At 52.9% G+C, this 123,056-nt stretch overlaps 31 protein-coding genes across 31 annotated transcripts; 16 read left to right on the forward strand and 15 right to left on the reverse strand.

Moving 5' to 3' along the window:
* Positions 1-1,421: 1,421 nt before the first annotated feature.
* N0V96_000305 (uncharacterized protein) lies at positions 1,422-2,360 on the forward strand (the record flags this gene model as incomplete). Its single annotated transcript, XM_053195441.2, has 1 exon — positions 1,422-2,360. The coding sequence occupies one exon, from the start codon at positions 1,422-1,424 to the stop codon at positions 2,358-2,360; it is 939 nt and encodes a 312-aa protein (XP_053047094.2).
* Positions 2,361-3,064: 704 nt separating this feature from the next.
* On the forward strand, positions 3,065-3,779 carry N0V96_000306 (uncharacterized protein; the record flags this gene model as incomplete). The annotated part of the gene is made up of 2 exons (XM_065755899.1): positions 3,065-3,269; positions 3,328-3,779. The coding sequence occupies 2 exons, from the start codon at positions 3,065-3,067 to the stop codon at positions 3,777-3,779; spliced, it is 657 nt and encodes a 218-aa protein (XP_065615139.1).
* A 146-nt stretch (positions 3,780-3,925) lies between these two features.
* On the forward strand, positions 3,926-4,949 carry N0V96_000307 (uncharacterized protein; the record flags this gene model as incomplete). Its single annotated transcript, XM_053195443.2, has 2 exons — positions 3,926-3,930; positions 4,487-4,949. 2 exons carry the CDS (start codon positions 3,926-3,928, stop codon positions 4,947-4,949), a joined length of 468 nt encoding a protein of 155 aa, XP_053047096.2.
* A 2,703-nt stretch (positions 4,950-7,652) lies between these two features.
* On the forward strand, positions 7,653-8,105 carry N0V96_000308 (uncharacterized protein; the record flags this gene model as incomplete). The annotated part of the gene is made up of 1 exon (XM_053195444.2): positions 7,653-8,105. One exon carries the CDS (start codon positions 7,653-7,655, stop codon positions 8,103-8,105), a length of 453 nt encoding a protein of 150 aa, XP_053047097.2.
* A 2,621-nt stretch (positions 8,106-10,726) lies between these two features.
* On the forward strand, positions 10,727-11,418 carry SYM1 (Protein required for ethanol metabolism; the record flags this gene model as incomplete). The annotated part of the gene is made up of 3 exons (XM_053195445.2): positions 10,727-10,737; positions 10,804-10,964; positions 11,075-11,418. 3 exons carry the CDS (start codon positions 10,727-10,729, stop codon positions 11,416-11,418), a joined length of 516 nt encoding a protein of 171 aa, XP_053047098.2.
* An 842-nt stretch (positions 11,419-12,260) lies between these two features.
* N0V96_000310 (uncharacterized protein) lies at positions 12,261-13,142 on the forward strand (the record flags this gene model as incomplete). The annotated part of the gene is made up of 1 exon (XM_053195446.2): positions 12,261-13,142. One exon carries the CDS (start codon positions 12,261-12,263, stop codon positions 13,140-13,142), a length of 882 nt encoding a protein of 293 aa, XP_053047099.2.
* Positions 13,143-13,755: 613 nt separating this feature from the next.
* Positions 13,756-14,881, forward strand: N0V96_000311 (mitochondrial 37S ribosomal protein mS38; the record flags this gene model as incomplete). Its single annotated transcript, XM_053195447.2, has 2 exons — positions 13,756-14,110; positions 14,169-14,881. The coding sequence occupies 2 exons, from the start codon at positions 13,756-13,758 to the stop codon at positions 14,879-14,881; spliced, it is 1,068 nt and encodes a 355-aa protein (XP_053047100.2).
* An 810-nt stretch (positions 14,882-15,691) lies between these two features.
* NAT10 (N-acetyltransferase 10) lies at positions 15,692-19,081 on the forward strand (the record flags this gene model as incomplete). Its single annotated transcript, XM_053195448.2, has 4 exons — positions 15,692-15,708; positions 15,773-15,955; positions 16,037-18,826; positions 18,886-19,081. The coding sequence occupies 4 exons, from the start codon at positions 15,692-15,694 to the stop codon at positions 19,079-19,081; spliced, it is 3,186 nt and encodes a 1,061-aa protein (XP_053047101.2).
* A 2,233-nt stretch (positions 19,082-21,314) lies between these two features.
* Positions 21,315-22,655, forward strand: N0V96_000313 (uncharacterized protein; the record flags this gene model as incomplete). The annotated part of the gene is made up of 2 exons (XM_053195450.2): positions 21,315-21,771; positions 21,862-22,655. The coding sequence occupies 2 exons, from the start codon at positions 21,315-21,317 to the stop codon at positions 22,653-22,655; spliced, it is 1,251 nt and encodes a 416-aa protein (XP_053047103.1).
* A 2,058-nt stretch (positions 22,656-24,713) lies between these two features.
* On the reverse strand, positions 24,714-25,211 carry N0V96_000314 (uncharacterized protein; the record flags this gene model as incomplete). Its single annotated transcript, XM_065755900.1, has 2 exons — positions 24,714-24,914; positions 25,164-25,211. 2 exons carry the CDS (start codon positions 25,209-25,211, stop codon positions 24,714-24,716), a joined length of 249 nt encoding a protein of 82 aa, XP_065615140.1.
* A 2,872-nt stretch (positions 25,212-28,083) lies between these two features.
* On the reverse strand, positions 28,084-29,259 carry TRR1 (thioredoxin-disulfide reductase; the record flags this gene model as incomplete). Its single annotated transcript, XM_053195452.1, has 3 exons — positions 28,084-28,985; positions 29,044-29,106; positions 29,241-29,259. 3 exons carry the CDS (start codon positions 29,257-29,259, stop codon positions 28,084-28,086), a joined length of 984 nt encoding a protein of 327 aa, XP_053047105.1.
* A 1,484-nt stretch (positions 29,260-30,743) lies between these two features.
* Positions 30,744-31,751, reverse strand: N0V96_000316 (uncharacterized protein; the record flags this gene model as incomplete). The annotated part of the gene is made up of 3 exons (XM_065755901.1): positions 30,744-30,827; positions 30,982-31,306; positions 31,381-31,751. The coding sequence occupies 3 exons, from the start codon at positions 31,749-31,751 to the stop codon at positions 30,744-30,746; spliced, it is 780 nt and encodes a 259-aa protein (XP_065615141.1).
* Positions 31,752-33,176: 1,425 nt separating this feature from the next.
* Positions 33,177-34,073, reverse strand: N0V96_000317 (uncharacterized protein; the record flags this gene model as incomplete). Its single annotated transcript, XM_053195454.1, has 2 exons — positions 33,177-33,688; positions 33,779-34,073. 2 exons carry the CDS (start codon positions 34,071-34,073, stop codon positions 33,177-33,179), a joined length of 807 nt encoding a protein of 268 aa, XP_053047107.1.
* Positions 34,074-34,793: 720 nt separating this feature from the next.
* On the reverse strand, positions 34,794-37,446 carry N0V96_000318 (uncharacterized protein; the record flags this gene model as incomplete). The annotated part of the gene is made up of 3 exons (XM_065755902.1): positions 34,794-35,715; positions 36,011-36,339; positions 36,391-37,446. 3 exons carry the CDS (start codon positions 37,444-37,446, stop codon positions 34,794-34,796), a joined length of 2,307 nt encoding a protein of 768 aa, XP_065615142.1.
* Positions 37,447-39,878: 2,432 nt separating this feature from the next.
* ELO2_1 (Fatty acyl-CoA elongase/Polyunsaturated fatty acid specific elongation enzyme) lies at positions 39,879-40,998 on the reverse strand (the record flags this gene model as incomplete). The annotated part of the gene is made up of 3 exons (XM_053195456.1): positions 39,879-40,147; positions 40,231-40,513; positions 40,573-40,998. The coding sequence occupies 3 exons, from the start codon at positions 40,996-40,998 to the stop codon at positions 39,879-39,881; spliced, it is 978 nt and encodes a 325-aa protein (XP_053047109.1).
* A 4,330-nt stretch (positions 40,999-45,328) lies between these two features.
* Positions 45,329-45,604, forward strand: N0V96_000320 (uncharacterized protein; the record flags this gene model as incomplete). Its single annotated transcript, XM_053195457.1, has 1 exon — positions 45,329-45,604. The coding sequence occupies one exon, from the start codon at positions 45,329-45,331 to the stop codon at positions 45,602-45,604; it is 276 nt and encodes a 91-aa protein (XP_053047110.1).
* Positions 45,605-46,054: 450 nt separating this feature from the next.
* MSD1 (aspartate--tRNA ligase msd1) lies at positions 46,055-48,128 on the reverse strand (the record flags this gene model as incomplete). The annotated part of the gene is made up of 4 exons (XM_053195458.1): positions 46,055-47,011; positions 47,065-47,223; positions 47,285-47,434; positions 47,484-48,128. 4 exons carry the CDS (start codon positions 48,126-48,128, stop codon positions 46,055-46,057), a joined length of 1,911 nt encoding a protein of 636 aa, XP_053047111.1.
* A 3,441-nt stretch (positions 48,129-51,569) lies between these two features.
* On the forward strand, positions 51,570-52,846 carry N0V96_000322 (uncharacterized protein; the record flags this gene model as incomplete). The annotated part of the gene is made up of 5 exons (XM_053195459.2): positions 51,570-51,617; positions 51,700-51,937; positions 52,008-52,198; positions 52,261-52,372; positions 52,422-52,846. 5 exons carry the CDS (start codon positions 51,570-51,572, stop codon positions 52,844-52,846), a joined length of 1,014 nt encoding a protein of 337 aa, XP_053047112.2.
* A 16-nt stretch (positions 52,847-52,862) lies between these two features.
* Positions 52,863-53,777, forward strand: N0V96_000323 (uncharacterized protein; the record flags this gene model as incomplete). The annotated part of the gene is made up of 1 exon (XM_065755903.1): positions 52,863-53,777. One exon carries the CDS (start codon positions 52,863-52,865, stop codon positions 53,775-53,777), a length of 915 nt encoding a protein of 304 aa, XP_065615143.1.
* A 513-nt stretch (positions 53,778-54,290) lies between these two features.
* Positions 54,291-55,391, reverse strand: TFB3 (TFIIH/NER complex subunit; the record flags this gene model as incomplete). The annotated part of the gene is made up of 1 exon (XM_053195460.1): positions 54,291-55,391. One exon carries the CDS (start codon positions 55,389-55,391, stop codon positions 54,291-54,293), a length of 1,101 nt encoding a protein of 366 aa, XP_053047113.1.
* Positions 55,392-55,866: 475 nt separating this feature from the next.
* On the forward strand, positions 55,867-56,656 carry N0V96_000325 (uncharacterized protein; the record flags this gene model as incomplete). Its single annotated transcript, XM_065755904.1, has 3 exons — positions 55,867-55,888; positions 55,986-56,188; positions 56,306-56,656. The coding sequence occupies 3 exons, from the start codon at positions 55,867-55,869 to the stop codon at positions 56,654-56,656; spliced, it is 576 nt and encodes a 191-aa protein (XP_065615144.1).
* Positions 56,657-57,770: 1,114 nt separating this feature from the next.
* Positions 57,771-59,597, reverse strand: N0V96_000326 (uncharacterized protein; the record flags this gene model as incomplete). Its single annotated transcript, XM_053195462.2, has 1 exon — positions 57,771-59,597. The coding sequence occupies one exon, from the start codon at positions 59,595-59,597 to the stop codon at positions 57,771-57,773; it is 1,827 nt and encodes a 608-aa protein (XP_053047115.1).
* A 1,047-nt stretch (positions 59,598-60,644) lies between these two features.
* On the reverse strand, positions 60,645-62,286 carry N0V96_000327 (uncharacterized protein; the record flags this gene model as incomplete). Its single annotated transcript, XM_065755905.1, has 5 exons — positions 60,645-61,109; positions 61,169-61,593; positions 61,653-61,750; positions 61,802-61,856; positions 62,280-62,286. 5 exons carry the CDS (start codon positions 62,284-62,286, stop codon positions 60,645-60,647), a joined length of 1,050 nt encoding a protein of 349 aa, XP_065615145.1.
* Positions 62,287-62,460: 174 nt separating this feature from the next.
* On the reverse strand, positions 62,461-64,151 carry N0V96_000328 (uncharacterized protein; the record flags this gene model as incomplete). Its single annotated transcript, XM_065755906.1, has 3 exons — positions 62,461-63,021; positions 63,828-63,926; positions 64,071-64,151. 3 exons carry the CDS (start codon positions 64,149-64,151, stop codon positions 62,461-62,463), a joined length of 741 nt encoding a protein of 246 aa, XP_065615146.1.
* Positions 64,152-65,443: 1,292 nt separating this feature from the next.
* Positions 65,444-68,816, forward strand: N0V96_000329 (uncharacterized protein; the record flags this gene model as incomplete). Its single annotated transcript, XM_053195465.2, has 4 exons — positions 65,444-66,347; positions 66,398-66,847; positions 66,900-68,548; positions 68,619-68,816. The coding sequence occupies 4 exons, from the start codon at positions 65,444-65,446 to the stop codon at positions 68,814-68,816; spliced, it is 3,201 nt and encodes a 1,066-aa protein (XP_053047118.2).
* Positions 68,817-69,433: 617 nt separating this feature from the next.
* Positions 69,434-70,201, reverse strand: YTH1 (RNA-binding component of cleavage and polyadenylation factor; the record flags this gene model as incomplete). The annotated part of the gene is made up of 1 exon (XM_053195466.1): positions 69,434-70,201. The coding sequence occupies one exon, from the start codon at positions 70,199-70,201 to the stop codon at positions 69,434-69,436; it is 768 nt and encodes a 255-aa protein (XP_053047119.1).
* A 683-nt stretch (positions 70,202-70,884) lies between these two features.
* On the reverse strand, positions 70,885-72,175 carry N0V96_000331 (uncharacterized protein; the record flags this gene model as incomplete). Its single annotated transcript, XM_065755907.1, has 5 exons — positions 70,885-71,383; positions 71,438-71,639; positions 71,697-71,714; positions 71,772-71,841; positions 71,912-72,175. 5 exons carry the CDS (start codon positions 72,173-72,175, stop codon positions 70,885-70,887), a joined length of 1,053 nt encoding a protein of 350 aa, XP_065615147.1.
* Positions 72,176-77,655: 5,480 nt separating this feature from the next.
* On the forward strand, positions 77,656-78,908 carry N0V96_000332 (uncharacterized protein; the record flags this gene model as incomplete). The annotated part of the gene is made up of 4 exons (XM_065755908.1): positions 77,656-77,844; positions 77,900-78,131; positions 78,195-78,763; positions 78,819-78,908. 4 exons carry the CDS (start codon positions 77,656-77,658, stop codon positions 78,906-78,908), a joined length of 1,080 nt encoding a protein of 359 aa, XP_065615148.1.
* A 6,376-nt stretch (positions 78,909-85,284) lies between these two features.
* Positions 85,285-87,891, forward strand: VPS53 (Vacuolar protein sorting-associated protein 53; the record flags this gene model as incomplete). The annotated part of the gene is made up of 3 exons (XM_065755909.1): positions 85,285-85,327; positions 85,384-87,176; positions 87,229-87,891. 3 exons carry the CDS (start codon positions 85,285-85,287, stop codon positions 87,889-87,891), a joined length of 2,499 nt encoding a protein of 832 aa, XP_065615149.1.
* A 2,729-nt stretch (positions 87,892-90,620) lies between these two features.
* N0V96_000334 (uncharacterized protein) lies at positions 90,621-92,216 on the reverse strand (the record flags this gene model as incomplete). The annotated part of the gene is made up of 3 exons (XM_053195470.2): positions 90,621-91,541; positions 91,589-92,101; positions 92,184-92,216. 3 exons carry the CDS (start codon positions 92,214-92,216, stop codon positions 90,621-90,623), a joined length of 1,467 nt encoding a protein of 488 aa, XP_053047123.1.
* A 768-nt stretch (positions 92,217-92,984) lies between these two features.
* N0V96_000335 (uncharacterized protein) lies at positions 92,985-95,048 on the reverse strand (the record flags this gene model as incomplete). The annotated part of the gene is made up of 4 exons (XM_053195471.1): positions 92,985-93,916; positions 94,003-94,345; positions 94,436-94,706; positions 94,798-95,048. 4 exons carry the CDS (start codon positions 95,046-95,048, stop codon positions 92,985-92,987), a joined length of 1,797 nt encoding a protein of 598 aa, XP_053047124.1.
* Positions 95,049-123,056: the final 28,008 nt, after the last annotated feature.

Raw genomic sequence — 123,056 nt, forward strand, 5'->3', positions numbered from 1 at the left:
TCTTCTTGCACCACTGCTGGCATGGTGCCAATGACTTGTCCCTGTTTTGCTCGGCGCTTATGTAGTGGAAACACTGGCCAGTACTTTCGTAGATCGCCAGTAGAGCTTTATCAGAATCATCCGGGAAACATGTAACAACACCGAACAAGGTGTTGAAAACCAAGATTATGATGAGAAAAATTTTCATGGTTCGACGGAAGAAGAGATAGGTTGAAGCTGAGTATTGTGTCAAACTCTCAAGACATTTTCTGCAGCGCAGACTGTTCCGCTTGATATTTGTACCCAAAGTATTCGATATCATATAAACAGATGTTCATCAGCTCATGTTAAATTTAGACCATCTCGTATTTTGCAACGCATGTTGAGACTTTAAGGCCATTACCGCCCGCTGAATCACGATGTTGCCCCCATCTTGATCGGCCAGGGGGCTATTGGGTCGAAAATGGGGCATGGCTGAGGCATGGACTAGTCACATTCTAAAGGGAAGAAGTCTAAGGGGGGATAATATCAGAAATAACGGTATCATAGCCCAAAGTTTAACGTTTGCAAATTCTATTTCTAGAGTGCCTGGCTTGTGAGCATGGTAGTTTATCTCGAGATCACACTACTAGAGACTTGCTCCAAGTCGAATGAATGTGAATTCTTTCGTTTCCTCTAGGTATTTGATGCCTCGAAAGCACGCACGCTTCTCCAAAGAGACATGGTCTGCCTAGTGTAACTTGTAAGTTTCAGCCAGGAATTCTATAATGATCTAGGTAGTTATGCTGAACCGGAACACGTACATTGAACTGTCGGTGGCAGGACGAGACGTTGTCATGAGCCAACCATCGACGCAAACGAACCTGCACTTGCACCAACACTTACGCCCACATCGCAAATACCAAGTGTCATGAGGGCTATATGTTGGAAGGAAATCACTGTGATTAGTCCCAACCACTAACCGGTCTTGACATTCAACGTTGGATCTCATGTTGGCCCTTTCATCTACTTGATATCTCTTTCCCGACTCGAGAAAGTACCTTACGCAAGATACGAGGGGACCAAAGGTTTACATTCAATCCCAGAAGAGACAAAACTAGTTCGAATATAGGATTTGTTGGCCGGGCGGCAGGATCCAACACAAGTTTGCCAATTTGGTACCAACAGTGGCAACAAAATTGGTATGAAGAGATGAACACCAACAAGATCTACCAACAGCTTGAGGACCCCACGTCCCCCGTCTAAGAGCGGATTCTGAAATGAGGCCAAGCTTTTCCCCCTTTTTCTCGCGTCATCAACGACCTTCGTCAACGATGATTTGCTTCAGTTTAGAGCTCCTTCGTTGCACCCTCAATATAGCATTCTGAGCTGACAACCATCATCTACTCTCATCTCATTATCATCTATTACGACCACCATCCAAAACTCTCTTCTCTACAATCATGGCTCAATCTCCTCCCGATTCCTCTCAAGCAGAATACTCTCACGATGCCACTGTGGCTGCCATCACATCCTACTATGAACTCCTCGCTCGCGTACACCCTGACAGTGTCTCTTCTCTCAAGTACCCTCCTCCAGGAGGATGGCCTCAGATCACACCCGAGTCCTTCTCCATCTTGGGCCGGAATGATACCGTCATTGAGTTGATGCGGCACATTCCGTATTTCACAAGCGATCGGATAAGCTTCATGAAATCAACTACACCCCGTAACTTCGCAGACGCATCTTTCTGTAGAAGGACCCATGAAGAAAGCCGCGTGTATAACGAGGAAGTGCGGCCTGTCCCTCAGGACAAGATCGGTGCCAACCCTGGCTACTCTCCCGAGGATGGATGGGAGCCGATCCCTTCCAGCATGTTCACTTTGGCGGTGCTAGCCGAAGAGAAAGAAGAGGGCTATGATATTCTTCTCGATACGGAACACAATATCGTCATTGTGGTCAGAATTGGAGAGGAATTTCCACGCGGGTGGCCACCAGTCCTTCCCGATGCCGATCATATCAACTGGGGCGGAGATGACAAAGACGAGGTGGAGGGAGAGAAAGAAGGTGAAAGTGACGGAGAGGATAGTGAAGACAGTGAGGAGGATGTCGACCTATATCTACTCGGTCATGATTGGAGATATTCGCCGACCTATCGCATCGATACATTCTTCAAAATGTGTCAAGAGCAATGGAAGGTTATGAACTGGATGCCAAAAATGGAATGGGCTGGCCAAATTGAGGAGGGATACCGGTCCGCAGAAACAAAACTTGACGAGACATACGGCGATGGTCTCAGGCAAAAGATCATGCGGGAAGCAGGCTGGCCCGGTACAGGGGAGGAAGTTGGCTTGGGATGGGACAAGGCGAAGGCAGAGAAACAGATGATTGAGCTCATGTAGATTTTCAATGGTGGCAGTTCCTACTCTTTGATCGGTAATATATCTGTGGGATTCAGCATTGTTTCGGCACGTATTTGTTCTAGTCACCGTATGAAACTGGCGGATCGGGACCGCTGACTTAGGCTCCGGGCTGGACGTGGCGACGCGGGAGGGAGCGAGCATCCGCAACGGTAAGTGAACACAGCTTCCGATGCGATGAAAGCATCCATACATCACAGGATTTGGTACTCTGCCTCCATTAAGTATCTTACCTCATGAACACGCTTCCTGCTCTAATACAGCTCTAATATAGTTTGGGAAGCGTCTGGGGAGTGGATTTGCTGTCATATTCGCTAAGATCATGCAGGCATCGTTGCTGAGCCCACTGTCTTTTCGCTCTTGAGGTCCTTACCTTAGGTAAGCCCATACCACTTAAAGTCCAGCGGGGCTATCGCGTACAAAACGCAAAACGCGCCTCAACCATCAAAAGACGCGTCGCGCCTGGCACTCCTTACCTCAGTATCATTCCATTTCGCATACTCAACTTGTCACGAGCAAATAAAGATATTCCATTCGATCTGATCCCCGTCGGCCCGTACCACCCTTTTTTGACTCTGATACAAATACAACATCATCAATTCGATCATTCTGCCCCGGTTATCTCAGGCGGCACCGAAATTACCACCTTATATTTCCAAGAATTCTACCCAGATCTTCAGACAAAGATGGCTCTCAAGCGCAAGCGCTCCGCCTCCGAACTCGTCAACCTCTTCTCCTCGCCTGCTCGCTCCGAATCCAGCATCGAGTCCTTTGAGTCACCGATCTCTCCAAGCCCCATATATCCTCGCGCATATGCGACGCCATCGCACCTCTCGAGTCGCACAATGAAGCGCTTCCGCGACAACAGGCCCTCGGAGGAGCAAATCCATCGTAGGTCTGGTCCATGGCGTTAATCAATAAGGACAACATAGCTAACAGCATACTTCAGAACGTACTCTGAACATGCTTTACTCCGCGCAGCAACACAACCAGTACCCGACCGACGCAGACCACGAGACGAATCATTCCGAACCCTCGCCCGTTCCTGCCGCCCGCAACACCCAAAAGTCCCTTCACAGCTTCTGGAATATAAAATCAGCCGAGCCCAGATTCTCCGCCCCGGCCCCGTCCGTGGACCAGGGCACGCTGTCGCCGATGAGCTGCGACGATTGTGGCGCTGGTCTCGGTGCCTCGCATGACGCTGCGGACGGGATGGATATCGACGATGGCTACAGCTACGGTGCTGATCATTCTTGCGGTGCGTGCGGCAGGCACGTGTGCTCGCATTGCTCCGTTACAAACCTCGGCGAGCAGCGGCGATGCTTGCGGTGTGTTGGAGTTGCAGCGGGGGCAGCACGAAACGGCTCTGGATGGCCATCCTCGTCGATGTCTATCTTCTAGGGTATCCTAGCTGATCTGCTCTGAGCATAATTCTTTCGGTAGCGTGTTGGGTTATACACATCAACAGCATGCCACGCCATGGCAGTCTGCCGTGTATGATTCTGGGAATAGGCGTTTCTGGCTTGCTGTATCATGATTCTCTGGTAATGGCGTTGGGGCATTTCATCGTTCAGGAGATACCATAGGATATCGTGCATCACAATTTGATTTCAATTTGCTTTTTCATTTATGGTCAGCCGCACGAGCAACTGGCGAAGCCTCATACTGCGTCTAGAGCACCATGCATGATATGGACCGCGCCTCTTCAGGGGATGCCACATGAGACTGACACTTTGGCAGCGTGATCCAAAACGATCAGCACGAAGGTTCTCAGATAACCAATCACTGTATTATTCAGGTGGAAACGAAGTCGTTCAGTCCAATGATATCCAGTGGAAGGCCAGAAACCCGGCCAAGGCGTGTGGCTAGGTGCAGCCGCCTGCATACGACGTTCTGAACCAACAGACGACGGTAGCAGCCTGTCGCAACAACATTTGCCGCAGAGATCCGTTCTTTCCCCTCTTTCCGAGAAACTCCTAGAAAGCGGCCTAAACCTGCAAAGTTTCCAACATAAGTGACGGACGTTTGCTATTCGACCTCGTGAAGCAACCAGCAGACAGAGCCCTACTTACTCTTGCGCCCAAGGCGCCTCCGTCACTCATATTCAGTTTATACCAACACAAGATGGCCGAAGCAATCGGTCTCGCGACAAGCGTTATCGCCGTTGCCGAAGTCACAGGCAAGGCCATAGGTCTGACTCTCAAAATCAAATCGCTCTGGTGCGAAGTCAAGAACGTCCCATCCGTTCTTCTCGAAAAGGCCGAAGAACTTCAAGATCTAGACGACTATCTCAAAGATGCCGAAACTCAGACTGCGAGCAGTCCGGTATCCAAGTCGGTCATCGACGATGAGATTATGCAGAAGTCGCTCCGGCGAGCCTGCGCCGCGTTGGCAGACATACAGAACACCATCGATGACCTCAGTCTTCAGATGTCTGATCCGCGGAAGCACCGACGCAAATTGACTGCTGCAAGGTTTGTCTTACAGAAGGATACAATAGAAGACATGGAACGAAAGCTCGATCGAGCTTTGGAACTTTTCAAGGTGGCTCAAGGAATCTATTGCACGTGAGTGAATACTGAATATTTAGGTACTGAATTCTTCCTAGAGCTTGGCTGATCTGAGGTGAGCAGAAAATTGACTATGCTTTCCACGGCCATCATATTGGAACGGCTCCCGAATTGTTTGAGTCCTTCGGAAGTCACGGAGAAATCATCTCAAAAAGTCGAGGTGGCAGAATTCTTTAACCAACACAAACCAGCTGTTGCCAACATAGCTGGCAAGGACAACCTTGATATGGCTCAAGGCACAACCGCTATTGGAAGGTTTCGTCTTGGGTTTGGAGACGACGTCTTCCAGATTTCACTCAGATCACCCAGTTGGCTCGGCAGCAAGGTTTATTCCGCCATGTGCCACAAGAGCATACTTGGGTGGCAAATCAATCTTAGAACTTATGTGGTGATCGAGAGCTTCTTCAGCTTTGAAGATGCCGTGAAGTCCGACGATCCACAGGCTCTCATGCAACATTTGCGATCAAAATCGCTAACACCATTTGTTCAAAACGAGGGCGGGGAAAGCTTGTTATCCGTACGTGAACCCAACTACCAGCTCAACGAGATAAGAGCAATTGGCACTGATCCGATGTAAGCTTTGCGCCCAAAACCGATGGGTCAACATTGCGAAATGGCTTCTCACCTTTGGGCTGTACGCTGGTTCCTACAGCGGTGACTTCGAGGAGCTGAGGTTCATCATCCTAAAAGTCCATGATTTTATTGGCACTTCAATGCTAATTCATTACAGAAACTCATATTCAAGTCATCTCATTTTCAACGCTGCCAATCAATGGTCTCATCCTCCAACTGCCCGCTCAGATTCTCCATCCGACTTGGCTCTCCTTTTCGCCTCACACGCGCTGAATGGAGACACTGGTATATCAGTTGACGTTATGGCCTTCATAGCAGGCCTTGCAAACTTTGAAAATTTCAGCAGACTGCTTCATTCCAAGTCTCCAGTGTCAGATCCAAAATGGTTTTCTTTTGGCGCCAGAGTTTCATTTGCATATTCTGGAATCCGTGGCTCTATCTGGACCTTGGAACAAACATCTTCCGTGCTTCCGGAACTCGGACGCCTCACTAGAGAGCTCCTAATGTCCTGGCGACTCGGAAGACAAGACCCAGTTGTATTAACCTTGGCAGCAGTGGGAATCGGGGCTTCGTCTGCTCGAGCACCCCGTGGCGATCCCGCCCAGTCGGAATCCGTCACTGAATATGCGCGACTAGCCGACCAAATCATTGCACTGGATCCTGAGAGTCTCATAAAAGCTACCAAAGACCAGAGGAGAAACAGTCCGATGCACATGTTCATGTGGTATATGCTTACCAACATGCAGCCTTGCTCGGCAGATCAAGCAGACAAAATCATACAATCGGCTTTACTTATCTGGGCGACGACACTATACCGCAACAAGGTGGATCTTATAAATCATGGCCGTCAGTCGCAAATGACCTATAGCGTGCGAAGGCGTTGTGTGCTTCCTGGATGGACGTTTCGGATGGTTCAGAATCTCTCTAAGCCACGTAAGCGTCATCAGAAACGTGAACGATATTATCGAGCTGAATATGTCGGCATCACTTACGGTTCCTTGCCGGAACATTGGAAGATATGGTGGGCGGTTGAATATGAATGTTACGCGGGTGATTTTTGGAGAATGCTCGAGGATTCTACCATCCAAATTCCAGGTAGCTGGGTGGATGATAGAATCTTTGACGACGAGAAGCTGTTGCCATCGTGGGTACTTGAAGAAAATCGCCCGTTGATTTGGTCTGAGTATCGCAAGATCAGACCGCCTGTATAAAAGCAGACATCTTTGTTTCTGGAAGCGGCCTTTGTCAATCGATCTTTCTTTCGTAGGGCTTTTACTCAGGTTTACATGTCATGGTCTCACGACATGCAAAAGTTACGCTGCCAAAGACATCGACCTTCCCACAGCGCAGTACCGATCCTCTGACCACGCAAGGGAATTTAACCCACTATAGTAATCATTAATATGCAAGTGTACTAGTATAGAGCAGATGGAGATACTTTATTGAGGCATTAGTTCCGCATGTAGACTGTCTCTTGAGAACACATGCAGTGCTAAGTACGACGCTGGGAGTAGGCGATCTGAATCCCCACACATTTCAAGCATATACTATCATTAAACCCGGTCCTTTCATTACAGTCTTTATTTATTATGCGCTCTATGAGTTGAAGTATGAAGTATAATTATAGAGTCAAAGGACTCAAAGACAAGCTCGGCCTAAAGTAGAGAGAGGCAAGCTTGTAGAGGAGAGAAAATAGACTACTGTTGGCTTATCACAAGTCTCATTTTGAAAAGCCGCGAGGCTCAGCCACGGTCGTGAGTTGCCTCGTGTTTGCCCAATGCAAACGCCAGTCAGCTCTGGACAGGATAAGATGGTGTTGAGGGGCGGAGCGATCGAATCAAATGATGGAAAATTCAGACGCAACCACATGCATGGCGCACCACGCTGGACCAATGAGCCCAGCACCGCCTCATGACACTGAGGTTCATAAGGCTACGGACTCTGCCCTCCCCCTCTCGTTCGACCTTTCTCCTCTTTTTTCTCCGAATCTTACTGTGCTAAACAGAGACCCAAAGCATTCACTCTTGTCTCGTTTCCTGCTCACCTACGGTTTTTTTTCTCGGCGCTCAACTACTCGGCGACCTACAACTCTTGATCGATATAAGCGGAACTCAACACTCAGCTTATCACTATGGCGGAAGCTCTTGGCCTAGCTGCCAGCGTCATTGCCGTGGTCGACGTAACCGCCAAAGTCGGGAGCGCCACGTTCAAGCTCATGAAACTGTGGAATGAAGTCAAGGAAGTACCAACAATGCTTCTTCAAAAAGCAGAACGTATCGAAGATCTAGAGGACTTCCTGCTCGATGCCGAAGACCACATCCAAAACAGCCCGCTACCGCAGGCCTTCTGGAAAACGAACCACCGCCTGCAGCAACACATTGAAAAGGTCCGTCGTGCACTTGATGAGGTTCAAGATATGGTGGACGATCTACAAGCCAAGTCGACTGCCCGAAAAGACGGTTTCAGAAGCAAGCTGTTGTCAACCAAGGTGGTATTTCGGAAAGATGAATTGAAAGCATTGGACAGGAAGCTTGATGCGGCTCTCGGTCTCTTTTCCATCGCACAGATGCAGTGGATTATGTGAGTTACTGTCTTCCATACTCCTATTTCAGGTTCGTTTTGTAACCAGACATGTTTTAGGGCGATGTCGACATTTAGAACCTCAATGAGCATCGAAGAGCGGTCTGAAAGACCAGCTGCTTCCGACGCGCCGACAGTGGAAAAGAAGACAAAGAGAGTACTGGGATCAACCACACCCGCTCTCTTCTACATTTCTACCCCAGCTTCGATCTTGCCTACCTTTCGATTTGGTTTTGGAGACAACGACAACTTTCAATTTTCTATCCAGGCACCAAGCTGGCTCACTGGGTCTGTGTACTCAGTCATGGCTCAGAAAAGCTATCAGGGCTGGCAGCTCAACCTGAGAGCTTACGAAGTAGTTAGATACTTCGACTACGAATTGTATGAGTGCATCAAAAATGACGACCCCTCTGGAACTCTCCAAGTGCTATCCGAAAACAAGATGACTCCCTTCGTGAAAGATGGGTTGGGGAAAAGCTTGCTACATGTACGAGTGCTTCCTCCAGCGAAATATTATCAGGAAATGGTAACTGATATAGGTGTGTCTATCGCAGGTCGCCGTCCAAAAGAAATCTCTCAGGATAATCAAGACTTTTCTGGATAGAGGACTTGCATGTTTTTTGCAAGACCCGTGGGATAACATTACAGAGGAAAGGTAATAGCTTACTTTCTTGAATCCTTAGGCTATGACATCGAGAATACCTTGTTAACATTCTTGACAATGTATAGAATTCCCTTCTTACTTTACGAGCTTAGTTGGTTGAACCAGCCATCTGGATATCATGATTTAGAACCTACGCTACAAAGGTTGTTTCTAGATAACTTCCTCGATGACTACCTCGAAGATTTGGAGCAAGTTCCAGTTCTTCTTGATTTTGGTATCAGCTTATCTTTCCTCCAACTGCTTTTGAAACGCAATAACCCCATCAAGACATCAGTTTCCTTTCTTACACGGCTGTTCCATCTCAGACTTGTTGCAACGAAATGCAGCTGGGAGGCACGGGAAATTTATTGGATATTTCCGGAAGCTCGATACCTTGACGTACATAACGGAATGCTCGCATATTCCAGAAATATCGAGGGATCCGCTCTTTTTCACTCATTCGCCATGGGGATGGCTGGCAACTTTACCAGAAAGAGTTGCCACCCAAACCCTGACCAGTGGGCCGCATCAAGACAGCTGTGGAACAGATTACTCCATGACAGCATCAGGTTGGACCATATAAGTCTAAATCACATTGACATGACTTCACACTGGTCCATCAAAAATTTCAAGAGCTCAGCCTTGGTTGCGGTTATTGAATCAGTGATTGATGCAAACTCCAGGACTCTAAGCACAGCGGAGCAAGTGTGCAAATCAATGGTAGCAACACTTTCTGAGTGGGTCACGATACTCTCCTCCAGCGATGTGGACCTTCTGCATTACGGGCGTGAAGAAAGGCACATGTACGAGCAAGGTCTCACGACTATCTGGCAACGATGGGCTCCTTGGAAAGTTGGGACTTTTGGTACAACTCGATTCTGTCTCATAGGTATCACCTATGGTTCATGTCCAAGCCACTGGAGGTTATGGTGGACATATGAGTACGAAGATTACGCTGGGGAGTTCTGGGACATGATCCAGGACGAGGCAAGTAAGGTGCCTGGTGCCTGGGTCGATGACTCTTGGGATCCAGTTTACTATGATTATGAGAAGTGGGATAGGTGGGAAGCGTGGGAAAACGAGCGGCCCACTCCGTTGATTTGGTCCGAGTATCGCAGAGTTCGGCCGCCACTCTGAGTTGTTACTCGAACCAACAACTCAGTCGACAGACACGTAGCTGGCCCCTCCTGAAGTCATCACTGTTCAATAGACTGAGGCTTCTCATACTGTGCGTTTTCCCCCATCACGGCCAGGCCATCACCGAAGTGTCTCCAATTGCATCGATGCGAAATAGTGCACAAGCTAAGAGGTAGTGGTGTGCCTTAGTTCAGGGCAGAAATCAAAGGGTCTGAGCGAGTAACCGTCGAGTGAACATCGCCCCGATAATTGCATCAAGCAGCTTGTCCGCTGTAGTCGGAGTGCTATGTTTGGACTGCCCGTGCACCGCATGCAACTAGGAGGAAAAGTCTCTTTACCGGGAGCCCCTAAATCCCAAGCTTCCGAACCATTTGAGGACAGTGTTTCTCAATTTTGTTGGCCAAGACCAGGTTGAGCTCTGTTAACTTTCCATCGTAGCTGTGATTGTTGCTTTTTCCAGCCATTTTCTAGATTTCTTGACTATTTCTTGCATCGCACCAGCCTAATAAGGCCAAATTTGGAGACTTTATCGTCACGTGCAGCTTGTCGGCCTGACGATCGCACCTTCCTTGCTGGGTACCTCACCTTAGGTACCTTCCCTGAGCTACGCCCTCAGATCCTGGAATCGACTTCTCGCCTCTCACATTGTCTCATACAACAAACTCACAACACCATCCGCTCACTCACGTCTCTTCCCTCCTTTCTGGATACCCACCGACCTGTACCGGTCATCCGTCATCCAATTCCGCTCATTTTTTCTTGCCCTCGGATCCAAATCGCAGATCCAAGCCCACAGACTACTCTGCCTCAGCTTCTCTCCATCCCTCTGACAGAAGATATTCACAATGCTCGGCTGGTGAGCTTCGCCAACAAAATTTCTTGATATCGCCAAGCTTTGCATCGCTAAATGCTTCATCTCCAGGTATCAGGCAAGACTCGCGGCTCGCCCGCTGCTCACCCAGAGCATCACCACCGCCATCCTCTTCGCGACCGGTGACATCACTGCCCAGCAGCTCGTCGATAAGCGCGGCCTCGAGAAGCACGAATGGGCCCGCACAGGCCGCATGGCTCTCTACGGCGGTGGTAAGCTCCACCTCACCTCTGCACTCAGGAGAACTCACACGCGACGACGCCTCCATTGTCGATCTGAACTTTGGCCAATGAATCTAATTTCACTAACCAAATACCTCTAGTCATCTTTGGCCCCGTTGCCACAACCTGGTTCAAGTTCCTGCAGAACAACATTGTCCTGAAGAACAAGAACGCTGAGATGCTCGCTCGCGTCGCGGCTGACCAGGGTGTTTTCGCCCCTGTCATGATCAGCGTCTTCCTTTCCTCCATGGCCACGCTCGAGGGAGGCTCAATCAAGGAGAAGCTCGATAAGAACTACAAGACGGCGCTTACGTCCAACTACATGCTCTGGCCGTTCGTTCAGGTGGTGAACTTCAAGTTTGTCCCGCTTCACCACCGTGTGCTCTTTGTCAACGTCATCAGCATCGGCTGGAACTCGTACCTCAGTTTCTTAAACAGCCAATAGACTGTTGGGAACTTGGTAGGAAGGTCGGCTTGAGGTGGTTGTCACCAATTGAGGGAAGCAGTCTCAAGGATGATTCGGGGGAACTGAGAACTCGCTGTGATTCCAGCGTCGTATAGCGATTTGTGGCTTCAGATTTCGAGCATTAGAAGCAGGATAGACGGGATTGAAGTGATCAAAAGACGGTCATGTGCAGGGCCAATGGGAACATACTGCACCATTCTGATTCTATCTAAGCGTAAAGAGTTGCCTCAAAGCAATGTGCTGATAGGCCTGCCATTGTTGCCCATTGAGAAGCGGATGTCCCTGCTAGTTCAGATTGACCAAGGTACACCGTAGACCAGTCACATTGGAAACAAAGTGAGATGTATTGATGTTGAACAGTAACAGAGATATCGACGTGGTTGAAAGGCGGTCCCAAGCTCAACCCTGCCAATAAGAGATGGATGTGGGGAAGGCGAGGAGCCTCAAGTTTCCTACGCCGTACTTTACACTCATTCATCATTTCAAGTATCCATACCGGCAATGAGATATCTGACTGGTGCTCATTGCATGACAACCAGGTGGAAACACTTAGCTCATAGTTCCGCGCCTGCTATCTCTCATCGCACCACTCGCAGCAATAGATAACTGAGCTACTGCCGTCCCCTCATTCTCCCCACCCTCAACCGGGATCCTTCGGCGACGGAGTCGGCCGCTGCAACGTTGCAAGTCAATCTGGTGCCGAAAAGCACCTGAAAGTGTTGCCGTAAAGTAACAAAACCGATCAAAATCTTCTTGAGACACGGAATCCGAAACATTTTCCTCCAGCTCGAAGGCACTCGATCAAAGACACTGACGCAGAGATGACCGCCTCCAGCTTGCTTGATCGCCTCAACCGAGACGGCTTCGTCGTCATCCCTTCGATCCTCACCGAAACCCAACTCAAAGACCTCCGGAGCGCGACCCAAAATGCCACAGCGCTCGCCCGCGCCGGAAAATGGCCGAACGTGCGGACGCTGCCCAAGCAGTTCCCGCCGTGGCCGGTCGCCACCCCGGAATCACCCCCGGACGGCATCTGGGGCGTCCAGGGGATGATGCACCCCGACATGCCCAATAACGCCGCATTCATCAAGACGTACTTTTCGGATGCTGTGATTGAGCCGACGAAACAGCTGCTGCAGTGCACCGACGACGATCTGGTTATGGAGCTTTTCAATTTGCTCATACGGCCTGATGAGGATTTTGAGCTCCGGTGGCATCGAGATGATATTCCCGCGACTGCTACTGCCGAAGAGGAACTGGACCGGCTCAACAAGCCGGCTTATTCTGCGCAGTGGAACCTGGCTCTCTACGATGATAACAGTCTCATCGTCGTCCCGGGCTCGCATACTAGGGCCAGGACAGACATCGAGCGCAACGCGGATCCTTATGAGAAGGAGATTCCTGAGCAGTTATACGTGGAGCTCAAAGCGGGCGACATTGTCTTTTACAACAACAATATCCTGCACCGCGGCGCATACGTCGCAAATAAGGAACGCATGACACTGCATGGGAGTGCGGGACATGTCAACGGGAGCACCCTCCGAGCCCGCAATGTATTGCAACACGGACTCAAGGGCTGGGTTGATAAGGTCGATCTGGGCGTGTTGGATGAGAAGGAGAGGGCGAGGGCTGAGAACATGCGGAGAATGCTGGTTGAGCTGGGCCAGGAAGCGGGGGAAGTGGGATATTCCCTCGAGGGGTAGGTAGTGAGATAAGGCCGTTATGGATCTTCTTACCAAAGACAACCGAATGCATGCGCGAGTTTCAAGGAAAAGAAGTCTTGGGTGGTCTTGTTTTGGACCAGTCGAGCGGTGTGTAACAGCCCGGGCGGTGAATTGGGCGAGTCTGACCGGACTCTGGCCGCGGTCATGTGTGGTGGGCGCTTAGCTGCGTGTTCCCGTGACGGGGCGGACTGAATCAGACAATTCCATCTCGATGATAATTAAGAGGCGCTACCGGCGTTATATCGCGCTGAGACCCTCAAGCAACGTCATTTCTCAAAAAAGAATAACAATAAGGCAACTGACACTTCCTGTACGTACTGAAAGGTTGTTTCATCTCAAGCTTCCGTCTTCCATCTCGAATCGAAAGCTCTGGGGAAGGAGTGTCAGTGGTCTGTGCACAATCGGATGCCTAAGTAACAAGGTGTCTGTGGAACCCGTGAGCTTTTCCCGTCCTGCGGCCAAATCCGGGTTTGCCATCCATCAACCGACTCTGTCGGCAACATCTGCGTCAGCCTCAATCACCTCCAAAACCACCCCTCCTCCTCCTCGAACCCGTCCAGATCAAACCCCCCAAGGTCTGCACCCGGCGACAATGTTGCCCTCATCGGTGCGGCGCGTGGTCGCTTCGGCGCCGCAGTCCCCCCTCGTCGCCTCCCTCACCACCTCCGCTCCGAGAGCGGCTACGGCCACCATCACCCTTCAGCAGAGACCCGTCGGCGGCCACCAGAGACGATGGTCCTCTTCGAGCCCCTCGAACCCGAATAACAACGGATCCAAGGACATTCCTGCCCAGGGCCAGTCCGTCCATGCCTCGACATCATCGAGCTCCAGCAGCAGCGGCAAGGCCAACGGCGAGAAGCGGAAACGAAAGAGCAAGGACAGCGCCGATAGGGAGGCTGCGCAGAAGCTGCCCAGCGTGCCCAGCACACAACATCTTTCCCAAGAAGGTATGCAGCCATCGGAAGTCGAGTCTTGTGGAAGAAAGGCTAACTGAACCATGCGCAGCTCTCGGCCTGTCAACCTTTTTCTCTTTGCACCGGCCGATATCTGTGACCCACAGCATGCCCAAGTCAGTGACGGAAGAAGCCTTCGCCGCCATCTTCAAGCCCCGGAGCAGGGCGAACAAGGTCACCGACGTCATCTCAACACTATCGCGGACGACCGACGACCTCGAGGGCGCCATGGCCAAGATGACCATCGGCCACCAGGAGACGGATGCGTCAGGCGAGCCTGTCCAAAAGATCGACTTCAAGAACCCCGACGGCACCGAGTCGAGCGTCTACGTCCAGCTCAACAGCATGGCCGGTCAGTTCGTCCCCTTCCGCCCTCCCCCGGCCCCCGAGGCCATGGGCGAGACCGCCGACGCCGCAACCTCCCACGCCGCCGCCGCCGAGTCCGCCGTCGAGGACCTCCTCGACGAGACCCCCCACCACCGCGTCTACAAGGCCATGTTCACCATCGAGGAGACGACCGACGCCGACGGCCAGGTCCAGGTGCTCGCCCACAGCCCCAAGATCATGCAGGACGGCGGCGACGCGCCCCGCTCGTTCCTCGAGCGCATGGCCCTGCGCCAGTTGAAGTTTGACGAGGCGCAAGGTCACGATACCATGCACGCCCTCAGCGTCAAGCGCCAACGCAAGCTCAAGATGAAGAAGAAGAAGTACAAGAAGTTGATGAAGCGCACGCGCAACCTGCGCCGCAAGCTGGACAGAATCTAAGCTCAGATTTCGGGGGTCGGTTGTTTGGTTTGTATATAAAACAAGCAAAGCCCCGTCGGTCTCTCATTTTCTCATATCCTTGTGCTTTTTCTCATTTGGACTCGGCTTCTCCCACTCGAGCATATCTGGGAAAGACGTGGGTGTTTTTTCTCCTCACAATTGGTGTTCTCGGCCGGGGCATCGCTGATGGTACTTCATCTCCTTTTCGCGTTATGCACACATTTTCTCAGGCTTCATATAGAGAAGAGAGGGGACAGCTTTGCATCAGATAGCAATCATCCAACTGCTTGCATCTAGAGCCATCACTCATGACCGTGCCGCGATACTGAGAGCCAGAGAGACGCAAGAACCAGGGACGCTAGAACTAAGAAGAAGGAAAAGACAGAGACACAGAGATATCATGTACAACAAAAAAGAAGTGTATTACTAGTTCCATCGAATGGAAATATTTCAAGGCCTTGAGATTCTCCTTGAAAAATCGTCTTATCATACCTATTCTATCCGTACAATACACCAAAGTGATTCCTGAGTGATTGCCACCCCGTTAATTTTTAAAGATCGTCAGAGGGGGGTGTGGCGTTCCGCCACGAGGGGTGGTCATAACGAAAAAGTTGCGGCACCCCCACCAAGACGTATCCACCTTGAAAGCCCACCGCCCGGCAGAAAATGTTCTCTCCGCCAAATTTTTGGGAATTTCCTCGACGTCTAAGAGCTGGTTTGCGCCGACCCCGACTTCTCAGCAAGCCCGCCTTCTGCCAATTTCCGCCTTCACTCCCCCTCGTCCCTCCTCCCCTGCGAGCTCTGTTCAAGATGTCGCGCAAGGCAGTGTGAGTTCTTCTTGTGATATTTATACTTGAATGTACTTCAATTGCTGACTTTTCTTCAATACAGAGACCAGCGGATCCCGAGTCTCATTAGCAATGGGTACCAAGAGAAGAAGCGCAGCTTCTTCGTGGTGGTCGGTGACCACTCCAAGGATGTCATTGTCAACCTCCACTACTTGATGGCTAGAAACATCAAGCAGAACAAGTCTGTATTGTGGGCGTACAAGACCAAGCTCTTGGGCTTCACAAGGTACGTTTGGCATCTCGAGCAGAACTCACTTACACAGCAAACATCGAGAAGCTAATATTCGACCTCTTCCTTGAAAACCAGTCACCGAAAGAAGCGCGAGAACAAGATCAAGAAGGAAATCAAGCGCGGCACCCGCGAAGCCAACGAGTCCGACCCCTTCGAGCTCTTCGTGTCCCTCCACAACATCCGCTATGTCTACTACAAGGAGACGGAAAAGGTCCTCGGACAGACGTTCGGCATGTGCATCCTCCAAGACTTTGAGGCCATGACGCCAAACATCCTCGCGAGGACGATCGAGACGGTCGAGGGCGGCGGCCTGGTGGTCCTCCTGCTCAAGGGCATGTCCTCGCTCAAGCAGCTCTACACAATGTCCATGGACATCCACTCGCGCTACCGCACCGAGGCGCACGACGACGTCGTCGCCCGCTTCAACGAGCGCTTCATCCTCTCGCTGGGCGGCTGCGACTCGTGCCTCGTCATCGACGACGAGATGAACGTCCTGCCCATCTCGGGCGGCAAGGGCGTCGTGAAGCTCCCGCCCACCGACAAGGACCTCAACAAGACCGAGGCCGAACAGGAGCTCGAGGACATGAAGGAGTCGTTGCAAGATACCCAACCAGTCGGCTCCCTGGTTACCCTCGCCAAGACGACCGACCAGGCCAAGGCGCTGCTGACGTTTGTCGACGCCATTGCCGAGAAGACGCTGCGGAGCACCGTGACGTTGACGGCCGCCAGAGGTCGCGGAAAGTCGGCGGCTATGGGTGTCGCCGTCGCGGCTGCGGTCGCGCACGGGTACAGCAACATCTTCATCACCTCGCCGTCCCCGGAGAACTTGAAGACGCTGTTCGAGTTCGTCTTCAAGGGTTTCGATGCGCTCGGATACGCCGATCACGCAGACTACTCCATCATCCAGTCCACGAACCCCGACTTCAATAAGGCCATTGTTAGAGTCAACATCCACCGGGCCCATCGCCAGACGATTCAGTACATCAGGCCCCAGGATGCCCACGTTCTCGGACAGGCGGAGCTGGTCGTCATCGATGAGGCCGCCGCCATTCCCCTGCCTTTGGTGCGGAAGCTCATGGGTCCTTACCTGGTCTTCATGGCTTCCACCATCAACGGTTACGAGGGTACCGGTCGTTCGCTGTCGCTGAAGCTGATTAAGCAGCTGAGGGAGCAGTCAAGACCTGGAGCCAAGACTGGTGAGGACACAGAGGTTGCCGACAGGACAACGGGCAGAGCCTCCAAGGACCAGGGCTCGAGCCAGTCCAGCCGATCCCTCCGCGAAATCACCCTGTCTGAGCCCATCAGATATGCCCAAGGAGACTCGGTCGAGAAGTGGCTGAACAAGCTTCTCTGCCTGGATGCCACCCTCCCTAAGGCCAAGGCCAGCGCTCAGGGGTGCCCCGACCCTTCGCAGTGCGAGCTGCTCAAGGTCAACAGAGATACCCTCTTCTCCTTCCACCCCATCCCCGAGAAGTTCCTGCAGCAGATGGTCGCCCTTTATGTTGCCAGTCACTACAAGAACTCTCCCGATGATCTCCAGCTGATGAGTGACGCCCCCGCTCACGAGCTCTACGTCCTCATCGCCCCTACATCAGACGGCAAGCTGCCCGAGCCCCTGTGTGTGATCCAGGTCGCACTGGAAGGAAAGATTAGCAGACAAAGTGTCATCAACCAGTTGAGCAGAGGCCAGCGCCCTTCCGGTGACTTGATCCCCTGGCTCGTGAGCCAGCAGTACCAGGACGACGAGTTCGCCTCCCTCTCCGGCGCCCGCGTCGTAAGGATAGCGACGAACCCGGAGTACGTGTCCATGGGATACGGCACCAAGGCCCTACAGCTCCTGACCGACTTTTACGAGCAAAAGTTCACCAACCTGTCCGAGGATGCCGATCTCGCCATGGAGGAGACCCTGCCGAGAGTTACGGATGCGGAGCTATCAAATACCTCTTTGCTGGCTGACGACGTCCACATCAGAGATATCAAGAAGCTGCCGCCACTGTTTGCGAGATTCTCTGAGATCAGGCCCGCCGCCCTGGATTACGTCGGTGTCAGTTACGGCTTGACGCAGCCGCTCCACAAGTTCTGGAAGCGCGCCTCCTTTGCGCCCGTCTACCTGCGACAGACGGCCAACGACTTGACGGGCGAGCACACGTGCGTCATGATCCGGCCTCTGGAGAACACCGGCGCCGACCGATCATGGCTCGGTGCCTTCTCACGAGACTTCCAGCGTCGTTTCCAGTCGCTGCTGTCTTATCAGTTCAGGGAGTTCCAGTCGGTCGTTGCGCTCAGCATCGACGAGTCCGCCAGCATTGGCGCCAAGCTCGACGGCACTGAGCCCACGGCCCTAACAAAGGTGGAGCTTGACAGGTTCCTGACGCCATTCGACTTGAAGCGTCTTGAGTCGTACGCCAACAATATGCTGGACTACCACGTCATCCTCGATCTCGTTCCCACGCTCGCTGGCCTGTACTTCACCGGCAAGCTCAAGGGCGATATCAAGTTGACTGGTGTCCAGCAGGCCATCCTGCTCGCCATCGGTCTGCAGAGGAAGGACATGGACGTCATCTCCACTGAACTGTCCCTGCCGTCGTCGCAGCTGCTGGCCATGTTCATCAAGATTCTCCGCAAGATCACAACGCACTTTGGATCCCTGGTCAACGCCGCCGTTGAGGCTGAGCTGCCTAGCAATAACACCATTGGTGTCAGCCGGGAGAATGCTTCTGGGGTACATGATGATGAGGTCGTCGACAAGAAGTTCGTTCCCCTCGAGACGTCTCTCGAGGACGAGCTTGAAGAGGGAGGCGATGAGGCTCTGGCTAAGCTTCGCAGGAAGCAGCGCGAGCTCATCGACTCCCTGCCGCTTGACCAGTAAGACCCCTTTTCTTCAATTCATATCTTCAAGAACAATATACTGACTCCAACCCCAGGTACGAGGTTGATGGCGATGCCCCCGCCTGGGCTGAAGCAGAGCAGGCTGTCAAGGACGGCAAGACCGGCGTGGTCAGCGTGAAGTCGGCCAAGTCGAAGCGCAAGGCCGGCCCGACGGCAGCCGAGATTTACGATGAGGCTCTCGGGGAGAAGAAGCACAAGAAGGCGAAGAAGTCCAAGAAAGACAGGGACTAAGTAAAGATACAGGGAAGAGGGGGGAAAGAGTGACAGAGGAGGTATAAACAAAAGTGTAAAAGCATCTTTACTTACAGGGTGAAACGGGTATTTGTCCTTACTTGGGCGGCCTCTATGCGGAGTTGGCTTGGCTTTGTTTTGTTAACAATTTTAAAAAAATTTGAACTTCTTACTACAAGGATAGATGGGTGGTGATGCCCTCTTCTTCCTCCTTCCGGATGGAAATGTCCAGAGACTGGACGGCTTGCCGGATCAGGTGACAGCCCGGCCAGTTGTGGTGATCCGCCTCTGATGTGATTCCTGCGATTTCAAGGAAGCAAGGGACGAAGATGATGGAAGACGTCGACACCTTCCCTTGCTCTCCATTTTCAACGTCAGGGGCGTTCCTTCCTCCGTTGTATGCTGCCCCTCCTTACCTCAGAGAAGGTACCGTCTGCCTCGACAAACTCTTGACAAGCACCTACTATCTTCTGGCCACAACACCTCGACGATTCTGATTCTTACCATTTGAAGGCTTCGACCGGAGGTTGCTTCCTTCTCTGCCACAACCTCGAGACCGCAAATCGCCCAATTTCCTAGTTCTTTCCTCGTCGTACCGTCAATCTACATCACCAAAGGACCAACTCGCAGGTCACCCATACTATCTCCCGCCTTCACAAAACCCCAAAGTCCGAAACCGAGGGAAAATGTGTACCGAAACCATCGCCCTCTGCGAAAGCTGCGGCCTCCACAGACACATGCACTACCACCGCTGCACAGCCTGGCTCTGGTCCTACCGCCAAATCAAATGGACCTTCACCACCCCTCTCGCCTCGACCCCGAAACCCCAAAACTGCCCTTTCCTCGACGGCGAAGTCAAGACCGAGATCCACCCGGGCAGGTGTCCCAACGCGGCATGCCCAGGCCACAAACTCAAAGACGCCCTGGACTCGCAAGCGGCCGCGGACGGGACGTTGGACAGAAGAACGGACGAGCAAAAGATTGACGCGCAGAGGATCAAGATGGGACTTAAGAGGAGACCCGGGCCGGTACAGGCGTTCCGGGAGCCGTTGGAGGTCGGGAGGCCGCATCAGAATCGGGTGCCAGTTGTGATTACCGATGGGAGACCTGATGAGGGGTTGGGGCCTGTGAGGGACGGGGAAAGCGGGTGGAGGGGATGGGTTTGGCGGAAAAGGAGACGGAGGGTGATGGGGCTATGGCTGTTCCATCGCCGGGTCCTGCTGCGAGGGTGCCTGTGAGGCGGCAGAGGACGTTTCATGGTCCGATGATGAGGCCTCATTGATCATTAAAAATTGGCACACATCGCGAGCTCATCGACTTGGCGGCACGATACTACGAATTACGAGCGACGAGGAATGAATAATGGAAACGGACTGAAGAGAGACTGGTAATGGGGACTGTTAATGGGGAAAAGCGTCCATACTATAGCGCTGATCCGAAGCGTTTCTTTCCGTTTTAATAACGAACATTGATGTCTCAAGAGCATGAGCGATTCCTAAAGTTGTGAGAGCTGCTTCATGGTAGTTGATCTGGCTAGTGAGTCGTGATGTCGTATAAGACGGTCGTCACCGCAAGTCAACCGAATTGTCCAATCACAGCCAAGGCCACCGCTAAGAATGTTTCTAACCACTCGATAAGTTGGTTCCTGCATCGCGGCAAACCGGCAGGCCTACTCCGTAAGCCCAGGCCCCAAGCAGCGCGAATCAAAGCCTGTTTTCATCGCCTGCTTTCCCCCCCTGAACTTTGTATTTTGGAGAAGCCAATCTCGGGCAGTGGGGTTCATTCCCCCTGTCGACGGTCAACCATCCACTGAGAAGCTCGAAGGATTCACGTCTGGCCTCCGCGCGACCTGGGGGATCAACCAACTTTTTTTATGCTAAAATCCCGCCCCGTTCGTCCCATTTGTGGTTCCTGTGTAAACATTGGATCATTCCCCGTCCTGTCGTCCCGTCTCGTCCTCCTTCTCGATTGTCAACTCAACACCGCACTCTCTATCTCTCTCACTCGTGGAGCTGTTGATTCCATTCATTTGGACGAGACTTTGAGATCGTCAATTGGGTCTCTGTGTCTCTTCCTCGACGAGGAGATATCACCTTCGTTTCTGAGTTCTGACAAAACTCCACGCGCTCGATTGCTTGAACCCACCGGAATCGAACCACTCGCTCGTCTCCCCAAAGCTCGTGAAGCTATCGCCGACCCTTAATCCAATTCCGCCCTCTCCCAAAATCTCAACATGCACACCTCCAACCTCGCCCCGGCAGCCTTCGCCGCACTCACCTCCCTCTTCCTCGCCAACCCCGTCGCCGCCATCCCGGCGCCCATTCCCGTCCCTATCGCCGCCCCCGAACCAACCCTCGTCGCCCGCGCCGACGTCATCGCTCCCACCGCCGCCTGGATCAGCGTCAACAACAAGGGCGTCCCCACGACCGTCACCCCCGTCCCGACCACAATCTCCGGCACGGCCACCTACGCCTCCGCCGCTCCCAACGCCCTGACGGGCAGCGTCTTCACCCTGACCGACTGGCACCTCGTCAAGGTCACCACCAGCACGGGCACCCCGCCCGTCGCCACGGCCGACAGCAAGAGCGGCGCGGGGGCCTTTGCGCCGTGCAGTAACACCAAGGGGGACTTTTCACCCTTTTGCGATCCGAATAAGGGGAGCACGCTGTATACCGATGGGACCTACTATGGTAAGACCTCCCATCTCAGATTCACCTCTCCCTGTACAGGTAATGAACGTAGTATGCTGGATCTGGATGACTGACTGTTTCATCTTCTAGTAACCTGGGACCCCTCCGTCCTCATCAAAGGCAACAAAACCAACGTCAACGTCAAGATCCAAGGCAAATCCGTAAACGGCACAACAGTAGGCGACATCGTCCTCAACGCCGACACAGACACCACGAACCCGGCCTCCTACGGCTACTACGCCTGGACCGTCTCCTCCAGCCTCATCCCCTCAGGCCAAGACAACGCCACAATCGAGCTCCTCATGTCCTACACCATCGACGGCACCGCGCAGGACGCCATCACGGGCCCGCAGGTCCTCGTCGCCAAGCGGCCGGAGTGGCACCCCGAGGCCGCGAAGATGCCCAAGGGCGCGGAGCTGTACATTGCCCTCCCCACCGTGTTTGGGTTCATTATTATCTGTGTCATTGGCGGATGTATCTGGAACCGGAGGACGCGCAAGATCGGGCTGGGGAATATCATGAGCCGGTCGAGGCACGGGTACGGGGTTGGTAAGTCGAGGGCGCAGAGATTGGGGGCCAAGGTGAGGCAGAGCGTGTTCCATGGCGGACGTAAAGATCGCGGGATTCAGTTGAGGCAGAGGGAGATTAGCCCCGATGGGTATGTGTACCGCGACGAGCCGCTGCCTGATCAGCAGCAGAGGCAGCATACTGGTGGACTCAACATCAACAGTGGCGGTGGTGGTCTCGGCCATGCTCGGAGGGATAGCGATGCCCTGGGAAGTCTTGCCGGAAGCCCGGTTTCGGCTACGTTCCCGCATCATGAGCCCCAGAGCGGTAATGCTTTCCGAGAGGAGATGAGGAGACAGGAGAGGGAAAGGTACTGAGAGGGACCGTGGACTTTCAGAGGCATGCCATTTCGTTTGCTGTCGAAAGAAAGCTCTGTTGTTCGGTGAGGCTACCTCAGGGGGAGTAGATGATGACTGAAGACATAAGAATAAGTGTCACGATATAGACGACGCAAGATTCAGGTATGAGTTTATTTGGAGCTCATCTTCGACGTAATATGTAACAATAATGAAACCCATGAAGAATCTAAAGGCCAGTGACTTGACCCAGTGAGATTATGGTCACGGTGTCGTGACATGCTATATTGCTACTTGGGGATGACAATCAGCCTTATAATCAACAACCTGCGGAGATCAGTGACAGACATCATAGAGTCGGTCTTTCGCATGTAACAACCTTGCAACAAAGGTCTTCTTTCTCCAAGCCATGAACTAAAGGTTCGTTTAAAGCAAAGTTGGAGCTTCCCTTTAGTCCTAAGCCTACAGAATCTGCAAACAACACGCACGATAGGAATTTTCCTTTACACCTAGCAGCCTTGTAACATGCATCTCTTTTATCCAAGGTTATAAAGCGGACATTCAACTCCAAGCTAACTTTGACTTTCTATCCGCTCCGTAGCCTTAGACTCGGGCGCCATCGCTGGAGCGATAGCGTTAATAACAAAGACTCTAAGAATGCCCACATCTTGCCCTCTCCCTTTATGTCATCACTGCCCATATCTCACATACGCCGTATGCAATATTCGATCATTACTAGAATCTCTTATTATCACTCACATTGTCTTTAGTTCAAGAGATATGGGCATCTGTGATTTCCTAAGAACCGGGTTATCATCAAATAGTTCGTGATAGATACGTCAGTCTCAGGAATCGGTCAGCACCTTGGCATCCAGAGATGCGATTTGTCTTGCTTGAAGTTAAAAAGCATCCCCTGTGCATCCTCGACTTCAAAGAAACCGGGGTATGATCATGCACATCGCCAGTGATGGACACGTTTATCCACAAGAAACAATGGGTATCTAGGCATCCAGGGACTCGGGCCGCCTTGCTTGAGTTCAAAAGCAATCCCTGGACATTCTCGATTCTAACACGGGACCCGTCATCATCACGCACATTGTCAGTGACAAATCCGTCAGTCATAACAAACGATCAGTACCTTGGCATCCAGCGATATGGTCCGTCTTGCTTGAGTTCGAAGTATGCCCTGGGCATCTTGGCTTTTATAAGAACCCATCATTATCAAGCTCATCGTCAGGTACGAATACGTCCGTTAAGGAAAATAATTAGTATCTTGGGGTCCCATCCTAATGAACCGCTTCCTTGGTGTCTCAATTGCTTGGTTTAAAAGCAATGAACATCCTGATTATTTGAGGTAGGAGAACCACTGGCCTCACCCTATGTGCGTCATGCGCACACGGGTTCAGTATTACTGCTGAGCCTGCCGCAGGTTACGCTTACGGATCCGCATTTTATAGCTGTCAAGGCGTTATCTTAATGTCTAGGGATTGGGGTAGGGCTCCTATCCAAATAGACCGCCTTTATATATCTTACTTAATCCAGTGGGGACCCTTAATTTCTACAGGACCGAACCCGTCGTCGTTAAGCATATAATCAGTGACGAATACGTCAGTCACGGAAAACGATCAGTTCTGAGTAGACCGCTTTGATATGTCTTGCTCACGCCAGAACGCATGGGCATACTAAGTCTATGCGGCAGGATCACAGAACCATTATCCTCATCCAATGTGCATCACCCGCACATGTGTGGGTGCTACCGCTCACCTTGCTCCCATCTCAATATTCTATAGCCGTTGCGGCGTTGTCTTTAACACTGGTTAGGAAGGCAAAGAGGCATCCTGCTGAACACCCCGATAAAGCAGGCCCTAAGACCATGTCTCCCTCAACCTCCTGCATATCACTTCTCAAACGACTGGACAGGCGGATGAAGTAAAGTTCATGTCAGCATGTCAATTCGTAAGGTTTCCTGTCACCGTTGCTACTGAACCGAAACCCCTCCTTGTTTTCTACAACTCTGGGCGTTTGCTGGATATCATCTACTCCCTTGATACCATCATAGGCCACGCAGATGCCAGTAGTTCACTTCTTGCCAGAGCTACTGGAGCTTCCACCGCCATAGCCGGATGAGCTTCTCTCGCCGCTAGAAGAGGTGTAGGTGGAACCGCCGTTGCCATCGTTGTAGTAGGTGCTGCCGTTGGGGTTGGAGTAGTAGTAGGACCCGTCACTTGAGATGAGCTGGTCAGCCTTCCTTTCCTTGATATGTCGACTAATACGGGCTGACTACGGGAGATACTATTTCGAGGATAGGAAGTACGGGAGAGTAGCCCCCCTCGGACAAGTAATCGTCATCCGGACAAGGAGGAGGAGGAACAAGTTTAACTCACGTGTTAGAGTAGTGGTAGGAGTTGGAGTTGGAAGCACTGCTGCCGTAATCACGCGCGCAGTAGTGGTTGCCCTGCGTTTGCCAGTCGATACGTCAGTCATGGCTTGAAGCTTCTGCCGGTTCCGGGAAGAGGGATCTTTAAGTACCTCGCTGTTGGTGCCGGAGCTCTTGTACTCGTAACCCTGACCGCTCATCTTGACTGTTTGCTTGTCGGTCTTGACACGAAAATGGTTGATTGAGAAGGTTCTGTATGCGTGGTATCGGAAGGTTGTTGTGAAGAGATGAGGAAGAGGGGAAGAAAGGGCGAGATCACCAGCAGGTAAAGGGAGATTAAGTACCCAGGCAAGACCCTTATGGTTTATCACGCAAGCTCTATTGATACTTTCCTTCTCATGTCCACCCGCATCACGGATTGACTGTTGGCGGGGCAGGGACAATCGGGAAGCTACTTACCTACCTTACCTCACCTTACTTTGTGTGTTGCTTGTGGCTTGCAAGAAGCTCTCATATGCCTTCCCGCGGCGCCCGTATCAAAGCTCCAAAATCAAGTCAGGCAGGAACATGTGATTGCATCAATCTTCCCCTTTGCTGCCCGTTTTATGCATACCTGATCACAATCAAGTTTCCAGTGTCAAGAAGCAGCAACGGAGCGCAGCGTACTGCTGGCATATTGCTTTTTCCGACGAGATAAGTCGTATGTCCCCTTTCCCCCACTGCCAAGCAAGCTCCCGCTGTGATGACCCGGTCTAGGATCATCCTAGTCGCTGTCAATATGTTGGTGGATCCCATACCAACAAGGTGATTATCTCGGCTGAGATAAGAGCCTAGCATCTATGTTCATAGAGACGAAATCAGAGGGACCGGAACTGAATACTTGGGAATAGCCTCTAGCTTGCAAAGTACAAAGGCAATAGATTTCTCCCAAGCGCGTTGTCGATGAGTCGCTGTGACCGGCAGTCGAGTGGGATGAGAGCCAGAGAACCCCTCACTCGCACAGCTGTCCCCCACGTTTCAGGGATCAGCTTGCATGGAAAAAGCAAGTGACATCCGCAAGCAACCAACTCACTCGTGAACTCAGGCGCCTCTCAATCCTACACGTCCGAACGAAAACCAGATTTCATATGCTACCGCATCTTGCTACAGGTATCCCAATTGCGCGTAAACCCCCCAAACCAAATAGTATCCATCCCATTAGAGGTAAAGAAAAAAAAAAAAGCCCAGCATCCCAATTCCAACAAATACAATCACATAATCGCTCCGTCGTCACGCATTACAAGACCTCCTCGTCATTATTTCATTCCAACACTTGAACCAAGTCAGTCACAAGTCACCCAAAGTGCGGAGTAAACCCAACTCAAGTCAAGGTTCCCTCAAAGCTTACTTTTTGCCGTACCCGGAGCATGTTCGGTATCCGCTAGCCGAGGTGTACGGTGAACCGCCGTTGCCGTCGTTTTGATACCTCTCGCTCTTTGGCGTCGAGGAGTGAATTGAGCCGCTCCTATCCATCGTTTGTCAGGATTCCGTCAGGTCTTGGCTAGGCCTCTTTCTCCTGCCCCTCACGCAACATTCTCCCCCAGCTGTCCATTTAGGAGTAGGTAAGGAGGGATAAAAGTAAAGAAAGATTGAGACTCACGCGCTGGGATACTGGTATGAGTTTGGGTTCGCAGAGCCGCTGCTGCTGCTGTTTCCGTAATCGCGAGCGCAGGAGTAGTTACCCTGTTGGTTTCCCTCCACAGTGAGTACTTTTTGCTCTGCTTCCACGAGAACCTCATCTCAATTACCTGGCTGTTGGATCCAGAGCTCTTGTACGAGTACCCCTTGCTGCTTGGCATATCGTCGATCTGGGGAGAGGGTGGGCGGTGGATTCTGCGGCTGCTTCTTCAAATGCTATTGAGTTGGAGATGGGCTCATTCAAAGGATCAAAAGGTATCGGGCGTTTTTTCTTCGTTTTGACACAATGTGGAGATGGGGAAAGAGAAGACGAAGAAGGCGAACTTAAGTAAAAGAAGAAACTCTCTCTTTCTCTCTCCAGTTTGCGGCACATGGTACGAGATACTGTAAAAGGTACATAATGGGCTGATCATGGGCGATGCGTGGTTTGAAACGCCTGCGCTACTTCACTTTACCCCGCCCCACGGGAGCTCATTGGAGCCCATAGTGAGACTTTTTTCTTTTGCTCTCTCTAATTCCCGTGCCTTACGAGTCGGGTCCATTGACAAGTTGGGATGGGGGAACGGACGATGCGGCAAAAATGGGACCAACGAGTGGATGAAAAGGGATGCTTTGGGCAAGGCGTCAAGCGTCGAGCCGTCAAGCCCGTGGGTCAAGCGAGGCGACACGCATGCGCTGGCTCTGCATCTTTTCTTTGGGCGCTGGACTTCTGGGGCATTAGGTATCGGTAAGCCAGTTGTTGGTATTTTAAGCTTCATGTGGGGGTCGGAGGGCACTTCTGGCTCTCTGCACGAGCAGACTCTTTGGATGAGAAGGAGTCCGAGATGTGGAAGGGGGGAGGGAGGGAGGGGTGACTTGAATTCTACAGCGAAAGAATACTTTCTCAAGTTAGGTGCCTTGGACTGAGGACGGGGGGTAATGTACCTGAGCTCAGAAGCTTCATAACAACTTGGGACGACACACGACCTTGTTCGCATTCCTCGAATTTTTATGAGGGAAACAGCGGCTCTTTGAATAATAACGTTGCCTCCCTGACGTCTTAGCTTGGGGGGTAGTCTAACAAATATCAAGGAAAAGGAAAGGCATAAGAGAGCAGCTGTAACCGCAAGGACCGCAGATCCGGGAAAGCCCGGCCATAAGTAGGCGACCGGCGGACGCGGTCAGGGGCATATATCTCCGAGATCTGCTTCGGTCGACTCGGATCTGACTCCGAGGTGATGGGAAAATACCACCCTTTCTGGTCTTCAGTGATTTTAATACGCTTGAATTCAAAAGTCTATTTTTTCGTGCTTCTTGCCGGCATATCTAGTCTAGAGGCTCTTCTATATCATTATGCGGCTCACAAATAGCCCATTCACGACACTTCTTTTTTTGAATTTAGAGGTGATGATCTAGTCAGTTGGAAGGGTCCTTGGGGTCGCCGTCCTCGAGCTCGGCAAGGTACTTCTCGGCGTCCATGGCAGCCATGCAGCCGGTACCGGCACTGGTGATGGCCTGTCTGTATCTCTTGTCCTGGACGTCACCGGCGGCGAAGACACCCTCAATGTTGGTCAGCGGCGTACCGGGCTTGGTGACGACGTAGCCCTCGTCGTCGGTCTCGAGCTGTCCCTTGACGAGCGAGGTCGCGGGCTCGTGACCGATGGCGTAGAAGAGACCGTTGGCCTCGAGCGTCTCCTCGGCGCCCGTGGCGGTGTCCTTGACGACGAGATGGCTCATCAGGCCGTCGTCGCCGCCCTTGATCTCCTTGCCGGCCGAGTTCCAGCGGACCGTCACCTTCTCGTGGGCCAGGAGGCGCTTGGCCATGATCTGCGAGGCGCGGAGGACGTCGCGGCGGACGAGGACGGTGACGTGGGAGCCGTACTTTGTGAGGTAGAGGGCCTCCTCGGCGGCCGAGTCGCCGCCGCCGATGACGACGAGGTGCTTGTTGCGGAAGATGGGGACAGCGCCGTCGCAGACGGCGCAGGCGGAGACGCCGTTTTGCCAGTACTTCTCCTCGCCGGGGAGGTTGAGGCGCTTGGCGGAGGCTCCCGTGGCGAGAATGACGGCGTCGGCGGTGTGGGTCGTCTCGGGCTCGAACTCGGTCGAGAACTTGAAGGGGCGGGAGGAGAGGTCGAGGTTGGCGACGGTGTCGGAGATGATTGTGGTACCGAAGCGCTCGGACTGGGCCTTCATGTTCTCCATGAGCTCGCCGCCCATGATGCCCTTGGGGAAACCGGGGAAGTTCTCGACGTCGGTGGTGGTGGTGAGCTGACCGCCGGCGGCGATGCCGTTGGCCATGAAGCCCTCGTAAAGGACGGCTGGAAAGGGGAGTGTCGTCAGTGGATGGTCCTGGAGTTGGAAGTGGGAGGGACTTACGCTTCAGCTCAGCGCGCGCCAGGTAGACGGCGGCGGTGTGGGCAGCAGGCCCAGAGCCAATGACTGTGGCATGAAGTTAGCAAAGGCGCATTGCAAGACTTGAAGAAGGCCATCGCGGTTCGATCATGTCTGAGAGGCATGACTGTCTCTGCTGGTCGGCAGGAGGGGCAACGCAGGAACGGAGAGTCGTGACATACTGACAACCTTGCTGTGCATTTTGCGGGCACTTGACTTTAATTCGGCAGGGTTCGTAGAGTTCTTCTTGAGTGATGTGGTGGCTGCGGCAAAGGATAGACCAGTGGCGCTTGAGCGAAGAATTGTTCGTCTAAAGGTTGAAGAGAACAGTTTGGCGGTGATATGCGCGTTCAGGAACACGCACTATCCTCTCCAAAAATGGCGGGGTATCAGAAAAAGAGAGATATATGTACAGCAAGAGGGGAGGAGGGGGTGCCACAGTAGGTACCTAGGCCAGGGGGCGTGTGAGAGGAGGGGTGGAGGGGCAAAACGAATGGTAGGGGGCAGGACGGCGACGGCGACGGGCTTTGCTTCCAATCAAGGCTTGGAAACTCGTGGACCGCTATCGTGACGGCAGACCCGGGATGGTAGTGGTAGTACAGACAGTGGTTCTGCAGCAACAGCACAGCTAAAGTAGATAGCAGCAGCAGTAGTGGTACAAGCAGTCAAGCACGAATTGTGATTTCTAATGGTGGTGGCCGGGATCTGGACACTGATGCGTTGCGCTGGTGGTGGTGGTGGATTCCAGAATTCCAGAAATTTTTAATCGGGGCCTGCCGCACGATTCAGGGTGCATTTCATAGCGTCTGTCAGTCGGCCAAGCCAAACCGCATGTGGTCTGGATGCGTGATCGGAGTGCCGTTCTGTGTCGTGAGTGCGTGGATTACCTAAGCACCGAGTCGCCGACTCCCCGTTCCGTCGGTAAGCCCCCACTTGCCGAGGCTCTTCCGAGTGACGCAACTCGGCTCCGAGCCACAAATCTGCACCACGGTGTGCCGTGTACCTACCTTAGGTACCTATCTTTTCGTCTTCTCGTGAATTGTGGACCGAGGTGGTCACCGGTGTCGGGAAGTTTATGTTCTACAAGGGTTCTCATGCTGCTGGGAATCTTATCAATCGCATCAGTATGTATTTGGAATTGTTGACGTCAATGAAGCTCCAGCCTCATAAGACGAACGCCTAAAACTGAGCCAAGTCCGTTGGAGTCGGCGATATATCAACAATCCTTGCGCTCAAGTATGCAAAATTATCGCGCACCCGATCAATGGGATGAGTCGATTTCTACATACTCCTATTGGCCCTGAGAACACAAATATTTGCTTTCTCATCATCTCACACACATCACATGCTTCTCTGAACTGTTCTCCAAAATGTTGGGTCTCACGCTTCGCAAGTGCGCTGGCTCAAGGAGATACCCTCTCTTACTAAGTAAGGTAGGTGGGTAATCAGCCATACAGAGCCTGGGAGCCACAACCGCCGACGATGCAGCCTTGCAAGACGTCTGCATCTTAAGCAAACATCAAGAGGTAAACCTCGGATCACATTTTGATCACATGACACAGGGTTCAAGTGTATACATTAAGGGCCGGCTATCAAGATGATAACCGTTGGATAGATGTCATTATTCCTGCCTTCCCCCCCAACCCAAAGGTCCCAGGCATCCCATTCCCCACGCTCTCAACACCCTACGCATCGGGCAGCCCAGAAATAACAACACCACTAACAAAATCCTTGGCGTGCCCCTGCGTGTCCATCTTGCCAGTACCATTCTTCAGGTAACAATACTCCCCCCGGCAACTTAATCATTGCAACAGACCGACAATACCCTCCCGCCTTGACATCCCCGCTGGCAAGATTACTCCCATACGCCTGGTTATGCGCCGCACACAGCGCCATACACTCCTCAAACGTCGAAACGTACACCTTGAGGATATCATACAGCGCCGGGTTGCCGTAGGCCGCGCCTGAGGGGTAATTCACCTCGCAGAGCTGACGGAAGGTCTGCGTCGAGTACCCAGAGCCAATCTTCATCGCGTTGCCGCCGGCGTCGGTGGGCGTGTAGGTCGTCGTGTTGATGCTCGGGCAGCCGCCGTCCGTCGGGGCGGAGCGGATGCCCGTCGGGATCGAGCGCGTTGTAGATGAAGTTGCTGTTGAGCTGGAAGATTGGACGCCTGTACCTGAACTTGCGCTTGAGGTTGTGGGCGCCGATTGAGAGCCTGCTGTTGCTGAGGCTGTTGAAGATGGATCTCTGTTTGGATATTGGGATTCAGTCAACTATGCTCTCATCTTGCCTATGCGAGTGTGAGGGACAGGTAAACTTACACTGACACAGCCGAACTATCAGCCTTTTGCGCCGCCAACCCTCCCGCCACGCCGCCGGCGACACCCCCAGCAAGGATAATCACCAGCGCAATAACCAGGCCCCAGAACACAGGCACTGTCAGGCCCAGAACGCGCCGTCTCTCTGGCGGTGGCGCGTCTGCCGCGGCGGCGGAAGAAAATGCCGGGTGGTAGGCCTGCGTCATTGTTGTCCACGTTGACTTTTCCAAAGGGCTCTGGAACTCGGAAGGGTCGTACGGGATCGGCGCGGTGGAGTACCGGCTCGGTGCCGCCTCGAGGCCGGGTTGATCTGCTGGTACCGGCGTCGCGGCCGTTGCCTCCGAGTGGAGACGGTGTTGGATCTGATCGGCCATTTTTGCAATCCTCCACGGTTTTGTCTTAACTTCCTCTTTTTGCTGAGGATTTCTCCCAGAAGAGTAGGAAACACGAGGCGAAACGCGAACGGGCGCGACGATCACAGAGTGAGCAGAAAGAAGGACATCAAGAGCGGAAGAGAGAAAAACAAGAGGGAAATCGTGAAATTAGGCTGCCTGCCGAGTACTTGAATGAAAGCTCAGCTCGCAAGGGTGAAAACACCGTTGGACCCCGGCTACGAAGGTACTCTAAGCAGCAACCGAGCTTACTATGCAGGCGCGCCACATGGTGGGGGGGGGGGGGTTCATTTTTCTTTGCACGATGCCTCATTGAGTTGAGAACCCATGCGCCGACAACTTATTTTGGAATTGGGAACAGTCCGAGCCTTACCTTCCCTTCTCCTGAGACAATTGGTCTCTCTGCCTCGTGAGAAGCGTAAAGGCGACCGCCCGGCGACGCCACGTTCCGTCCATGCAATTTAGCCTCAGCCCTAAAGCGCGAACAGTGAGAAGAGGGAGGAGGGAAAGGGGGGCCAAGCGTACGATGAACGCTTCAAGTGCTAGCCATCGCGACGGCAGGAATCATCTACAGATACTAACGAACCCTTTTCGAAACGGCGCCCGATGGCGATGGTGGTGAGGGCGGGTGAGCGGTGGTTGGCTGGTCTTTGGGGTTGTAGCCGCCGAGGCGCCTGCATATGCTTCGCCCGGTTGGCGCGTCAACCGAAATAACTTGCGTCTAGCCTGCGTCTAAGCTGAATGGCAGCTGCAGCTGTCTAGAAACCTGATTTGATTGAAAGGGATTCTCGTGGCCGAGTTGCAATTCACAATAGTCCATGATTCTCGAGGTTGAAATGGCGTGCAAGAATGAAGAGATTGATCCTTTACATGTGGACGTACAATGACCCGAGCAGCTGGTCTCGCGTTTAATATCATCATCCTAGATACAAGCAAGCCGACTGATCGCATCGACCGCGCTGGGTTGGCAACGCACGATGCCTGTGGTCATGAGATCGAAGCTACCGAAGAGATTCTTTCGCAGTAGCGTCTCTTGTATCTTCTCCGCGACCTTCAACGGCCTCAGAGTTACTCAATAATGATGTAAATTGAGAGTCGCAAGTAACCCAAAATTTCAAGGATGGATTGTAGTTGCCATCCGCTGAACTTCGTCGGATTTCAATCTGGGCAAAACCTGATGACATGACAGATTCAATCCTGCATCTTGAGCGTTGTTGATCTGGGTATATAGAAGGTAAACTGTCCGCAACGCTAACATGATCTTACCGCACGATCATGAATAGAACTAAAGATTCATAGATTTCACATATTTGGCTAGATAACCTTCCACTTATAGAGTCTGCAAGACCCATTTCTACTCGAATATTCACACCACCAAACCCTCCCGCCATCCTCAAGCCTCAAACATCAAGAAAGCTCGTGTCTCCTATCATGGTTACTAGACAACTCATTCGGCACCGGCTGTCCATGAACTTCAACCGGCACATACGCCGTCCGCTCCGACTTGGCCCACGGCGACGACGGGCCCGTCCCGGAGGAATCCACCTGGCTCGACAGCGCCGCCCTCGTCTTCCTCTTCTCGCGCAACAACATGACGGTCAGTGCCGCGATCGCCAGCGCCAGCGGGGCGCCGATGCCCACCCCGATCCCCGCCGCCGCGCCCGTCGAGATCCCGTTGCTGGTACTTGACTCTGCCGCGGTCGCGGAACACGTTGCGGCGGTCCCGGTGCTCTGTCCTGCTGCTGCCGCGGTTGCGGTCACCGTCGTCGTCGCGAGGTCGCCGAGGTCTGATTTGAGGTACTCGTTGAGCAGCATCTGGCCCGCGGGGACGCTAAATGTGTAGTTTGCGCAGTTGCCGGAGTTCTGGCATGCGAACTTATTGTCACCGCATAATGCGACACCGCAATGTCGGCCGGGAACTAGTGTATAAGTCAGCCCATAACGAACCAAAGACACAAACCCCAAAAACAGAAGATTTTCTTTATATCTCCCCAAGAAGGACTTCGTACCTCCGCCAGTAATCTCCTCCCTGTCGCAGTACTTTGGACACCCGCTCCTCGTCCAATTCTGATCCGTACATGCGCCGCGGTAGAAGCTCAGCTCCGTCTGCGAGAAGCAGAGGCCGTTGCTCATGCAGTAGTGATTCTGGAAGCAGCACGCCGCGACCTCGGTGCCGCCCGCCACGGGACACGCTACCGCCTGCGTCGCTTCGACGCCGTTGGGCCAGTAACACGTCTGGCCCGCCACCGCCGTGAATAACGGCACCGCTGCGAGGAGCCGCCTGTGTAGCAGCGGCAGATGCATTGTCAACGATGGGTGCTACCCCGAGCAATCCTGAAGAAATGTGAGAGAGAGTGTCGGCACGACGGAAAGAGAACGCGAGGAAAGTCTTGGTTTGGTGCGGGACGGAACGCTGCGATTAATACTTGTAACTTCATGCAGGCACAATGGCTATGCTTCAAGTTCCTATGCCCAAGCTGGGCATTCAAAGTCACCTTTAAGCCAGGGCTCTAGAGACATGCAGCGCTTGGCGAGTGATTTTGGGGTCGAGGGATTCGCATCCCTGACCAGCCTTAGACGGCTTGAACGAATCACGCCGCACACGGGCTTGACTAGACGGGTTTCGCGCCTCCTGGAAATGACCGCAATACAAGACTCTCACAGCCCAGTTGTCATTGACTTCTATGGGTATACACTAAGGACTACCAAACTGCTTTGTACAGGAGCGCTATGTGAATGGTCTGCTGCAAACACCTGCAGGTCCCTCTCCACCAGCTGCACGGGTACCAGGAGTTAATTCTGTTGCCTTGCGGCCCTTACCGGGATGGTTGCGATCGTCATCGATCCCCTCGTCAGAACAGAGGTGGCTTCACAGGGGTCATGTTTTACGAATCGCAAATTGGGAATAGCTCCAAAAAAGCATAGAGATAAGCTTGTTGCAAATCGCGGGTATTCATCTCGCTACGCTACATAATTGACGTGCTCATTATCATCAACCCTTCCTTCACCTCGTCGCAGTGACTATCACGCACCTCTCGCTCCCTTTACAGATTTCCATTCCATAAAACAAGCCGCAATGGCCGAAACGGCAGCCAACGGGATTGCAGCAGTGAACACCACGCGAAGAGCATCAGTGTACACAGAAACCATCATCGGGAGCGCCTCTTCCGGCACAACCGTCCGGAACGCCGTCACCCCGGCCCCGAGCACCGCCCGGATATCCACCCCGGGGACCGCATCCCCCACTGAAGCCCGCAGCAAGTGATTCTGGAACAGCGCGTTCCCGACAGACATGAAGACGGCGCCGCCCAGCGCCTGCGCCGCTACGACCGCCGCGGTCCCAACGGGCACCTCGTCCGGCGGCAGGACGGCCTGCACAGCGGTAAACCCTTGCTGGATCGCCATCCCGAAGCCCGCCGCGACGAGGATCTCGAACCCGATCCAGTGAGGCGTCGGCGTGTCGGACGAGAGCATCAGGAGCTTGCCGCACCCGGCTGTCGCGATCATGCCTCCGATTATTGCCGGGGCTGGGGGGTGACCCACGACGGAGACGAAGATGCCTGCGAGGAGGGAGAAGATGGCTATCGCGGCGACGTACGGAAGCATATCCACGCCAGAGGATACGGCGCTTTCACCGCGGACTGCCTGAAACCAAATTGGTAGGAAGTAGATGTGGATGAGGAGAGCCCCGTACGTGGCGAAGGCCGCGACGCAGGAGGCGGCCACGGTTCGCTGCGTGATGATGGCTGGTGGGAAGAGCGCGCCGTCCTGCTTCCACCACTGCCATGCCACGAAGACAATGGCTGTTGCGCCGGTACCTGAGAGGAGGCCGATGATCTTTGTGCTCGACAGGGCTTCGCCTTGGGTGATGTACTGGAGGGCGAGGAAGAGCATTACGCAGGCTCCGAGGAGGAGTACATTGCCTATCAGGTCTAGGTCTAGAACTCTGTTGAAGAAGGTTTGTTTGTGTTGCGCTTGCTGTTGAGGGTGGAAGAAGAAGAGAAAGACGATGAGGGTGAAGCCTACGATGGGGAGGTTGATGTAGAAACACCATCGCCACGTCTGGGGAGGGAGTCAGTCCTTGGCTTCGCAAACAGTTAGAGCCGCGAGATCACTCACGACAAGGTCAGTAAAGACACCTCCGAGCAGGGGAGCGACTGTGGCGCCAAGGCCAAAACTGTCGATGCGTTAGTATCAACACGTCTTGAAGTATTCTCTGTCTTTAGATGGAGGCTTCTTACATCACTCCGATGATGGCCGTATAAACTGGCCGCACCCTCACGGGAACCGCCGTTGCGACGATAACAAAGCTCCCAGTCAGAATCCCGGCGCTTCCCAAACCAGCTACGGCACGTCCCACGATGAGCGCGAGAGAGTCGGGGGCGAGGCCACAGATGAGCGATCCAGCAAGGAACATGAGCATGGCGAGGACGTATGCCCACTTCACGGAGAAGAGCATGAAGACTCTGCCAAAGACAGGCTGGAAGGCACAGATCGTGAGGAGGTGAGCTGAGCCGTACCAGCCAATGTCTGCGGTGGATTGGAAATCTGATGTGATGTACGGAATGGCCTAATGCCCGGTCAGTCTTGGGGCATGTTAGTACATGAGATTATGACTTACAGTTGTGAGGATAGTTCGATCGGCCGAGATGGAAAACACCGCCAGACAGATCCCAATGATCAGAACCGCGAGCCGGCATCCTTCCACCCACTGCTCCCCTTCAACCTCGCGGCCCGAAGACGGCGACGACACGGCACCATGCTTCTCCGCCCTCGCCATATCGAGATACGTCACTTGGCGCTGGTAGTCCCCGCCATCAATCTCGTCAATATCCGGCTCAAACGGTCTCGTGAAGCGGCTAATCCGGGCATCGGCCTTGCCGGGGTGTCTCTGCTCCGTGACGGGTGTGAGACCCTGCTGCCCCATCCCCCGTGGCCCACTACTTGTTATGGACCCGTGAAGAGACGGGTGGCTCGCCAGGTGCCGGAGTGGCGAGGCGAATATGGACGAGATGATTGACGCGGACTCGGCGTGAGGTGGCGAGAAGGCGTTGCGTTCTACGTCGTCTGTTCTAGAGAGGGTATGTGAGTCTGAGACGGTGTGTGACGGGACTCTCTTCATGGCTAAGGGGAATGCGTGCTGAATTTGCGTGGGCGAGATCGAGTCTTCGCGGGGGGTCATGTGTACGGCGCCGGGTTGTCGTAGGGATGATACTCGTCGGGGGATCGCCGGCGGTCGTGGCCCGTTGGTCAGGGTAACTGAGGATCTGATGGAGTCGTGGCGACGGCAGTGGTTTTCATTGTAGAAGCTCTGAGATGCTATCGAAAGTACGCTGTTACTCTTGCGTGTCTCTTCGTCCGTCACATCGGTCACCCTCTTCATCACGGCTCCGGCGGCAGAGGGATGATCCTGTGAATGGCGAACTTTTTCTTCCCACTCTTCCGTCAGGGTCTGTGGGAGAATGTCCTCCCCGTCGTTATCATTCTCCTCTGAATAGGATGAACATAAATTGTCGTCGAGGCCAGGTAGAGGAGTAGCGTGGGAGTGTATGATTGAGATTCGCGAGCGCTCCTCGCCGAGAAACTCTGAGGATGGCCTAGATCCGAGTGATGGCCTTTTGGTCTGGATTACACCGTTTTCAGCTACAGGCTCTCGCTTTTCAGCATCTTTCTCCATCTTGTCGTCGTCTCGTATGCTCAACGAACTTTGGAACTTCATAAGTGGGACGGCACAATCGTCTGTATGAATGATTTTTGGGTAAGTTCCAGGTTCAAGAAAAAGGTGTGGTTGAGCATCGCAGAATGTTCAAATATCTGGAAGCTACCCCCTTCAGCTTAAGAGGAGCAGCCAGAGACTACTCATAGTCTCAATCTAGCCTCATCGCTAGTTCATTCCCTGCAGTTCATTGACTGTCTAGATCATCAGTGGCGCCCAGAAACAATGGCAGAACATCCTCAGCTACGCAGAAAGTGTTATTAGTCCCGTTTGGGAATGGCCTCGCGTTGAACGTACTTGCTGCTGGGGGCGTTTTACGAACGGCTGGATGTGAGATCCCAAAGTGATGGGCTGAGCTAGCAAACATGACTGCCCGATGTCGGCAGGTATGGGTCTGTAGAGAATATCGGTTGTGAGACAGGAGGCAGCATGCCATGCAGCTCATGGGCAAGACTGGCACCGATTGCCAGATCCATGACTAAATCAGCCAAGTTTGTGGTGCCATTACTAGCACTCCATTTCTGACGGCCATCATCTTTCAATGAACCGCGGGGACCCCCCGTTAGAACCATGGGGCTGGTGGGCTGTTGTTGAGGATCGAACAAAGCACAAAGCAGCAGTCGAGGGGGCGCTAGGACATGGTGAGGGGAAGAGTGGCGGGGGAGGATGCCATTCGCGGCGCTGGCGCCGTGGAATTTCAAACTAGACGGGATTCCGGGGCCGATATCTTTGTTTGTCGGAACCGAAGACAATGGATTGGGGGGCAGCATGAAACACGGTGTCCAGAGAAGGTAGTTGGTGTCCTCGTCATCATCGGAGAGAAAACGGAAATACAGAGTGCTCTGCAAATTCATTGCTTGCTTGGCCGAGCCGTGCATTTGCAGTGACTTTCGTCTTGGTAATTTTGGGGAGTCTTGGATGTTCGTATTTCGTTCGGGTGAGCAGCGGGGGCAGACTTCGACACAGCCTCGGTGATGAATCAGAGTCGAGGGCAGCGGATGCTCAGCCGAAAATATCAGACTTGTCTATGGTGGTTTATAGGGAGCGACTGACCAACTTTTCGTCAGTTACAGAAACAAAAGGGACTTCTGCCCAGAAGCTTAAGATGATTATACCCTTAATCTTGAAGTGCAGCGCTACCGTTTTCGGTAGCTTTTACTTTCGAGTCACCATGCAAGCTTTTTTATTTTACCCCTTTCTTTCTATCACTCCGTCATTCTTTCACTCTTGACCTTCAGCAGGCTTCAAGACCTGATTGATGATGCCGTATCATTCTTCCATTCATTAATGGCTAGCGTTGTTGGGACTGCTCAAACCTCACCAAGTATGGCATTTACTTGGTAACGCCAGCCTACGGGATTATTGATCACGATCTTAGTGTAGGAGGTTAAAAGAAGCTCAGAATTGAATCAAAGGGGAGGCTTGTCTGCACTTCGTCACCTTGATGCTGTCCATCCTGTGGCAAACCATCCTGCTACAAGCGCTTAGCCCAAGTCCTTCATCCAACGAAGTCACCACAAATGCAGCATATGCTTGGCAAGATTGAGGATAAGCTCAGCTTCAATTGCATGTGATTCCTTTCCGTTATTTGACTCCAAACTAAGGCGCACATACCTAACAACACCTACTTCCATGGCGGTGACATCATGGCAGTACTTCAACAGTCCGGGACGCATGAGGCTATTGTTCACGCCAGTGATACGTTTTTTATTCATTCTTGGCGTCATTCATAATCCAAACTGATAGACACAAAATCTAGCACTCTGAGTACTCGAGAACACCTGTTGAGTGGGCAGAGGTAAGGAAGAATGGCCTCGAGAGTCAGCATGTTGGATTCTGATCGTATTCGTACTAGCGCGATCTGCGGACCAGGATTCCCCAGACGATCCCATCACACCTTGAAGGCCCGCAGCCCGTAATTCTAAATCCATCGACCCGCCTCACTCCGGCAGACCGCAGACCGCAGACCGCACAACTTCAGATGTTTTTCTCCCCCATGCCCCCCACCAACCTTTCACCGTCCAACATGGCATTTCACTTTTGCATACAGTCAGACATGGGCACACTCTCTTAATAAACTCATGTGATTTGTTCCACAATCCGGAGTAAACTCCCGCCCTGCTTTCGAACCTCAATCAATACTTATGCCCACCAACGTCACCGTCACCGCCACCAATAGCACCAACCAGGTATTTCGTCTCCTCTCGTCCTCCCCCTCACGCCTTGAAGATCTGGCCCGAGCACCGGGCTCAATTCCAAGGGCCACCCGACCAACAATGCTGACGTGTCTATGGTATTCTATGGGTTCATGCTTTGTCCAAAATAAAAACGCAAAATAAAAAGCTGAGCTGAGTTGAAAGTTTCTTCAGGTCTCGAGCTCGACCGTGGCGTTCTTACCTCCCAAGGTCAGCCGCCGCCAAGGCCTTCTTTTCGTTGAGGACAGCGGCCGGCTTGTTGGACTTTTGCGACGCAGCCGCCTTGCTGCGACCGCCCTTCTTGTACGTTGAAATGTAGAACATGATGAAGAGAATCAGGTACGACGTCAGGATGGCGCCACCAGTCACGGCTGAGTAGAATTCGCCGCCGCACCGACCGACGTGGGGGAGGATCTCCTTGAAGTACGTGTCTGCGAAGACGTCGTAGAAGCCAAAGTAGACGAAACCTGTCGACGCGAATTAGCATTGGTATAGTCACCACATGCGTCACTGGCATTTTGAGTGAGTTGGGGGAAACCATTCGACTCACCAAGGTCCAGCACGAACTGGGTAATCTGCAAGACGGTGATCCACTGCTTCCACCACACCTTGATGCCCCGCGCGGTCTGGAAGTAATACCAATACATGACAACGTGCACCGTCAGGTTGAGCGTGATGGGCACCCAAGACAGCGGGGTTCCTCCGATCAGCTGGCTGAAGCAGAGGAGCGCGGTGGCCGGGTGGTGATAGCAGTGGAGGAAGGTAAGCGGTTTCTTCTTGAGCATCAGGAAGACGGTGTCGATGAGCTCGTAGTATTTCGTGAGGTAGTTGATCTACCAGGAAAAGGTAAGCTCATGTTCTTGGTTGGAGGTGGTTCTGTTATATTACTCACGTAGTAGAGAACAACCAGTTGTTGTGTCCAGCCCGAGGGTCCGCAGATACATTCGTAGATGCCCTTCTGCCACAAGCTTGGTGCAACTTGTTCGACGAACAGCACCAGCAGAGCTCCGCTGAGAAGAGACAGGAAGAGATTGTGAATTTTGAAGAGCGTGTTCAGCTCCAGCGGTTTGCGATTGCGCATTACCTCCCGGCCGCCAAAAACGACTACAAGATACAGCACCACCAGAGTCATGGCTTCAGTGAAAGTCGAGAGTGGTGTCCGTCCGTACACAAATTCGAAGTCGCTGGCAGGGTATCCCATAACCGACTTGTAGACCTTGTCGAATGTTGTCCATGGCGAGAGGAGCGCCGCGGATGCATCTTTCACCACCATAAACCCGGAGATGTTGCCGCTGGAGGTGAGATTATCGGGAAACATGATGATGATTGGGCAAGAGTTTGAAGAATCTTGAAGAAAGAGAGATTCTCACGCAGAGAAGGAGAGGAGAAGAACTGCAATCGATTTATGCTAATGTGGATGAGTACCTCAATGCATGACCAAGACTTTACCATGGGAAAATGGGGCCACCGCTCTACGCCCCAAGCTCAACCATCTCGATGCCTCCGTTTCAGACCACCAACTCAATTGCTTTAACAACTAGCCGATGACGGCATTCCTTTCTTTACGGTCCTCGTGGGTACCCAATGCATGATAAGCGCGAGCCGCAATTAGATTGTCCATTCCCCGTAGCTGCCTAAGCTTTGCCAGCTCGGGATCAATGCTCCGAAAGCTCGTACCCAGCTTTCGTACAGCTACGAGGAGCTACGAGGGACCTTGAAGGGCGCGTTTGAACCCGGGTCGCGTACATCCCACACGGGTCATGCCTTAACTTTGAGAGGCGTTACGTGGTTCCCTAGTGCGTACCCGTTTTTTTAACCCCTCATCAGAATCAGGCTTTTCTATTGAAGCTAAAGACGGTGTTGCTTCTCGTTTTCAGGCACTTGTGGCAGTGCAAAGAAACCAATGGGATGACCCTGTTGGCATCATACGACAGAATAGAACAGCGTTGAGCAAGGCGAGGCTGCGCAAGATTGACTTGGTACTGTCAGCTATTGGCCTGTCTTGAGCCACCGGCCATAATTCAAGCCAATTCTGCTTTACCCAGCAGCTCACTTGATGGAAACTCAACAAAGATATCACTTCCAGATGGAAAGTTATCTCTCTTCAACCACTGGCACGAAGTTGTTGGCGAACCCCAAGCTCCAAGCTCCATTTCTCTAAGATAACGGCTACAGTTTAGGTGGGAACTGCGAAAGTGTGCCCGCGAGATAGCGTCCAGATTGGCATACTTTCTGGTTCCTGCATGATCTTCTTTCATCCGAGTGGAGCTTGGTTCATCTGAGTCTATCTAGTTTCTCAAGAGACGCTTCGTATACATAACCTTTCACACGAAACAGCGTACATCCCTCGTACGCTATCATGAGTTTTTAGCTCTAATACAGAGATGATGATATCGAAGTCCGTCCAAGTGACATTTCACTCTCAGACTCTGTTTCCTGGCTCTGTATCCAAGGTCTCTTCAGCTTCGACCACGCAAACCGTGTAACATCAGCCCACCCCTTCAGATGTTGAGGGTGGTCTATCCATCCACTCTCACGCTGCGATTTCTACGTATCTATATTTCAACATTCAATTTCAAGCCTTCCTTATCTACTCATACGGAACTGTTACTCCAAGGAACTGCAGTTTCACCCTTCTTCGCAACTCGTGTGCTTACCGCAAAATTTCAAGTCATGGGCTCAAGTCAGCGCAGCGTCGCCCTCGTCTCCTCGGTGTCCTTCATGCCTGCGCTCGGTAGAATTTCTTCAAGAGTCTTGTATCGGAACTTCAAGATGCTACCGCCATCAATGACTTCCTCGGACTCAAGATGTTGAGACCATAGCCATAGTGTTGTTTGGACTGGCAGCACGGCTAAGAACGAAGATGAGATCTCACAGACTAGCTATGGATGGATGTGAACGCCCCATTGGACCGGTATTATGGATCCTACATCCAGGCGGCTATGTGTTGATATGGGCTACTGTTGGGATTGGACGTCACAATATCCAGGCATGGGATAGCGAGGACAGAGTGGGCTGAAATTTTCAAGGAGAAAGCGAGGAGAAAGTGAGGAGAAATTGTGACGATTAGGGAGGGACTGTCATTCTTAAAGGCAGGCTTCTGCTTCACCAGCTGAAACATTGATGGCATTTACCTGGAGGTGAAAGGTGTTGGCCTAGGAGAGTACGGTCCAGCATAAGAAGCGATACCATGAGTTGCGGATTGAAGAGAAGCAACGACTGTTTGAATCTTGGAACCCTTTTCCCCTTACTCCTTTCTTTGCCATTTCTCTTTTTTTCTTTTTCGTTTCTTTAACGAGTGTAATCCAAGATTTTATTCGGGGTCTCCCGGTCTAAGATACCTTTACTTCATGTGGAAGTGATGCAGGGCGTCAGCAAAAGACTGTTTGAATTGGGTTGACTGCTCCGCCAGAGAATGATGCTCTTGGCCGGAAGGGAGGATGGAATATCTACACGCCGGGACTGATTTTCGGCTTCTTGGTCATAGTAGCCTCAAGTTCAAAACCCTCCTTGGCAGAGAGGGTAAGAGTGGGCAATATGGGAGTGCAAATTGCTTCGAAGGCTCATCTTGAGGTACATATACTAGGCAACTCTTCTCCTTTCCTCTCTTTAGAGTTCTTACCAAAGGGAGGAGTCATCGTTCTGAACTTCAAGAAGAGACGATGTAACGGGCGTTTGATTGGCTTGAAGGATAACGGCTCCTACGTTCTGCATTGAAGAAATTTCCGTTTCGGCAGTCAGCACGACTTCAAGGCACCCTCAGATCTACTAATCATTCATCAATCTACATCACCGAACAAGTATACCTTTCGGAATACTACATAAGACGCTCTAAGCCGTGTAGGACGCCTCTAAACTACTATCAGATTCAGCAGAAGACGGTCCTTCTGCCCATCTGATAGAGCTTATCAGGGACTCCAATGAATATTGCGATTGATCGAAAACGTGCCCGCATCCAGTGCGAGACTCTGAATGTTGCTGGAGGCAATTAGACAGGTGTTTGCATTGATGAACGCTTCTTTATATTGGTGAATATTTTTCTATGACACTCGGCCAAGACGTTTCTGCTCGTAAGATACACAAACAGCCGTAAAGTACGTAATTCGGTGTTTTACCATGGCCCTTCGGCCCTCATCTTCAATCAGCGGCCAGTAAGGATGTCAAAGACGGAGAATAAATTTGGCTTGAAGCCTTCACCCCTTTGCTGTTGGTATGCGAGCGAGCTAGCGGCTCCGCGCCTGAGACAACACCAACTGCAGAGCAAATCCAGCTAGCGCCTTAGAACGCGACGGGTCTTAAAAGCTAGTCTGTGTCACGACTGGTCTTGTCTTCAATGGCGTCGATCTGGCAGATCGTGCCGCCACGGGTTCCCGTGCTAGCTTGGTGGAGACCATCAACCTTCCACGTGTGCAACGTTCTTCAAGACGAGCGGCGGACTCCAATCTTGGAGAAACTGTCTGCCAGGGTGAGAAGGATTTTAGGCACATGAAGAGTTGACCACATGAGCCAAGACACAGTCAAGGCATTGAAAGACTCGTCCAGGCTCTGCAATCACTTTTGGCATGTTTATCAAGAAGGCGCAGTGGTGAGGAAACCCATCAGGAAAGCAACTTGTCAGCGAATCGACATCCCGTCTAGATATCTCGAGTCCGCAGGTCCCTGATCCGTGTTTTAAGGCCTTCTACTTCTAGCCTTCGGTCTGAGACCCAGGCGTGCCAGGCAAGTCGTCTCTGATGAAGCCAAAGTAAGGGAAGAGGCCAACACTGCTATCAAAGCTCTACGTTACTCCGCATCCACCAATCATGCAAAACATGCATCGGTGTATGGCCCTCGCCAAGTACCATTGGACGTTGTAGATGAGATCAGGTAGAGAGCACGGCAGAGAACAAATTCACATGCGCATCGAGGGAAGTAGGCTCACCTCCCATAGCAGCAGAGCATATCCCATCCACTCAAGTCAAGCCACCTTCCCCGAATCCCAGAGCACTGCCACAAGACAGATACATAGCCAGAAGCCCTGCATAGCTGGGCCTCCAAAACTCAAAACTACCCTCCCCCAATCAAAACTAATCCCACAACCCCATGTCTCCGTCACTAAGAATCATAGCTTCAAGAAAGCCGATCATCAACTTCGGTATGTGTTCTCCAACAGGCTAGAACAATGTCGTCAGCCCGGACGGCCGCACACCCACGGGCACATCCCTGTCTGAGACGATGCAGTGCAATGGTGTGTGATGTCAAATCTGACGACGAAAATGTGGAAAGGTGGAAGCTTTGATAGGTGCGATTCACACCCCCGCCTGCCTGATCAGATTACCTGGGACAGGGGGGGGGGGTGGTCCCTGAGCTTTCCATCCCGCACCTGCACCTCTGACGTCACACTCTATCAGTCCAGACGGGAGCTCACCTTCCTTCCTCACCCACAAAGCAACCTGACCATCCAACATTGAACAATCCATAAGAAGGGCCTCAGCCAGCTCTACTTCCACTCCCATCCTGTCTGATATCTTTCCATTACAACCAAAAAGCAACCAACCCATCGCATGCCAGCATTCAACAAACAACACAACCAAACCAAGATAAAAGACGTCCCCCTCTTAAACAAACTCGTACCCACCTCTCAACAACACAAACCCATTTTCCCCAAAATGCCCGTCGGAAACAACGACCAGAACGCAGGCGTCACGGGCGGTGCCAAATTCGTCACCTCGGCCCTCGGTAACACCGTCGGCGGCGTCACCCGCACCGTCGGCAACGTCACCGGCGCCGCGACCCAGGGCGTTGGCGACACCATCACCAGCGCGACGGGGTCCGCTGGCCGACCCGTGGGCGATGGTATCTCCAACCTCGGGCAGGGCCTGTCGGGCGCGCTGAATTCGGTTGGGAAGGGAGCTGAGGATGCTGGACAGTGGAAGAGATCCTGAAGAACGATATATCTTCTGAATGGGATGTGAATGGGATGTGAATGGGATGTGAATGGGATGTGAATGGGATGTGATCAAGGAAAGGAAAGGAATGGAAGAATGAATTAGGATGAGAATGACTTGGGAGGTTCTTCTGCTTGTCTTATTAGGAGCGCTCACGTCATGGAATCACCATGATGGATATGATATACAATAATATGCCCTCAATCGACTATTCAAAACTTCGTGAAAGTGATGATAAGTTTTACTTAACGGGCCTCTTCCAGAATATACGCCCACGGCCGTTCGTGAAAGTGATGATAAGTTTTACTTAACGGGCCTCTTCCAGAATATACGCCCACGGCCGTTGATATTGTTACAGGATGATACTTTTACAAAGTTGTACAGTATATGACAGTGAACATGATACAATCGAATAGACGGAGGGGAGTTAGAGCACCTCAAACCTTTTCAATCCTTCTTCCGGAACTGCAGGTTATACGTCAGCAGCTGCTCCTTCGTCATCTTTCCCGGCCCGCCAGCAAACTCGTCCACGCCATTATTATTCTTCGGGAACGCAATCACGTCTCTGACGGAAGACGAGCCGCTCAGGACGGCTACAAACCGGTCAAACCCGATGGCAAAGCCCGCGTGCGGCGGACATCCCGCCTTGAGCGCCTTGAGCAGGTGCGAAAACTCTTTAATCTTATCCTGGCTCATCTTGAGGATGTCGCGGAAGATGAACTCCTGGATCTCGGCAATGTGGATACGCCGGCTGCCGCCGCCGAGCTCCACGCCGTTGAGGACGAGGTCGTAGTGGTCGGCCTTGGCCCGGAGCGGGTCCTTGAAGAGGAGCTCAAAATCCTCTTCGGAGTGGGGGGACGTGAAGGGGTGGTGGGTGGCCGAGAAGCCCGAGGCGCCGCCCTGTCCGACGTCGCCCTCCTCTTCCGGAGTGAACATGGGGAAGTCAGTCACCCAGAGGAACTTGAAGCTGTCGTCCCTGTCCAGGAGGCCGGCCTCCACGGCGGCGTGGTACAGGGCGATTCTCGCTTCGCCGAGCTTTGTTGAGCCTCCTTGCTGGGGTTGGTTCTTGCGCGCCTGGAAGAGGACAATGTCTCCGTTTTCGAGCGACGAAAAGCCGGCTTCCTCGGGGAGAGAGCCAAGGATGCTGTCTAGGCCTTCGGGTCCGAGAGCGGAGAAGCCGTTGAGCGGTTTGCTGCTGTCGAACATCAGGGCTGTGGGAGCGCCGTCTGGGTTTTGTGAAAGGCTTTTGGGAAGGTTCTCCATGAACTCCGTCACGAACTTCCACACGTCACGCCTGTCGGCGTCTTCGTGTGGGCTGATCTTCCAGACTTCGACAATTGGTGCGTCAAGGTCGGTGATCATGCTGACAAAGTCCTTGTTCAGGCTTTCATCAACGCGACATATCTGAACGCTGTTAGTCTTGGAATGCTAAAGGACGTCTGTGGGACGCAACTCACCCTGTTGGGGATGCGCAGATCCGGCTTGTCGGATCCATACAAGTCCATACAGTCGGTGTACTTCATTCTCAGGAATGGCGCAGAGATGGCATGGTATTCTTGGTAGAGAGGTGCTTTGGCGTCGTCTTTTGTGCTGTCCTGCACACTTTGTTTCCAGTCCTATTTTCAGTCAGCTCTTAAGTCTACTTCGCTCCATTAGGAATAGAGAGCGATCGCATACCTCGAGTGATGCCTTCCTAATTGGCGCGAATGAGTCTTCTCCCACTTCCATGACGTACTGCTCTCTTACAGTATCCCACGCACGGCCGACGACATATTCCACATCCTCCATGATGGTCTTGCCCGTAGCAAAGGATTTCTCCATATCCAGCTGTAATTATGTAAGCTATTTGTATCCATCAGCAGCACGAACCACGCACCTGTGTGAATTCGGGTTGACGGTCTGCACGATGATCTTCATCACGGAAGCACCGCGCAAACTGGTAATAACCCCCCATGCCTGAAGCCATGAGGACTTGCTTGTACTGCTGCGGGCTCTGAGGTAAGGCATAGGCGTATCTCGGTCGCCGCGTCGGCACAATGAACTCTCTTGCGCCTTCCGAAGTAGACTTGAAGAGGATGGGCGTCTCGACGTCCATGAACTCCCTATCCACCATCGCCTGCCCCATGGACGACTTGAGCTGCGCACGGAAGCGCAGCCTCTCCTTCAGCTCCTTGTGGAAGCGCAGCTGAAGATGGCGTTGCTCTGGCGGAAACACCGTGTCTGGGCCAACGATGATGTCCTTGGGAAAGGGGTTGAGGTATTGTATCGATTCCATGTCAATTTCAAATCGTGTCGCGCCCGATGCGTCCGTCGTTACGCCCTTTGCCAAGACGGCACTGAAGGGACGAATCTTTGCTAGTACCGCCGCATTATCGCCTTTGGCACAGATTTGGCCAATTCGTTCCCCATTGCGCTCCAGGTGGGCGAATGCCAAGTTCTTGCCGACCTTTCTCGTTCGGCCGATGTGTCCGCTCACGATGATCGAGGAGCCCGGTTTGCTCCATGCCTCAGGAGATGACATCTGGGGAAGTGCGACTGTTGTTTTCGAAAGTCAGCAGAAGCTTCAGGAGTTACGTTGGTATTCTTGAACTTGCTCACAGCACTCCTTGAACTCCTCTGACAGTTGTGTGTGTTTTGACTCATCTTGCTCGCGCTGGGATTTCGTCGTTGACAGATGACGAGCCTGAGGGCCTGGAGGATTGATTTGGCCGCATGTTGTATTTGGAAACAGAGAGAGACTTCGGCTAAGGGGTTGCGACTGTGATGTGCGCGGACGCAGGAAAGCCAATGCTCTACTGCGACAGCATTGGCGAAGCATCTGGAAAGTCAAGCAGGGCTGAGTGAAGACGAGCGACTGCGCAGAAGCCGAGGATCGGATGTACACAATGTAGCAATCAAATTGGAGCTTCGGCAGGGCACAATGGCGTGGTGAGAAAGGATGATAGGTGGGCTGAGATCAGATGTGGTTTTGTGACATTTGAAGCTATCACAGGTTAAAGTCCCTAGCTTACTGTTCACTGCAATAAAACAGTGGAACGATGTCGGAGCCCACCCATCCAATGCGACACAGGTGGGCTGCTGCTGTATGGCGCGCCGTATTCAGGTCCCTAGCCGGCGCTTGCTGGCACCTCAGGCAGAAGGTCCCCACCAAAAAAGTGATTAGCGCGGGGCAGATCCTCGCGTCCATATAAAAATCTTTCAGAGAACTCCCTAAAATTTCCCTCCTTTCCTCTTTATGATTTCTCCATTTCAAAAAAGTGTACGTTTGGTTTCACCCCCATCTCCCTCGGCGCAATTGCGCATATTGTCAAAAACGACGAAAACACCTTACTAATTGGATACTCTTGCAGGTGATGATAGCCACGTGGATAACATGATGCTGCTGCCTCCGTCTGAAGCATCCAAGCTCTCCCCTTTTGGTGGCTTCAGGGCAAAGGTGTTGACGGCGGAGGGGGCCATGACATAGGCGTTCGACACGACCTTGTTACTAGTATCGGACGCGATGAAAGGCAAATCTGATTTTTCACGAAATGGAAGAATTCTGTGGGCTTGGCACTTTTCATTCGACGACAACCGGGAGCCTCGAGGCTTCGAGTGAGGCCTATGGGGTTGCTCTGAGTTGGCGCGAACAATATTTATGTTGTTGATGGCACAGCCTGTGGTCGGGTACGTCGATACGTCCTTCCTGACACGGCTACAGCCAGAGATTTTGCGGTCGGCTGGGAGCGAGAAATATCGGACGGGTATCGCGCCGGTGAAGCTTTCGGGGCTCTGCAGGCGCGGTATGCGAATGGACGAAGTTGAGTAGTGACTGGCGGCCGTCGGCGGTGGGATTGGATGCACCAATTTTGGACACTTTCTTTGTATGGTAGACATTTTTGACCTCGTCAGTGCATACACACTGACGAGGATGGCGCCCTGAGCGGCTCGCCAGCCATTCCCAGACTCGAATGAATCAGTCAAGACCCCAATGACGGGCGAGAGAAAAAACAAAAGGGTCCGAGAACCAACCACTGTGCCACTGTGCTCTACATGTGATGGGAGACGTCTCCGTTTGATGATTCAGCGAACCCCATGTTTCCCCAAAGTGTTTCAATAAGTCATGGTGCCGTTCAAAGTTTTGAAGTCATGTCGAGCACGAGGGGTTGCGAAATGCATCATGAGCGTTGGATGTAATTAGATGGATGGAAGAGTAATAGGGTATTTGACTGCAACCAGCTGAGGGTGAGCTGACTGATGAAGCTGTCATTAAGATCGGATCGGTGAAGCCATCATCAGATCGGATTCCATCGCCAGCAATGGCAGGATATCAACCATGCTTGCTTCTCCAGGCTCGGTCTCTGCTCCCCACACACACACCTACAGGTCGTTGGAAGATCCCGGCTCATCGGGACTGCCAGTGTTCGTCCGTGTCATGGAGCATGGAGCATCGAGGGGGAAAGACGGGACAATGGCGGCATGCACCTCACAGGTCACACATTTTATAAGTTACAGACTCACAGCTGCATCGCCTCAACGTCGGTGGAGGGATGAAGGGTAAGATGGCTGGGCCCCTAGGTAAGGGCCAAGGCAGATGGTGTTCGGGATCCCGTTCTGCGGTCCACCTCACACACGCCAAAAGAGGCGCTAAACTGAATCAACTCGCTTTCTGCTGTCTGTCTGGCGTCTGCAAGATTGATGGAATCGAGTGAGTGCTATGCAGGAGACTGGCTGAGGAGAATGGATACCGCCCTTGAAGAATCTCTTTAGTGGTCATGTCGCAGTCGTAATCGCAACCGTTGACGCCAAGGCCACCTCACTTTGATACATATTTTATTGTTGCCAGTTGGGACTACCTAGAAGCTGCTACGGAGACATTTGCCGAATTGCTAGCATCATCACCATTCAGCTCGCACCTCAGCGCAAGGTTCCAGGATTCCCAACGTATCTAAGGTATTACTAGGAGGTACTACCGGCCTAACCGAGGATACGTACCCTTCACCTGCACTGGAGGTGGCTTCCCGTTGGACCAGCGAAAACTAAGGTACCCAAGAACTAAAGGTGTCCCTGCACAGCTTCAGCAGCACCTGCACCAGCATCTCGGGCTGTCAAACGGAACTCGCTAGAGACAACGCCGGCCACTCACACCCGAACAAGCGCACGTTGAGCCAGCAGCACGGCCAGCACAGCCAGCGGCGGCACCTTCTCTCTCTCTCCCTCCGTCTCTCCGTCCCTTCCATCAACCTCCACTACCACGACACCAGTGCCCAGTGTCCAGCAACCTGCCAGCAACAGGTCGCCTTACGTAGGCTCAGCCCAGCCCAAGCCCGACCAGCCGACCTCTCCAAATCAAGACCGTGGCCCGTCCTCCTTCACCACGGTCCACTCCATCCATCTATCCCACCACTTCCCGACTAACGTGGCCATCGTCAATACTGACGCTGTCCGTCCTTCATTTCCCGGCCTACCCAACGAAGCCAAATCAGGCCTACATTACGATAAACGATATCCAATCCTGTATCCTTAATCCGCTTCCCCATTCGTAGGCCCTCCGACACCCTGTCATGGCCATAGGTCCATACTCCGGATCCGAACCATCCCTCTCGCATTGAAGCTTGCCGGGACCCAATTTCGCCCAGTTGAGGGTTTCCCTGGGCTGCAACCAAACGTCGTCGCGCCCCCGTCACCACCGACACACACACACACACACACCCACTCTTCCTCGCCGTCGCCAGCGACCCGATATCACTCCTTGACGAGCTTGTGGTATCTGCTTATTGGAATACCCATTGAAGGAATCGGCTTTATCAAGGTTATTTGATCGAGGCCCGTGACGGCCGGACTCTTCCATCGCCGCTTTCCACTTTCGTGCGACTTTCGTCCGAACCGCCAACGACGACTGTCCTTTTCTCCGTCGCCAACCTTGTCGACCTTGATCATCACGGGATTCGACTTGATCGAACTGCTTTGACCGAGCGGCAAAATGTCGAGCTCATTCGAAAAATCGGTCAAGGGGGCCACCAAGATAAAGGTAGGTCAAAGGGAGGCTGGAGCCCACGTCGGGCAGCTGAGCGCGTCTCTCTCTCAGTCATGATGCTAATCCCATCTCTTAGGCTGCGCCGCCCAAGACGAAGTATATTGAACACATTCTTGTTGCGACACATGCCGGCGAAGCGGGCGTGGGGGAGGTCTTTCGCGCCCTTCAGTTCCGTCTACGAGACTCGACATGGACCGTCGTTTTCAAGAGCTTGATCACCGTTCACCTGATGATCCGTGAAGGCTCGCCCGATGTCACACTTGCCTACCTTTCGAGGCACCCGAATACGCTTGCTATCAGCAGCTTCACCGACGGTTAGTCGTTCCTGCAGAGATTGAGTACTGGCCAAGGTTTGGTGGACTTGTTTTCTAAACTATCCTACAGCCCAGACACAAGGACGGAACATTCGGCATTACGCCGGCTACCTCGCCGCGAGATCCAAAGCCTACCGGGAAACGAAGTGCGATTGGGTGCGAACGAAGGAGTCTAGGCTAGAGAAGCTCTCCGTCGACAAGGGCCTACTGCGAGAAACGGAGATTCTTCAAAGCCAGATTTCGGCTCTTTTGAAATGCGATGTTAGTCTCCGACTTCGTGTTGCAAAGCGTCTCCAAGTGCGACGGTTGCTGACGCTACACAGGTTCTCGAAGGCGAAATCGAAAACGAAATTACAGTCACCGTCTTCAGACTGCTCGTGCTTGATGTGCTGGCTCTCTTCCAGGCATTAAACCAGGGAATGATTAACATTCTCGGTAAGGCGACCCAAACGCCTTGGCACGTCCCTGTAACTAACATGTGAAGGCACCTTCTTCGAAATGTCCAAGGTCGATGCCGAAAGAGCCATGGCCATCTACCGCACCTTCACCAAGCAGACCGATTTCGTGGTGCAATACCTCAGCGTCGCCCGACAGTACGAGCATCAAACAAGGGTCGAGGTTCCCAAGTTGAAGCATGCGCCGGTTAACTTGGGTCGCCAGCTAGAGGAGTACTTGAGCGACCCAGATTTCGAAGTCAACCGGAGACAATACATTGCTGAGCAGCAGGGCAAGAAGAACAAGGTGGGAGGAGTGTCAAAGCCGACGACCAGCGCATTCGACTCCAAACCTGCGGCAAACAATCCTTTCCCGAGCAGTACGTTCCCGAGCACGAATGGCTTGTCGCAGCCAAAGACCGAGACCGCCAAGGGCCCTGCCCCCCGATCTGATCGACTTCTTCGAGTCTATTGAGCAGAACCAGACAACCATGGCGCCGAACGCACAACAGCACCAGCAACAGCAACAAATGCCGATGCAGACCGGTTTTGCCAACAACAGTCCCTTCCAACCGCAACCCACTGGATTCCAGCAGAATGGCTTTGCGCCTCAGCCGACAGGATTTGTGCCGCAACAGACAGGCTTCGCTTCTAACCCGTACCAGCCGCAGAGCACGAATCCGTTCGGCCAGCCTCAGCAGCAACAACAACAACAACAACAGCCGCCCCAGCAACCACAGCAGCAGCCAGTGGCTCAGCCATTGCAGCCCAGCTTCACCGGAGCTGGGTTCGGAGGCTTCTCGCCCCAGCCTTATCAGCCGGGTACACTTGGTTCAATACCGCAAGACTCTGTGGCAAGCTTCCCGACAGGCAACACAGGCATGCTGAGCCCTCAAGCCGGCCAGCAAATCACCAATCCTTTCCGGGCATCCATGCTGATGGCCCAGCAAACGGGCATGTCTACAAACACGGCATTTTCGAACCCGGCGAGCCCCAACATGCAGAGGCAGTCTACAAACCCCTTTGCCAGATCCTCACCTCAAGCCCAGCAGCCATTCTCACCGGCTCCTAGTAATTCACCATTCCAGACTCAGCCTCAACCTCAGCAACAAACACAGCAACTTCCCACGATTGCTCCGTTGCAGCCAATGATGACTGGTACCAACCCATTCGCCAAGAACTTCACCGGCTCTCAACTCCAGCAGCAACGGCCTGCAACTAGCTCTGGAGCCATCGTGCCTCAACCAACAGGCACCACAAACCCCTTCCGCCAGGGCTCCTTTGTCAACCATCAAACCGGCATGGGCTGGCAACATAACCAACAGCCAATGGGTGGCGGACTAGATACTCTCGAGACGACGCCCGTTTTCCCCCGACCCATCCAGCAAAGCCCCTGGCAGACATAATAGCAGTGCTCTCCCGAATGCTCTGACCAGCTGTTCCAAATACACCAGCTCAGTCCAACCGGAGTCACTATTTCTTCAAATCTCAAATCAAAGCGTGGCGTTCCGAGGGTCTTTTTCTGCTTTGTACAATCGAACGATGCGTAAGCTAGACGGGCAACAGGGTTATCACACGAAAACTAAAAGCTCCAAAATTGGGATGGTGGGACCGGCGGAAGCCAGCGGCCGTCGCAGTATGAGTCTGAAAAGATGTATTATTTAGTGAGCATAACTTAGATGTAATTCTTGCATACAGGTACACACTCTCCCGTGGCCATATACTTGTTTTGCTATCGATTTTGGGTATTTAGTTTCCTTTGACCCATTTGTTCTAAGGTATTCATCCTACTTTTGCATGTAATGCCCCAATGGATCCCAAACGCCGTCGCTATGCATCCCAGTCCGTTCCAAAGCCAATAAAAGTAGAGAAGAAGTTGGGTAACAGAAGAGAGGTGCAGAAGGCCTTCATCTTCTTCTTCAAAAGACATCATCCACATCCATCTTTTGCGTCGTCTGACCCGTACTCGCGACCAATGCCGCCTCGGCGGTAGCCACTTTTTCAGGCCCCTTTTCATCCTCGATAAACACGGCCAACCCGGAAAAGGCTTCAAACATGGCCCGGCCGAGGTACTCGTCGGCGCTGTACCCGCCCACGACGATATCGTCCTTTTTCCTCGCCTCGTCGACCCACTGGTTGCGGTACTCCTCCGAAGGTCCCATCTTGTACCTCTCCATGTCGAGCTTGAGCCCGCCAAAGGGGTCGTAAGGCTTGCTGTCCTCGACCACGCGCTTCTTTTGCTGCTTGAGGCCGCGGATCGACAGGCCGCCTGCGCCCGTGGTGGAGGTGGCCTCTGATAGGGTGCCCACGGCGGACTGGAGGCGGTTCTGGCCGCGCTTCTTGAGGAGCACGCGGTTGAGCGTCTGCTTCGCCTCGCCGGCGTCGCTGCTCGCGAGGCCGTTGAGCATGTCCTCGCGCAGCCGCTGCTCTTTGCGCTTCTCGGCCGCGTCTTCCTGCATCGCCTCGGCGCGGCGGAGGCGCGCCTCTTCTTTTTCGGCCTCGAAGCGCGCGACGCGGTCCGCCTCGGATTCTTTGGCCAGCCTGCGGTTCCGCTCGATTTCGGCGCGGTGGGCCTGCTCCCACTCCATCAGCCTCCCCTCGGCCGCCTTCTTTTCGACGTCGGTTCCCGAGATGAGGTCAAACGTTAGGGTCTCTACCCATTCTAGATACTCGTTGTAGTCGGCCAGCGTCTCGAAATCGTCTTCGACCTTGTTGAGGACGGCGGCGACGCGCCGGCGGATGTCGACCTCGCGCTCGACGGTGAGGTCGCCAAAGTAGGCAGACTTGAAGCCCTTTTTGCGGAGGGTCTTATGGCAGCCTGCGTAGGGGCACTGGTTGGGACCGTCGGAGAAGATGCGGGCGACGCAGTTTGCGCACATTGGGTGGTAGCATTCCGGGTTGATGAGGAATTCGAGGTCCTTGTTGAGGTAGCGCATTGTTTTGCAGACGGGGCAGATGTCGTTTGTCGCGGAGGGGGCTGGGGCCGCTGTTGCGGAGGTGGAGGCGCGCCGGGTGGCCATCTTAAATGCGGTGGTGGTGATGGTCGCGGAGGAGGGATTTCGAGAGAGGTAGTGTTTCGTTGTTTTGTGAGTATCGCAGAGATGTGGCCCCCGGGAGAGAATCGGAGGAGAGAGCCTGGGCGGTGGAGGCTTATCTCAAGATGGCATGTGGCATCTGAAGTGAATTGATTGAAACGCTGCTACTGCCGGAAGGAGAGGTGAAAGGTGTCGAGAAAGGAAGCCTCTTGCTCGGGCAATGACGATGATGCTTTGTTTGCAATCGCGATAAAGCTGAACGACAAGTTGACGTGCAAGGCTGACGGGGAAGGATTTATTAAGCCGAGGTGATTGGTTGGAGCTTTCAGGTAGGTAAGCAGGGGTGGGAGGGGCAAGGGTCTCACAGCTAGCAGCTACCCCTCCAAATATTCCATCAGCCTTCTTGCGCGTGCGTTCTACTGCCTTCGACGTCAACACCAACTCAAAGAACTGCGACAAAATGGCCGACAACGACAAGCCAGGTACGTTTCTGCTTCTTTGAGCACCTTCTCCAAGATTTTTAAACTCGAAAACAAGTCACTAGTATGAATTATATGCTGACAAATGCTAATCAAACAGAGCTCACGCCCGCTGAGGAGGCCGCCGCCCGTGCCAAGGAGACGGAGGAGCAGAATGCGCTGCCGTACAAGTGGCAGCAGACCATCGCCGACGTCGACATCACCTTCAGCGTCCCGGGCAATTACAAGAGCAGAGACCTCGTTATTGATATCAAGAAGACCAAGCTCTCGGCCGGCGTGAAGGGCCAAGAGCCAATCGTTAGCGTACGTCCCGCTTCCTCTTCCTTTCTTCTCCCAGCCTTCCCTTGTGCCCATGTATCAAAGGCAAACACCACATGGAGAAAAAGACAAAACCATCTGACATAGCCATACGAATTACAGGGCGACCTCTCCCACCCAATCCTCGTCGACGACTCCACTTGGACCCTGTCCTCGGCGCCCGACGGCACAAAGACGGTCGAGATCCACCTCGACAAGGTCAACAAGATGGAGTGGTGGGCGCACGTCGTCACCACGGCACCCAAGATTGACGTATCCAAGATCACTCCCGACACGAGCAAGCTCTCGGACCTCGACGGCGAGACCCGCGGCATGGTGGAGAAGATGATGTTTGACCAGCGCCAAAAGGAGCAGGGTTTGCCCACCTCGGACGAGCAGAAGAAGTTTGATATCCTCAAGAAGTTCCAGGCCGAGCACCCGGAGATGGACTTCAGCAACGCCAAAATTAGCTAGACGTTAGGGATTCGTTGCCGTTACGAGAGATGACGAAAGAAATAAAAACACACGTTCATGACAGGTTGCTAGAGGGGAAGAATTATGCTTTGAACCGCCACAATCTTGTATTGAATCATTTCTAAATACTACTTCTGAGCTGGATAGCTATGTCAGGGGTGAAACGAAGAGCCAAAACCACTGCAATGGCAAAAGCCATAGGTTACGGCATCAGAGAGCCCATGCGTAGGCCATTGCTCTTGGATCCGCTAGTAATGGTGAAGCAGATTGATTGCTGCGACCCATCAATTGTCAGATTGATAAGCGGTCCGTTCCGCCAGCTAGACCAACCTCCTCGTAATCGATGCGAGCGAGTTGGAGAGAAGACGCGCAACAAGTTCGCCCACGATATCACAAGAAACCAACACTGTAAAAATTAGTGGACAGTAGCAGAGTGTGAGAAGCAAGACACGGCAGGATTCATGAACTACAGAATCGCTGACCGCGCGGGAAGGCCCAAAGTAAGGTCTCTATCAATCCAATTTCCTATCCGCTCTACCCACCTCTCCGCGTCCGAATGGATGGCGTTGCAAGGTCAGATTTAGATGGGAACAATGGATTGGGGAACAATCAGTCAGTGCGATCACTGGATTCAGGAACTGCAGCAACTCATTTGTTAGCCATGACATCTTGACGGTGAAGTGCAAACAAGAAAGTGCCAGTTAGATCGAGATCAGAAATTAGAACCACATCCACACATTGGAATTGAGATAGGGATAACTGTATAAAAAATTGTCTTGGTCATCAGGTCGAGGGGGAGGAGGTGAAAACAAGTAAATGTTCGTCTTACCTAGCATGATGCGTCACAGCGCTCAAACTGGGACATCGCGGTAGGTACGGATGGTGAAGCTGGCGTATCCTGTGATAACTTTGCGTGGTGTTAGCCAGACCCCTTGGACAAGATCGTCAAACATGAGTAGCAGAAAGAAGGAAATCAGAAATTAGAACCGTATCCACATAATGGTATTGAGATAGGGATAACTGTATAAAAAATTGTCTTGGTCATCATTTTGGGGAGGGAGTTGAGGATAAGAAATCAGTTAGTCACATACCTATTCTTCTGGGTCCGACCAGATCACTGCTTGGAGAGGCGTGCAGCTTTGAACTTGCTGATGCGCTGACCACCATCAGCTTCGTCAAGAGGCCGGACCACAGAGGTGTCCTCTTGGAGGAAGCCGCCCTGTTTCTGGATGAAGTTCCGCCGTTGTCGGTGATACTCGTCGGCTAGATCCTGGTCAATGAAGTCTTCGTCAAATGCATTTTCGTCCTGAGGCTTGCTCTCCTTCTCGACGACCGCGTCTGCCAGTATCTTCCCCTCAGGTCCTGTCGGGGCTGTGGGCCTGTCCTGGTCGATGAAGCGTGACGGCACATCGCGCGGGCCCATCGGAACGAAGCCATCATCAACGACCGTTGGCGCTGCCTTCTGCTTCTTGAAACGAGACGCCTTGCGGGTGGACTTGGCCTCCGCTTGCTTAGCGGGACCAGTACGCTCCACAATATCGCTGAGAGGCTCCACGATGGGCTCTGGCGGTGGTTGCGGAACAGTCGGCGGCGTAGCAGCGGGTTCGGCAACGCTGTCTGGAGCGACGTCCAGGCTCTGTGCAAAGCGTACGCTCTTCTTGCTCTCGTCCGCGTCTGTTGGGGAAGAGGTCCTCAGAATGGACGCCGTGGGCACAGGCGACGGCTTGGCGCCTTCGACCGTCTTGCCCTTGTCACCTGAGCTGACGATGATGCGACCAATGCCTTGTTGATCTTCGTCTGAATCCTGGTCGTCTGCTTCTGACTTCTCAGTGAAGCGAGACTTGACCCCGAGTCGCTTCTCAAGCTCCAACATCCGCTGATGGTACCCGTCGTCCAGGACGCTGGAAGTAGACCGACCAAACTTGTCTTCTTCATCGTCGTCCTCGAGATCAGAGTACTCATACTCCCAGTCCTCGTCATCGTCGCCAGAGCCATCGCCATCGCCATCTTCAATGTTGAGTTCAGCCACGACTTGGCCCACCTCTTCCATACCGTACTTCAGCATCTCTCGGCGGAGGAAAGCATCTTCCTCAGACTCGTCTTCGGGAATGACGGGCGCTTCGCGGCTGATGTCTTCCTGGCTCCTGGCCGTCTGCATGATCTCTTCGACCCGTTGAGCGTTCCTCGACACCTGCTGCTCTGCCGAGGGCTTGGTGTCTTCGGCAAATGAAACGGACTTCTTGACTGCCACAGAGTCGTCAACCTCTGCTTCGGGAAGTGACACCTTTGCAGACTGCGCGGGGTCCTGGGATGGTGATGATGACTCGGATGCCTTAGCCAGAGGCTCGTCGGTAATGTCTTCCACGATGGGCTCTGTCGTCTCCGTCTGTGAGGGTTGGCCAGCCGGGATGTCCTTTACGCCTGCCTTCTCCAGGATCTCCCTGATCTGAGCGCTGGAGTCGCCAGGCTGCTGCAATCGGCTGGAGAGCACATTTCCCTCTTCGTCGAGCTCCTCAATAATCTCCGTTATAGGCAAGCCGTCCTCGTCGCGCACATCAGGGTTGCTGAGAACGCTGGTGGCAGCGTGCTTCTGTTCCGCAGTCTCGAGCTGCTTCTCAAGAGTGGCGATGTTCTTGGAAACATAGTCGATGCGACGCGAAAGCAGGTTGACAATCTGGTCGGCAGGTTTCAGATCAATGCGCCCAAAAAGGTCATTGATCTCCTTCTTGTCGACGACCTCGCCCTCAAAGTCTCTGCGAATGCGCGCGAGAACCTCTCGACTGGCAGGCTGAGGAACCGATTCGATTTCCTCCTTCAAGGACTCGTATTCAGCATCCCATTTTTGCCAGTGCTGCAAAGCCTTCTGCAGCTTGGCAACAGAGTCTTCAAGTTGCAGGCGATGTTTTTCCAGGTCAAGGAAACTGTCCCTGACTGCTGCCATGGTGAAGGAAAAAGAAGGGGAGAGAAGAGAAGTTGGAAGTTCTTGGAAGCAAGTTGGGGAAAGGAAAAAAATTCCCTGCCGGAAGGTAGGGGTTCAAAGCTCCATGAAAATTAGGTAATCTGCTAAAGTGCATGTTGTTACGTAAGTCCCGCCCAGGTAGCTCTTCAGCAATGAGCCCCTGTATCCGTAAGGTACATTGGACGGGGCCCCCACCTGCAGAAGGCAGCACTGCGGCTTTCATTGCTATCCGTTGATACTCGGCGGTCATGGCCAACTTAAGATTCACTGACAGATCCATCTCTTGTGGAAACAGTCCGGCATCTGGGACAACGTCACCTCTATTCATACCGTGAACGCTTCAAAAGCTCAAGATTGGGAGTCACACAGGTTCGGACTCTCACTCTCACCGGCGGGATGAGTGGATGAATGCCGCCTACTGGGTTCAGGGACTCAAGTCATGAAAATGCGCAATATTAATTATCTCAGGAGTTCTTGGTACTCCGACTCAGTACTCAAAGCTCTTGGTCTGATACCAATCATGTACTTTCCCGCTTTCAGATGAAGGACCGTGAAATGCACAAGTTCATGAGACTGATTGGGGATTAGAGACAGGTCATATCGCCGAAGTAAAGACACTAGCGTGAGCCTCAGCTCCGTCCACGCAAATCTGCTCGCTTGATGAGTACCACGCTGAAAGTGAGAACCATCGAGTGACTTACTGTTTTCCAATACAGTTCCGCGATCCCGCAGAAAAGGGGTAGTACGCCGTTTTCTCGCTGGCGGCCATGCCCTTGTAACCAGACAGCCACCTCTCAGGGACGAATTTCTCTGCATCAGGCCACTGCTTCTCGTCCCAGTGCAGTACCGTTGTGTTTGCAGTCACTCTAGTCTGTTGGATTTGTTGGATGTCAGTAAAGTTCCGGGAAAGCTGAGTTTTGACTTGAGTGTCTTGCAGGAGAGGCGGCTTACCCCAGCCGGGATCAACTGATCAGACAGAATCACATCTTCGTCAGTTTGCCTCTGTAGGCCTAGTCAAGTGTCAGTAAATCACATATTCAGGCTTGAGATAAAATGAGGAATCCTACCGCCGGTTGCCGGAGGAGCAAGCCTCATCGTCTCTTTCAGAACAGCGTGCAAAAACGGCAAGTCTGTCGTCTGTTCGTCCGAAACTGGCGACTTTGACAAAGGAAACCTCCCGCGGATCTCGTCGACAAGTTTCTGGTATGAAGGCGGGTCATTGAGCAAGAACATCATTGCAAATGTGAGCGTGCTGGCTGTTGTCTCACTGCCTGCCAGCCAGAAGACTAGCATCTCGGAAAACACCTCAATGCGCGAGAGGGTCTCTGGGTTCTTTTCGTGCGTGTCGAGGAGGAGCTGTAGCAGGTCAGGCTTAGCCAGCTTGTCGGTTGACGCTTGCCTCTTTTCAATGATATCACTGATGAGTTGAGCGAGCTCGGGATCCCGAAATTTGGGTAGGAAGGGGATATACTTCAAGAAGGGGAGTAATTGGTACTTTTTTCGTCAAATGTTAGCCACTTCGTCTCAGTCATCAAATGGAGCGACAATCATACGATGGTGCCCCTCTTGAAGCTCTCAGAAAACTTCTTGCGAATGGGATGCTCCCCATTCTTCACCAACTCAAACGAACCACCGAACGCAGTCGCGCTCATGATGTCGGACGCCAGACGACCCATCAGGTTCCAAGCATCAATGACGGTCTCGCCTCCATCTCGAGCGCACTGGTTGTTTATGAACTCCTCGAGCGCCTCGATACAACTCAGCTTCAGCGGTTCGAGGCCCTTGAGGTAACTGATGGAGAATCCGTGGGAGAAGAGTCTTCGCCGGGTGCGGTACTGCGCCCGATCTCGCATGGTGAAGAGCGTCACGCCGTCTTCGTTTTGACTGAACTTTTCATACAAAACACTCTTTCGGAGATCCATTCCTACCAGAATCTGGTGAATGGACTTTTCGTCGGAGACGAGAACCAGATCGGGGGCTTTGCAATAAGATGTCAGCAAAAGTCATCATGTTCAAGAGACGCGAATGATAACTCACCGACTCGGACAATGTCGCCGTATTTGCGGTTGTAGTTGATTCCCTGCTCAAATGCCTTGCCTCTGACGACTGCCGCCATCCAGGGTAAAGCCGTGAACCTATTGAGCCACGGCCCGGGTATTTTGGCCAGGGGGCCTGTCAGGCCATACCATAGTGCCTTGAGGACCTTCGAAATCGCGTAGGCAAGTATGAAGACAATGCACACTGATAAGAGAGTCTTCAGATCCGGACTGCCTAACCGCACTACAATCAACTCATTTGAGATCCCCATCGCGATGTCGAGATGGTTTGTGAAATAGCCGGCGTTGATGTGACGGAAAATCGACAACCTTTCCCTCTTTAATGACTTTGTTCAGTAATCCATAAAAGTTTTCAAATGAGTTTCCGTAAAGTTTGCGGTTCTCCATCCCATATACCTATCATAGGGTGCTATTACAAGGCCGGAATTGCTCATGGCTGTGGCTTTCCGCCGCCCCCGCTCCAGACCGGAGGTTCAGTATGAGCTGGAATGTCTACGTCCGTGTAAGACAAGGCCAAAAGCAGAGCCGATTTATCGATCTGCAGGCATCCTTCGTGGCGTAGACCCAGTAAACACTTGGTTTTCCATCGATAAGCACTAAAACTGACCTGCCATATTTTCTTCCTTCTTACTACACATGACACATATGAAGTCATCTTGAAGAAGCTCACGAATTGGACAAGTCTAACAGCCCCAATCGGTAGAATGTATATACTCATTCCTTCGACGCTCCGTCTTTTCTAGCATCGCACCACTTTGCAGATCAAGCTGTCGAGCCAAGTCTCTAGTTCAATTCACGTCGTACACGATACCCGAGACAAATCTAAAGATGCCTAAATTGAGTCGCCGAGCATACTTCGCGCCCATGAAGCAGGCTGTACCACCGACCGTCAACGTAGAGACGGAGACGAGCCACAGACCCCAATTCCTGGCCTTCCATACCGTTATCCGCATGTCTGCCGTCTGAAGGTGCATCGGTCGCAGCGCTACTCCGCCTACCGATCGCAACTCGTGATCAAAGATGACTTCATCAACCGTGTCGGCGGCGAGTTCCTTGCGTCGGAATGCCACACATGCTATCCTCTTCATGCGCTCGACGTTCCTGCCAAAGGACCCGTCAACGTCGGAGACGATACGACCGATCTTGTTTGCGATCTCGGTGGCGGTGAAGTCAAACTTGTCCATGGTGAGACCGACACCTGCTTCGACGACGCAGGCGCTGTTAGTGAGGTAGTCAAGGAAGATATCCAGAATCAAGGCTGGAGTTCCATGGAATATGGTCTCGTTTGCGCTGAAATCACCTCCGTAAATGAGATAGACCTTGGTGTTGGGATGATCGAGGATAGCTCGCTGGGGTGCGAAACATGGGATTCGAATATCGGGGTGCTTCTCATCGCGCCGCAACCCTCTGGCATCACTTTACCCGACTTATTATCGCTAGAGCGGCGTGGGAAAAGAAAGCTTTACAATTAGTGCTCAAGACTCAGCAATCTTAGTTTAAGTAAAGTGTCATTAGCCGCAAGACCAAAGTACAGGCTGATACAGTAGATAGCGAGCCATCATATCAGGCAGTGCGTTCTCCCAAGATTTGAGAACTAAAAGAGTACACTCAATTGTCAATTCCAGGGGATTGTGGTCCGGCTTCTGATGACACTCATTCAGACCAAGAAAATGGAAACATTATTTTTGAGGCTAACCTGCGGTTTATCCCAGTGGTTGTGACTTACAAACAGCTGTGGTCAATCGCTACGCCTCAGCTGACACTAGCCCTGTCCTCCTTCGGCCTGAATGGCAAGATGTGTAGGCATCTGTATTTGGCCGCTTGCCCCGTGAGTGTTGAGTTCTAGTCCCCTCGGTAAGGCTGCCAAAAGTGAAGGAAGTCTATTTTGTAAGTTGGTCATCTCAGATTGTAAGATGCCGGAGATGACCTGGCCTTGAGCCTACTGCGCAGCCGGAAGTCCCGTATTTGAGGGTACTAAATTGTGGTCCTGAAGCAACGTCTCTGCCGGTTGGATCTGTCGGGGGGCCTATCTTCTCCAGAACTGACAGCCCGATGCTGTTCACGTTACGCCCAATTCCTGAGGACATCCCAGGAAATATTGCGGCCATTTGTACCGATCACCTCCAATTTCATAAGAGAGTATGCTCAGACCGACGTACATGACCCTGTTACCACCGGCTATGCCATACTTGACCTCCGCCATCGCCTGGAACTCTTGAATCAGTCTTGGAGTGTACGCTTCGAATGCAGGTGCCTGGAAGAGATTTAGCTACCGGCACCAAACCCCAAGTCGAGTGGTTTCAAGGCGTGTGAGAAGCATTAGCACCTTTGGGCTGTCTTCCCACGGCGATGAGATCTTCTCCTTCCACGCAAAATGCTTTTGATACTCCTCATTTACCCATTGACAGAGGAACTTCTCTGGGTTGGATGGCTGAATAATGTTGGCGAAGCACTTTGCCACAGCGATATCGGTAAGCATCGTTTTGCATGGTGCTTGGGTTCTGCAAACGCATCACGCATCTGGATTTCGTTGAGAAATTCCATGCTAATTTTCGAAGAGCTTGGTTTAGTTTCCTTTTTTCCTGGGTTCGTTTCATGAAATAAGCAGGTGAATCAAATGTTGGCTTCCGTTGTAATTCCCATAAACATCACAGCTTTCCAATTGCTATTCTAGAGCATCTAACACAAGACATTGCAAGAAAAAAGATGTTCTTAACCACTGCACGGTGCTTTCTTCGGTAGCTCTACGAATCTTTATGTCCCAATAGCATTGGAGATACAAATTGCCAGATATTGCTTCCCAAAGTAGCGAAGGGTCGTCTCTGAACAGCTATCTAGCTATCTTGAGCTCACAACTGTGGTTTCAACCTTATGCCACGAACCTAGAATCACAATTTGCCGGCTCGTTGTGTAGCAAGAAAAAGCAGCTTTCCAAGGCAGCCGCCAGGCTCTAGGTTCATGGTCTTTGTAAGAAGCTCACAACTCCATCTGCCAGACCCATATCTCATCTCATAGACCACTGTCAATTCCCTGAGTCAAAATTAAGTCAACAGTTAGTCAGTGAATTCAAGAAACTATGAGTTCCTCGGGAAGATACCCCACAAGCCGGTGAACCCGGCAGCTTCTACTCAGTTCCCAGAAGAAGAGCTCCTAGCCAGCCAGATGTGACCCCATGCTTTGCTGCAAGGCGATGGAGCTCACAAGAAGAATTTTAGCGACTATATTATCCAACCAGTAGAGGAAGAGCATTTAAGCTAACCGTGAGGTCGCGACAAGCAATTCACTTACACGCGGCCGGGTGCTTCCTCGGCGATCGACAACCCCATGGGACGATGTGAGATGGGAGAGCCGCGCCGTCTGCGTAAACTCCGCAAGACTCCGCACATTTCCCCAACTTCTGGCGCCATTCCGTCACCACATACACCAACATTCCACCAAGTTAGCTTCTCTTCCATCCCACATCAACCGCTTCGCGATTAAGTTCGCACAAATTCGAGTCTTACAGTCTACCGTAGCTGTTCCTCTTTACCCCAGATTACCAGGGGCTAACCGTCATTTCTCTCCCCCATCTTTGCCCCCCGGCATTCGTCTCTCCCCTCCGCATTAGTCTGTGCGGGGAAGCTTAAGCTACACCGCAGTCTGGCCGACGACCTTTTCCTCACGATGATGATTCGTTTTCTTTCTTCTTGTAAGACCAATTGAAGCAGGTATTCATTTGGTAATCAATTGACTGCGACTGCAACGCTACACTACTCTCATTACCGGTAAAAAATGACGCTCAACAACTGGATGGACTGGGGAGGATGGAGGGGTATAAGAACGGCGGCGAACGCCTTGGTCTCGACAACTTCACTTTGTTGGATCGCCGTCTTCCTCATCTTCTCTCAGTGCCTCTGGATGCTCTACACCCGCCGCACAAAGCAGTACCCGAGCGAGAAAGGAGAGAAAAGAGACGACACACAGCGCAAGAACGGCAACATGTTCACCCGCGTGCCCTTCCTCCTGACGACAGTCGCCATCATGGCGCTCTGCGCGATGGCGAGGGTCGCGGAATTTGGCCAGCCGCTTGCACGGCAGTACCTTGCCTCGACCACGATCAGCAGTAGCCACTCCCAGTTCACCGTCCCCGCGTCGGCAGACGAGGGAGCGCATCTCATCCCCAACATCGAGGACCCGGAGGCCAAGGACCCGCAGAGCGTTTGCCCGGGATACACTGCCTCCAACGTCCAGACGTCATCGCACGGATTCACCGCCAACCTCGATCTCGCCGGCTCAGCTTGCAATCTGTACGGGAACGATGTCGAGGCTTTGACCCTCCTGGTAGACTACCTGTCGACGGACCGTCTTCACGTACAGGTGCTGCCGCGGTACCTGGGCGCTGTGAATAACACTTGGTTCATTCTTCCCGAAGAGCTCATCCCGAAACCTGCTGCAGACGGAAAGGCGAGCTCTGATGGCTCAGACAGCGATTTGGAGTTCAAGTGGGCAAACGAGCCAACCTTTGGTTTCAATGTGTCCAGGAAGAGCACTGGAGATGTGTTGTTCACGACCACGGGGACGAAGTTGGTGTTTGAAGACCAGTTCTTCGAGTTTGCTTCGCCGCTTCCTGAGAACTACAACCTGTATGGACTTGGCGAGGTCATCCACGGCTTCAAGTTGAACAACAATCTCACTCGTAAGTAAACGCTGTACATGACCATTTTGTACAAAAGCTCATGGAAACAGGCACACTCTACGCCGCTGATGTCGGTGACCCAATCGACGGGAACATCTACGGCTCTCACCCGGTCTATCTCGATACCCGCTACTATCAAGTCGATGCCGATACCATGGAGGCCGTCTACGTTGCCAATGCCACGGACAAGAATGCTGACTACAAGTCGTACACCCACGGTGTTTTCCTCCGCAACGCCCACGCCCAGGAGATTTTGCTCCGGGAGTCCAGCATCACCTGGAGAGGCCTGGGAGGCACCATTGACCTCTACTTCTACGCTGGACCGACTGCTTACGCCGTCATGAAGTCCTACCAGAAGACCACTGTCGGCCTGCCCGCCATGCAGCAGTACTGGACCTTCGGCTTCCACCAGTGCAGATGGGGCTACACCAGCTGGGATAACCTGCAGGAGATTGCAGATGACTTTGCAAAGTTTGAGATTCCTCTGGAAACTCTCTGGGGTGAGCTGATCCGTCTCAAAGTCATCCACAGTTCAGAACTGACAGCTCCCAGCCGATATTGACTACATGAACCAATACCGCGATTTCGAAGACGATCAAAACTCATGGGGCTACGAAGACGCCGCCCGCGTCCTCGGCAACCTGCACAAGAACGGCCAACACTTTGTCCCCATCGTCGACTCGGCCATCTACGCCCCCAACCCAGAGAACGCCAGCGACGCCTACCCAACATACGACCGCGGCGTCGAGGCCGATGCCTTCATGCTCAACGCAGACGGATCCCTCTACGTCGGCGCCGTCTGGCCCGGCTACACCGTCTTCCCCGACTGGGTCGGCGCCGTCTTTGGCCGCAGCAAGACGTTTGAGTGGTGGACCACCGAAATGGTGACATGGTTCCAAAAGGTTGCCTTTGACGGCATCTGGATCGATATGTCCGAAGTCTCCTCTTTCTGCGTCGGCAGCTGCGGCAGCGGAAACCTCACCCTCAACCCCGTCCACCCGCCCTTCCAGCTTCCCGGAGAACCGGGCAACGAAGTCCTCCAGTACCCCGAAGGCTTCAACAAGACCAACGGCACCGAGGCCGCCTCTGTCTCCGCCCTCTCTGTCTCTCTGGCAGCGGCCCAATCCACCTCCGCAGTCGCAACCTCGTCATCTGCCGCTCCTACAACGACATCAACAACCTCATACCTCCGCACCAAGCCCACCCCGGGCGTCCGGAACGTGAACCACCCCCCCTACGTAATCGACAACATCCAAGGCGACCTCGCCGTCCACGCGGTCTCCCCCAACGCAACCCACCACGGCGGCACCCAAGAATACGACTTCCACAACCTCTTCGGCCACCAGATCCTCAACGCCACCTACAACGCCCTCCTCTCCGTCTTCCCCGGCAAACGCCCCTTCATCATCGGCCGCTCCACCTTCGCCGGCTCCGGCAAATGGGCCGGCCACTGGGGCGGCGACAACGCCTCCCTCTGGGCCTACATGTTCTTCTCCATCCCGCAGGCCCTGTCCTTCAGCATCTTCGGCGTTCCCATGTTCGGTGTCGATACGTGCGGCTTCAACGGCAACACGGACATGGAGCTCTGCGCCCGCTGGATGCAGCTCAGCGCCTTCTTCCCCTTTTACCGCAACCACAACGTCCTCGCCGCCATCCCGCAGGAGCCCTATCGCTGGTCCGCCGTCGCCGAGGCCTCGCGCTCCGCCATGGCCATCCGCTACGCGCTGCTGCCGTACATGTACACGGCGTTCTACAAGGCGCACACCCTCGGCGACACCGTCATGCGCGCGCTGGCGTGGGAGTTCTCCGACGAGCCCTGGCTCGCGGGCGCGGATCGCCAGTTCCTCCTCGGCCCGGCGGTCATGGTGACGCCTTGCCTCGAGCAAGGCGCCAGCACCGTTGGCGGCGTGTTCCCCGGCGTCGGCAAGGGGACCGTTTGGTATGACTGGTACAACCAGACCGCCGTCACCGGCGTCTCGCCCGGACAGAACGTGACGATCGATGCGCCGCTGGGTCACATCCCGGTCTACCTCCGTGGCGGATACGTTATCCCGACGCAAGAGCCTGCGCTGACGACGACCGAGAGCCGGGCGAACCCGTGGGGTCTGCTGGTTGCGCTGGACGGCGAAGGTGCTGCTGCGGGCAGTCTCTACGTAGACGACGGCGAGAGCTTGGAGCAGGAGGCTACTCTCACTGTAGAGGTAATGTTTCCTTCCTTTTATCACGGTTCAAATACAAAGAAGTGGAAGTAGACGCTAACATGATGAACAGCTCTCCTCATCCGACAAGTCACTCAAGGCCACTCCATCGGGCGAGTTCAAGGACTCGAACCCGCTCGGCAACGTCACCGTTCTGGGGTCCAGAGCGATGTTTCTTCCGTATCTCTCAACGACAAAGCCCTGGACGGAGCGAACTGGTCCTTTGACTCGTCTTCCCGCGTTCTCCACGTCACCGGTCTGCAGTCTCTGACGTCTGCTGGAGCATGGTCGTCTTCGTGGGAGCTTACTTGGTCATAGAGGCCACCGGGGGGGAAAGTAACACACTTCGGCCTCAGATCTTTGGTGTGTTGAAGAGTATCTAGATAATGTCGTGGTACAGCAGAGCGAATAGCTTGCGGATGTCACACCGAAAAAGGGGTTAACTGTACCCAAAGATGCATGTAAATATTGAGGAATAGCCGAGAAGAAAAATAAGAACTCCGCCCCTTTAGCAAGATGGACTCATGATTAATGCAACCTCAATGCTCAGAGATCCTAGATGGACTGGCCTGTTAAGTGCCAAATCTACCAATTGAAGTCTGGTCATGTGCGCTCACGGTATTGGGAATCAGCGCGCGACTGCATCTGCTACAGATACAACGGTGCCGAGTGGCTAATTTTCAAACAGTAGAGTCAATCTGAATCATGAAATTTGGTATCATTGAATATGTTATGGGCCAGCATTCGAACAATGCTGCCACATTCCGCCGGCTATCCTCTAATGGCTCCCACGCCCTCGCAGACTGCCCCCGACTTCGCAATCTTAGTCGAAGCAGCATAGTCTCAAGTCCAAACATGCCCCCATCACCTCTTCCATCAAGGCCTCTCTCAGTGACCGCCACGTCCACGGTATCTCTTATTCCCGCCGCCGCGCCACCGGCCTCCACGACCACCATGTCTCCGATCTCCACCATGCCCCCGATCATCATGCATATCCCGCTGCCTCTCCCCCCGATGCTGCTGAAACATCTCGCCCTCTTCCCTTTCCCCATCCTTCTTAATCTCCCCTTCCTCGCCCTCAACCTTGGCACTCGGCTTCTCCAGGTCCGTCCTCCACCGCGGGTGCGCACCGTACTTGCATCCGGGGCCCTCCGGGCAGAACCCGACCAGGTAATACACACATAACTTCCTCCTCACGTGTTTCTTGCTGCACCGCGGACCCAGTGGACAGAAGCCCTTGTCATAGTGCGGACACGGCGGCAGCTTGGACTGCGGGTCAATGTGCAGGTACAGGCACTCCTCGCCGTTGGAGCAGTAGCCGTTGCGCATGAAGAAGTTGCACTCAGGCATCTTGCGGAGGTTGTACTCGTGCAGGAACTCGCACGACTCGCCCTTTTTGCAGAGGCCGCGGAGCCAGTGCTTGCAGACCAAGGACGGCCCTCCCGTCGGGTTCGAGGAGCTGGAGGAGGCGTGGCGGTCTGGGCAGGCGGCGCCGAGAGGGCAGTGGCCCGCGAGGAAGGGCTTGCATTGCGGGCGGTCCGAGGAGAGCTCGTGGCGGTAGGTTTGGCGGAGGAAGGGGGTGAAGGCGAAGGAGGTTGCTGTCGCGGCGTGGGTGAGGATGTGGTTTGTTTCTGGCCGGGGGGCGACGGCTGCCATGTTGGGTGAGTTGCTGGGCGCTCCGGAGAGCTAAGGGCGGGCTTTGAGGATATGTCGCTGTTCTGGCTCGCGGGTTGTCGTGATGGGGGTATTGTTCGTCGGGTTCACGTTAGGTGTGCTCGGTCTTTCGTCTAGATTGATCGCACCCGATTGGCACTTTTTGCGTAGCAAGGGTGAGATAAAAGTGGTAGCGTTTTCTGAAGTGGATTGTTGTGGAAGGGAAGGTAGAACGCGACTTAAGCTTAAGGTAAGTAGGTTGGCATTGCAGCTTCGAAAGTTTGAACGATGAGATTGGCCAGAAGCTTCACCCAGGTTGCGTCGCCAAACAAATTAGTCAGCACCGAAAGCTTCTATGGGTCAGGTCACATCATGCACGCCCCAGACTTGTAGTTACCTTGTCCTCCCTGTTTCTTCAACAACAAATTACCTACCTACCTGGGGCATAGCGAGAAACCATAATTCTTGCCCTACAGGGTCAATACCGCAGCCATGGTTCCAATCCTGCAAGCATCGGTTTTGAAAAGACCCAGACACCAAGCAAATCGTTGCTTATCAGAGGGCGGCTTGTGTGCTGAGCAAGTTCAACCTTGACATGATCAAGCAATATGTGCATTATCGAATATCTTCTGTGGCTGACTATGAACTTTAATTAAGCGGAGAGCAAGCCAGACTCTCCCCGCCTCTCAGGCCTCACCGTCAGATGATCCTGCTTCAGGGCCGTCGTTCTCAGGCGCATCTTCAGGTTTCTGTGCGTACCAGAAGTACTGGTTCATGTAACGGTGCGCATTTCTATCCTTGATGGCCTTCCTAAGAGTCGCCAGCCATACCTGCCCCTCAATCGCCTCAATACCCAACGCCTCGAAAGGCTTACCGGCAAAGGCTGCAGCAACACCGCTGAGCGCTTCTTGCATGTATTTGCCAACGAGACGCAACGTCGGATCCTTTGGCCAGGTTCCAATGGGGCATTTCTTCACCTCGCATTGGATGTTCTTGAAGCCGGCTGCCTCGAGCCGGGGCTTCATATCGCGAGCATTGTGGAATTGAAGGCCAAAGAGGCTGAAGGCTTCGTTGCCCATTTCCCAGAAGCGTTTGACCGTGTCATCTTCCGGAACGGTGCCGTCGTCGCACTGGACTTCTCCGTGGAGCTCCTGAAATTCGATCCAGCCGCCGTTCTTCAAGTGCCTGCATGAGAGTTTGAGAATCATATTTGTCAACCATTTATGGACCTTGACTTACTTGTACGAGCTGGCAATAACCTTGTCAATTTTCTTCAGCGACATTCCCATCATGCGGAAGTGGACCAGATCAAAGTTGTCACCATTCAGCCAATCATCCTCAGCGTCATCCACGAGGAATTTGACGTTGGGGGGAATCCACCCCGGCTGGATTGGTGATAGGTCGATGCCCAAGACTGTTGTTGTAGGGAAAAGGTCGGCGACTCAATCAAGGTTAGCACTCAGAAGCTACCTCTCGTTATCAGGAATATTGGATTCACCTTCAATTGCCCAAATGCCTAGAATATTTTGTTGGTTGAAATATTGCAAGAACAATCTCACTCAGGATTACGTACCAGTGCCCGTTCCAATATCGATAATCTTTTGAGGGTTGTCTCCAATTGGTGCATAGAACAACTTTCCATCCTAAGATCGGCATCACAAGGTCAGTTTACATCTAGCAGGCATGGTTCTATACGCCGCGGAAATCACTCACGCAAAGTTCAAGATTCATCACATGCTTCATGTTCTCCCGGCCCTGCTCCTCGTCATCGTTTGGCAAAGGATAGCGGCCATGGCGGTAGCTGTGGTAGCGACGTCCATTGTCGTACTCGTGAGAATAGACGCTGGAGGTAACGGAGGCCGACTCGACGGAAGACACGTCCCAGTCCACAGGGTCGAATTCGTTCTCATCCACAGGCCCCGCGGCCGCTTCGATGATGGCGGGGTGCTGAAGAGCGGGATTGGCGTTGCTAGACATGGCTCCAGATAACTGTCCGGTCCACGGGGTGTCCTCGAAGCTAATCGGCGGAAGAGAAGCAGGGGATCCCAGGCTCGAGTCAGACACCACGGATGCTATGCCTAGCACTAATGCGCACCGTAGAGTAAATGGCGCCTGCGGACTTGGCTGCGCTATGGATGGTAAACAGTGGTATTTGGTGGATTTTCGAGTTTTTTCCCTAGACCTTTAAACTCGCATGTAGCCAGGAGAAATGACGAGAATGTCAAGTTTATCACCGCGGTGGAAATTGAGACCTCGGAGACTCGGAAGAGTGGGAGAGCCGGGAGTATACTGAAGAACAACATGTGTTCTGTTGGTTCCATCTCACCCGGTTATGACCCTGTCCCCATGTTACCGAGTGAGGGGACGCAGCAGCATCAGGCAATGCTCCAACGGACAAGAAACACTTCATTGGGTGCCGGCCGAGGTTTAGGCCAAGGGGCAGCAGAGATTGGTAGGTGAGTGACATGAAGACAGGGGGATTGCTCCGCTTTTGCAAGCCAAGCGGCACAGGATAATGTTTGTCCAGGAAAAACGAATAAAAAGATGTGACAGACCGGGCCTGATGGAAGAACAGTACTGAACTGTGGGCTCTAGACAGCCGTTTTCCGGCGAGCTGCATGGTCAATATTAGAATTTTTCCGTCATGAAGGGGTTGGGAACTCTGAATGAGGGTATCGGACTGGGTTTGTGTTGATGATAGGTATAGGAGCGAAGTCGAAAGCAAGCTATGATCCGTACTGGCAGCGGCCCATGTTATTGAACCGCACGACCATGGAAGAAAAGCGTACGAATAGCTTCCAGTATCTTTTGCAGCATCTGGGGTTCGTTACGGCGTGACCTCAACATTCCCTGGGCTGAAGCCCTCACGCTGGAGCTGGGAAATAAAAGACACTGGAGGAAACTTGTCGACGGGCGTTACCTTGTAGACAAGAAAGAGGAAACAGCGATTGCCAAGTCTTCAGGGCATCGTAAAAGGTACGATTAGGTCAGGTCAGGCAAGATTGTCCGAGCTGGCAACCTCAGAGATCGGGGAGCATCCAACCAGATAGCAGCGGAAATTTGTCGCCAGATTCGAGCCGTTGAATGACCCCTCATGTTCTTGCTGAGCCGGCCCGTCGCGGTCACGCAATCAGGAAATGCAACCTCAGAATTTAGGTTTTTACTATTCGTAGTGCCCCTGCAAAGAACATGTAATGCTTGCCATCTGAAGTTGAACCGTTTTTGGGAACAATTTGACGCGGAAAGAGGCGAGAACTTGCCAGAACCTAGGTAAGGTAACTGACAGTGTACGACAATGTAAAGAGAAAGGTGCCTGCCTATTCAGGCATGCTGAAGAAAGAGCCCGTTGCCAAGGAAGTCAAGCAGGAGGGATAGAAGGAACGAACAATTCTTCCATTTTAGTCAAGTAGGGAGGACCCACCTTCTTCGGCCGTCCTTTCCTTCGAGCTCCAAATGTTCCCAGGGTTCCAACAATCGATCCATCACGGATGGTTTAGCTCAAGGACGTTGACCCGTGCATAATGACAAGCGCCTTCCCTTTTTCTTTTCTTCTTCTCTTCTCTCTTCTCTTGCATTCGACCTCATTGCCGGCTCCTTTGTCCCAGATGGAGGAGGGGCTCTGCTTGCCGAAGCTTCCTCATTGCATCCATAAAGTACCGTAGGCAGGGACCTTCAGTGTATGGACATTCTTTGCATCTTTTACCCAATCGCTTGACTTGTCTCAGGATCCAAGTATCTTTCAAGTAAGTTGAGGAAGGCAAGGTGAGGTAGGTACCTGCCAGTCCTGCCCACCTGCCCGAGAACTCGAGACAGAGATGGATGGACCCAGCCTGCGGTACTTACACCTTCCCAACTTTCTTTCCTCCGAAATCCAAACTCCAACCTCCTCCTTCCTGCAGCTGCAGGTGTGGAAAGTTACACTTTGCAGGCAGGCGGAGACAAACCGGACCCTTGGCCTCCTTCCACAATACCTACCTTACCTTACTGTACCTTCAGGTTCTGGCATTTGGGACATGGAATGAAGTGGGAGGAAATCCAATGACCCCGCACCCTTTGGCTGACGAAATGTTTGCTCCAACAAAGCCACAAATCCAACGACATCGTTTTTTTGTTTTTTCTCTCGCTCTCCCCTCTTGCTTGCTTCGGCCATGCTCCCGTCTCCTCCGCCTGTTTTCAAAAGCAATTCCAATCAATAGCTTACCTAGCTACTCTTCAGCCTATTTCTCCTGTCGCTTTTTCCCGCTCATTTTCCCTCGCGGGCGCCAGTTGTTATAGCGCGTTTCTGCCATGTTTTCATCTGCCATACCGCCAAATTTAGAGGCGTGCGCCCTGCCCTCGTTCTAACCAGGCCGAAATCGTCTTGGCGTCTTTTCAACATCGAATCTCTGACATGCTTCTCCGATACGGAGAAGACAGAACGCACAATACGATGCCTTCTTCAGACCCTGACTAGAGTTTGCCTGGGGTCCGTCAACTTTTGCCCTCATGGCATCCAATGGCTGAAGCCGACTACTGCGACTGACTTACATATGGGGCCCTGCCCGCATATCTTCGTACGTACAGACACCAACGACAGGGTGCTGTGTGGGCACACGGGATGCTTATGGCAGGATCACGGAACCACGTTACGGATCAACGTTTGAGACCTCGATTTCACTCTTGATCGACCTGCCAGAGAGAGTATGGGCACACACAATACAGACGTCCTCTTATAGCACTGTATCTTTCGTGGGCCCATACGACTAGGCCGGCGACGCAACTCAACGAGACACGGCCAGTGCTCTGGACGCACATCAAAGACAGCACCTCCATGTCCGCTTCGCCGTCGACTTGCCATTGGCCCCGAATTGCACCAACAATGGGCAAACAAGACAACAATGCGCCCTCGCATATCGGTCACACCATGCAACTATCACCTATTCATCGATACCCAACTCGGCCATCCCTCCTGCAATGACCTCATTTATCCAAATCGTCGGATTTCCCAGCAGTCAGGGCCGCTTCCAATGTTCCGTCATGTGCTGCCAGCGTGGCATGCAGTCCTTCTGCACCCATCCTCCACCTCAACCCATCGACTCTGTCGGCTGTTTCCATCGTTTGGTGGGGCACATCACGCAGCCAAGCTGCTGCTACATGTCCCCCTCGACGACCCCTCCCCTGCCCATCAACTCTCGCAACTCTGCTACTGGTCAAATCGCCCTCTGAGACGGCCGTCCTGAGAGACACAATTCCAGTTTGTCACTTGTGCTCAAACCTCGACGCAGACGCTCCCTCTGCCCAGCCCGGCTTGTTCGACGCTCAAGTTCACCGCCTGAAGTCGATTCTCCTTGCGTGTCCGTGTGTGATTCACTGACCAGCCCCCGGCCTGCCGGCGCAGGAGCTGGGATCTACCCACTTCAAAAACAACAGACACCGCCGTACCGCCCGAAGGTTTCAGTGCATATCGATTCGCCAGTCGATCCACTCTTTGCACGTCAGTGTGATGACCACTGTCTGTAATGGCTCAACTCAATCCAAGGCGAATTCGGCCCTCGCTCATCCGGCCACGGGTAGCAACTGACCCTGGGAGATCGGGAGCGAGTGCGGGATACACTCCTCGGAAACGTCGGTGTGAGCGTGGCACAGCATGCTACTTGATCCATCTCAGGGAAGCAGGTTGTTTTAGAGTTTTGGTACACCACAGCAGAAATACCGCCTCGCTGTCTTGCCGCACGTCTTGTCGTCTTAGTCTGGCAACGCCTCATGGATTCTCCAGCCATGCTTTCTTTTTTCCAGGCCGGTTTCCCTACTTAGCTTGCTTGCTACTAATAGGGAACTCCTAATCATGGACGCGATCAAACAGCTCGAAGCCACATCCAGGGACTGGGGTGTTTTCCCCAGCCTCGGCATCCTAGCTTCAAAGGTTTCTCACCTTTAAGCGAACATCTCCCCCCCCAGGTTACCAGAAATATCAAATGACAGAGGAATGACAACCAGGTTCCAATGTCGCTTCGTGGCTGATGGTGGCGCTCTCCAGAGCTAGTCGGAAATAACAAGCATGTCTCGAACTGGGTTCCAAGTCATCGACCAGTTTCATGCCGAAATTAGTCTTGCTGCGAGTGTTCGTTCAAATCGCCTGTTTCCGTGGTTCGGCAACCCGATCCGGTTATGGCAATATCAACGTCCGTGTGCAAGAGCCGAAAGAACTTCCCATGCAACGAGGCTGGATGACCAGCTGTGGAACACTCGAGATCCTCCTGGAGCGTAACTAGTCTGCCGACCAGCCCGACGTCTGATTGCCAGAGAAACAGGCACCACAGGTGCTGAGCCCATCATTGCAGCTCGCTAGACCAAAGCTCTCCCCCGCTATCGCCCTGTCGCCGTACCGCCCTGCCGTGGGCACAATGGCGATGTTCGCATTGGCGACCGAGAGTAACCACGGCAGGAATGCGGCTGTTCACCACTGTGCTCGCGTCTAAACAATAACACACCAAGGCATGGACATGGGCGTTGAGGACTTTTGGGGCGATGGCTCCCTAGCTACATAACAGCTAAGACCTGCATGCAAGGCCGGGCGAGCGTGGAGAATCCAGCTGGAAGACGCAGAAGAAGTGGACGAACAAAGATGAGGAGGAAGAGGAAGAAGGGCCAAAGTAGCGGTGCGTTGCGCAGGGATCATTCCTGTTCGCTGCAACCCTGATCGTCAACTGCCGCCAAGGGTCGGTGGTCGTGGCCGAAGGCCGGCTTCGAATTGAGGGAACAGACTCGCGCTGGTGCTAACTCACATACAGAGAGAAGAGAGAGTCAGGACGCCGACGAGCGAGCGAACTAATCAAAACAACGGCGCCAGTGGCCGGGCATGGCCGCCCTACCACGATGCCTTGCAATTTGGCTTTGGCAGCCATCTTCTCATCCTTCTCCGCCTCTTCGTCTATGGTACATGGACGTTTCTCTCACTCGTTCAGATCTCTCATATATGACTTGACAAAAAGTCTCAACACCACCCATCCCCCTGCAAGCGCAAATGCATCCAAGTACTCACTCCCTTCGCACCCCCCCATGATCCATCCTTCACCCCCAACCCAATTATGTCATGCATCATGGCTTCAAAGTATCCTGGACCCTCTTGTAATTTTGATACCCGTCCCTTCGTCTCCACCGCCTCGGACAAGGCCTTATACTACCTTGCCTGTCCTGCGTTCGCTCACCGTCGCATTTGGCTTGTCACTCCCGTGCTGCGGTGTCTAGCCAGATATATAGACACTTCTCCATGCTGTTTGGAGCCACAGAGGTTCGCGCTTGCTGCCTGACCGAACAGCTCATTGCTCAAACATGCAGCTTTGGGTTCAAGTCCTTTTCTTCATATACTGTCCTTACTACCGTTCCCTTGTCACATTGACTGTCAGAGTTGCTTTTCTTTCAGACTTTTCGAACCCTGCCTCTCTTTCTTGAACGGTCTTATGGCAACCAGAATCAAGATGAGTTCTTCATCGTCTTCACGCAAGTCGCGCAGAACGACTAGCATCTCCAACGTCATGTACACCAACGCCGTCTACTTCCCCAACGAACGGATATACCAGGGCGACACACCCGGCGCCATGAACTATGGCTGCATCAACCATGTGTATTACGCCTTTGCAAACATCTCGCCCGACGGAGGGGTTTTTGTGAGTATCCCAAATCTGTTGGTCGTAGAGGTTGACTAACCAAACCTTTGATAAGCTGAGCGACGAGTGGGCCGATGCCCGCGCACCAGTTGATGGCGTCCAAGGTGGCCTAGGGTCTCTCATGCACCTCAAGCAAAAACATCCCCATTTGCAAGTTATTCTGTCTATCGGGGGCGGCAATTCCAGTGCCGTGTTCCCCGTGATAGCTGCGAATACGCTCTACAGAGATAATTTTGCCAGGTCCGCGAGAGGCCTGGTCGACGCGTCGGGCTTAGATGGCATTGATAGTGAGTTGGCTCGATTATACCTGCCTCTGCATTAGTGGGATGTTAGCTCACATCGTCAATCAGTTATGTGGGAGTATCCTTGTGATTCCCAGCAGGGCCACCATTTCCTCGCTCTGTTGGCGGCTGTTCGTCTTCATATGCCCGAAAGTCATTATCTCCTTACTGCTGCGCTACCTGCCAGCCGAGCGATCTTGCAATACATCGATCTGCAACGAACGGCCGACTATGTCGACTACCTCAATCTTATGGCGTATGATTTCGCCGGCACGTGGACACACAGAAGCGGCCATCACGCGCAATTGTATGCAATGAGCAAGGACGAAACGTCGGGCGCATCGACCGTGCAATATCTCGTCTCGCAAGGCTTTCCCTCGCAAAAGATCCTCCTCGGCATTCCGCTTTACGGTCGCAGCTTCCTTCATGCTACTGGGCCGGGACAGAAGTTTAAGGGAGGTGGTGGGAGCAATGGGACATTCGAGTACAACCAACTTCCCCGTCGGGGGACGAAGGAAGTCATTGACAAGAAGTCTATTGGAGCCCAATGCGTCGGAGGGGATGGCGGCTTCGTCACTTATGATAACCCCGACACGGTGAAGATGAAGGCTGCATTTTGCAAACAGAAGAGTCTGGGAGTATGTTTTCCCCCCATGGTACCATTAAACGATACATGTGCTAATGACTTGGTAGGGGCTATTCTACTGGAGCGGACCAGCAGACGCAAAGGAGAGCTCACGGAGTCTCATAGCCACCGGATTCAGAGCTCTGCATAGTTCCTGACGGGCCCATTTTATCAGAATGGACCACCTAGAGTGCGTCCAAGACATTCAGCAACAGTCCGCCGACACGTGTCGGTAAACCTCGGCCTCACGGGCCGGAAGGCAGTGACGGACAGACGATAATCGCATTTGCGCGGAGTAAGGGGATCGACAGCATCTGACCAGGGGGGCGACATGGCGTTCTTTCTTTTTTCAATTCGGCGACCTGCATCACGGACTTGTTCGTTACTCGATTTTCGACATTTGCTCAGATTTTACGAATGATTCCCCCTTGAACCTTTTGATCGACGTATCACCAGGCGGCGGCGGCATGACTGGATTTTGGGGGCGGGGAAAGGACACTTAAAATTTGGGGCGGCTGATGATATCCCACGCGTGGACCAGGGGTGGCGGTGTAGCTGACTTTGCATGGCATCAAATGGCTTCTCACGATTTCTCTACCCTCACGACGGTTTGCATCATGACTCATATTATAGAAGACAGCGAGACGAGAAGGGGTGGCATTGTGCGGGTTATCTGGTGGATGGGAAACAATTTGTATTTCTTGGTAGGCGTCTGGGCGCGTGGGACGCCGTTGACTCGCGTGGGCGGCTCAGTCTCTCAGTCTCACGGGCTCTTACGACGAAAGCCGGAGGCCCGGAGCAAAGTCAATGGAGCACAAAGACCTTTTTTTTTTGGTTCAGAATTTCTGCCCTTCCTTTCACGATCGTGAGATTTTTTTGTGTGTGGTGGGCTGTGGGTTGCAGTGCTGCAGTATTGCACCCACGCACGGCATTGTAGCAGCGGGCGGTCCTCTTGGAGGGGACTTTGAGGGGCACCGAGGGGGAGCCCCCTCGGATAGGCCAAGAGGGAATGTGGGTGTGTGGGTAATCGTTTTTCTGTGGGCACCTTTTGCGTGGGTGTGTGAGTGAGGCAACCCACGCAGATCGGCGCGGGGCAATGATATTCTTTACTGCGTACTCCGTACCAAGTTACTATACCATTTTGATAACCTCCAAGTGGGAATGGGAGAGTTTGCTCCAAGTGGGAAATGGAAGGGCGCAGGGAATAGATACTTGGAGCCTTGGAGGGGTTGGATCATGGTCATGGATAGAGAAGGGGGGCAGCAGGGCAGCAGGGCAGACTTCGCAAAGGAAACGGCCGGGGTGGGGAAAGCCCTGCTGGATCGGAGCCCACTCCGAGATACGGGAGACGGAAGCGATTCGGTAAGCCGTGTCTGGGCTGGGGCTGCGCGACCGCAGGCAACATACCGTTGCCGCACCGGGTGAGGTGGGAGGGAAGGGAGTGGAGTGCAAGGGCCAATCCAGGGTTCCTCGTTTGTCGATCAACAACTGGGATATTGTACGGGATGTTGTGACCGTGGCGGGTTGACAGAGCCCATTGCTATTCTGGAGTTTAAGCGTGGTTTCGCTGTGTGTATGGAGTTGGAAATGTAAGGAATGGTAGGCATGCGATGTACGTTAGGGTGGGGGTGGACTACCGTGCAGGTGTATCCAATGGAGGGTTGTGGTGGTGGTGGGATGGAAAAGTATGCAGGTCGACCGATTCGGAATGTGATTCCATCATTGTCAGCCCGTCGTCGTTGCCCGTTTCCGTGACCTCTTTCTTGTTGTTACGGGCGTCGCTGAGACGGTGCTCTGTTTTTTTTTGAGATGCAGTGTGTCGGCTAAGGTAGCTAGTACGCAGGTGTGTGTTGATGGGAGCACGGGATAATACGAAGTATCCCAAAACAGTAAACCCTTCCAAAGAGCTGAGGAATGTGCTAACTACCTCAGGGAGAGGCGATTGAGATAAAAAGTGGGTGGTGTAACTGAGCTGGTAATTCTTCGGTATTTCTTGATCCCGACTTCATGTGGCTTTTTCTTCGTGTCGCTACCACACACACACACATACATACACACACACACCCCTGGCCTCGTTGTTGGCCTAGCTTGCTTGCTGTCATAGATGGCTGATTTCTTTTCTGATTGATTCAGCTGTGTTGGTTCGACATGATTTTGAATGGCAATTAGATTAATCGTATTTCTCCTGCACACTTAGGACAAATATGTCGGAGAGAGTCATGGCCCTGCATATGAGGCGCGCATCAACCGTTCCTCATTCGATGGGATGTCGAAAGAGCCCTGCTGTGCTGTAGGATGTGTTGGGATGTTAAATGCGTGCGCATGCGTGTCTTTCGTGGTGATGAATCTGCAGTTCTCATTCGGGATCACCCAAACGGGGGTAAATGTGAGAGGTTGTAATTGGGGGAGAAGAGGGGTGTGGGCGTCGAGTGGTATCCAATGGGGGATTACAGTTGAGGCTGCTCTGTCGATCGGAAATACGGGAGATTGATAAGATTGGTTGCTATTCGGGGGGTTTCTGTTCCAAGTTTTCGACTTGTTTTCGTCTTTCTGTCCCATTTCGCCCGTAAGGATGATGTGCTTATCCTATTTGCCCGATTGAGAACTTCGGCCAAGTAGGTATGCGTTGTACCTTACCATGTGTATCCGTAGTCGCCGCTAAAGGCACGATCAGAGTTTGGGTTACAGCACACTAGAAGAAAAAGTCCCATCAGTATTTTCTAATGAAGGTGACATATCAAAATACCGTTCCAACGCAACAGCTGAAATCTGACCAGAGACACACCACGGTGGGTGATACAAAGACTGCGGGCTGCTGGATCGGGATGGTGTGTAATGGCTTGACAGGGGGGATGGTTCACTTTCAGGTTCGGAATTTGGGTACACAGCAGGCTCCGGATGGGATTCTTGGAAACGAAGGGGGGGTAGCAGAGATGACGGCAGAAAGTGGGTGTGCTGCACACGTGGGTTCACATCACGGGAACAGGTACGGGGTCGTGCTGAACCAGACAGTCAACGCTCGATGACGATGATTCTGGCCTAGTGAATTCATGGTTCCGAATAACATGGGTGTCGGTGAAGGGATGAGGTGAGATGAGGTGAGATTCCTCGACGAGAATCGATGTTGCGGTGTGTTTTGCGGTCTGGATCATGGTTCATGTCCAGAGGTTTGGTGTGGTGTATTGGGGACGGAGTAGTCGGGACGCTGGGACACTTGGGGTGTCGGTGTGTGCTAATTAGTGTGCCTCGTGGGAAAACTTGTTCGTAGCTCGGTTTCTGCTCTTAGTCACGGCTACCATCTTCAGAGGTGCTTCTAGCCTTTTGAACCGGTCCCAGGCGCAATCGTCTTACGTGCTAGTTTGTTGATGGCGTCGTCTTAGGCCCAGGGGGATCTAGGAGCCGTGACGACGACGGTGTGTTTGAGGCCCGATATAGCAATCGGGCTCTGACGCGCGCCTCCGCCCGGGAAACTTGATCAAGGGACGCCTCGTTTTTCCCGTCTTGCTGTCCAGGTCCATCTGCCCGCACTGCCCGGGATAGCCTCCTTCAGCTCCTCACGCTCGTTTTCTGCACAAGGCTGCCTGGCTCCTCATTAGCCTCGACGAAAGCCACGCCTTGGATTCATCGAGGGAATGGAAGGTACCCAGCATGCCAGTCTAGCACGAGAGCGGGAAGCCGATGCGACGCACTGACTCGAGAGAAGGCGGGTTAAGCTAGATGGCCTCGATTGTGTTTTGCTTTTTTCCACGTGGGAGAAGGGCGGGCCGCCTTGGTCTGGCAGCGGTGCAGAATGTCTGGTTTCTTTTTTTCTTCCCGAGATGCGACGGCGCTGTGTTGGAGAATGAACGGCGCGCTTTTTTGGTTTGGTAGTATCGTAGTAGAAGTGGAGAGCGTCCGTCATGGCCGCCCGGCAGGCAAAGTGCGGTGTGTCGTAGAAAGTGGTTGAGTGGGCATCTTTGGACGTCGGGCGTTGGCCGCCCCGGCCGATTGCGGGATGGCGGGGATGAGGGATGAGAGGAGGGGGCAGACCGCAGGATCTACGGTGCTTCTCGGGGTTGCGAGGGTATGAGAGGCCCAAGAAAGAATGGGAGGGGGGACGAGGAGGGGCGGATTTGCCTAGATTTACATGACTCGGTTATCGGGGTTGAGCCTTGACGGGATGATGTGCTTTTTGCTGAAGAATTCTTCGGGAAGACCAACCCGGAATGCTTAAAACGACGTATGCGTGACGGGGACGTGGCAGGTGATATGGCAGGTGACAATAATGGGGCGATATAGGACAGGGGAAATGCTGACTTGCAGCACAATAGAACCTGTTGGAGCAACAAGTCCATTGTCAGATGTGAGGAGCTAGATGCCTGCAACGGGCTATGCCACGGTCGTTTCCATGTTTACGCCAGGTTGCGAGCGAGCCTGAAAATGCAGTGAAATGCCTCGTAACCGAGGTACTTTGTGCTGACTGCTGTGTAATCTGTTTCCAGGCTTCCGCTCGCCTCCGGAGTGACGACGACAGGAGGGTCGGATCGGAAAGATCGGGGTCACGGGGGGCAGCGGGGATGTTGGTTATGCCGAGCAGAACCGGGCGTGGGGGCCCTTCTCGAGGATATCGGGAGGCTGGGCTGCTCGGTCTCGGAAGACACGCTTGCCGCAAAGACCGAGATGGTGTCGAAATGAGACGGAGTGCATGTGAACATCGCGCCCTGACAGAGTTCTGACAAGTCAGACAAATGTGTTCGTCACCGGTCGTTCTAGGCTGGTGCCATAAGCGGCCGCATGAGCGAGTGTCCCCAAACATCCTTCCTGGCTGACGACTCTAGCCAGGCGACAAAGTTGACGTTGGATAGGTGGTGGTGTCTGACTGTCATCCGTCGTCTGATGTTAGCCGCCATGGTTGGTCAGTTATAAGATCGAGACATCCCTGGAATGGTGGGATGGTGGGCAGAAACTTTGACTATCGGAACATGCGTTGGTCCGTTGTTTTGAGGTCCGTAGCTTGAGTTGGGATATCCAAGCACCAAGCAATACGGCAAATGATGAGCCGCGTCATCTTCTGGCTGTGGTCTCCAACCGATTTGTGTGGCAAGGAAGTGGTGTAGTGATTCATTGTCTTTGATGTTGGCTACTCATGCGAATCGAGATTGATACGACACGAGCCTTTGCGAGTGGCTGGAGAATTTCAATGTGTTGGCAGAGTAGCACCTCATCTCCCAGGACCCCCTATCATGGCATAAATTGGAAGACATGGCTCACCCCAGCCTGTGGGTTGTGGTGTTGCTTCCAGCAACGCGGATTTTAGTTGACAGAGTTCCAGTTGCCCCTTGTCATGGTGACATTGGACATGGAGGGACATGCAATAGATTCGACATGGATTGCAGGATGTATTCGAGAAGTTGGTGCCGATATTGGCTTTCAAGTCTTCAGCCATTAGAGATACGGAGAGCATCTTATGAAGGCGTTTCTTGGTGTCGAACCTTATCCGCAAGAGTTGAATTGAAATGACGATAAGGCCATGGCCATATTCTTCGACGTGGCAACGAAGCAGTGCGGATGTCTCGCTGTAGTTGAGATGAGCTTGATGCACTCTGAAAAAAGCTGTGCGACTGTCTCCTAGGTCAAGCCAACGCAATAACCCGCTCAGAGGTAGGTCGATTTACCATCTGGTGAGGTTCCGCACTATAGAAAGCCCTAAAAACAGACCAAGTCGCAGATCTGGTGTGTTGCTGAAGGCTAAGGTTGTGGTTTGTGGTGCAGAAATTCGTCGCACGCCTATATTGTTGTGGATGAATGTTCCGTGGTCGTTTGCTTTAACTGCGTGCAACCCAGGGCCTGTAGTTCTTGAAGAGGCGTGGAAGTGGCGAGGAGGAGACTTCAGCTGGATGCATGGTAATTCGTTCATCTGCTTTGGATAGCAAGCAATATACACTCAAAGTCAAAGAGACGGTGCACAAGAAGCAAGATGGAAGAACCTCTTGGATCAAAGATTGTAAGCTGAAATGTGAGTAATGCAGAAGTAAGAAGAGAAGTTGCTGCAGCCGGGTTTCCAGGCGCCAGGGGCCGATATTATCCCAATGTGATTGCATCGTAAGGTACTAACTTCTAAGGCAGGCATCATGCAAGGGGTAAGGTAAGGTAGGTAAGGTACCTTACGGTAGGAGCGATCCATGTTCACCTTTCCGTATCGGAACGTCGTCTTAAGGTTTTGCTTGAAGAAGGAAGAAAATCCGACCTTTCTTTCCCCAGACTTTTTCGAGGTGGGACGATCCAGAAAAAAAAGGGGACGGCATAGCGTCTGGCGCCTGCCGCCTGCTTCCAGAACCTGAGGAGCTTCTCGGAGCGCATTCCGATTGGCCGCGGTAGGTCCCGCCGCAGATCCCCCCTGCGTTCCGTCTTAACACGTGACGCCATCTCGACTCGGAGCTCCCAAGACACGCAGCTCGACTCTTCAGGGAATCTGACACATGCAGCAACCTGTCCCGTCCAATCCCGCCAGATCACCATCTTCCAACGCAGACCAGGTCTACACGGATTTTCAGCATGAACGGGACATCAATTAGCGGGAAAACATCACTCGATGCCGGTACGAATTTCACTCCCGCTCTCGCTAGGTGCAGCTCATATCTGACCCTGAAGCAGCCGACTACGATCCGATCGACCACCTAAACCACCTATTTCCACATCCCTCAACCGTAACCTCAATCAGCCGCGTTTCCGATACACTACAGACTCACAAGAATGATCTTGCCGTCGAAATCTCTAGCCTCGAGGTCGCCCAGGCCTATGGTCCCGATTCAAGCCTCGAGCGCATGCAGTCCGCCCAAGCCGAACTCGCCCAGCTCTTCCGCAAGATCGAGACCGTGCGATCCCGGGCAATCCAAACCGAGCAGAATATCACTTCCATGACGGCCGATATAAAAAGATTGGATGGCACCAAACGGAACCTCACACTTAGCATGACCGCTCTGAAGCGGCTGCAGATGTTGACGACGGCATACGAACAGCTGAGAGGTTTGGCCAAGACGAGGCAATATCGAGACTGCGCGAGCCTGCTTCAAGCTGTGCTGCAGCTTATGAAGCACTTCAACAGCTACAGGAGCATCGAACAGATCGCCACGCTAAGCCGAGGCGTCTCAGAGCTGCAGCGGGAATTGTTGGAGCAGGTCTGCGAAGATTTCGAGATTGCATTTGCCAAGGGAGAGGTCGCACAGCGCAGGGGTACACTGGTAGAGGCTTGTCTAGTTATGGATGCCTTGGGCGACATGGCTAGGACGCGACTGATGAACTGGTACGTCAATACGGAACTACGCGAGTACCGTCAGGTGTTCAGGGGCAACGACGAGGCCGGGAACCTGGACAACATCGGCCGCAGGTATGCGTGGTTCAAACGCATGCTCAAGACTCATGAGGATGAGCACGCCGTGATTTTCCCACCTCATTGGCGCGCGAACGAATTACTGGCCATGGCTTTCTGCGACGGCACTCGAGACGACTTTAAGGGCATTCTCGAAAGGAGTATGCGCAAGACGGATGGGCAGAAGATTGACGTAAACCTTCTCCTCAGCTGCTTACAGGAAACTTTGGACTTTGAGCATGGCCTAGAGCGGCGATTTGCCAACGAACCGCGCGCCAGCATCGACACCCTGAGCTCATCCGATGACAGAGCATCGAATTTCCATGGTTCGATATCAACTGCTTTCGAGCCATATTTGAGCTTGTGGGTGGAGTCACAAGACAAGCAGCTGGCTGCAATGATACCAAAATACCGGAACCAGCCTCTACTCCCGGAAGATGAAGAGTTTTCCACGCAAGCCGTCATTTCCTCGGCCATTGAACTTTTCCACTTCTACAAACTCACATTATCACAATGCGCCAAATTGTCTACCAGTGACAGATTGTTGGATCTTTCCAAAACGCTGGCAAAATACCTCGACGAATACGCACAGCAAGTTCTTCTGCACATCCTGCAGAGGGCTGGACCTCAAGGTCCGCCGATTCAAGACGTCATTTTGGTGTTAAACACGGCAGATTTCTGGTCTACGAATACCACCCAGTTGGAGGAAAACATCAAAAAGCGCATCGACAATGAGCTTGTTGGAAAAGTTGACCTATCATCCCAGGCCGACGCCTTTCTTGGCGTGGCCAGCGCTGCTGTGCTGACGTTGGTACGTAACGTTGAGATCGCCTGCGAGGGATCTTGGCGTGAGATGCGTAACACAGGCTGGAGCACCATGGAGACTGTGGGCGATCAAAGCTCATATGTTGGTGAGCTTCTATCTTCCGTGAATGGAAAAGCCGAGGAGATCCTAGGCCTATTAGTCAAACAACAATACGCCAGAGCTTTTTGCGATAACCTGGTGGACCATCTCGTCAACGCCTACATTAGCAACATTGTACAATGCCGCCCAGTTTCCGAGGTCGGCGCTGAACAGGTACGGACACACCACATACAAGCCCTCATGCATATACTGACTCCCCCTCTAGATGTTGCTTGACAAGTATGTTTTGACGAAAGCATTTGAAAATCTCCTGTCATATCACAACAAGTCTTCGTCAACACCGCACGCGGCTCCAGCGGGCTATATCAAGCGAGTGAACCAGACAATGAACCGCATAGACCCTCTCCTCAAGACACTGCAAGTCCGCCCTTCGCCGCCAGAGGGCTTGGTTCAAGCATACTTGATCCACATTGCCGATCGCTCCGATACCAACTTTAGAAAGATTCTGGACCTCAAGGGCGTCCGCAAAGCCGATCAGGGCCACCTTGTGGAACTATTCGGCATCCACCGCGAGGGCAACCTCAGCGACAAGCTCGTCCAGCAATCACCGCTGCTCACTCCGTTGATGGCGACCACGGGACTCGGCAGTTCCGGTCTTGGGGCCATCAACGCTAGTACCGCCCTCACGAGCGCCAGTAGCGCCATGCCTGGGTTGCCGAGCAAGTTTGACGCGACCTCGTTGGGCGAGAAGCTTCTGAGCGCGGCGAGGGACCTGGGGCAGGGAACCGGTCCAGGGGGCATTGCCGGTACGGAGAAGGCGACCATGAATGAGAACCTGAAGAACTTTGGCAAATTCTTCCGGAGGGACATTGGAGGTTTCGGCGCAAGGTTTGGGAAGAGGGACGAAAGCGCTGACGGACAGCGGTGAGTGGGGACTTGTGGCTCAGGTTCAACGGATAAGCAAGCAGGGTCGGATAGATGATTGAATAGAATGGTTCCAGCTGCCAATGCCACTGCCACTGCCACTCTCACTCTGTGCGGGCTTCTTCATCGTGCCATGGACTTTCTCCATCCTTGAAGATATTCCACTCTCATCATCACAACAATCCATCTCCATCTGTTCCTTCCGCATCCCCCGAAGCGCAAGTCCGCTCATTCCCCTCAATGGTACTCCATCCACTCATCTCATATAAATACCCCCCAACCTTACGTAGCCGCTTCAGACAACTCTCAAGGCAACGATGATTAATGCCATCGACTCCCTCGGCACCTGAAAGAAGCCCTTGTGCTCTGGGATTCGCACAATGAACAAACATCTCTTTGTCTTGATATGCGATTCAAGGTCTATTACCTTACACCCGAACGCCCCCGTTCTCCGTCACGCACGTTCATCGTGCAAACATTGTTGACGAATACGAGTAAGTAGATAATGGACGGGCGACGAGCTATTCTATTCTATCTTATCCGTTCTATCCTTGGCCCTTTAGAGCACAAGGTCGCCCCCCACCCCTCCCCCCTCATCTCCCGTTCTTAAATCCACCCTACCTTCCCCAGGTACCATGGCAGACACTGAGGAGAGAAAGGACTTGGTCAAGAGACTGTGCTATACCTACAAGCACTGCTTTGTCAAGACACTCGCGGAGATTGAGCGTACCATGCTGGTGGGGCACGCCATTGACCTTCTTTCCTGGGGCGCAAGCTAACATTTGGAAGCAGTTGAAATATAATCGCGTCGAGCGGCAATTTGCAGCAGTCGCATTTCCAAAGATGGAAGAGGTAAGGTGGTATAAAAACAACTAACCTCACGCAGCCGTTTCGGATAATCCCCAAGGTGATTAATGCCATCGACTCCCTCAACACCTGAGGTTGTTCTTGCAGAAAAGGTTGAAAGCCACCATATCCTAATAGACAAACGTCCCGTTATCTCGATAAATAACTTAAGGGCTATTTAAAACCGTTCTTCATCACACGCGTTCAAGGTGCAAACATTGTTGGCGAATACGAGGGAGCGAGGGAGCGGGGATTAGTCTAGAGGATACGATCCTCCGAGATGTCGAACCCCGTCGACAGTCTTGATTATAATGAATCTCCCTCTCTGGCAAACCATCTTTCCTCAAACTCCTTGAGAGGCATTATTTTCGGTAATTTCAGTCGGGCACGTCGTTAGACGAGGGAGATCTTGATCTGATTGATTGTTTCCCGCTTCTCATGACTACAAGGCAGTCAAGTATGACTTGCAACTGTACCATACCATTTAGCGATGGCTCGCACAAGGTCATCAGCCCTTGCCCCATGATACAAATACCGCCTAACCTCACGCAGTCGTTTCAAAGAAATCTCTTAAGGCAACCGGTGATTAATGCGATCGACTACTTTACTTAAGCCTTGTGATTCCATGTCCTGTCTGGCCGGTACTAGGAATTTACTTTCTTCGATTTATTATTCCTAGAGATCTGCCTAGCAACAAACATCTCTTTCTCTCAATACAACAACCATCATCTTTTAGACACGTTCGTCATTTCAGCAATCGTTGACGAATACGAGCGGGGATATAAAGCGTAATGAATGGGGATATTGAGTGTGATGAACGGGGATAACAAGCATAATGGATAGGGACGCAAAGCATGACGAATGGGAGCATAAAGCCTAATGAACGGAGATAGAAAGTGTGATAAATGGTGATAGAAAGTGTGACAAATAGGGATACTAAACATGACAAACGAGGACACAAAAGTACGATAAACGGTCGTGGTTCCTTCAAGCAAGCCACCTCTGTTACCTTAATATACAAATTCCCCCTCTCATTATCTATCCCGCACGCCCAATATCCCAATCATTATTAGCAAATGCCAAACGGGGACAAAAAGCGTGATGAACGGCAGGTTCGTCATCATAGTTTTCCATCTCCCTTGCTTAATTGCTGTGCGTAGGCAAGTCTTGAGAGACTCATGCGAGATACTGAGACAAGGTTGTTTTTTTCTTTCGAAGGGCCCGCTTCCAAGAGAGCAGCTACTCTTCCATAGAAACCAGCTTATCGTGTCTTTGCAAGGAGTACGAAAGAACGCCTCTTAGAGGAATGGCGCCTTTAGGAGACAGACGATCTTATCATCAGCCCATTCGGGAACATGCGAGAGGGAGCGTGGGCAATAGAAAACAGCTATGATGAAATGAACCATAGGAGGCCGTATTTTCTCCTAGCACAGTTGACACAGAAAACGATCACAGGGACTGAGACTTGAAAAGTGTTTTGAGAGAAGGAGTGAAGTGAGCCGCAGGCTCAACCACGATACAGCACTGAATTACTATCATGATTATATGCGCTTAATCCAACGAGTAGTGATACGGGTGATGTCTTTCCTCTTTGGACACGAGTGGAGTTCGTCAATCATAGGCTTTTTTTCTTTTTAAAGAAAAAAAAAACCGTCCTCGCTGACATGGGCTAGATGGCTCATCATAGACCCATCGCCTAAGCGCATTCCTTGGTAGCCAAGAGTCGTTGGCGCCGGCCGACATCATCAGCCGGCTAACTCGTCGGCTCCTGTGCCTGTGCTTGATCAAGCATCTTGCCTGGGGTTTTGTTTCACGGGTTGTTTGAATACACTCTGTGAACGCACATCCCAATGTGATGCGAGGCATTCTAGCCAAAACCAAGTCCTTCTAAGACGACTTCCACACGTTGCTATCCAACTTCTCATCAGGCACAGCAACGAAGTCCTGGCCCTCGTCATTGTCGCTGCCATCGAGCGACCCATCATAAGAGCTCGTCTGCCACGCCGACAGCTCGTCCACGCGGCGGATGCCCATCATCCAGGAGACGAGACCGCGGGGCACCCAGCGGCCGACGAAGCCGTAGACGCTGGCGCCAAGGCCGACGCGGACGGTGCCGCTGGTAATGGATCCGTCAATGACGTCAAAGACTGCGTTGTGGAGGTGACGGAGGGAGCTGCCCTTTAGACCACGGATGCGGCCGGCCGAGATGGCGGAGGTGCTCTGCATTACAAAGTTGCGTCCGTAGGCGTGGCGGGCGTTCTCGGGCCACATGAGGGTCTCTGTGGCGTCGGCATCGATGCCGGGACCGCCTTCGAGGAGACCTCTCTGGGAAGGGTGGGTGTGCTTCGCGGGCTGGAAGCCGGTGAAGTCGAAGGTGCCCAACTGCATGTGGGTCACGGGGATGCCGAGAGGTCGGAGTTCTGCCGTCAAGACCTCGGTGAAGGCTGATAGGGCGGAGGAGACTGTTGCCTCGGGGGCGTGGAAGGGGGGGTTGATGGAGGAGATGATGGATGGCGTGAAGACGAGAACCTTTGGCGGCGTCCATTTCTCTCCGGGTGGGCTTAAGCGAGTCGTCAAGAGCGGCAGAAAGGCTTGGATGGTCAGGATGGGGTGGAGCAGGTGGGTGTTGAAGAGGTCTGCGAAGCTAGAGGGCGGGATAGTGGCGATGGGTGACGTTTGATAGTTGAGCGACGGGATAAGGATGACGGACTTGAGCTGCAGATGGTTGGGCCTCGTCCGCGGTACTGGGGCATGTGGTGATTGGAGGTACTGCGCGAAGCTGTCGATGGCGGCGCCAGCTCTGGGAGGCTTCGATACGTCAGTAAAGGTCTACACTGTATACCGACTTTACTCACATCCGTTGTGTCAATGGTCAGAGGCAGAATGTCGGGCCTTGCCAAGCTGTGCACCATGCTCTCATCCTCCTCAGCGTTACAAACGATATAAACAATGAATCCTCTCCTCTCAAAATCGAGTGATAGCGACCTAGTCAAGGGTAGTGTCGGTGAGCCTGCGATAACGACAACCTCGAGACGGCCGCCGTTCCTAGCCCGTTTCGCCCGGCGCGTCTTCTTGCAGAACCTGCTACTCCTGTATGATCGGTATGCGACGACTCCCACGACGGCGACGATGGCACCGGTCAACAGCTTGTGTTCCTTGACCCAGCCGTGCAGCCTCTCGTACCGGCTCATAGCTATCACCTCGATGGGAATGTGGCGGACGGGGGGCTTCGGCCGCACCGAATCGGGCAGCCATTCTGAGGAGGAGAGCGTCTCTCGTACGGCCTGTGCAGCCTTGTCGACGGTGGGGTTGATGAGGTTCGCGAGGTCGTCGGAGTAGCCCCGGATCTTGTTGGGCAGCGAGGACAGCTGTGGGAGAAAAGCGGCGGTGTCAGTAGAGCTCTCGTGATCACAAGCTTGGAGGTGTGGTGTGGGGGCGGATGATGCTTACAACGTCCAAGAACTGCTGGTCGTCTGCAGACATTTTGTCGGTTTCGACCAGTTATCAAGCCAAGAAGTACTGCTGAAGAGAGGAGTGTTGAAAGGTCCGGATTTTTGACGTCTAACAGCTTCTGGGGAGATGGGGGTCAGGTAGCTCGACTCTCAAGACGAGGGAAGGTAGGTCAGAAACTGGACTCGCGTAGGCGGCAAAGAAAAAAAGGTCAGCGACAGACCGCAAAAAGGCAAAGCACTCGAGACCAGCGCAGCAGGGCAGCTTCTTTCCGCCAAAAACGACGTGGGGAAAAGCCTCCGCCGTGTGGGTCCACCCGTTGGCGTTTCACTGGCTGCAGCAGCACCGAAGGGTCCGGGCTTGATCCGGCCGTCAGCGGTGATTGGTCGACGTCATCGCCGAGCCCACCCGTTATCGACCGGCACCCGTGTACGTACCTCGAGCTTTGTTTTGTTTCCCGCCGGCTTGCAACGTCACTGCCGACGCCGTCCATACCGATGCATGAAATCCCATTTCAATGTCAATACCCATCTCCAAGCAAACCCCCCCTTTACGCCCCTTTCCAGATCGAGGTCAGTTGTCGAGGCATAACAGTGACACAGCCCCTCATTTCTACTGAGAAGATCGATTCACGGGCGTAACATTGTGAAAACTTCTGTGACAACTTCAATTATGCATTCATCATTTGCTTCATACATCCATCCCATCAACCATATCGGGTGTTCGCCAACTTGATCCAGTCGACCAAGTAACAAACATCTTATAAACAAACATCTTCTAGAGCCCAGATACAGCCGGCTCTTAGAACACAAGACCCTTGGTCTGCTTCATCTCCTTCAAGTTGTAGTTCTTAATCATGAAAATAGCAATGAATCCAAACACCATCACCGAAGTGCCAGCAGCAAGCATTCGTGTCTGGGCATACCCGTACGCGTTCTGTATCGCAAGTCGCTCATCACTGCCTACGGGATAGCTCAGCTGCGTATCGAGATCCGCATAGATATCCGCCAGACTCTCCAGCGCAGACTCGGGAAGGTTACGCTCCAGAGCCTTTTCAAACGTGTTGGTCCAGATGGCCGCAGAGATGGTGTTGCCCACAGAGCCGCCAATGTTGCCGCAGACGCTCAGGAGCGCGAGCGCGGCAGCGACGTGCTGGTGATCCACGGCCGCCAGGATGGCAACCTGCATGCACAGGATAAAGACGCTGCCGCCGATGGAAGTGAAGATCTGGCACATGACCAGGTACCCGACGCTCTGGCCCGGTTGGCGGAAATAAATCATGAGACCCTGGCCAAAGGTATACAGCGGCACGCCGACCATCAGGAGCCAGCGGAAACGGCCCGTCTTGGCGATGGAGAAGCCGACGATGAAAAGGAGCACGCCCGAGACGACGTCAAAGGTGTTGCCGACGTAGCCCGCGTTGGAGACGGAGAGGTCGTTGACGACCTGCAAGAAGGAGGTGAAGTAGCTGTTCCAGCAGTAGTAGGCGACCTGGTACGTGATGTCGAGGACGCAGACGCCGATGACGGTCCTGTCGGAGAAGAACTCGAACTTGAGGAAGGGCTTGGGCGCTAGGTAGAGCTCGTTGAGGAGAAAGAGGGCGAGCACGACGAAGCCGGTGACGATCATAGCGATGATGTAGGCTGAATTCCAGCCGTCTGGAGCGGTGCTCGCGAGGGAAAAGGGGAGCAGGAAGGTGACGAGACCGCAGGCGAAGAGGACGATTCCCAGGACTTTAGTGAAGATAGTCAGCAATGTCCTCGAGGCTTGAGCAATGGCGGAGAAGTAAGTCATCCAAGAGGGGAAGGGGAAAACATACCGTCAAACTCGATCAGACCCCACCAGACATTCTGCACAAAGCTACGGCCGCTAGGCTCGCGCACCAGCGTGCCGCGCTTCTTGGCCTTGTGAATGTTCCACTTCAGGATGCTGTACATGGGCACGGCGACGACGGGCAGGACGATGGAGAAGCAGCCAAAGCCCCAACGCCAGTTGACGTTGTTGAGGAAGCCCTCGGCGGCCTTGGGGCCGGCGAAGGCGGTGATGATGTAGGGCGAAGAGGTGAAGGCGAACGCCAGTCCTCGGTTCTTGACGTGGGTCGAGTCCGCCGTGATCACGTCGATGCTGTACGTGAGACCGGACCAGCCGACTTGCCAAAAGACCTAAAGATTCCCTCGTGCATCAGTATTTTGGTCCGTTTTGCCTTGCGTGGCTTTGTCGATCTAAGTGCGGGAAGAAGTTGAGAAACTTACGGTAGCGGCGCAGTACGTGGCGAGGTTCTGGCTGGCGGCCAGCATGATCATACCCAGGGTCGCGAAGAGCACCATGAGCAGGAACCCCTCCGCTCGACCCCAGAGATCCAGGATCTTGGCCAGCGGGATATATACCGAAGCCGTCATGGCGCTGGACACAATGTCGATGACGGGGAGGAGCGAGTGCGACTCAAAGTCGCTAGCGGCATACGGCGTCAAGCTGGACAGCACGGAACTCTGGAACCCGTTGGTGAGGTACAGGAACCACATGCTGCAAAGGGAGAGGTTCCCCTCAATATCAGTCATACCGTTCCTCATGATGCGAGTCTCGCATTGTTGCGGGAGGTTCGAGGGAGTCTCACAAGATGAAGATGGCGATCAGCGAGTTCTTGCCCCACGTCAAGGTCAAAGCCTGCGCCAACTTGACACCATGCTGGACCTCCTGGCTGACCCTCTGCTCTTCGCCCGGCTTCTCGTCGTCGGGCGGGATCTCACCCAGTTCCTTGTCGTCGTTGTTGGCGGTATCCGGCACCGTGGTGATGGTCATGGGAGAGTCGTCGGCCGGGGCCGGCTTGCGGCCGAGGGCCTCACGAAGCTGCGAAATCACTGCCATGATCACTTAACACCAAAAGACACACAAAGTGCAGTAAGAGATGAATGACCAGGGAAACGGCCGGCGGTTGGGGGGTTTGCCTCGTAGTTAAAGACCCTTCCAGAGGAGGGCGCAAATATGTGCCGCCCTTCTAGCGTGCCACTTTTTGGTGACCTCGCTAAGTTCTGAACCATCCCGTCACGAAGTTAGCGGCCGGAAGGATTCAACTTGACCCACGCACACGGCGCACCCCTAACAACAGCAAGGTATGATCTGATAAGATGCGGCTACTCGTCCACACTTGCAGAGATCAGAGTTGAATAACGGGCACACACACCACCAGCGCGCAGGAGACCGAAGTCGGGGCCGTCTAGTGTGCTTGCTTGTGCCCAGGAACCGAGAGGTCGGGAAGCGACCCCATCATGGTGTCAGATGAGAGGGGGCCAGACAGATCAAAGGATGGTGTTGAGGTGGGAAGACAGAGACGGGATGGAAGAGCCCTGCGGACTTTCTGCGAAGGATCCTGCGAAAGCACAAAGCAGCTGCGGGCTTGGCGAGAAGAGACCCGTAGTGCCGGGTTCCCGACACCTTTTCAGTGGGATGGGTGGGCGAGGGATACTCTGGATGGTGTTATCTGATTGATTAGATTAGATGGGCCAGACTGCAGACTTGGCCGGACTTGGCTTTGCGGACCGGGGCGCTATCGCGGAAGGGGGCTGGCGCGGGGAGCTATTGGTAAGAGGGTATCTGAGCAGAGGCAACAGAATTTTTCACTTCTCACCACTTGGGTTGCTTGATGAGCTGCCTCTAGAGGGAGCCTGACTGCTGGGTCTTTTCCGAGGTTAGCTCACCGGATGTTTGTCTCCCAATAGCATCTCTTCTTCAAAGTAATCTAGCAGCCGCCTTCGCACTTTGATGCGCTTGACGATCCGGTCTCGGCCTCTCGACTTGGGACTGGAGAAGAAGTTGGCCCCGGAGAAAGGTTTCCGGGAGGGAATAATTGCATCTACTTGTTGACCCGCCCGAGCTTTTTCCAAACAGCGCAAACAGCCCCCGGTTAAATCTTGATGAACTCTTGGCTTCCCAGCCCTACCAGCTTTTGGCCCCCAGCTCTTGCATGGTAAGCCGAGGCTGCTTGAGGTATAGGACCAAATACCACAGCAACGCAGCGGTGACTAAAGAGAAATTGCTCGCGAAGATAACTCTTCAAGGAAAACGCAGGTTTCTGAGTCGCGAGTTGGCGGCAGAGAATTCGCCGGAAGATTACGGACTTATGTTCAATGGGCTGCCAGCGGGTCCTGCTCCAAGCGAACGTGATACTTCTTTTCTAGTAGATACCCATTACGTAGTAAGTCCGAGGAGCGATCTCCTAGTCGCCATCTATGCTGAGGCCGGCCCAAGAAGAGTTTTGTCTCTGGATAGCGCCGGTCGGTGCATTCCTCTTATCTTCCGATGAAGGCCTCCCGGAGGCGCGAAGTTCTGAAGCTAGCGCATTTTGTCTTTACGCAACAATCTTCATAATGCCGAAGCCTGTCATATACCAAATTGTTTGAATGATCCAGCTATGTTTTTCGGGTCGTCTTCGGAACGTGGGGTTTGTCGTTCCGCCCAGGTGGCGTGATCTGGACATTTGGTGCTCTGGGATTCCGCTCCTTCGACCATGTCAGCAGTCACCACGTCCGAGTCTGACAGGTTGCCTGATGGGTGAAGAACTGGTAGAGATTGCTCTTCAACCCGACGGTTTGTAAATGGTTTTGACTGGACAACAAAACGAGAGTTTGCCCATCTAATTCGATGTATCTTGTGTGTTTACGGGCCGGGACTCAAAAGTAATAGTGTCACAGATAGCTACGCCGCTCAATGCTCGGGGAATTCCATTGTACTTCATTTTACTTCATCTCAGTAGTTTCTTCGTATGCTTTCAAGTATACCCTGACTACGGTCTCTTCTTCCCCTTACCTGAAAAACTTGACGCCGGCCAACGAGGCGAACGAGCCAACGGACGCCTCGAGTGTTGTCCTCTGACCTCGATACCCAGTCGATAATATGTCCCATAAGCATTGTCAACAATAGCAAAAGTTGGAAATCCAGTCATTTTTGCCTTCTGGGCATGGATGTTGGGGAATTGGGCGATTCTGCGATTTGGGAGGCGACTGTTCCGAAATGAATCATCAACTGGTCCCTCTTCTAAAACCTTAGATTGCTTCGGAACTTTAGCTGATTCCAAAGCGTTTGGAAGGTTGCGAAAGTGATGAATGCTTATACAGGGGCGGACTTTCAGCCTCTCACAAATGCCGGTCCCCGAGGTTGAGTGAGAGGCTTACAATCAAGGCACGAGGTTTTTTAGAGGAGACAAAAGCCTCACCCTTTCAGACATCATCATAGACCGACTAGAGGTTGAGGTTTCCCTGAAATTTGCTCCATCGATGGCCAGGTTTTCAGAAATTTTGATGAACTTGTTCGAGGCCGTTCTCTTTGAACTTCATCGAGTCTCCCCCCGACCAGTATTTGGACTAACTCTCGGTTTGCTATGTCATTTCCATAACTCCTCTCAAATTCCATAATCCAAGAAGCACCAGTTCATTGATTCACAGAACCTCCTATAATTTTTCAGTTAGTTTTACTCTCTTCCACCCCACTGGTGTAGTCTCTCCCTCAGAACCCGTTATAGTTCGTTCCATCCTATATTTCTGTTTGGTCTGAAACGGAGACCCGTCGTGTACACAGGATATCTAGCAGTAGACTTAATGTCTCCATTCATTAGATGTCGTGAACCTGAACCAAACCAAAGTCCCAACATCATCCCATAAGAAAGTCTTGTATATTCAAGTGTGCCTATTAAGAGATTCACTTGAACCACGATTTCTTTACTAAAAGACGAATCTCAGACTTCCTTGTTGGTGTACACAAAGAAGCATATCAAGGTCGCCGTGGCACCGTATGGGCATCGCGTGTGTCCACAGCGGGAAAATTATAGCCAAAATGCCTAAAATGATGTTGCATCAAATACCGCCGATGGGACAACAGCGCTCCTTCGAGCTTATCTGAAAACCCTCGGTCAATCTGGAATGACAAAGTCATCAACAAAGCTATGACTTCTGAAGAACGGTCCCGTGAGAGTCGTGACAACTATTCCAAGCTGTTTCTCGTGCGACCTATGGTCGGTCGCTGCCGTCAATCATGTCTGAAAGCATTCTCGACGGACACGCCTAGGGAACCAAGGACAAAGGGAGTGCCAATGGATCACAGACTGTGGGAGGGATACTTGTGGTCATGGGCGTTCATCACCGAAGCTGGGCGTATATCTGGCGGATGGTGTTATTCGCAACATCAAGCAACTAGTTATTGCTACAAGACAGAGCCAGTCCAGAGTTCATGTATCTTGAAAATGCAATCAAATCGACCCGTATAATCTACTCCAAGGCCTTAATACACATTTGAACCAACTTATCTCGCATCGAACGTCTTCAGGAAAGGCCGCAAACAAGGCGGCAATACCGATTCGGCAAGTAGCCTTACGACGGAAAACCTTTCAAAGAAATGAGTAGGAAAGATCACATCTCTATTACGATGGCCTGGCAGCAACGTAGTGTCTGCAAACCCAATATTGTGCCACTTGAGCCTCAACGAGCAAAATTGGCCACAGTCGCGCAACCGCAACTCGAGTTGTCAAGTCATCTTTCAGCACCGTCCGTCTCTCTCCACGTTCCATCGCTGCGTTGCGGTGGTTGCCGAGCAGAACATTGCATTGAGAAAGATAACTCTTCCTCTAATACTTCGCCGCGGGCATCGAAAATGTCTCCTAGCCTCTCACCTTTTGCGGTCAAGCGCCACTGACGATCCTAATCATGGCATCGAGTCTTGAAGGGTTCCAGTGAACGTCAATGGTCTCAACGAAAACGGGAACGGCGACATAGCAGCTTATTTAGTGCCATTTCGTCTGCTTGATAGAGTCTCAACAAGTAGGAAGTTAAGCTCGACGAGGCCAACGGCACATCTTCCCTCGTGGAGAAGCGTTCATGCAATCGGGATGGTTGCTTTGCCATCGTCTGATGTACCAGCATCTTGATATGATCAACTTGTCTGAGCCGAATCTTACCAACCATCAACGTTGAGGTATTGCTCCAGTATGACATCTCGACTTCAAGGTTAGGAAAAGGCCATGGCATTGGGTAGTGTATCTCTAGTTCTACCAACTTACCCTAGTATCCAGATGCTATTCTTCTCCGCCCGGGACATGGAAATAATCGGCGCCAGAGACTCGATCAGGTTCATCCCCTAAACCAAGGAAGATAGGACAAATCACGCTCACTCCTGACATTCGCCACATACCTACTTCACAACCACCTAGACTCTTCGGGCCTTTCTCGATTCATCTAACTGTAGCCACCAAATCGCAAGCGTGGCCTGCTCGTGGATATGAGTTGAAGGGAATGACCGTCGCCATACGCGAGATGGAAGTCTGAACCTAATAAGTTTCTTCCTAAGCGCACAGGTAGCGTTGTCGTACGTCAACAATAGACCGTCTATGATAATTCGCCTTTGGCAGATCTCGGTAGACATGGGATACCGCGAAAACCGCCCTTCGAATAGCAAAGTATCTCCAAAGCGAAAGGGCAAGAGTCTCGCTGCCCATGACAGTTGCCAAACCTGATGCTGGCTCACCATTCAAGCTATTGTTCCCCTGAACGGAGTCACCATATGCCTCACACCGATACCGTTCCTCCTGAAAGCCAGGCACTCCACATTGAACTTCCATAAATAACACAATTTGCGTGGATGCCCGTACTTTGTACCACGTCCGCAATTTGCTGATACCGATAGCATACGCTACTCTTCATGCACTCATATATCCATCATTTCACGTTGTCAACATCAACCAGCGGTGAAGCTGTCAGGACTCAGAAAGGAGGGTCCCGCAAATCATTACCTCGAAAGCATCGACGCCCCCTGATGCTTCTTCATGCAAATCTCGGCAGCATCCGCCCTCAAGGGTCCCCGAATAGGTATTCCGTCATCTCGCCTCGCACTGTTGCTGCACGGGGTTCGATTGTGACTTTGTGAGTTCGGTGTGTCATGAACAAAGTGGAAACGCAATGCCAAAAAATGACAGGCCTGTCGATAATTCGATGTATCCGTAAGGCAAAGGAAAAAAACGAAGCTCCGGCGTGGCGGTCAAGAAATCAAGGGGCCAGATGGTCCAGGGATATACGAATAGAGTTGGGAAAACGTGACCTGCTAGCGTTCGCTTCGTGATATCTCTGCTATCAATAGCATCGATAATATCCGTAATCCACCAACAAACAAACGCAGTAAGCAGTGAAACCCTTTTTTTTTTGTTTTTTGTTTTTCTGCCATGCCTCCTTGCATCAACAAAGAACCAATTACTTTTTTGGGGCCGTACGGCTGCCTTAGGCCTCTTGCTCGTGCGTGCGGGTGGTTGTTCGGAACGGGATTCCTAGTGTAGGGCGACTCAGAAGGGGGAACGGAGATGACAGCCCGATTTGAGTCCGACATTCTCTTTTTTTGAGGCGGCGAGCTGGGCTTCGACATGGGAATATCGATGCCTCTGCGGCCTGCCTATCACGATCCGCCGGGGGTCAACAGCAACGCCAATGGCCGGATTGAAAGGCGACCTCGAAAGGCTCGATTCGCTCGAAGCCCCCAAGAAACCCACTTGTACTCTGTTGGTCGAATACGAATCGCCCGCCTTGCTTGTTCCTGAGTCGTTCCCCGGTCTGGTGATCACAGAGAATCGAACAATGACTTAATAAGCCAGACGGGCTCCAATCCACTCCTGCGAGTCCTGTCACTCCGCCCAATTTCCCCAGTATCAGCAAATGCGTCTTTTGGTCCTTGAACGAGTCCGCCGACGCCGAAGTGACGAGCTGGAAGCCTGGGAATCTCACTCGCCGAGACCCGGCCGTCAAAGGTATCGCGCAATCGGAGAATTAGGGCGGAGTCTTTCCCCCCAGGGCCCCAGACGCAGGAGATTGTAGGCCGCAAGGAGGGATTGACGCGACTTGAGCTAGGCCTGGGGGTGGTTCTGAGTTCATGGCCCAGTGGCCAATGGGCTGCCTTGGACAATGCATTTCGCAACCGTCCCAGGCGTCCCCTATGGCCGTATTTCCCAAACAACCAGGCATGCCGTTCGCGCGAAATCTTGTTTTGCGTGCAGGCTTACGGTGGGGGGCCAGGCGATGCGTGGTGGCTTGCAGATGCGAGAGTGCAAATCTGCCATTTCCAGCTCAGAGCCCCATCCGGCGTCCGTCCAAGGGGGCCGCCTAGTCGGCTTGTGGGAGCCGTGTCGCGTGGAGATGTGGAGGGGAACGCGTAAAGTGGTTTTGTTGTTCTCTTGGTGCTCCCTCTTGAGTCCTGTGGCCCCGTGGAAAGGTGTTCGTCGCCAGGTTAGCGTGTGGTTGGTGTGCAACTCGAGCGAGGAATGGAATGGGCTTTTTGGACTAGTTCTAATTTCCATCCGAGATCTCGAGGGGAGACCCCTGGGAATATTGAACAACTGGCAGACTCAAGTAATCAAACTGCCTGCTTGCAGTAGAAGCATGTGCTAGTGTGAGTGTCTCTCAGACCCAGAGATAGCAAAGTCGCGATGTTTGCAACAGCATTGACAGGATACAGAGCGATCAATATCACTCTGTAAGGATACTCGTCAACATTGCCATTTCGATGGATGCCGACGTCGATGTCTCGGTTATGCAGCGCAGCGCTGATATCACCGTAATGCCCCTAGTCTCAAGCGACGCCTGCGGTAGCCTCCTCCAGCAAACAAACCCGAGCAATGTTCCATTGCCCCTTTGGTCTGTGCGATATGGCATCAGAGTGTCTCAGCCCCGTACACCAGAACATGGCTCGTTCAACGAACGAGCGGTGAATGACTTACCACGGGTGAAGAAACATGATAAGACCTGACCAGAGGCCGTGTTTGTGTTTCGAGACGATATGCTTTCTGACAACGCGATGGGGGGTTGCGCGGTTTGTTGGCTAGTGCCGCAATCCGTGCTTAGTAGCTGAACCAGAACAAAGTCGTCGGCCGCGAATCTTGTGCCCTTTCGAGGTCATTCAGCTGCTCAAGCACCCGCAATCCTCGGTGCCTCAGACATGCTCTGGGCCCGCTGATTGCTCCTTGCAGCCGCCGAGGCAAATTCGCCTAGGCGATGACCCCGGCATTGGCTACACAACAGCGCTGCAGACCCGGCTGACACCCTCCTCAAGGACCCGGAATAGGCAGGCCGGTCGGCGCATCCGGTGCCCCGTATGTGGGGATGCGACGGGGATGCAGCTTGTCTTCATTGCAGGATTCGGGCCCTTGAGAAATCCATCGCGGACCGAGAGATACGTAAAAAGGCGTCGACTCCTGCGTGATGCCTACTGGCAAGCAGGATCAAAGGGCTGGAGGTCGTAAGTATTGACGTTCAGTGGTGGCAGCTAAACCGATGGTTCATATTCTTTCTGTGAGTCGAGCAAAGCCGGAAAACCGGCTGCTGAGTGCAGTCTCGGAGGACTCAGATCAGTTCGTAACTCCTGTGGAGTAAGTAAGGACCAGGAAACTAGACCTTGAGGTCGACGGACAGACTGTGTCTCGTATTTAGACCGTGATCCATAGCGAATGATGTGGTATCTGTTCGTACCTACCTATCCGTCCAGCCTGCTACGGAGCTCGACACAGCGTATTTCTGTGCGACCAGAACAAGGCATACAGGATTGTTTCAGTCAGAAAAGTGAGAAGTCCTGACTATTCTACGGGGACCCTTTGCTGACAGGTTCTGAGATGTCACCGCACATGCATTTTTGCCTGAGCTAGGTGCCAAGTGACATGTCTGTAGGAATTAATGATGAATGAATGTGTGTCAAAGTTGGTCCTTGGAGTCCCTAGAAGAGCACTGACTGCGGACAATTGGCTTGGTAGGTGTCAAGGGTTGATGACGGCGACTATCAGTTCTGAGGCGGACGTCCGTTCTTCAAAAAGTAAGGTGGCTGGAGTCTCAAGGCTGAAGGAGATTTGAATCAGGCGCCGATCGTTTGTGCGCTCGGCACCGGCAACTGGAGCGGCGTGCGCGCTTGACGCAGACCTCATCTACCGTTTCCGTGGTGAAGCGAAGAGCGATGACGAACCGTCGAATTGCATCTCCAAATGCTGCAATTGCTGAGTACGAAGTATAAGAGCTGCGCGCTACCGACACCTCCGCTGGCACGGGGCAACGGTGTCGGCTATAAACGTTGTCCGGTCGGTCAAGAATCGGGTTGATGCCTCGCGTGGATGCAGGTGCTCCTGAGGAAACTCTCCAATGTGCCCTTGTCCTGGGGGATATAGCTTCGAGGAGCATCGCAATCGTCCCCGATTAAACCCCATGGTTGGCCGTCCAGCAGGGGAGACCAAGTGGTTTAATGGTACCATTATGTCGCATCCCCAAAGGTAGAGGTGTCTCTCCTTCGAAACAAGTGTTCGACTGACTGGTGCCCTGTATGGGTCAACAAGCCCAATATCATTTGTATCTGTACCCGCATGGCCGTATTCAAGAATTGCCTTGGAATCCCATTAAAGCTTCCTCAGAGCTTAGGCAGCTGGGCAATGTTTCGCGCAAATCATATGCAGGCTCGCGTCATTACATGAACTTCGATGCAGCTCGCCTGGCCCTATGCCGGAGACCCTGGATGGCCCGATATGAGGCTTTGCTACCGCTTGGGCGTGCGAAAGGGAGGCTTGCAATCTGTGAAAATCGAGGTGGCCAAGGAAACTGTGTTTGCCGGTGTCGGTTCGTACTTTCGTAAGTAATCACTAATTGTAGTTTGCAAGGGCGACTGATCGTCCATCGCCGATGGTATGTCACTGGGGCTGGAATGACCAGTGACACGCGAGACATTCCGTACTAGCCTCAAAAGTTTCTCTGGTGAAGTCCGAGCGCACTGTCTAGCCACTGATGAGGCATCCTTCAGAGGCTTGACAGGGTTCGTTCGCAGGTCGCCATCTGGATCTGGGCGGTTGGTGATGGTCCTGTAAATTGGGATGCTTGAACCCGAAGCAAAAGTGATAATCCAGTCAAAGAAGCCACGCGAGATAGTTTCGAGATCTGTCTAATCGTCTAGGCCCAAAGTCAATCAAAAGATGACGAAAACTTGAAAGACCCGGCATTTCGGACAGCTCGGGATTCGCTGATGCTAACGATCTTGGTCGAAGCACTAGGCTCCCTGCCATGGAACCAAGTTATGTTGAATTCCCAGACTGGTCGATGTGGTGCCGAGCTCGACGGATGGTTCCGCATGTGATATGAATGGGTCTATGAGCGAAATGGTGCACCGATGGAGATCGGAGGTGGTTTGGAATAGCACGAAATGGGAAGGTGGTGCAACTCTTCGCTATTGACGAAATCTTTTTGGAAGTCCATCAGACTTGAGACGCCAGTAGAGTCGTATTTATGATTGAAGACGAGTGTTACAGCAGCGAATACGACCAAGGCACTTGGATGAGGATGGCAGGTGAATTGAGTTTGCACGGCTCGCCTTACAGGCTCGCGTGGGTGACCAGTGGTGGTGATTGCTGAGAGGATGTGTGGGAAGCTTTGAGTGTTTCCTTTTCTTGTTCCTGTACCTGGCGACGATGCACGCCGCTTGCTCTAAATGGGTATCGTGCTATGGGATGGTGCCTAGGTTGGGTTGACAACCTGACATTGGGTCGAGTGGATGGGATGGCAGGTGGTCAAAGTGCAGCTGTTTCGTTGAACCCATTCCTAGTGGTGGTAGCGTGTGACGCTTTGATTGTCAAGAGTCTTCTGACGGCGTCCACGATGAGTTCATGGGCCAACCGTCGCTGGCATGGTAGATGCTTGCGAAAAGATTGGGACGAAATCCATCTCGGCGGTCACGTTTACTTAGCACAAACATATTCGCAACGGCGTGTCTCTCTATGTCCTCGTTGCTCCCTCGTATCCATTGTCGTTCGTTAGTAGAAATCTGATTCTAACAGTCTGGCCCCTTATGAGTGCAGGTTTGAACGGCGAGACTTTTTATTGAGTCTCTGTTGATGACAGGCCAGTCGATTGGTCGCTCGAGGCCAGACAAATGAGTAATAGTAGAGCGTTGGCAGTAATAGCGGTCATCTTAAGGACCCAAGCTTGCTAAGGCCCAAGCTGGAACATTGCAAGTGTCTTCGCCGATGGTCGTTGCTTTTCCCATCTCTTGTTGAGCCTAGCATGGCCCGAATAGACATGTCCGGCAGAGACGGGATGTGTGGGATATTGTGAGAGACGGTACTGCAGCAAGGGGAAGCTCGGAGCGCAAAAATCTCTTCGTGACGGTGCCATCCGATTTGCTCTGATGGGGTCGCGAAGGGTCGACTGGATTAACGAAATGGAAGCTGTTCTTGGCCTGAGACGCAACTATCAATGTCAGAGCTCCAGCGAGAGGAGGCGCTACCGGGACAGGGTCCGCAGCAGAGCAAAGGGGGAGAGGAGACGTCGGGTGTTCGGTGTTGCGTGTCATGGGATGAACCACAAGCTGTCAGTGACACGGAGCTGATCCTGCTCGGAGTATCCGTAGATGTCTGTGGGCAGATGGTGGTCAGTTGAGAACGGTTGAGAGTAGGGAAGTTGCTTGTCACGACGAGAATTTCTGTAGCAATTGCAATTCTTACATTAGCGACAACGTTCTTGACAACTGATTTCAATGGATATACAGACCGTATGGTTGCTGTGTATTCGTACTTTGTGGAGAACTTTGCTATGCAGGTGCAGAGCTGTCTTATTCGCACAAGACACAGCTCCCAATGCAAAGGATAAGGTTTGCATTACTAAGACACGACATTAGGGATCGAAGAACACAACGTGCACAAGATCTGGCGCTAGTCCCAAAGTGAGCAGATAGCTCGGCCGATTCAACGGAACCGGGGGCGGGAATCGGAAGTTGTTGACCTCCCTTAGTGCGCCTCAGGCCTTCAACGTTCAGCCTCGTGTCTTTTGTGCAACTGTGGATCTGCACCGGGACACCTCCTCCGCTGCTTACCTAACGGCAGCTCGAAAGCCTCGAAGTGTGGCTGACGGCATGGCGGAAAACAACGACATGGCTTCGTCTCTGTTTGACAGCTGCGCTCACTTGTCAGTCTTGATTCCATTCAGTTGCATTCCTATCCATACATAATTCTATTAATTCTTCCATAAACCTTCTAGACGACTCCACGAGCAATGCAACCCCTGTATCCAAGCCTGTCAATTTCCCTCTTTTCGTCCGCCTTGCCATGTCCAAGACCCATCATCACCGCTCTCGTTTGTGGGCAAAAGGTCGAAACTCCAGACACTATCGAATGCAGCAACCCTGTCAATTCGACGACGCCCCGAGGCAAATTCATCATTTTGCTGTACTGCGGATACACAGCACCTGCCTGTCTATAGTCTAAGGCACTTAGTCAAGACACCAGCTCCATCGCGAATAAACCATGTGAGAATTCAACGTCAGCGATCCCTTTGCTCCAAGTGGAATTGGGCCCGATATGAATCGCCCAACAAACCAACCGCCTTGACAACCAAAGCTTTCCCACGAGCAGCCGATACTTGCCCGTGGCCCCCCGACGCCGAATTGCTGGCAAAAAGAAAACTGCAATTTCGGGTCGCAAAGCCGTCGCGCCACACGACACTGGGCCTGCAAGCCACATTGCTGTGGTCTTAGCCTACTTTCGCCGGTAGCTTGAGCGAGAGTTATAGCCTGCCGCTAAACCTATCATTTACGATTTTAGGCGAAACGCCTCGAAGCATCGATGCACTTCAAGAGGCTGGCTAAGATCTGAATCCACCGAAAATCCGATGTGTTCTGCGAAACGTGGCACGGTATTACCATTGAGCCAGAGAGCAGTACTTGAAGAGGACGTCTTGACGCGGCATCGGGAAGTACCGTTACCAAATCAGACACCCTCATGACATGACGCCTACGGATACACGGTTCTCTCCGCCATTCTCGGCCAGACACAGCGGTGATCGAGGCAACCTCGCGCATACCGTTGCAGCAAACATTGGCTTACCAGACCCCACGGACTGACCGCTACGTTCCAGCCTTTCGAGACTTTTGCATTTTCGCCGCCCAAGTGGACAAGTTTGCGGCAAAACCAGGGTCCAGGTGGTTGGGGAGGACCACAGAGTTACCGACAAGTCTCGGGCCTCCAAACACTTCCAAGAGTCACAACAGCGGTCAAACCGCCGCATATGCATGAGGCGAAGAAAAATTCGTTCTCGATCTCTGAGAGACTGTGCGGAGTGCTTCCATGTCGTTGCTGTCGAGACGGTGGAATGATGGGGTCAACATGGAGTAGAAAATTGCAGAAATTTTCTTCTGATAGGGAAATTCGAGTGTACACTTGAGCCGCAGCTGCCGCAGGCCGTCAGCCATTGACAAATCATATTGAAGCAGATGGCGAGCAAAGAAGCTAAAAAAGTGTCACGATGCGGGACTCGGTACGCGATCGCGGGGCGGACCAGGGTCGCGAAGGCGGCACGGGTTGTCCCCAGTCTTTTTTGGCGTCGAGCAGCAGCGCACCGGTTCCTTTCTGGCACCTCCGAAGCTCCGGGTCGCCATGCGGGTACACGCTCGCGTGAGGTCATTCCACGAGTCATCCCGCCGGTGTTCATCACAGATGATTATTGGTGGCATTCCGGCGTTGTGAGGTAAAGGCTGGGGATTGCCTGTTGGCGTCGAGATCATCGCCGAAGCTTGCGGAAGCACCAAGCAGAGCGAACAGCCCATGAGGGGCTGGAGGGGTGGCTGAAAAAACGGAGTCTCTGAACAGATTCTTTCCATGGTCACCGACGACGTGCAGCCTGCGGCAACCAGCGGCGACGAACATTGAAGCCAAAATGGTTTAGGAACATCTGCACGAAGAAGGATTCAAATGCGTTGTTGCCCAAGTTTCGAACGGAGTCGCGATGATCGCAGCCTGCAAATCGGGGATCGGCGCCGAAGAAGGGATGTGGGATGTGTGGCTTATGAGTAACTGCGTTCGCTCCCCCGAGTCGTGATAGTTTCGATGGGCACTTCGCTCAGGCTATCACTCTCTTGACAAGACGACGCACGCTTCACATTGATGGAGCTCTTTCGACAGAGCCTCAAAGTCAACATGATACTGGAACAACCCGCAAAAGTAAAATCCAGGGTCCAGGCCTTCCCGATGGGCCCTTGGTCCTTGGCCCCGGTTTGAGGCTTCAAAAACTTGCAGTTCGTGATGGATACTGGCAGGCCCCACTGCGGGACGCTTTGTAGAAGAAACGCTCCCGGACAAGCGTTAGCAAACACCTGGGAGCTTCGAACTTGATCCACACCTGCATGACCGTGGACGTGGAGTCGGGGAACCTTGGAAGCGGGCACACAGGGCGACAAGATTTCGACGCCAGTGAGGACAGTGCATGCAACCACTTGTACATGCATTGAAGGCTCGCATGCAAGCAAGGAACACAGAGGATAACACAAAGCAAGAGCTCCATATACGCATTATGGTAACGAGGCGAAGTGAGGGGAATATTGGAGCAGGTTGCGAGGTTTCTGCAAGACCAACTGCTGGGGCTGGAAACGCGGTCTATTGCTGCAGTAGCAACGTCGGCGGTTCGAAACTATGTCGGTGCGAGATCACGGAGACCGACACGGGTGCGGACACGTTCTGCAAACTGCAGATCAGGGCTTGGATTCACCAACCAGCCCCAGATTGACGGTCCTGCTGATCAAAAATGACACACTGGTCAATTGCGTGCCTTGACAGCCAACGGGGCCAGCTCGCCTCTCAACTTCCAGGCTGAAGACGTCCAGGAGACAGATGGTTGAATTGCCTGCCCCTCCAGATTGGTAATGGGCGGCACCACAGCGTCACCACGTTGAATTGATTGAGGGGAGGGGCCGGGGGGTTCCACGGACCCGGTGCTCCGGCAACTTGCGAGGCCTCGTCCGAGGATCGCTGTCGCCCATCGCGTAGGGGTGGTTTGAAGGTCGCGTATCGGCGCGTCTGCATCTGAAGACCCATTAACCTCGAACATGCCTTCACTCCGCGTTCGAACCGGGCCACCCCCCGCGAGGTTTTGTACAGAGTATCCTGTAGGGATCAACGAGAGACGGATCCAACATCACGCAATCCACCACATCATCCTGTCTTGCTTTAGCCGCATGCAACAATCAAATAATCACCAAAGGCCAATAGCCTCGGATTGCCAAAGAGGCCAGACAAGGAGCTCCCAGGCTCCCGGATGGCGCGAGGGGGAAGCTTGGGGAAGTCGAAGTGGTGGAGTGGGAACGGCAGAGCCAAGCGCATTATCTCTCGACCAACAAGACGCTATATCCCAGAGTTCGCGATAGACGAGCAGGTGGGATTCTTGCAGAATTCGGTCACGAAAGTTTGATCCAATTGAGGCGTATCGGGCTATCAGTTGGCCGGCCATGCCTCGGTGTGCGTGGCACCAGTTGCAGTGGACATGCTTGCATGTGGTGGTGGTGAGCTGGTTCGGGGAAATAATTGCATGTTTTCCTTGATTTGCGGTTTCCTCGAGGTGGTGTACGGAGCTTGATGCTGGTTCGCGACGTTCCTGAGCTGAAGATGTGGAAGTATGTGTGTCTCTTTAACAGGGTTGGAAGAGGCGCTGCGGGTGAGGGGTAAACGAGGATGGAGGCCCCCTTGTTGGACCAGGGTCCTTGTCGCCATCGCCTCTGGGGATTTGGAGTCTGCGCGCTTCTACTCGTCCAGCCACCCTACGCGAATTGACAAGGCCAAGGTTGGGCCTGGCCAAATCGGGGGGGCCTATTGCTACTCGCTGCAACCGAATAGCTCGCTTCTGCTGCCACTGCTGCTGCTGCTGCTGCTGTGTTGGCAGCGAGCCCGGCCGAGTTGACAAAAGGCAGGTTTCAAGGGTGCAGTGCATGTGACGGCTCCATTGGCAGTTGGGCGATGGATCTGGAGGCGATGCAAACCGTCTTTGGCGGCCATGGAACAGAACGGTTGCGCGTTTGTACGGTTCGAGAACGGCAAATTCTGGGGAAAGGACGACTGGATTGCGGCCCGTGGGATGAAGTGAGAAACTTGGCGATTGTGTGGCACGGCCTAAGGGCAATTGATTGGACACATGAACCTCTCCCTTCAACGATGAAAATAGGCTGCCAGAGAAATTGAGGGATCTTCAGGGCGCGGATGGTCTCTCAATCTGGTCAATGGGGAGGAGGTCATTGCCAACGGGAAGGTTGCGTAGCCTACCTAGTGTGAATCTGGGGGAGGCTGATCGACATCTAGATTTGGTGACAATGGCGAAAGGGAGGGGAGGAAGGGGGCACGCGGCCGATAAACACCGCGTCGAGGGGTATGTCGAGGACCGCGTAAAGTGGCCATCCGCCAACAGAGACGACGCCATGAGAAGCATCGTCAACTTTTCTAGGAGGGGCTAGGCTTAGGTGATTCAGGCTTAGTTGGGTCCCTTGGTGGGAGGCATTGGGCACGGGGCCTTGCACTGACCTTTGTTCGTCTGATGTTACAGGTGGCTGTTGCTTTTCTTTGACCATTTGGGGGCGGTGGTGGAGGGACAAAGCGGGTGTGAATACTGTGAGAGGGAGAGAACCTGATGTAGAAGGATTTCTGTATGGTTTGAAACCAAAACGCTTTGAAGTCGATCTGCTTACGTTCTTGTTCTCAGCGGCCACTTGCATCATTGAAGATCGCTTTTGGTCATTGGAAGGTACTGCGCAGACAAAGGAGCGGGCTCTGAGTCGCGGATGACGCTTGGCGCCCTTTCTTTGCGCTCTCCGTCTCCAACGGCGCCGGTAGAGCGGAACCGCGGCTCAGGGGGTGGTCAAGGGGCCAGGGTTTTGCGGTTGGTGTTAGAACTTAGACGAGAGTCCGAAAAGGGAGGTTGAGGAGATTTGAGATTTGGAACCTCTCAGATCACGAGACATTGACAAAGAGGGAAGCGGGGGGACATGAAAGTGGTCTCGGACTTGAAGTCATTTACAGTCACGGCTTTGACGATACTCATATCGGACGGATGCGAAAAGTGGATGTCTCTTTTTTTTTTCTTCAGGTGTTGCAACTTTGCAAGACGGGCACGTTCCTCAGCCTGCCTGGCGACGTTTGCTCCCCTCTCCTATTAGTAGATACGGAATATAGCCCGGCCCGGGCAGATTGCTCGATCATCGGCCGATTCTTGAATTGAGCAATGGGGCCCAGTCGATTCTCGACGGAGATGAGGAGGGTTCTCCCCCCCCGCGAGCAGCGCAGGTATCGAGGAGAAAGGAATGCGCGTACCTTTGCCAACCAACACCAAAACAGCCAAATCAATCGATGTAGGGGAAAGGGGTGAAATAGGTATCATGATTCCATGTTTCTGGAATGGAAGGAAATCATCATCCTGTAGATTTTGTTTGGCTCCATAGGCGCGTGTCGGAACTGCCGCCGTGCCCGGCATATTTAGACGCCGGATACGCTGGCTGCATGAATCGGGTGGTTGCCCGGGGAAGGGGAATTGGGGGGCGGGCGTCTGGCTGGCTTCAGGGAGCCGAGATGAGTAAGGGGGTTATGAGACGCGGATCTAGATAGGGGATGGGATGATGGAATATGCATTGGTTATGCTGAGTCAGTGGAGGGGCCGGGTTATGTGATTTGGGTGGGATAGGAGACGCGGATATGATATTCAAATGACGACGATGTTGCTCACCTGCTTTTGGCTGTACCGAAGTACGAATACCCAATGTCACTGGAGCACGAAATATGCGGCATCTGGTGTAGCTAAGCGCGAAAATGGATGCTTTTCCCGGCCGCCGATGCTGGTCTCGAATAGTTGTTTCTGCTCGGGTGAGACATTGGGCGATGAGTGGCAGGGAAATTAAGTGGCTCCGGTTTTCTACTTTTCTTTTACCAGCTGCTTCTATCCCACGAGAGGAAACTGAGACCTGGAGCGGTGACGATCCCGCGTGGGCGGTAGTTCTGATGGAATGGTTATCAGAGAGAAGAAAAAGCAACTCCATTGTACGTGTGATCCACACTCAATGCTCCTCCAATGAAGTTGGCGGTACAACGGAGGTGGCCGCTGGAAACGGGCTGCGATCGGTTTTGCTATTATTTCTTTTCATGAGGACCATTGGTTCGAGTCTCTCTTTTCATACCACCTTTGGCTCTTCGTTTCTGTACTATGAGCCGTGTGTTTGTCTCGCGCGGCATGCCGGAAGTTGATAGCTTTGTTTCTTGATTTACGAAAAGGGAACTGCATTCATCCATGATCCGTTGTGTGCCGGCCTATAGTGTCTGCATGGCTCAGAATTGGGTCCGCTATTCCAAACTATCCACGGAGAAAGTGCAAAGTAAAAAAAAGAAGACAAGTTTTGCTGAACGCTATCTAGGACCCGCAACCACCACGTCTTGGACGGGAAACGGGGGGAACAGCGGGAGAGAAGCTATGGCTTTTTAGTTGACGGTTCAGGGAACTTTCGTAGTCTAGTCACTGGTCACTGCTTCCTGGTGGTCACTGCTGCTCCTCCAAGGCTCCCCGTCGTTGAAGGTTCTTAATCAGTTGAGGAGACGTCCACCTCAGAAAACGACTCGCGTGGGAACAGTGGACGGACAGAGACGGGGGACTCAAAGAAAGGAATAGTGACGATCTCGTGGCTTTCAGGGGAAGCGCGGGAAGGGGAAGGGAAGGGAAGATTCAATGGATGCTCTAAAAGAGGAACAATGAGGAAAAAAAGACTGTGGCGTCTTTCTTTCTTGCGGTTGAAGGTTTGAAACGGAGACAGTTGCTTACCTAGGTGCGCCGAAGCCAAAACGATTGGCGATTTGTGGGAGGTAAAGGCGTTGGCGCTGGGCGCTTGCGCGAATCTGGGTTGGGAGCCTGTTGGTGAATAATTCGCTCCTAAGCCTCTCTTGCTTACGGCTGGCTGGTGCCGTGCCTGTGTGGTTCCTGGAGTACCTACCCATAAGCTAGGTATCCGTAGGAAGGCTGTTCCTGGCTTCCGAGATGCCACAGTCTTACGACTTTTAGTTGCCAAACCTGTCGAGACTCTGGCACAGGCCATTGTGTGAGTGGGGGACATGTACCGTAGCACGCGTAGTAAGAGCCCAAACCCGCCGAAACGGGAGAAGCGTTTCCATGTCGGCTGGACCGGCGCGGGGGATTTAATAAGGGAGAACTAAGGCAAAGTTGCGACCACAAAGTACGCCATGCGGCTGTGAAGAAGGGGAATAGGCTGTTGCCAAGGCTTAATGGTGTACGAAGTACGGGTGTCTGTCCGTGAGGGGGGGTGAAATGGGGTAAAAGAGATCACGATGATGACGCTTGAGCGCGGGTTGTATGCAAGCGACTGAGTAAGAGGCTGAGTGGTTTTTGATAATGTAATGTCTGTATGGAGCCTCTCGCGAAAAACGGGATCGAAACGCCATCGCCCGTCGCCATCGGCAATACACGATCTTGACGCGCGGGGGAAAAAAAGTCTAGGTTGGTGAAGAAGAAACCTGGAATGCTAAAACGCGATGCATGAGAGCGGGTTCTTTTCTCACTTTTGAGGTCTTCCCTTCAGACGCCATTGAGTTTTGGGACGGGGACTAGGAAGTTGGGAGCTCAAGCATTCCATTCCAATGGTTGTCTTCTCTTCGTCATTGACTCTGCGGGGCAAACCGGGCAATTAAGGAATCGTGACTTTTTTTTTTGGGCAGTTGTCTGGCCAGATTGGTTTCAGTAGCGTTATGACGGGTACTAGGAACCTACAAAATGGGACTCTCATGGAGTATCCGTAGATTGGGGAATCACTCGCTGCGACGGTAACTTTTGCAGGATTCCAGATTGACACATTGGGTTCCCATTTTCCATTTCCATCCATGATGAATATTCCATCTCGCTTGCAGTAATAAGTCTGACCGCCTAGGATCGTCAGGTCCCCTTTTCTGAGGCGAGATTTGCAACCCGTAGAAAGTTAGTGAGCGTATCATTAAAGGAAAGGGATAGGAAAGAAAAGAGTCAGTGCCCACGCGCGTTCAACGGGCGATGCTAAGAAAAGATAGAAGACCGTTGACTGGACGGAAACACGTCCAACGCATTGATGTTTAATAGAAAATCCCGTCTGCCCGTTCTTTCCATTTTCATCTTTTTTTGACGTTCGCGTGCTCCCGCGTTTCTGGGTTGTCTGATTGGACCGTCGCGGTGTGGGGTAAAAGTCTCTTTTGGAGATTTGGATTTGGGGTGGGGGGCCCGCTGGGGGGAAGGCGCGCTGTGACTGGCGGCGGGTGCGAGAGAGCCACCGAGAGCTCGGGAAGCCCTTTTCCCCTTCCTTGGTTCGTGGTGGAGTTGAATTGGGAAGATGTGATTGGATATCTGCTGGGAACTTCAGAACTTCCCCTGCAAGATCAAGGAAAGCGTGTCTTTTTTAGTTTGGAGGGGGGGGAAGTATCCGTACTGGACAGTGGAAGCGTGGGGCAGGGCGTTTCTGAAGCTTGCAGATTAGGTGAGAGTGGCAGCATATTGGGCCCTCTTCATTGGGAAGAGAAATTCGAGTGCCGTATGGAAACTACCTCACGCTATGAGAACCGATCACGATGGACCGTGGTAACGGAAGTGTGGTGATGGTGCTGAGTGGGCGGAACTTGGAAGGCAATGGTAAAGCTTGAGCCTCGAGGATCCTCAGACGTGGAGACTTTCGATACTCGAGAAGAAAAAAGAAACCAGAAGCAGAAAAAAGCAAAGCCGGGCGTTTCCTGTCCGTTCCCTCCGCGACGAGTCGTGTCTCTCCCTACGCAAAACCCTCCTCTGAAATTTTTACCAGCCATTGATGAACATGATGCTATTCTGAAATGCCTGTCGATTCTTAATGCATAGGTCTTTGATGGACTCTTCCAGCCATTGAGGCATTGACGAGCAGCCAATATTCATCTCCAACTTCTATTCTTCAATTCGGCAGAAAAAAGGGACACATTGTAATCCGTAGAACCAGATGGAGAAGATACCCGAAAACGTACCTAGCGCCGGGTGGACCTTGACGGCATAACTGCGCCGTGCTGGAGCAGCTGGAAGAATCAGGAGCTATTCCACTCCGACGTAAGCGTGCCCAGCCCTAGGATGAGGATGTGTGGATTTCACAGGTTGATGAACAGGGGATAGCCTCGCAAAAAGGATAGAGTGACGGACATGCCTAGGACGTACCTAACGGCCGGGGAGGTTCCATGTTCTTAGCTGGCAAGGAGAGGCGCGTAATAAGAGAATTGGAGTCTCCTATGCACGATGCATCTGGTTTCTTGCTTTTTTGTACACGCGAATCGATTGTGCATTCGATTGTCAAGGAAGATGAAGAGAGATACGTACAACCAATTGGCAACCTCCAAGGCGACCAATTGTGTCCCGACCCACGGTACGCCTTGAGCCGTTCCCGTCATTGTGCATGCAACTTCGTAAAGTGGTTGCGCCTCTTGGGGGGTCATTATTAGGGAGGAACATAAAAACGCCCATTGCATCCGGATAACCCAAAGCATATCCAATTAATAAGGTAAGCCAACGCTGCGCTCCACACGACCTGGATTGGAAGGGGAAAAAAAAAAAAGATTGAATTGGCGACTCTAGGCGTTTGGTTGGGTTTTGCCGGACGCGCGCTGCGGGAAGCTTCAGCTTTCACGCCCAGAAGTTTGAAGGCTAAAAGTAAGGGTGACAGAGTGAGATTGATTTGCGAAGACGCGCTCGCCGAAAATGGATACCGCGACGAGATCAGACCGTACGATGGATGGATCGATTCAAAGGGTTCGGATCCCGCTCGTTGGATGACACCGGACAAGTCTCCTGCTAGGCCTTTTCCAGTTTCCAATCTTTGACATGAAGCAGGAGAAGCAGGATGGAAGCTTGGGGAGAAAAAGGTCTCTTGCACAGTTGCAAAGTCTCAGCAATCCTTCCCCCCTTTGCCCCTTAGCGTCCGTTCCTGCAAAGACCGGAAGTATCAAGTTTCCTGGGGGGGCGTAGGCCGGGCGCACGTGCCGAGAATGGGTAATTGAACTGTGAGAAAGACTGCGGCACTGGCACTGGCTTTTCCAGGTTTAGGTAGTTTGAATCACACATACACACACACAGGCTAAAGCACACACACCAGACACCAGACAAGAAATCCCGTGCATCATTTAATCGAACCCCTACTCCATCTACGATGAGCCGTTTTTGAATCTCGATACGTCCGAGGGTCGTGACGGACGTGTGGTTTTCGCGTTTTTGAGAGAAAGAGCATGCATGCACCTCAATGACTTGTGGTGGACAGTCGGAGGTTGCAGTATGTTTTACTTGAAGCTTGAGAGCCAAGCCCAAGACCGGGGACAAGGCAGGTGAAATTTACACAGGAGGCATCACGAGCCCGGTGGGAAATATCTCGTCACGGAGTACAGGTATAGATGATTAGATTCGGCCGTGAGTTGCCATTGATCGTCTCTTCATCTGCGTTTCTGGTAAGTGATCTGAGGAAAGACGGCCAGGTTGAAGGCCGGCCGCGATGGAGACCAGCGTGTTGTATCCGCTCCTGCCTGCTCAATGCAATTGGGAGCGTAAGCGAACTCTGTAGGCGTAGCAAATGAACTGCACAATCGCTGGTTCGGTTGGCGACGATATGTCAGCGTAATCCATTACTCAAAAAAAAAAATACATCGTGACATCGTCATCCCTTCTTTCCCAGCCCGGCCGCGGCCGCCGTCGCCCGTCCTCCATCCCGAAACCGCCAACCACTGGGAACTGTGGGAAGGTGCAAAGTGTGGCTGGGGGGTTGGGTGTTTCCTTCTAGAAGCTCGACCGCTGAGTGGATGACGGCCGGTGCGGATGCTGTTGACATTTGACGACAACTGCAGCCTTGATTGGGTCTCCCTTCTCCGTTCTTCATCTCGCGTTTCTTACGGCAGACCACCTCACCTTACCTTACGGATAGCTCTGCATAAGGTGGCATGTCTTCAATTCCATCAATTCCATCTCTGATGGAGGCCCGTCCCGGCCAAGGCCCGCGCTTGAATTATGCGCACGATGCACGGCGCACGAGGATCTTGACGACGTGCACAACAAACATACACACCGCCTGGATCTAATGTGGTTTTCTTTTCTCACAATGCCCGAAGATATCGACAACAAATAATAAACAACAAACAATCTCACGGTTCACGAGAACAAGAGCATGGCCGGCTCGACCACGACCCGGGGCCTGGGAAAGGAGGCCACGTTGAAGGGCCATGTGGAATGACGGGCATTATGTCAATCGCTGTCCAGGGCATCGGATTCAGACATGGGAAGTTATCCTCGAAAGCTTATGTCACCCATTTCATTACTAGCACATCACGAATACTGTACCTGACCTTGCCTTGCGCATCCCGTTGCACGACACGCCTGACACGATCCCGGATGCACGAGCGAGACACACAAACCACACTTATTTCCGTTTCTCGTTTTCTATCCGTATACCTCCCACCTCACTTTATCAATTTCGAATCGTTCAACTCAACTAAACCCACGAATTGATCCACGTCTGGTACTATAACACAGTACATCATACATACTGCATACCCAGGCGTCGAGAAGTGGACCACATAGACGGCGTATCGTCGTCATTTTTCAACGGTTCATATCGCCAAAAGCCGGTGCTGGGGGCGGTCCCACGAATTATTCCCACCATTACTGCGTATTATCCACCACGACGCTGCAAAGTGTACGGATACCGTGGTACCTTGATCCCAAACCCACGGGTTACGCCGTGGAAGCAAATTCAAACGCCACACCACACTGGGACACACACGCACACACGCACACACACGCACACATCTCACGACACCACCACACACACGAACCAGGAAACCCTGCAAAAACCATCTGAATCCGTACCGCGTCGTGAGCCAATCCGAGGGGGGGTTTATCCTTCCTGTTTATCCCTGTTCCCAACACCACGCACACACGCCTCTGCGTGGTATCACTGGCTCTCCATTACCTATCCGTGCCTCGCCTTGCCTAGCACAAACACGACCCATTACACGCAGAAGCTTGGTGTAGAACCTGAGGAAGAAGCGGCTCCAGTCTTGTTTTTCATATCCCAGGATTATCAATTTTCACGCCAAAAAAGAGTCTGAATTGGTCCTGGTCCCGAGAGAGAGGCGGATTACCTCCACCGTCCGTCCACTCGTCTACAGTCCACACACACCATACACCGCTCACGTAACTCTCTCACTCTCTCTGCTTGGGTGTACGGATATTCGTCGTCCTACCTGACACCCGCTCGGCACACATTGGCACAGTCCTCACTCCTCAACCTCCTACCTCATACCAACGGCACAGCGCAACTCAATTCCGTGACGCCCAGTGGTCCAGTGGAAACTGTGCAGTAACCAACTACCTTGTTCAACAGGCGATTCCACACGCACCAATCATTTGTCCCGAGCACGACTACCACCCGTGCTGCCAGCCTGCCACTGCCTCAGCCTGGGCCAAGTCTGACTCTGACATCCAGCGAATTGGCCTTCTACTTTGTACGCCCTGGGTAATCCGCAAGCCCTGAAAGAGAACGTTACCGAAGGTCCGTCTCGGGCTTCTAGACTTCCTTCAACGGAACGGCCCCAGACCCGGCTTCTACGAAACGAACAAAGACGGGCGCTGGTTGTATCTGGTCTGCTTCACTCCTGAGCAGCCGCAACAATTAGCACTAGCATCAGCATCAGCAAAAGCATTGTAGGTGTTGGTTGCTTCGACCAGCCCAGTGCACCCCGTCCATCAGGCCGTTCCTTTCATCGAACTGGTTGGCGCCGTCGAATTACATTGCCCCATTGCCTCCCAATCCCCTTCCCTCTCGCCTCAGAACCTCGATCCGTTGGCTTTGTTCGTTTGAAGTCTTGACGCCTCCTGCCGAACCTTGTCCCGTACAAGCTACTGCTTCCTCCTGCGGGCCGTATCTTATGGGTGATACCTTACGTGGAAACGCATCATATTCTCGGACACACAAAGAAACAGAGGCAGACACAGAAAAGGCTCCAGTCTTGAGGATAAGCAAAGGCACATTGGTACCAAGCTGCGCTAAGCCCAAGCATTATTCGAGAACAAGGAAAACGCGCGCGGAGGTGCTGCACAAAACCGGACATTTGATATTTCGAATTGGCATTGCTACCGGCCAGCCAGCCTACGGTTACGGATTATCACCACTGCCACTGGAGCTCTGTACGGTACCTACCTTGCCCTGTCGCCCTGTATTATTTGGAGAAGAGAAAGGGTGTCAAAGGTCTCGCGGGGGTGTACCAGGCCAAAATAGGACCAAAGCTCGCCAGGAGCTGCTGCTGCTGCTGCGCTGTTGCGCACCACCACGACGCACCACAAGCACCAGACGTATCCAATCGACGGCCGGTTCACTCACTCTAACACTTCCTGACGATCCACTTGAGCAGAAAAGGTACTGCTCACCTTTCTCGGCGGGCGGCGCTGTCGACAGGCATTCGGCTTGCTGGGGGTGGCGCGCAGACGACCGGGAGATAAGACAAGAGACACGACGAAAGGCACGGAGAGCAGCAGGGCCGCACCGTACTTGTTAAACGTGCTTGGACAAGACAGACAAGACAATCAGACAATCGTCAGAGAGGAGGCAGTCGACAGAACAAGCAAGCAGGCAGGCAGGCGAGCGGCGAGCGGTGTCGACAATTGGATTGTATACCGACTCCGTAGACGCAGTCATCCTCATCCCTCGCTTCTTCCCTCGCTGCGGGCTTCGTTATTAGGTAGGTACTCCGTACCAAGGCATCAATCACGGCGGCAGGCAGAAGAAGTAGAGACAGAACAGAGACAGCATTGTGCTGGTGCTGGTGGTCGGCAAGGAACCTCACTCAGCCTGCTTCGCGCAGCTGCACTTGCAGGGCACATCTGCAAGGAAGAAAGAGGGTCGGCTCATTGCAAGTAAAGTGAGTGTCCAGTCCAGTCCGTTCCTTGGTATACGTAACGTATGCGGATTCCATACATACAGGCAAGTAATACCACGTACTGCGGCGGGCTACAGGCTATACAGCAAGAGACATTCGACAGACGCAGAGAGCAACCTCAATTTCGTTGATTTCGTGCTTCATATGGAGCGTAATTGCTGACCTGAGGTATTCATACAGTAGTCGTCTGCTGGATTTCCTGGTTGTGTCCCTCAGCCAGCATCTAAAGTAGCAAAAGGCGCATCAGCCCAGCAGCAATAGTAACCTCAGCAAGCAGAACACAGGCCATACAGAGATCAGGAAGCTATACGGATACTAGGACAGGCGGTCTTGGAGAAAAGGTACGTTTATTCCATGTAGCTTTATACTATACATTACGTGTAGAACTACCTTCCCGTCATTCACTCTTCCCCCAGTCTCTCCCCTCCCCTGTGTCTAGCCTGGGCTCTTCCCTGTCAATATCATGACAAGATACTTTGACTGTGTATGCGAGAGCGGCGGCAATGGAAAGTACCGTGCCGTTCCCTGGGATCCACCTGGGGGGACTTTGCACTTGCACTTGGGTCGGCACCAAAACCAGCACCAGCACCAGCACCAGCAGCATTGGAAGTACTTCGTACCGAGTATTTCGCACCAGGACCACCAGCTCATTCGCACTTGCTCCCGTCTCTTACACACCCCTCCTCCTTCCTCTCTTCCTCTCAGGTTCCTCTCCACCTCACCCTTCCCGTTCCCCCTTCTCCTCTCTGTCTCTGTCTCTGTCTCTCTCTCTTTCCTTCCCGTGCCTCCCTCGTTCATCCCGGGCCCCCCTCTCTCCTGCCCCTTCTCTCTATGTCTCTCACACATGCTATGCAGTAGACAGGAAGGTACCGTAATAACCATCAAGGAATACCTAGGCAGGCGCGAGATACACACCCACCTCGGCCCAACATTCGCACCTCCCGCCCACACACACATCCTCAGAAAAAGGGCCAAAGCTGCACATTTACGTAGGTACTTGGTCCATGTACCCATCCATCAGCGGGCCCCAAAGTACCTTCGTCTTCCCTCCCAACTTACTGCATAGTAGGAGCCCCAGACGTACCGCAGTACCGCAGTACTCGACCGGCCGGCCTGTTAAAACACCTTGGTTCTCTTCCAATCCTTTTTCATCTCCTCGGCCCTCCTCCAACCCTTTACCTACCCTCTCCTCCCCCTTCTCTCCTCCTCCTCGTCCCTCCCCATCCATTCATTCCCTCCTCTTCCTCTCCCCGAAGACAGTCCTTCCTGACTCCTTTGCTCGCCGAAAACGAATAAAGGGTCTTTCCATTCTCTAATCCTCTTCCCCCCCAATTGAGAATAGGAAAAAAGAGGAAGGTAGGAGAAAGAGAGAAGACTTAATCTGGCGACGTCCCCTCCCTGACTGAACCGACTCGTCTCCCTCGACTCCCAACTCACCACCACCCACCACCACCAACTACGCCCAAAGCTGTCAAGGTCGAACCAGCTTCGTCTTGCACACGCCCCCTTTCCTCTCCCATTAACTCCCCGACAATCCTCGACATTTGGAAACGGTTCGCCAATTCCCAGGTTTTCGAGCTTGCAGAGTGTGACCGGAAAAGCCACAAGAGAGCAGGACACCGCAACAAAGAGAAAAGAGACTGGAACTCGGTTTAAAGATATAGTGAAGAAGACCTTGATTGGTATTTTCTACACTCTCTTTCATCAAACAAGACAAGAAAAAGACTCCCACGTCCCTCCCGTTCCTTGCATCCCTCTCCCGACCGTTCGCCCTTCCCGCGACGACCAGTCCAACCAAACCCACCCCCTGAAGAATTCCTCGCCTCGACGACGACCAAAGGAACTCGACTCAGACGTGCAACTCCCACGACCCAACAACCCACACACCCGTCTTCGGCCCTCCGACGACTACCACGAAAGCTCCCTTTCGTTCCGCCGGCCTGCCATCCCGCCCTCATTCCCTTCCAAGAGCCCCTTTGCGATCTTGGATTGTGTCGGCCCCAAAGCTTCTCAAGCAACCCCGTTCTCCAGAAGCCCGATTCTTCGTCCTCGTGGATTCCCAATCTCAGGTTCCCTCGACAAGGAAAGAAAAATCATAGGCGAATCTTCCTGGTTCACCATTGCTTTCTCGAGGCTTGTCAAATCGTCGAGAACATCTCATACATGATCCCATCAGGATTATAGATCATCCCTTTTTGTCCTTCGGGCACCGTCTGTGAAAAGGTACGTTTAACAATGCAATTCAGATGAAGATGTGCGCCTGGCCTGCCTAATCACCACCATCAACCCACCCGCCCTGTTCAATCCAGCCTGATGACGGGATGAACCTTCGTCTCCATCTTCCAAACTTTCCCCTACCCAGAGCTTTCTCCGTTCACCACCATCTCCACTACAAGTCATCCCCTTCACATTACCACCTCTGTCAAGAGCCCAGCTTCTAAACCTCACATCTTTCCTCCCTCCACAGCTTTTGCGTGCCGTTGTGGTATATCTACTCAGCGATCCACGTACACAAAGTTTCCCCCCACATTTTACCAAGAATCCAAAACCACCACCAGTCCGAGGTCAGGATAGCTCGAGGGGATACGTTCATTCGTCGCTCCCCCAATCCAATCCTCAGGAATTGTCTCAATTTCGTCTGTCTTGACAGTCAAAGTTGCACACACACCGTGGCGGTAAGCCTCGCCATCACTTCACACGCCTGCCCTTTTCCCTCCCCAGTTCCTGAACCTTTGCCCTCTACTCGCTCCCTTCCTCCCCTACGGTCCTCTCACTGCCTAGCTCCCCCCGTCAAGAGACGCCAATCTAGATGATTCTCCATCTCCTGTCGTGCCAACCTATCTCCCCACCACCCACTGGTCGAATCAGGGCGGCGCTACCCGAGTTCGAGATCTGCCCCCTTTGGATCGGCACCAAGCGGTATTTACAGAAGCCGGTTGCTCCTTCATCGCGCCCGTCGTCAACTTTCGAACAGCTGCTTGTCTCACCTCGTCCACTGCTCTAGGCTTACTAGAGAGCCTGCAATCGTCTGAACGAACCGCGAGCTAACCCGATCTTCTCTCTTCTTTTAGAGCCATCCACTCGACCTCTCATAAACGGCCAGTTTCCCGGCCACCTTTCCGTCCGTC

This window comes from Colletotrichum fioriniae, assembly GCF_027942845.1.
Source record: "Colletotrichum fioriniae strain IMI 355084 chromosome Unknown scaffold_1, whole genome shotgun sequence".
NCBI lineage: Eukaryota > Fungi > Ascomycota > Sordariomycetes > Glomerellales > Glomerellaceae > Colletotrichum > Colletotrichum fioriniae.